Source organism: Nothobranchius furzeri, chromosome 17, assembly GCF_043380555.1.
Source record: "Nothobranchius furzeri strain GRZ-AD chromosome 17, NfurGRZ-RIMD1, whole genome shotgun sequence".
NCBI classification, from domain to species: Eukaryota; Metazoa; Chordata; class Actinopteri; order Cyprinodontiformes; family Nothobranchiidae; genus Nothobranchius; species Nothobranchius furzeri.
Genome location: NC_091757.1, coordinates 43,927,810 through 44,055,632, shown reverse-complemented (window position 1 = coordinate 44,055,632; position 127,823 = coordinate 43,927,810). Strand labels below are relative to the sequence as shown.

The following is a 127,823-nucleotide window of genomic DNA, read 5'->3' as shown; positions in this document are numbered from 1 at the left end:
TGGTTAGCGTTTGTTTGTTTGAAATTTTTTATAGACAAAGGCACCATGAATTTAGACAATTGGTGTGGAAGATATTATTAAATTTACCAGAAATCTGAAATTAAAGTTATTTTAATCAACAGTTAGTTCTGACCGAGTGATTTGATTGGTCAAGAGACTTTCCAAGAGTGCTGAAACTGGACTATAACAGCACTGGGACTGTTTACAAACATTATCACTCCGCTGTGCACAGGCGTTCTAACCGTTATTGTAGAAAATGTTTTTGTTGCCTAGCAACAGCCTTGTCTGAGTCTCCGTTTCGTGTTGGGACTTTTTGTGTTGGCAGAGCCTGATAAATGATTAAATAAATGAACAAATCATAATCTGTTGTTGCTTATTGTTGTTATAAAAAATAAAATGAGCAGGTAGAACTGTTGTATAAAAGCAATATCACACTCAAGGTCGTGCATTGTTGCTGAATATCTGCACTGGCATGCCTGCGGCCTCGTGCCTACGACCAAATCACACCGATGCTGATATTCAGCAACAACGCACTTACTCTTGTGTGATACTGCTTAATTAATGGTTCCAAATGCAATAGACCATATTTCTTTATAATTGTATTGGTGATCTAGACTATCTACTTCAAACATTTCATAAAGCATTAACAAGTTAGCCCTTATCCTAAAACTGGACCTTGCAGTTCTGTCTTTTCTAGTCCAGCCACAAAGGCCTAAAGAAGAGTCATGTCCATCCTGCTGTTACACCCACCTCAACGTAAAACACCTGCTGCCAACATCTTTGAAGGCAGTCACTTAATGTCAAGTATTTTTTTCTGGTATCTGCTCTTGAAGCACGTCTGCGGCCTTTGTGAAAGTTTGTGTTATCAGGGCTGGACGGGCCGACTGTCGCCCCTCACTTCCTGCTCTTTTTCTGACCTCACGCCTTCTCACAGCAGACCGGGGAATTCATGGAACAAGCTGATCTCTGCGTCTGTGCCAACATTTCCCAGTCCGAGTGTCCATGCCCGTACTTGAACACTGTCTCTTTGTGGTGATGAGCACCCACTCGTTTCCTGGCTTCTTTAGACACGATAGTTATTTTCAGATGGTCAAAGTAGAGTATTTCAGGTAATTCTTTAGATATATATGTAATATATAATTTGCTCTAATATTATCTCAACTTTACAGATTCTTGATTAAAAGAACTTCCTTGGAATAAAAAGTTGTTTAAAGTCTTCAGCAATGTGCAGGACGGGGTGATAAGAACAGCTTTGTTTCTCGTGCCCACGCTGTGCTGTGGTATTGTTTTACTGGGACAGTTGTCCTGCACACCTACGTCAACATTTGACCTCGTGGTCTAACTGGGTGTCTTAGGGCACACAAACAGTCATCAAGACCACACACACACTCACACACACACTCTCAAACACATTGATGAACAACTTTATCTACATGAAAACATTTTTTTTTTCATTTGGCTGAACATCAGGCGTCACACACAGTAGAATAATTTAACTTTTTCAAGATTGAAGGCAGAGATGTTAGAGGCATTTCACTTAGTTTTAGTTGTGTTACTGTCATAAATTCAACCACTCAGTGTAATATGTCATGTATTGAATGATTGAAATGCTGTGGGTGATATTGTTATTTCATTGTTGTTTCAGTTGAGTAGAAAAATGTGGCTATGGGTTTCCATCCCAGAGTCTGACCTCCCACGTCTTGGCAGTAGTTGGCCGCAGCATGCTTAGTGACCTTTAGCTTCTGTGTCCCCATAAAAACAAGCAAAGATTGACCAGATTTAGGAGCTCCGGAGGTACAGCGGGTTGTCCAGTAATCAGGAAGCTACAGGTTCAATCCTGGCTCCTGCCAGAGAATGCTGCTGTTGTGTCCTTGAGCAAGACACTTAATCCGCCTTGCCTGCTGGTGGTTGTCCGAGGGACCTGTGTATGGCGGGCCTCGCCTCTGTTAGTGCAGCTGTAGCTACATAGTAGATCATCACCACTAGCATGTGAATGTGTATGTGAATGGGAGAATGACTGACTGTGTTGTGAAGTGCCTTGGGAGGTTATAGAACTCTAATGGGCTCAACACACGGGAGGCGACATCGCCTCTCCTCCATTCATTTTCAATGAGACAGCACGACAAAGCGATAATTGCGGGTCTCCCTCCTACCAAGTGAAACGCGAAAAACATGCGTGTGAAATTTTGCGCTCGTGCACAGGTAACCCAGCGACGCGATCCCAGAAAGTTGAAACATTTTCAACTTTTCATCGCTGTTGCTCGGACGAGGACCAATCAACGGAGGTTTCATTCACTGACCAATGAGCGTGTGTCGAGCCCATAAGAAGGCGCTATACAAACACAGGCTGTTTACCATTTATGTACTGTCTTGTAATTTAGATCATTTAAAGAGCAAGTCACCCCTTACAAGAAGCGTACTTCACTCCCGCTTCATGTTTGAAAAATGCAACAAATGCTGTTGCCTAGCAGACGGAGAGGGTGGAGCCACTACAAATACACACACTCATGACATTGTGACATCATAATCTACCAGTTTACATCATAGCATACCTCTTAGCCAATGGCGATGTCAGATTTAAATTCAAATGCAGTGAAGAGTTTTTACCTGACGACGGCACAACACTGCCAGTTTCAGGCAGAAATTTTAAATTTGAACTAAAATGCACTAAAGTGCAAAACTATTGACTCCACGTGTCTGCAGCACGATTAGACACGCGTTTGTACAGTTTATCAGAAAAAAATAGTTGATTTGGGGGTGACTTGCTCTTTAACTAGAAAAGCTGTTACTAACATCTGTCTTAACTCATTCACTGCCAGCCGTTTCCTGATCAGTAATGCTGTTCGCTGCCAGCGTTTTTCTGCATTTTTACTGTTTTTAAGAGTCACAGAACATTGCGCACTATGATGATGTCAACGCCCCAAAAAAAAGAGGAGACTCACCTCTTGCATCAGGAAAAATCTGCGCGTTTCTAGCGTCATCCATTCATCATCCGTTGTCAAATTGAGATCGGCAGAAGCTTTTCTGGTTGGCGCCTCATTTTTTTTACAGCAGTGGCCCAAAACTGTCTCCTAACACATGGATTTTCTGCTTCCTGGTCATGTGACGTGTGACGTATGCGGATGAAGATTGGCTTTAGTGCTGGGATGTTTGTTCTCACGGCGCGGGGGCTTGTTCCAACACAGTAAAAAATGCAAATGTCGACTTTTGTCGTCATTGGCAGTGAACGGTTGGATTTAAAATGACAAATTTAGTTGTCATTGGCAGTGAATTAGTTAAGAATCAGGTGTGCCTCTTTGATATAATTCCAGATGAACAGGATTTTGTGTGGAGTACTGCAGTAGCTGTTCTCTTAAAAACCTGAAAGCAAAGAGGAAACCGTGTGGCAAAAGGCAGCAGGAGCAGAAAGGAGCAACAGCTGAGGTTCATTTCCAGTACCCATTCAGTTAATAGACTGTTCCTCCAGTGGTTCAGATGTCTCTTTCTTGTGTCTCTAGTGGTTCGTGTGCTGATTAGGATGATCTATGAGCTTAAATGTTGTCAGTGGGTTGAGTAACGTTTGACAAAGTCCCAGTCATTATTTTGAATTGGGACTTTTACTGTAGATGTAGAACATTATCCTATTCTTTGAAGTGTGGAAATATTAGTGTACTCAGCATGTCAGAGTTCAGCGCTCTGCCAGTGTCTGTTTTCATGTCGGCTGATTTATTACTGAACAACCTTCCTCAGGTGCAGAGGGCAGCAGAGATTTAGGTACCGAAGCAAGTAGTAGAAGACAGGTTTGAAGAGAAGATGGAAGGGAGGTTGGAGGAGAGATCAAAGCTCGTAGTTTTTACTCCTTGCAATTTGTGCAGCTCTGCACATAAGCTAATAGATGGGTAAGTGTGTCCTCCAATGTGTACAAATGCATATATCTTTAAAGTAGACATCAGGGCTTGTGCTGTAATGAAATTCTCACTTTTATGGTTTTAGCTTTTGGTTAATGACCGGGTTTTCCTGTTTTCCACACTGATTGACATTTATGTTTTATTCTGTGGTGTTTTTACTGCTAACATTAGCAAATCTTTTAGCACAATGTTTTATGTTTGATTTAGTTTTAGTTTTAACCCCATTGTGATTCTTTTAGCACGTTTTTATGTCATTTTTGACTCATGAGTTTTGTCTCTTAATATGGAGCTTCTCTGTTCAGCTGTCACGCTGTTTTTAACTGCTTTATAAAGGAACCTGGTATGGTACAGTGCTCACCATGGTGAATATAGCCTTGTTGGGTTCCCAGCCAGAATAGTTTAATTCAGTGGTAAACCATCATGCCAGTGAACCACTGAATCACAGCTATATCAACTTGTTGGTGAGAGGCTAGTCTAGTTAGACTAATGCCCTCTTTGAAACAAAAACTGCATCAGATATCTGAGACAAACGGATGTTGCTTTAGATGTTTGTGTTAGGATCACTGTCCTGGCAGTCTGGGTGGTCTCGTTTTTGTTCATTGCTTTTGTCTGTCACAGGTTACAGGAAGTAACACACACACACACACACACACACACACACATATATATATATATATATATATATATATATATATATATATATATATATGTGTGTGTGTGTGTGTGTGTGTGTGTTTTTTTAAGTAGTATTTATTTTTTATGCCCTGCATTAACTCTGCCAAACAATTCTGCACAGTTATAATCCCTTTATTTGGTTGTATTTATTTATTTTTGTACAAATGAGGGTTCACTTAATTTATTTTTGTTAGTTTTATAATCTTTTTTGTGTTTTAACGTGAAGCCCTGTAAAATAGATTCATTTCTGGGACAGACAATATCTAATCTGATCTAATCTAATCTCAACTACCCCCAAGTGGTGGAAAAAAAGCCACAGAACATATTTGTACCTGTAAATCTGCCTTTAGCAACAATACAGAGTGTGGCTAGTTTCTGCTGAGAGACTTAAGCTGGGCGGACACTGCGCCCCTTTTTTACTTGTAGCATGCAGCTCCATCTCAAATTGTACGACTTCCTCGCGGAGCATTTCTCCCGAGTCATGTTCTCACACTGTCCAACCCAGTTCTCAGATGTGACCTGTATGCCTGGTAGAAGTACGTCTGACGTAGAAATATGCTAAAAATAGCTGTTTTTACATGACACGTTGGGCTTTTATTGTGTTGTTATTGATGTCTGATGTCCCTCGGGATTGCTGTCGGAGGATACAAAGGGATTTATGGGGGCTGGAGGACGAAAGAAAGAAAGTAAATTCATGTTTCGTGATCTGTTTAATCTGACAAACATGGCAAACACGTTTTCTTGTCAATCCTTGTCATTGTGCAAAGAAAAGTGTAAAAATCAAAACAAATGACGTGTGTTGATAAGGAAATAGCTGGCGAGCCGTGTGGACGGTTGTGGTACTTTTGGGTTTCAGTGCTGCTGCTTCAACAGTGCAAGGCCTGCTAATGTATTGATTAAATAAGTAATCCACTCCTTTAACAAAGGAACATTTGTTCTCAGCTCATAAACTCTTTGTTCCGTTTTGTATTATGTTGATTTTGTTAGGTTCATAAAGCCATCCACATAGTACTCTAAACACTACTCCCTGGGATTGATAGAAATATTGTCAAAATAAAAATGTTCAAAGTGAATTAAATAAAGGTCAAAATGAATGAAGCCGGATTCAATCCCTGACCGTAAAAACAAAACCTAACATGTTACAGTGTTTGTATTACTAAAGCTTTTCTATCACTAAGTACATGGTTCAGCTAAGGTTCATTTGTTTAAAAACACATGAGAGAAACAAGAACAACCTAGACACCAGAATACAGTATAACAGGAGGAAAGGTGTTGAAATTGCAGACGTGTGGCAGCCGTGGAAATCCGGAATCCGTTAAGTGACACGTTCAAGTTCAGCTCCAGAAGAGAAAACAGCTGTGTGGCTTGCCAAGACAGCATCAGTCCAGAACCAAAAAATTACAGCTTTTTAATGAGGGCTTTTGAAGGTGGCAGCTTCATTACAGTGGGTCTGCCTAGTAAAGATTTAGCACCCATCCGGCTTCTGGTTTTGGGAACGATGAGCAGTTGCTGCTCTGAATAGAGAACATTTCCAAGGCAACGTATGAAGATGGTGCTGCTTTCAGCAAAGCAGTTTGTTCTGCCTAAGAATGGCAGTCGGCAGTGAAATGTAGAAAATGTGGCACATCAGCTGAATGCCAGAAATGTGGACTTTTTCTTGAAAAGATTCGCAGCCCTTCTGTGTGATTTTGTGCCAAGAGGCGAACCAAATGTTTCATCACATCCGAGGGTTGCCTTAGACTCCAAAGGGAAAACGTCTGACTTGCGGTGACCAATACGCTTGTTATGTTCATCCCAGACTCAAGAGAACACCTCATCTGCCTGAAAACGTCTTTCACTTTGGGGTAGACTTGATGTAATATTTGTTGCACCTTGGTATTGCAGAATGTCTTGTGCTGACAGAACGGTGTCGGGGATTACTCATTTCTCACTGTTAGCTGATTTTGGAAAGCCTTGACTCTACTGGATCAAAGTGACTATTTTATGTGTTGCTGTCTGTTTTGTGGTACCAAATGTTCTCTTTTTTTTAAATGAAATCCACAGTGTAGCTCAGATTTGGACTTGGGTGCTTCCTTAGCTGTCAGCTGGGATTTGACCCAAAGGGACGGACAGCTTGAATTATGAAGCATTCGATGCAGAGGGAGAGGGGATGAGTAGTTACTGAGCCTCTCAGCAAGCCATAAATAATAATCTAGAAAAACAACAAAGAAAAAACTTTTTTTTAACTTTAGTTTTAAGATAACTATAGTTTAATCTATTTTCTTTTTTTCTTTGCTTTCTATCCTTGTTACAGATTGACTTGGGCTCTGTGGAGCTCCAGCCAGCTCCAGACCCCCAGGAGCTCACCCAGGAGATGATCAGGCACGCTCTGCAGCGCAGCACAAGTCTGAAGAAAGAAAACTCAAGACTGTTGGAGGAAAATTATAGACTGAGACAGGATCACCAGCGAATAGTCACAGAGTAAGGATGAGAAACCACATTTCCAACCAAGTAAACTTATAACATTCAGTTCGGGCTGGGCAATAAGTCGATATTATTAAAATTTTGATACAATTTCAAACAAGAAACAAGATGACTTTATATCGACATAACTAGACTAACCGCTAGTTCTAGCAGCTAGTACTAGCGGCTAGTGCTAGCGGCTAGCTGGTTCCATCTCTAAGCGATCATTGCATGTTTTCTCATGCATCTGCTTGATCAGGAAACCTCTAGGTCAAGCTTTTGCTCTAAACTTTGCATTTGGCTTTGTGGTTTTTAATTATTTGGGGATGTTTGTTCGTGTTTCAGCGAGCCTTTTCACCGTGGCTGCCAACCTTAGTTCTGTTTATCCTGCTTGTGTAGAGGCGGACCAAACCCCTCTACCGCGTAGTCAGGAAACCGATACGGAGAGCAGCAGGACCAAATTTGTGCGAGTGTAACCCTCTGCATTAGGCCTGGGAGGATAAAACATTTTTGATGGACGATATATTGTCCAACAAATTATGGATGATAAACTGTATTGTCAACATGATCGAGACCAAAATAAACACTTATGTAATGTTAATATATCATAATAATGCAAGGACACCCTTTAGAGTGCAACGATCAAACGCCTATTTAACTCATTCACTGTCAGCTGTTTCCTGATCAGAAAAGCCCTTAGCTGGCAGCGTTTTTCAGCGTTTTCACTGTTTTTTAAGGGTCACACAACGTTGCGCTTTATGATGATGTCGACGCCAAAACTAACAAAACAAAGCGTAGACTCACCTCTTACATCAGGAAGAATCAGCACGTATTGAGCGTTATCCATTCTTTCATAATTCGTTGTTGAGTAGTTATCGGCAGAAGTTTTTCCGGTTCGCGCCTCACTTTTTTTTTTTACAGCAGCAGCCCAAAACGATCTCCTAACACATGAATTTTCTGCTTCCTGATCACGTGACGTGTGACTTTCTCAGATGATCAGCTTCAGAGCTGGGATGTTTGTTCTCACAGTGTGGGGGCTAGTTCCGATGCCCATACAGTTAAAAAGATGCAAAGGACAACTTTAGTCATCATTGGCAGTTAATGAGTAAACATTAGAATGTCCAGAACCAGAACTTCTAAATAAATAAATAAATAAAACAGAAAATAAATAACAAAAAAAAGGACTTCCACTCTCTGTTTGAAAATATTGCACCAAAAACAGCAAAATAGACTGTCTCTCCAAAACAATAAATGCAATGGCCTACTAGTGTGAACAACCAAAACTGCACTTCAATAATGATAATAAATAATAATAGAGTTGTGCATTTCATAACCTCGATATATTGAGGCTTGAAAATAATTGACTTCATTTTCCTCTATCGTACGATTAATTGATTTATTCCCAGTCCTACTCTGCATAGTGGATGCAAATACATCATGATTTTAGCTTAACCTAATACATTTTTTCCTCTGGACAATAAATAATTACTGCGTCCACCCCCTTCCCCCGCTGTTACGGACAACACACAGTAGCGTACCAGCCCCCCCCGCCCCCATTCTCACGGCCCACCGTGTTTTGCAAGTTTTCTGGGTGAGACCCTGCATACAGTGTTTCTAAAGTTCAGACTGATAAAGGGTGGCACTAAGGTTCATGTTGGACAAGAATCGATACATTTTTATGCATTCATTCTGCTGATTAACTTATGTATACAATTTCTCAAGACAGCTTGAAGGGAGTTAACTTATAAATATTTTATAGGAAGAAAAAAATATATAATATGAATATCGTATATCAAAATTCAGCAAAAAGATATAAGTAAGTAAGATAAAAGTATAAGTAAGATCGAGATATACGTTTTGGTCCATATCGCCCAAGCCCTATGCTCAGTGGATGTTTGTTAAGTTATTCATAATGCAATATTATTTTTATTTGTTTGCTGGTAAAAGAGCAAAAAGAAAAGTAACGTTTGTAAGTGGTTACTTTTAATAAATTGTCAGTAGATTATGAAGGTATTCAATAAAATGTAATAATTCATAAAAATATTATCAATATTATTTAACCTTTAATATTCGATTGATTATGAAACTAGGTAATTTGGGTAATGCCAGGGAAAACATCACTTTATAATAATTTGGCACCTAGGCAAAAATATTGTTTATAAAAATCAATTTATTACTATATTTCTATTACTAATGATGATGCAAGACAAATGATTTTAAATGGTCATTCAAAGCGAAATCAGCTGAGACAACGAATGAACTCTGATGAAACATGACCTTAAGACCTTGATTAAGTGACTCAGAAATGTGTGAAGTCTGGTTCTATAAAATAAGTCTGGCTGAACGTTTAATGAGGTTTAACAAGTTATCAAATTAATATTAACCTATCCAACTCCAGTGCAGAGATACGATACCCATGTATGGAAACCTGTCAGCGATCTGGCCGGCAGGAAGTTTCCTCGGCAAACGAAGAGTTTTACTTCTGGATGTCACGGACCGTATTTCCCTGAATCAGCATCAGCTGGTCAGAGATTGTCTCCTGGGCCTCATCTGTGTGTGTGTTTGTACAAATTTAGGTTGGAACATCAGGTTCATCAAAAGGAGACATTAGAGATGGAGCTATACTCACGTTTTGTCATGGTGTTGAATGAGAAGAAAGCTAAGATCAGAGGGCTGCAGGATGCTGTTCACCAGCTTCACCGGGCTGATGATCAACACAGAGAGGAGGAGCGACCGCACAGGTTTGCAGGCTGATTGTCAAAAGTCTTTGTTTGTAAATAAAACAGCTCATCTAAATTTGTGTGATTCTTCTTAGTGACAAAGATGCAACTCAGGGTGGAGGCAGCATTCAGAATAAAGAGGCCAACAAGGGCATCCATCCATCTCAAGAGCCAACTATCCTCATCACAGGTGTGTTTGTTTTCATTTGTTTTTGTTATGTTACAAGAAAAGCTGTGAAATAGTGAAGACATTTTATGTTGTATTAGTGGAGCGCAAAGCAACAGATTGTTTTCATGAATTTAGAATCTTGCTTCTGATTTTTGTGTTGCACGCAGTGGGGCCAGTAAAGAGTCAGGACACATGAGTCGTATAAAAGTAGAAGACGAGGCCTCGTTAACCTGCTGCCATTCCTTCGTATGACGACATGGATTACGATGTGATTTACTAATGACGCAAACACCAAGTGAAAGTCTTCTGGTTTTCAGTCTTTTGCAGCAGCTTTTAACTGGAACTATTAAATGTAATTGAAAATGCATGCAGAGAGTGTAAACTTAAAAGCAGAGAAATTACCCTGGAGGTAGCTCAGTTCTTGGAAGCCCTCGTGAGTAAGTCAGTCGTGATTGCTTCAACACGGCCGTCCGTGGGGCGGCCTTCCTCTTCCTGCGTCACGCAGCGCCGCCGTGTGACATCACGCCCCTCCCTGTCATCTGCAGCCCTGCAATCTGCAGGGGTAAACGGCAGATCCCTCTCTCAATAGCCGTTTGTGTTCCACGCCAAACAAAAATCCACTCCAGGAGAGTGTTACAGTTGCAACACATGGTTGTGTTCAGGAGGTTTGGCTCTTGTTTTCCACACACACACGCACGCACGCACGCACGCACACACACACACACACACACACACACACACGCTCCCTCCCCTGGATAGATTACAACACTTTGGAGCCTACTTTGGAGCCTTCAGCTTTTTATTGAAATCTCCAAGTAATCATCTTGTTTTCTGTCAATGTTTAAAGAAGCATTAAGCAAAAGAAATCAGTGCCTAGGCGTCTCTTTCTTGACTTGTTTTGGAAACAAGTCATTTTTTCACATGCCTCAGGTTAAAGAGATGCAAACGAGTGTTGTTCTTTTAGTTTTGGGTTTGCATACCCTAACTCTTTGCCTCCAGCAATCAGAGAATCCACATAACATTTCTTCACACTGAGAACAATCTGCCTTCATGGTCTGGGGCAAATAGATAGTCCAACTAATCAGCTATTATTGTTTGACCCAAATCAAAACGCCGATCCAGAATAATGTTTGAGTTGGTTCAGATTGTCACCCCCTTTGACACGCCCGGCCTCTGTTGACCTCTGAGCTCCAGGCAGTGTTTTCATCCTAAGCAGAGTTGGGGGGGGGCTCTCTTTGACCCGTTCCCTCCAGGTTTAGCTTCTGATAGTGACGACACAGGAAGCATCACTCACAACAGGGGAGCACACGAAGATAAGAGACAGACAGAGAGGAGGAATGAGGAGAGAGGTTGAAAGGCAACGGGGGTTATTTAGAAAGAGAAATGTAAAGAGAAACACCGGATTTCAAATAACTTCTTCTATTTAATAAATTTAATGCCTCTAGTGAACATTTTGGGAGTTTTTTAACAAATGTTCCACAACTTCTCAGTCTGGTGGTGTACAAACGGCGAGAGGGGTTATGGCCGAGTTACAGGGCAAACAGGTGTTATCTGTTCATAATCGATTGTGGTTAGACTCATGAGGAATGTCAGATCTCTATTAGTGATAGAAGTTGTGCGGAGTTGTCCAGGATTAACAAAGGTCATGTGAGATAATATGTCCTTAAGCTTACTATAAATATTTCATAGATGCCAGCGATGGAGAATCCGTGAAACCAACAAGGATGTACAGGAAACAGCAGCTTTATTATTGGTTCCATAAGACAGAATCCTTTGAGATTTTTAGTGAATTTTCTGAAAACATTTAATTCTGAAGGCTTTAATTTGAACATGTTGCTTTTTCACCCAATCAATGCTTCTCTGGGTTCTTAAAGAATAAAAATGAACAATAATAACTTTTTAAATGAACTAGTTAAAAAAAAAAAAATATATATATATATATATATATATATATATATTTAGCCCTTTCTTTATCATGTTACGTTCAGCAACAGTAGACAATAAATTAAAATATTAAAACTTCTAGTGTTCAGTTTAATTCTTGTTTCTCATTGAGATTTAACTTTTTTAAGAGTTGAATTAAAATGTGTGATTTTTTATTAAATTTTTTTATTTTTCACTAATGGAGTTTTTCCATTAGTGACTATTTTTTTAATTTTAGCTTTTTTTTTTAAATTCAGGACGTGATTTGGTGTCTCATGGTGTCACAATTGACACAACGTTTTCTGATGATGACGACGAGCAGCCGAGACGGAAGAGACATTTGCTTTGCACCTCGAGCCCAGATTCATCTGAAGATTAATAGAACAGGTTAGTCCAGTAAATATTATAAATCATACGTTTTCCATCACAGATGTGTATACAATATTTGAGTGGCAGAGTAAAGGCTAAATGTTAACGGAAAATGAGAGAACTCCTCTTTCCTTAGAGATGAAAGCAATTTAAGCGTAGCGTATTTATTCATAAAGCACTTTATTCATGACAAACCACTTTACAAGAATAAAAGACAAAGTTATGCTAATAACACCATAAAATCTGTAAGTCAAACTCTGGGGGGCAAAAATCACCAAAGCGCCATTTCTAGGAACTAGAAGCGAGTCACATCACAGCTGAGTTTCAGTCGAAAGGAATTGGAGTCTTATTTCCTGATATTTAGACATATCGCCTTAAATTGGGAAACAACAGCGCAACTCTACCACTGACTTGCAACGGGGATACTTCATCTCCACAAATAGCACAAGCCTGGAAGAGTGTGTGGTGAAGTTGCTAATGCTAACTGTTAGCTTCTACTAGCCAAGATGTTCTCAGCTGTTTTCATGTTTAACCTGCATGAAAAACTCAGAGTGACCAGTAATAATCAGAAATAATGATTAAAAAGTGTTCTATAGTGAACCACACCTTTAAAGAACCAAGCATTACTGCAAATATCATCACAGTGAGAAAGAATAAAAACAAAGCAAGATTTAAAGGGGAAAAGCCTGATAAAGGTGGTCCATTTTCAGATAAGATTTAAAATCAGCGAGAATCGACGCTTGACTAATCTGGAGTGGGATGGCAATTATTCTTGGTGTTTATTAAAAATTGAATTACATTTGATTTGATTTGGTCCGTTTATATATCTGAGGTGCACGAGAGTCCTCTAATGAAACATTACACCCCTTTTATCTGATTTATTTAGTCAAAAATGACTGTGAATATTTATTGGGAACACTTACTCTTTGCACACTCCACTGGTTAAATTACTGTTCAATTAAACAATTCTCTACTTTTTTTGTCCCTGGGTCAGCAACGACCTTTAATGTTTGCTGATCAGTTTTCTGTAGTTATTCTCCGGCCACTATGCACACCATTTAGTAAGATAATCCCCTCTTTAGGAGCATTTCGGTGCTTAATGCTGAGTGAATGAGAGTCACCGTAGTTTGTGTGTGTGGCTCGTTTACAGCCCATCAGTGTGACGAATAAGTTTAGAACACCATCCGTACACATCGTCAACTCATAATTCTACATTTCATTTGTTTCATTTTCTGATTGTTACTCATGAAATAAAATATGTGAATCTATAGGAAGAAAAAGTAAATAACACACACCTATGCCGCTGTCTGGTTTATTTAACTGTGGTAACTACCTGCCACAGGCTCTGCTTTCCTCGTATCATAAATCACTTGATACTAATCTTTAATCACAGTCATCTTTTCCCACACTCCAGAGTTGCGTGCTCCATCGGTCACATGAAAACAGGCTCTTTGACATTCTCCGGTGCTTCTTCGTGAACTGCTTGTGTCGCAGCTAACATCGCTGGGGGAGCGTGTCAGAGAACCTGGACAAGGTGTAAGGAAGAGTTGGACTTCACACACTTCACACACTCAGCTCTGTGTGAGATCGAGGAAACGGTCCCACCACCAAGAAACTGAGGCCGCCTTGTTATTCCCTCTTTTCATTATGAAAATAAACAAAACGCCATCTCTTTAATTTTCACCCTCTAAAGTAGCAATCTACTGAAGATAATTTAACCTCAATCTTTTTTCTTGGTTTGCCCTTTCTTCTCTAAATGTCATGTGGCCCTGTGGTGTTTTGTTCTAAATTAATAGGTTTATTTGGTGTTTATTCCCCCACTTCATCTTTTACCTCAGCCACCAGTGTTTTCAAGTTTCCGCTGTTGTGTCTCAATACTGGGAGCAATGAGCCGACCCGCTCTGGGTATTTATCTGACTGTTCAGCCTTTGGCTTTTCTTGTAGTCTTTTGTCATTTTGATGATACCCTTTTGTCTGTTGAGGTCTACGGGTGGCCACCTGAATAATCCTGCAGCAGTGTGTTCTCGCTGGATAAATAATCCCCACAAGAATGCCATACTCTCTCCTCTCCACTCAGCATGTGTTAGGTGTTTTACAAAGAGAGAGAGGGACGTCAAAGGCGGATTTACTGATGAGTGCACAACGACGAGATGAGATGAAGCGGGAGAGATTTGGGGACTGATTAGAAAATTTCAGTGGTTTCATTCAAAATGTGAATACTGAATACAAATATGTTTAACTTTTGTGTGTGTTTTACAAAAAATTTCTCTTTCTTTCAAGAACAATTGATTTAACAAGTTAAAAAGAAAATGTGTTGTACGAGTTTTATTTTGATGTTGTAAAATGTTAACAGAATGTTGTGAATTTTTTAAGTGATACTTTTTTTACATCATCACCTTTCAAAGCTTTTTGATGAAAATTAAATGGTTGAAAAACCTAAAATTTTTATTGGAAAATGTGGAGAAAAACAGGTAAATGTTCTTATTATAAAGTACAGCTAATGTAATTTACAAACTTAATCCCAGCGAGACTCGGTCTGGTAAAGACCTTCCAACCATCTTCACATAAAGAACATAACAAACCAAATAAGCAGCCACGACCTAAACTCCAAGCACCTCCAAATCTGAGACCATGGTTCTCGACCGGAAAAGGGTGGCTTGCCAACTCCGGGTCGGGACAGAGGTCCTACCTCAAGTGGAGGAGTTTAAGTATCTCGGGGTCTTATTCACATGTGAGGGTAGGAGGGATCGGGAAATCAACAGGCGGATTGGTTCAGCATCTGCAGTGATGCGGAAGCTGAGCCGATCTGTCGTGGTGAAGAGGGAGCTGAGCCAAAAAGCCAGGCTCTCGATTTATCGGTCGATCTACGTCCCAATCCTCACCTATGGTCATGAGCTTTGGGTGATGACCGAAAGAACGAGATCGTGGATACAAGCGGCCAAAATGAGTTTCCTCCGTAGGGTGGCCGGGCTCAGCCTTAGAGATAGGGCGAGGAGCTCGGACATTCAGGAGGGACTCGGAGTAGAACCGCTGCTCCTCCGGATCGAAAGGAGTCAGTTGAGGTGGTTTGGGCATCTGGTCAGGATGCCTCCTGGACCCCTCCCTGGGGAGGTGTTTCGGGCATGTCCTGCCGGCAGGAGGCCCCCGGGTCGACCCAGGACACGTTGGAGAGGTTACATCTCCAATCTGGTCCGGGAACGCCTTGGGGTCCTGCCAGAGGAGCTGGTGGAGGTGGCCGGGGAGTGGACGGTCTGGAGCTCCCTAGTTGGGATGCTGCCCCCGCGACCCGGACCTGGATAAGTGGAGGAAGACAACGACCTAACCTGTACTTGCTATTTTTATACAGTAATGATACTGATGTTGAGAATAATTCTAGGTGCCCTTCAGTAAAAGAAAGACAAACCCAAACTAGTCATTTAAATATTTAGAAAATTCACCATATTTCAGTGTATCAATATTTTCTTCCATCTGTAAGGGCAGTTGCGTCAGGTGATTGGAAAGACAATTAATGACAAGTATGTTAAAACAGAAAACATCAGAAATGATTAATAAGAAGTCACGGTGCTTCTTGGGAAATGACCTTTGGACAAATGAGACAAAACTGGAGCTGTTTGTTCAGAGATGCTAAAATGAAGCTGATAAAGAAAGGAAGACTTCCTACTGTGAAACACTGGGTTTGGGGTTGGCTCTGTTTTGGGGCTGCTCTGCAGCATTTGGCTAGCCTGGCAAAGCCTGACTAAATATATGTATTATTTAGTCTGGCAACGCTCCGTTGATGGCTCTCAGTCATGGGGCGGGTTCTACTGTTGTCTTTCAAACGATCTCCGCATGCTACTGAACAATAAACACACTCAATAAACTCAACACAATAGATGTCAGTAAACGAGGTGGTCCGCTGTTGAAGAAGGCAAAAATACATAATTTTTTCTAAAAAAAAAAAAAACTTAATACATCTATCTGCTCGTGATTCTAAATAAAGCCCAAGACCAAATAGTCCAAAATTGATGTAAAAGCTGTTTCAAACGAGCTGTCAACATCTTCTTCCACTCTGTTGTGTCATCCTGCCCACCAGACAAATAAAGGGACCTGATTGGCCCACAAGGTGGATAAAGCGCTGTGATTGGTTCACAAAGCAGATGGAGTGCTGTGATTGGCCCACCATTATAGCACAATAAGTGGCTGCAGAGGTTCCAATGGAGCGTTCCTAGATCAAACTTTGCGAAGCAAGAATTTGGTCTAGTTCACTAGGCTAGCATTTGGCTGAAGGTGTCTTGAATCTGTTCTGAGTCCAATGAAATTTCCAGATTGTTTAGTTATTCTGGGGGTGCCACCCAGTTTCAGGAAGCTTGGTCTCAGTCACAGGTCTTGGCTATGAACCAATCTGAAGATGGTTCTGACCTTTGAAGCCCTGATCTAAGTCCTGTTGAATATCTGTGGAAGCATTTCCAACCTAGCCTAGAAATCTAGACGCACTGTAGCGATGGCAAAAAATACTGCTGTACAGGTTAGTCTAGCCACGCTCCATTCTAGGCTCAGCATGTCCAGTGGCCAAACAATTTTAGGACAGGCCAGTCAAAGAGCTCGTTTGTGGGGAGACCTTAAGCAGGCTTAGCACCAGAGCTGCGACGGAGAAAAACTACGCAGCAACGGCTCAGGAATTGCGCTTGTTTGAAACAACCTAGGCATGAACTTTGGGTGATTTAAGCCTGGGGCACACTGGAGGCAGATGTGCCGCATTGTGCCTATGATTTTGAGGGGTCAAGTGGTCAGACAGGACGTGTCGCGCCGCTGAGCGCTTCTTGGAAAGTCGCGCCATCTATTATCATCTGTCTTGACATTGTGTTTTGTGAGACTGGAATTCATTAAAAATGGGTAAGCACACTATTTATTTGAATACTTTAACATCAATAGTACTTAAAATGTATCCAAACTGCGGCTGGGTGTGTGCCGGCGGTTGGGTCTTTGCCGTAAAGCTGTTCCGTGTTGTAAGGTCTGTTGTAAAGTACTCTGCAATGTTGTAAACAGCCGAGGCAGTGGTGGCACCGTGGCGCTTAAGATAGAACTTATGCCTAGCCTCGGAGACGTGGCGCTCCCCATGTACCTACTCTCATTAACTATAATGGCTTCTATTTAAAATGACAGCGTGGGCGTGATGAGTCTGCCTCCGATGTGCCCTAGGCTTAAGATTTATCTTTGACACATGAGCAGATAGAGCTAATGAAGTCCTTTATTTAGAAAAATTATGTATTTGCTGCTCATTCTTTGACGGTGTTTGGACTGCCCCATGGACTGAAATTCCACAGTGATGAATATACCACATTGTTTGTTGCTCTGATTGGTCCTAGACAACCATATTTCGCCCCATGATGAGCTCTGTCTATGTGGAGTGGCCAGGCTGTACATTTACTTATATAGGATGACATGCAGTCTGAAAAAAAAAAAAAAAACAAAGCCTGAGACAGCTGGTACTCACAAAAATGGTGACCGTATTACTAGTCCACAGGTACAGAATTAGCATGATTGTAAATACTAAACCCAAAAGCAATGCAACATTTTAGTTCAGAATGTTTTTAGTTAAAAAAAGTTAAAACGCAACAGCATTTGTAGATTATATCAAACCTTTGTTGGTTTGAAGTTATTTTTTTATCATTGTTTGCAAAAAAATAAAAATAAAACTTTGAGTGTACCACAACTTTTTGTGTTTGAACAAATGTACTGGTACACTCACCAGCTAACCTTAATAAACCCAACAAGTTGTATAACAATTAAAGCATAATACTTTGATTGGGCTAAAGCTTGGTGTTAGTGCATTTTTTGTGCTCAAATGACAAAAACGTTAGAAAATTAAAGGGTTATATAAGGGTCAAACAAGGACTTTACAGCATGAACACGTTTTTGTGTTTGAGACATTTGCAAAGTTGTGTCTTGAAAAAGACAGAACCCCTTGGCTAGTTTCCAAGGGCAATCCTCACTCAACTGCACACGTGCTCCTGCAGCTGAAGGGGTTAATTCTGCTTGGGAAACGGCTATGATGACTGTGCCAGCCTGAAATTAAAAGTTCAGTCACCAGCTTGTCATCGTCGTTCACTTACCGGGTGCACCTGTAGAAATCCCATCATCCAGAGAAATGACAGGAGTCTTCCTGCAGCAGAGAGACAGAGCAGTCTTTGTTTGATTTCAGGCTGACGTCTCTCACCACTCGCCTCCTTCCGTTCTGAAACAACTCAGTGTGTAAAAACCAAAGATCACATCTGACTGTTTATTAAACTGCTGACAAACCTGTCTGGCTCTGTGATATTAGAGCAACATTAATGTCTATCTCAGTAATATTAGTAGTTTTATTGAGTTAATCATGCCAGACTCTATTAATGTCTTTAACTCACAGTGGGTGAGCTGTTTGGAAGTCAAAAAATGCATAGGGAAAAAACTAACAGGTCTTAATGCACATTTAGCATTTAGTGGAAAAATTTACACTGTTAGGTTCGTTCTGTGTTTTCCTGATACCATTTTATTTGGTTCTTTTTCTATGCACAGAGTCCTGGACGTAGTTTTGACTTTAGAAGTGTGTGTGTGTGTGTGTGTGTGTGTGTGTGTGTGTGTGTGTGTGTGTGTGGTGGTGGTGGTAATATGTAGAAAACTACAGCCTAGAGGCTCTTTTATGCAATGTCAGGAATGCAAAACTGCCAAGTGTACAGGTGGCAGGAATGGCCAGCCACACGTTAGCAAGTATCAGTAGAGCCAATAGATGAGTTTATGGACGGTTCTAATTAGAAACAGACTTCAACACAAGTGGTTGTTTTCTGCTTGGTCCTAGTGTCTATTTAATATAGTGTAATGTTGTTTGTGGACGGTAAAAAGTGCAGGAGACAAAAATTGACTTTGGAAAAAGTGTGTGTGTGTGTGTGTGTGTGTGTGTGTGTGTGTGTGTGTGTGTGTGTGTGTGTGAACTCACCGTGGGTGTGTGTGTGGGGGAGGGTTATACTGTAGTGGATTGTTGTTAAAAATAAATAGTTTAATTTGTATTCTTTTTATCCATATTTTAATTACTGATTCAAACTCTTTCCATCAGCCAAAGCTTGTCCCACTTTAAGTCGTTTAGGTGAATTATTGTGTTTGCAAATATTTTGGCTCTGATCCCTATTACATCATCCAGCTAACAAATGTACTGTGCTGTACAGTAACTGCCAAGCAGTTTTTTATTGGCCACCAGACCCTTAAGTGGATGACTAAGGCTGACTCGTACTTGTATATCCACTTAAATAGTAATTAGAACCAAAGAAACCAAAATGACATTTTACAGCTGACTATTTTCTCTTAGGGCTGGGAATTCATTATGTTATTATCTTAACTTCCTCATGGTGAAAGACCAAAGAATGGTCAAGTTATCCATAATGTCTGCTATTGTATAGGTTTAACGGCTAATTGGTTTAATCATTGTCTCACACACCCGTTTCTGCTCTGGTTCTACCACAGTAAAGATTAAACCTCATTTTAAGAGCCTTTAAATTACAATGTGTATTTTTATCATTTAACTATGATTCACTTTTCATATTTTGTTTTGTACTAGTTTTAAAATCCAAGCTGAAGACCCATTTTTATGAACTGGCTTTTAAATCTGTGTGAGTGATTGACTGTGTTGCTTTTTTAGTCTCATTTTAAAATGTTTTTATTTGGTTGTGTTTTATTCACTTTTAGAGGATTTTATGTGTTATGTTTAAATCTGTGTCTGTGAAGCACTTCGGTGGCATGTAAGAGTCTGTAAGGTGCTATGTAAAGGTCGAGTCGACTATTCCATTGCACGTTTTTCTCCTGCACAAATATGAATGTAGTTTCTATGTTTGTACTAATTCAGATTTTGCAAATGCGTGTGCATTTACGCTATTGCTAGATTAGCTGGACCAAATCATAATCAAATATGAGTGTGTATCACTGCTTTAGATTCATGTTGAGTCAATTTAAAAGTAGTTTGTGTTTTACTTAAGATTTTCAATTCATTTATTTCTTCAAAGTAATTTTTGTTCATCCCTACAAGATTCCAACTCATTGCAAATGTAACTATTAGTTTCTTTTACAAAGAAATGTAATGCACCATGTTTCAGAGTCCAACAGAAAAGTGACCAAATATTCCCTCTACTTGAACAATCATGCATACCTTACTCACAAATCTGTAACCACAGAAACAATTTAATTTGTTTTTTTTTCTTCAATAGATTTGCAGTGATCCCTAGTATAAATGAATACCTTGTGAGTAAATTTGTATCGGAAAAACGCTCTGGTGCTCCTGCATCTCCACAAATAACAAAAGACTGAAGGAGTTCTACCATATGGTGTAAGTTGCTAAGGCTAACAGTTAGCTTCTAATTGCAGATAAGCGCTCTGCTCTCTTCTGGATGCTAAATCAACAACAGCCTTCTGTGTTGCAAGCCAAGATGGGTGAGTCAATGGATGCTAATTTTATAATATGACATGCAATTGTCTGACTTTTCTAATCCAAGCATTTTCCATGTCAGGGGCCAATTCAGGCAATAGGGGTAGAAGAATATTTTCACATTTATCCCACATGTTAAACTCTGATGACCTGGCAAACCATCCTATATGTGTATCTATGTATGAGTATATGAATATATATATATATATATATATATATATATATATATATATATATATATATATATACATATATATATATATATATATATATATATATATATATATATATATATATATATATATATATATATATATATATATATATATATATATATATGTATATATATATATTTATATATATATGCACTTGACATCAATTTCCCTCTGGGATTAATAAAGTATTTTTGAATTGAATTGAATTGACTCAAATAAAAGCCCAAGTCATATAAATATGTAAATAGTCCAAAGTTGATGCCAAATCCATTTCAAACGCTCGTCACCATCTTTGTTTTTTTTTTTTTTTTGCTCAGTCGCAGTAACATCCCGCCCACCCACAGAGTGCTGTGATTAGCCTACAGAACCAATAGAGTGCTGTGATTGGACTGCTACGGAGCTGTCGCCATCTTGGTTTTGCTCAGTTGCAATAACTTCCTGCACACCTGACTGAGGAAACCAATGGAGCACAGTGATTGGACTGTTATGGATGTCGGTGAACAGGGCAGTCTGCCATACATGGTCAAATAAGACGCAATCCAAACTCGGAGTGCAGTGATTGGCTCGGCACCAGATGGCTGGGGCTGAGGTTCCAATCGAGCATAACTAGATCATCTTCAGCTTTGGCAAAAAGATGGTCTAGATTCCTGGGCTGAAACTCACCGAGTGACCAATAAAATAAAAAAGAACTAAAAATGGGGTTTTGGTGATCTCGGTCTTTAACAAGTTTCGGCACCAACAGTCTAGTGCATTACATGCCAATGATAAGTGCATTATAAACTAATACAGGTGTAAATTAGAAGAAGAAGAATCATTTTCATAGTGCCTCTCAAGATAAAAATCACAAGGTGCTTCAGAAGAAAAAATCTAATTAAAAAATGTATACGCTTTTTAATAAATTAAGAAATGTAAAAATGAGAGGAAAAAAAGAGAAAATGCATAAGAAAGAAGTAATTGGTGCACCCTGGGAAAAGTGGAACAGGTAGAAAGAGCTGAATAAAAAGAGGGTTTAATATGTTATACCACCTTTAGGGCACACTCGACACCTGTCAGTTGATCGTTTCAGTTTATTTTCTTATTGTTTGATTGTGAATATTAGTGTTTGATCCTTTTTATTTAATTAGATTCTTGGTGTTTGATCTTTTGCTTCTACGTCTTGACTCTAAGCTAATAGATCCTATGTCCAGTGTGTGTGTCTAAATGGCAAATAAGATCTTCTATCTTATCTGAAAAATTGTTGCTGAGAAGAATATCACACAACCAATCAGAAAGGAATGAAATCATTTGCACCCTGAACTGGTCATTTTGTCTAATCTCCTAATCAGTCACTAATAACGGGGTGATGCACTTGTGTGGTAGCTGCTGCTTAGAAAGTGTTGCACATGGTTGTAGGAGAGCTTGTTACTGGTTTTGACTAAACATTTGGAACACAAAGTCTTATATCTCCATCTGGTCTTTAATTTAGTAATCATGTTAATAAAACATTTTTGTGTAAATCTAGTTTAAATATCAGCATCATCTTTTTCCTTTAAACAAAACAAAAAAAAAGTAAAATAAAAACACCCCAAAATTCATAAAAAAATTGAGATCCTTTCTCAGATCATTGCTTTGACTTTTACTGAAGCTGGTGATCAGCTGCTGTGGTCTGGACCTCATTATTAGCCTCCAAAAGATTAAAAAGGTTCCCGTCCATCCAGAAGGAGCTTTGTTTCCCCTCATGTTCCTCTCTAAACAGGCAGCTAAATCACACACACACACCACTACCAGGTTGTTTCCCTGAAGGAAATCACAGCAAGCTGTTTTCTCTTTCTGTTTGTGAGATGGTTTTAAGTTATTTCACTCTATTACTAATGAAATGATCTCTCTCCTGACAGTGTCAGTTGGATGTGTTAGTATAACTATATAGTGGAGATATTTTTGTCATTGTTTCTGATCTAGGAGGTCTGACCTTTTCCCATTGGTGAATTATCTCCAAACTGAGCAGCTCTCACGCTGCTTAGTCTCAGAGGAGCTGTCTCTCTATGTCAGAGGAGTTTAACGCACCCTTTATCCTGTCTGCAGTGGCGTGGGGCCGGAGGCAGACCACCTTTTATAGGTCATGTGATACGTGGGTCATCTCGAGGCCCACCCAGCAGATCACTGGGATCAAACGGTCTTTCACTAGCTCTTTGAATCTGTGATTTATATGTGCCTGAAGGCAGTAGCGCTTCCATGGTTACACATACAGTACAAATAAGTTTTGAATGACGTTTTTGTGTTGATCGTTAGCACCTTTGTTTTCATCTCATGCCGAGGGTGATTTTCATGTTTTTTCTGTTACCCTAAGCTGTAAGATGAGAAATTAATTCAAGTAGACAACCCGTTGCTCCCAGCCTTCCTGTTCCATCTTATCTCCTTCTTGCCCCTTTTTCTCTGTTCAGACCAGTCCAGCCTTGCAGGGGACATATGCAACATGGGTAACTGTTTCTGGGCTCCAAGATGATTGCAATGCACACAGACATGGAAGAGAGGCATCTACGACTTTTTGCAAGAGCCCCCAGGCCTCTGGCTTTTATTTCCGAGGCTTTTCACCTCTGCTTTGCCTGCTGCCTCTCAGCTGGCTTCAGACAAAGATAATGATTCTGAACGACGAGTCTTCCTCACCACTGTGCACCGAAATGTTCTCCATCATTGATTTAGTCTACATGTTCTGCACGTCTATAACTCTTATTATTATCTAAGATGTAGTTGCAGCACAAACCTGTTATAAAATGCATACATTTATTTGATCATTGGTTTATTTGTACAAAGATGTTTAACTTGAAGTGAAATATCCATTTATCACAATGCGTCTAAATATCCAATGTATGGAATTTTAATGACTTTTGTCCAGTAAGCCCTTTGGTAATACTCGAATGTTCTTCATTTAGTTGTGAGAGTTTGGTGAAATATATATTTTCAAATCTGGTGATTTCTTGTCTCACCAGACATTCTCTAAAGATAGATATTTGGATGATTTGAAGTGTATCCCAGTCAGATGATTGTTAAGCATTATTTAGTCAACCTTCCTACTTCTTTAAATTAACTAGAAACAAAAACTGAGATACTTTATTAATAAAGAATTGCTATTAAGACAGTTATCACCATTCAGACGCCTAGGGACACAGATGTTGACATCTAGGCATTTTTACATGGTTTGTAAACCAAATGTTACATAAGTTTGTTGATGGTTTGATTAAAAAAACATTATTTTGAAACTACGAGATGCCACTTGGAGAATCTAGACAATTTGGCTACCACGCACTTCCACCCGCACGCGCACTCACAGTGTGTGTGGTTAAGCCCTCCTACATGTTTAGCTGCAACCAATCATGGTGATCGTATCATCGATGAACTGGTCCGTCACCTCCCACAACCAGAGCTCCCAGTCAGTCTTTGCCTCTCTGCTGAGAGTCTGATGGGTTATTCGCCTCCACGAACTGATCAGTGTTGACAGATGAACACGTTAATTCATGTGTTCTTAAACCATCATAAACACCATTAAGGCGTGTTTAGTCAATTTTTGCGCGTATGCGCATCTATTTGAGCGGCTCAGTTGAATGGAGGAGAAACGGACCTTTCAGTCTTTGGCTGTTGGAACAAACAGTTTTAACTCAAAAGATAAATAAAGAATAAACCAGAGAAAGGTCCGCGCCCTGTTTCCAAACAGTAAGGACGAGTACATTTGCAGGCATAAAACTGTTTGAATCACTGGTTTGCGTTGCGCTTCTTGTGTAAAATGAACAGACGGAGTCCTTATCTACAAATAATAATAAAAAATAAATAAACACCATTTAAAACGGAGCCACCTGATTGGACGAGGAGCGCATCTCGGGCACATGGCCAAATTAAGTTTTTCCCCTCCTCCAGAAGGTGCCTCATTCACTTTTTAAGCGGGCCCCTCCTCTCTGACTGACTACCAGCGTGAGTTAGCCAAATCCCGCAGTTTCACACAAACACTTCGGGGAGTCTGGGGCTCCGTTCATAAGTTGGATGTCACTGGAGGAGAGTTCTGCCATCCTGCAGCATCAGTGAGCAAAGCGCCGGGAAGGAACGCGGTTCTGCATCAATCTGGAGTGGCCCTGTCGAAACGCAGGTTTACGCACGCATGTTGCGCACTGGGAATAACTGGGTGTTAGGACTCGTGTGAATATTTACTTATTTTATGGAGAAAATTCACATTTAAATCGTAAGTATTCATTTTATTTCATTTCTTCTATTTATACCCAGTCGTTGGAACGTTATGCTGTTCTAATGTAACTAATCTCTGCGTGATGTTCTTCTCCGCATGTAACACTTTGTTGTGTTAGTAAGCACACGCCTGATAATGAAGCGAATCAGTTTGTGTAAACCCATTTATCAGATTGCAAATAACACACCCGGTGATGCGTGCTGTCCCCAGAATACTTGCAGTATCTGTCCCGCTGCTTATATAGAACAGAAAATTAGGAAACTTATCCAAACCTGCTCAAAAGTTTCTCCACTGGTTTGTTTTTTGTATTTTATTATTTTTGAACAATCAGAGCATCATGACTATGTCATGATTTCTTCTAGACAGATGCAACTTTTTTTCACACTTAATAAGAAAGTGACATCAACAATCAGTAAATGACGCTGAAATCCTTTTATCCTTCACAGTTAGGAACTTCTGCGTCTAGGGCAACTGGATCTAAAAATCTGCAACCAATTATCTTCCTGTGTGATGCTGACTTTGGTGATCTCATTTAAGGAGTCTCGTTGTGATTTCCTGGAGAGGGTTCATGACCAAACAAAACCAAACATTTTAAACTTCAAGACTTTCTCTTGATTCATTATCAGATGATAATTTAAAACTGGTTGTTGCTAATTGCCTTTGATAGAGCTCCCATAGTGTTGATCTCCCGCTGAGACCCATGTTGATGTTTATACAGTGGGGTGCTAATGAGTACAGGGGGTTCATGGCTCCTGTCTCCAGAAACTCCTCAAGTTTGACCCCACAGGGAGATTTAACCCTCCCAACTCCACATATGTTCACTGAAAACAAGAGATTGTGTCAGTAGCACTTTCTAAGGGAGATAAGAGTTAAAATAGAACAAATAAGTGAACCAATATCTTTTTACTGCATATATTACATTTTCTGCTGCTTTATTCATTCTTGTAGTATGGTATCAAATATATATTTTTTTATTCCAAAAATAATATGCGTGAGTAACGTCAGCCTGATGCTTGAGTTGTTCCCTAAAAATGCTTTTTCTTTTTTTCCCCCAACAGATGATTCTAAATATTAAGCACATTCTGTGGCTGTGTTACTATCTCTGTGAAGTTGCAACAGGCAAGGGCTCACCCCACACACACACACACACACACACACACACACACACACACACACACACACACACACACACACTGCATCTTGCAGTATTTTTCAGCACAAAGTAAAAGTGGCATTAGCTTTATTCACCCCGTTTCTCATCAGCAGTACCCCATACCTCTGCCACAACCCCCACCCTCCACCCGCTCTATCTCATGGTATAGACACCTTTCAATTAGCCGGAGCTCCCAGTCTGCAGGCTGAACAGCTGTTTTTATTGCACATGCTAATAAGACCCCCTGTTAAAGCACATAGGCTCATGCCTCTGGGGCTGTCCCACCAGTCTCCTAAGCATGCCACATTGTTTCCTGCAAACGCCCCCCTCTACATCCCTTCCCCCACCTACAGCTACGAAAAAAAACTTTTCAAAAAAGTACTTTTGTTCTTCTTCAATCAGATTCAACCTGACCTAATTTGTGTGGATTCCACATGGTCCTGCTGCATAAAAGAGAGATTATTTGAGAGAGAACATGAACTTAAGTAGAGTCATTATGCACTGATGCAACCATCATCCTTTTTTTAACCAATAATTTTAACTTCATACAGACATGCCGTACATAGACTACACCGTGCAGTAAATGAGCTCCCACACCCAGTATTTTAAGGATGAGGTTCAACTTTCCAAGAGCCACTCTCAAATCATGATGCATGTTTTCTTATTAGGCTGGGTTTAGTCGTCCCACCCTATCAACACTAATGAGTCAGGCAGTTTATACTTTAGCGTCCGCTTACATGTGTTTGGAGGGATCTGAAATGTTATGTTTTTGGATGAAAGGGAAATGAACAAAGAGGGTGGTGTTGAAATGTAAAATTAATAACTGGAGATGTTTTTAACTCTTTTTCTTCTCCCGTTTGTTTTTATTTCAGCATCCAGCTCATTAACAATAATCAAACCAGTCACTGGGGTCCTCTCAGGGAAAGTGAATCTTCCATGCTTCTTCTCAACAATCCCAACCTCAAATCCAGCCGTCAGTCCCAATGGATTGATTTCCAGCCAAGATTTCTTGCGGATTAAATGGGTCAAAATAGTGGGAGGTGTTCAGTCTACAGTGTTGGTGGCACAAAATGGAGTCATCAAAATCGGCTCGAGCTACAGGAACCGCGTATCGGTGCCCAGTCATCCCGAGGTTGTCGGTGACGCCTCGCTGACTATGGTCAAGCTACGTGCCAGCGATGCTGGCACCTACCTGTGCGAGGTCATGTATGGAATCGCCGACACCCGGGATACAGTTGACCTCGACATCAGTGGTAAGATCCCTCCCACCTCATCCTGGCATTAGACCAAAAACATGAAAATTGCAGAGAAGGAATGGTGCAAAGGCTTGATAAAAGGGACATTTTATACCAGTGCTGATAGAAATGTAAACGGCATGAAGGAACTATTGGTGCCATTCTGCTTCTCACTTTGATAGCTGCAGCTACCCAGTATTTACAGAGTAACCACAACTTTCAGTCGATCTTATTGTAGGTAGAGGTGATGCTGGTTAGAAAGAGAAAGAAATGAAACTTTGAGTCCTTGTTAAGTCAACTCTTTTGATTTTGTTCATGTGTTCATCCAATTTTTCACTTGGTAGAAGTCAGACATTCAATATATTCCATGACACATTTCCCTTTTTGTGGAGCTTTAAAGCGAATGATCAATTATTCTCTTCCATATGACCAAAAATCAATATTCTACCTAATCATGAAAATAAAATTGTGAAGGTACTCATTATCAGTTGTCACATTTTGTCATTGTTTGTTTTGGATATGCGATCACTTAAGCATTGTGAGAGACAACTGTTGTTGAAAGCATGGGGGGGGGGGGGGGACTGGGATACTTTTGGTTTACAATCTGAACAACCTCTTTTCCAACAATCTGCAATGTTAATTGAGACCATCAATCAAATGTTTTGCGTCTGTTTACTCTCCACAAATATGGGGATTTCAGGGCCATGGCATCATATTGCACTTATCTTGTTCATTTGCGGTAAACTGTGGAGTATTTCACATATCCTCTTGGTTTATTGCAAAGCTCCTCCTTTCCAAAGACGCTGAGAGGCTCATTTATTTCATGCTTAGAGTGTGCTGTACAAGACACTTGCCATAATTTACCACTCTGAAATTATGCTGATGAATTCCAGATGACTTTCTCCCTCTTTACAGACATTTCATTATGTCTAATCTTTGGACAATATGTTGTTTGTGTCACCAGGTGTTGTTTTTCATTATCGGCCTAACACCGGCAGGTACGCTTTGAATTACCAGGAGGCTGTCAAAACTTGTCAAAACATCGGGGCAACCATTGCCACCTACGGGCAACTCAGAGCAGCCTATGAGGATGGCTATGACCAATGCGATGCTGGGTGGCTGTCTGACCAGACAGTGAGGTTAGTTTTGTTGTTCATTATTTTAATGCCTCCACGGTAACACCTACTTGTGATGACCTCAACACAAAAAGACTCTGAACTTTACAATAGTATTTATTCATTTTCTATAGATATCCAATAACAAGACCCAGAGATCGTTGCCATGGAGATCTTCCGGGTAAACCCGGTATTAGGTCATATGGAGTCAGGGATCCCCTGGAGACCTATGACGTATACTGCTATGTAGACAGACTTGATGGTAAGCAATGTTGTCGTTTAAAAGGCAATGACACAAACTTCACACTTACTAACCCTCTAACATTTGGAAAAATATGATCATTTTTATTGCATGGCTGAAATGGTTTTTCTTAGGCTGTCAACCAGAAATGTCATTAATAGGCTTTTGCTGCACAGATTATAGGAGATTCTCTCTTAGTCCATTTTCTTTCTGCTCGAGTTATACCCTACTTAGAGTATTTAAGATAACTACCCTCCATCTTTCCTCAATTAGATAAAACATTTCTCTTGTCCATCAGTGTTAGAGTTTGTTTATTTATTTGTGTCAATAGATATTATATTTAAACTTTAAATTAACATCCTGGGCTGACAGTGGGGAACGTCTGGGAGTGTCGCCATTTATTTCTAAGGACATGAACTGACAGTGTGTGCTTGTAGAAACCACACCACTAGCCTATTTATTAGTGTCTGGATGTTATTGTTGTTTCAGATATCTGCCTAAACCCAGAACAGAACTTTGAATCAACGTTTGTCCCATTTAACTATTATCAAGGTCCTATTGCAAGGTTAAACAGAAATGTTTAAGAAAAAAAATGTTTAGAATTTATTACAAATACTTTCTGAAAGAAAATTTCAGAACTACAGTGGAGAAAAAAAGTATTTAGCTGGCCTCCAACTCTTCTAGTTCTCCCACTTAAAGACGAGAGAGGCCTGCAATTTTCATCATAGGTATACCTCAACTGTGAAAGACACAATGAAAAAAATCAAAAAAATCCAGAAAATCTCATTGACTGATTTTTAAAGAATTATTTTCAAATGATGGTGAAAATCTGTGAATATTTAGAGAAAACATTTGACCTCTGTTATTCCCAACAAGGTATATAACCAAATATTGAGATGATCAAATATTTTTTTCACCATAATTTGCAAATGAATTATTTCATAATGAGACAATGTGATTTTCTGGATTTGTTTTCTCATTTTGTCTCATAGTTGAGGTATGCCTATGATGAAAATTACAGGCCTCATATTTTTAAGTAGGAGAGCTTGCACAGTTGGAGGCTGACTAAATACTTTGCTACCCCACTGTATACTCCTCATGACTATACTTGTTGCTATTTTGTTTCTTTCTTTGCCATTGTTATCCATTTGTAATTACATGTTTACCCTACAATTTAGGTGAAGTCTTCTTTGCTCCTGGGGGACACAAGATGACATTTGACCAAGCCCGTGAAGAGTGTGCAAAACACAATGCTGTCTTGGCAAACACTGGCCACTTGCACGCTGCATGGAGAAAGGGGCTGGACAGATGTGACTATGGCTGGCTCTCTGATGGCAGTGTACGGCATCCTATTGCAGTGGCAAGGCATAAGTGCGGAGGAGGCCTTCTAGGTGTCAGGACCATGTATCGCTTCAGTAACCAAACCGGCTTTCCACGTCCTACTAGGAAGTTTGGGGCTTACTGTTTTAATGGTAACATTTTTTTCCTAATTTCACCATTTAACACATTTTAACGAGACATTATACCCACTCCAAAACTCTCGACTAAGCTTTAGATTTGATTGAGACTTACTTTGGTCATCTAGAATCATTTACTACACAGCAACTGTTGCCACACTAAGTAATGTTTATGCACTGCTATTAAAATGTTCCCATAGTGCCTTTACTTACCAAATAATGAGAAGTATCATATTTAATCAGAATAAAAAGCACCATTAAAATTCAGATTAGCCTAAATTAAAGTACTGGTGAGTGAAGGTGAGTTCAATAGTGATAAGATTTTATGGTACTACTTTAGAATAAAGCTCCCTTAGTAACTGGCTAATAAATAGTATATAAATATGTTATAAAAACTGCACACTTTAAGAGTGTTTATTATGCATTAAGTAAGGGCAAGAATGAGAGAAAACGGACCTTTCTTTTTGCCAAATAGTGAGCCAAATCTGTTTACCTATGTATTTCATCTAGAGATACTTTATTAAACATTTCAGATTAAGTTACTAATTAATAAACACAACAAAAGTTTGTAAACATCATTTTTTAGCATATACTATTGTCCTTTATCACTATTATAAACATCTATAGCTAAAAAAAGAGTCCTATTATAGGTGCAAAACATTAAACTATTCTTTATGCTGGCCACATGTTTATTTAACTGTTGATAACATGAAAACAAATAAAACGTAATAGTTTGTTTTCCAACTTCCAAGTATCAGTGCATGATTTGAAGCTGAAGTTGGGTGGAGAAAGGGTAAGACTTTCATCTCGGCTTGGTGCCTGATGCAGACATATTTTGCACGTTTGAAAGGCTCACTGAAATAGTCAAACATTTTAGTGTCAAAAAGTGCTGTTTACTTTATATAGTCTGGTATAGATCTACACAATTTTTTTGCATGTGCTAGGTCACGAGTTGTCATTTGTAAAAGAACAGACAGGGATTGTGGGCCGAGGCCGTTCCCTGACCAGGCCCAACTGTAAGAAGCTATGAGCTCATCTTCTGGGCTTATTCACTTCTGCTTCCACACCCTTTGATTTTCTGCCTCTTGACAACACAGTATAATTCCCCAGATTTGACACAAAGCGAGTGCTTACAATTGCAGCTGCTTATTTATCATTTTTTTCCCTTTCAGTCTTTATTTTTTGTTTTAAATCTTACTATCTGAAATTTTCTCTAACAAAACTTGTGAGCAAAGTAGAAGGGTCATTTCTCTCCTGATGGCTATGTGCCAGACCACTCTGTCCAGTTGACCTCACTGTCTCACATTTTTTGTCTCACATCCATTTCTGTCAACAAAACTAGGAAAATGTTGACTTAAATTATTGTGGTATTCATACATTTCTCTCCCCCCCCCCAAAAAAAGCAAAGTGTTATACTGTTGCAAATGTTGCCAAATTTTAAATAAGATTTAAATTTTAAGATAAATCTAGAGGACATATTATGCAAAACTCCATTTTTACCTGTGTTGGGGGTCTTTCCTGCTTCTATAAACATCTAAAACTAAAAAAAAGAAAAAACATCCATCCTGTTTTTGTCAGTGTATTGTTTAAACAATTATGTGCCTAAAATGAGCCGTTTCAAAAAGTCCCTGTTTGTGCCCTGAAACAGCTTCTGGAAGGTACAGGAACTGTTGATAATAAAATAGCTGAAATTGCTTTATTGTTGAGAAATTTAGTGCAACCAACTTCATAAATATGTTTTTGCATTGACCCTACAACTGTTATAACTTAAGAAAAAAGTCATTATATATTTCCTTTAAATCATAAGAAAACTGAAACTTGATGCTTAATGAATTGATCATGGTGTTTGAATTCATTTACTTGATGCGTCACTGACCCCTTTGGTGTACAGATGCAAACTACAATAATTTTGATGGCAAAAAACAAGTGCAGCAATGTTTTTATGAATAGAAACACTGATAACCTAAATGTTAGCATAATTAGAATAATGCCTCCACATGTGATTTTTTTTTCAACGTACCAATTTTCCCATGGCAACACCGAACAACAAATGATAGTTTCCATTTAAGAAAGCAGCAAAAGTTCCTAATGCCACACCTCAAAGCCTTTTTAGTCCCACCATCTGCGTCTTTCCCCTAATTTCCGCTGTCAGTTTTGCCTCTGTCATTCTCACTTGTACTTATCTGAGCAGACGTTTGGATAATGGACAAAAGCTACTGCTGGACTTCTAAATTCAGTCATCCCTGGCGACCTCTGACATGGCCTTTCCATCTTTACAAATGAGAGGTTGGAAAGATAAGCTGACCACTGCCTGGTAGTTTTCTGCCCCTTGGGCCATGCTGACTCTTGCAGTGATAAGTCGACACGGAGTTCAGAGGGCACACAAGCATGCCACAGTCACCTCCTGCTCTGTGTATGTCATGTCAGCCCTCTCAGTCTGGTTGTATTTACACCTTGGTGTAAGTGCTCTTTAAGTACGCCTTTCTGGAGGGGCTCCATCATTTCCTGCTTTCCGGCTAGCAATAGTGTCTTAAAATATATTGTCTAAACCACCGTCACCTAAATTTCACAGAAACACAAGGAGATAAGAGCTGGACGCAGAGAGGAAAAGGAAGATTACTGCTTTTGGTGAAATAATTCCATACTTAGGCCTGAATTTTCTAATAAGGAGAAAAGCATGTCTCACTCCTTACAGCACAGGTACTGTAGTTTAATGGGGTATGCTCTTTTGTCCATAATGGTCAACAGCTGCCTTTATGTAGTGAGTCCATGCCACCAAGAAAGGCTTTATACTGGTTTTTATTGGTGTTAGTAAATGGAAGAGCAATCAAAGACAGATGGGAAAGAATGTAAAGGAACACTTCCGAGGAGTTGAAAGACCTTGTTAATGAAATCATATAAATAAATAGAATAAAAAAATCTGAAGATAAACTTACCTGGAGAACTTTAAATGGTCACTGAGATAACAAAAAGATAATCAGCGATGAACTGCATTAGATATGGTAATAAAGAACAAAACATGTGACAATAGCTTTCAACCACAACACTAGATTTCTTAAAGTTTATACTGTTTGGCTTCTTTGTTATGGTCATGGAAAGCTTTCAGGCAGATAAGGAAATGTTTGGAGAAACATTCAAAGAGCACATTAGAGAAAGAACATTGAAAAAATGACCTCATTTGCTTCAAATGCCCAGTTTGTTATATAGAAGTGAAATACCTTCAAACTAATTAGGAATTCTGTCACTCGTGTAAGTAAATGTGCATGCATACTCTGATCTGTGGCATTAGCTCTGTGTCTTTGAGCACTTCTTACATGGAGTTATAAAAACATTAGGAGTGAGGTCGGATACTGTGGCACTAAAGAATAGTTGATAGGGTGTGACATCTAAACTCAAGTTAAACTGAATTTCCAAATCACGTGCTGATGATCTTTATTAAAAAAGTTGTATTTTGCTAAGGTGTGAATGAGAAAAGGGAGCTAAACACATGTCCATGATTCAAAAACAGAAAATATTAGGCTTGAATGTACCCATCTCCAGTGGTCAGTGGGCCAATGATGAGGTACTCCCAGGACAGGTTGTCAGTCTATCACAATGTTTGAAAAAATTATTTTGATAACTGTCATCTGAATCAAAAATATATATATTTTACGGAGTCTAATTTTCTTGTCTTTTGTGTTTGTTGTTGTGTGGGATGTTTAGGAAGATTCAACATATTCACCCAGATAGCCTTCGTGGATGTGTTTTTGAAAAAGACCACCACCCCCGCCATCATCAGGTCAACGACTTTGACTCCTTTACTTAAAAGTAGCGCCACTGTGACCACCATGTCACCTGATGGATTACTAGAGACAGAAGTTGCTCCAGACTCTGAACTTTCAACCAAACCTCAATTTATGTTCTCCACCTGTATGGTTCCACCTCGACCCACTACTGCAGACCTTGAAGCAGAGCTGATCACGGCAGTAGCCCCCACAATCAAGGAAGAACCAGAGGATTTCGATAATGGAACAGATCCACCATTGTTTGAAAGTTTTTTTCCTGATGACTCTGACCCTGAGGAACCTCCTGGTGATGTGATCACAAATCCACACATCACAGCAGATATCACTGATTCTACAGCGTCTGATCCAGATGACCACTCAGTGATTGAGATCAGCACTATTCAACCTGATGTACCAATGCCAGGTGCTTCTCTAAGCACAAAGACCATGTTTGCTATAGGTAATACAGAAAAGACCATTCCGGATTCTAAGATTGCCACATCAGTTATCCACGATCTCACAAATACTCTTACAGAATTCAGTGAATCAATACCTACGGAAAAGTTGGGCATCTCAGAAACAACACTGTCAACTGCAACTCCTAGTTTTGAATCAACAACACCATTCCTAGATTATGAGGGGATTGGGAATAATGTGAAAGTTGAGGGTTTACCACCAACCCAGAAAGAAGATATTTCATCCAGTAGATCAGACAGCAACGGTATTAGTACTACTGTGGAAACAACAACATCTCCTTCCACCAGCACAATCTTTACACTTGTAACAAAGACAAGAACCACAGAAACAACAGAATCCACTGACACTAGAAAACAAACTACACCTAAAACACAGGGTGCCATCTCTCTTGCCAAATCTATAACTCCTGGAGCTGATGGCAGTAAGGCTGACAGAACTGCAGCTCAACGTGCAACATCACCAGAACTTACCGATGATTCCCTGATTGGGGGCGATGCAGCAGCAAATACTGAGTCAAAGTCATCGATGTCCACTTCTTCGGCATCAGCTGTCCCCGACATTCGCACTTCTCCAGCTGCAGTGGTCACTGAGGGGCAGCCCCGGCAAACAAGTCCCATCATCCAGAGCCAGAATGCTTCAGGTAGGAAATTTCATGCCTTAAAGTTTTTGATGCTGGTTTTGGATTCTGATTGTTCTTCTAGGGTGTTTTATTACCATCCGTAACTGTCTTTGACTTCCAAACAAATTAAGAGTGATAAACAGCTAGGTTTAATTCTGGTTTAGTGTCATAGCTTGTCTCATCTGATCATATTTTATGAGAGTTACAATCACCATAGATTGTGAAACACAAGCAGTTGTGACTTGCTTGAACTTATTATGGATTGTATGTATGTAGCATGAGTCAAATTATTTATGATCGATCAGGATCACTTGTTTTTCTTTTGGTCTCTGGCTCACATTTGCATCAATCAGTCATAGCATAATGACTGCCAGACTAAGACTGAGTAGGCCTCTCTTGTGCCACAAAAACAGCTCTGACTTGTCAGGGCATGGACACAGAACATCTGGAGGTTCCCTGGGGTCTCTGGTAATGGGATGTTAGCAAAAGGTCCTTTGGGCTCTGTGGCTTGTGGGGTGGAGTTTCTGTTTATTGGGTTTGCTTTCCACAGATGCCGTCAGATCTGATCAGATTAGCATTTTATGAGTTATGAATTGAGGTGAACAACTCAGACTCAGAAGTCCACTAAGGTTTTGGTGACATTTGTAAATATATTAGGAAATTGATGTTATGACTGTTGGGCACATTCCTTCATTGTTATTTCACAGTGGACTGATGAAGCATCCCTTGTGACTCTGAAATACATCATTGTAACTCCTGTTTCTTTAACGTGCTCTCTTTCCCCAAGGAGTTTATCGGTCAGTTTGCTCAAAAAAAAAAAAACACGCCTGGCTTTTATCACAAATGCACAACTCACTTGGCTAGCATAGAGGTTGATAGAACAGGGTTTTTATTTATTTGGCAGACACTTTTATCCAAAGCGACTTACAATTTATAACCTGTAGGGCATGTTGTGATCTGTGGGGGAAACCGGAGTACCCGGAGGAAACCCACGCATGCATGGGGAGAACACGCAACTCCACGCAGAAAGGCCGCAGCCAAGTTTCGAACCTGCTAACAACTGCGCCACCATGCAGCCCAATTTTGACAAAATTGTCCTTAGGTGTAAGTGTGTGTGTGTGTGTGTGTGTGTGTGTGTGAGTGTTTGTCCTGTATGTCTCTGTGTTGGTCTGCGATGGACTGTCTCTCTGTCCAGGGTGTACCTCGCCAGATTGCCCATTGACTGCTGGAGATAGGCACCAGCAACCCCCTGGATGGATAGATGGATGTTTCAACAGACATTTTCACAAGTCTACAATAGGTTCGCGTTTTTAAGTAAGCTGGAGAGGGAACTCTTTGGAGCCCGAGCATAGCCTCTACAAAAACCACTTGTTTCTTATGGGCTCGACACACGGGAGGCGACATCGCCTCTCCTCCATTCATTTTCAATGAGACATGCGCGACAAAGCGATAATCGCGGGTCTCCCTCCTACTAAGTGAAACGCGAAAAACGTGCGTGTGAAATTTTGCACTCGTGCACGTGTCGTGCACAGGCGACCCAGTGACGCGATCCCAGAAAGTTGAAATATTTTTAACTTTTCATAACTTAATTTTGGCGATTTGTGGCGCAGGTCTTGTCCTTCTAAGTTGTTGGACAAAATGCATTTGTGTCAGCTGGTGTTAGGTTCAAAGGGGTGAGCTGAAATAACCAATTATTAGTTTAATGGCTTTAAGTACATCAAATTGTGCAGTACAACACCCTTGTGCATTCTGTCTTTTAAATCCCACCGCTACCTGAGTCTGAGCAGCTGATTGACAGCCAGCCTGGCCACAGCAGGAGTGTGTTGGCAGTCCACCACAGAAAGCACAGATGTCTGTCTGTAGCTTAGACTGGACACCACCTCATGAGGTGATGTCATTGCTCACTCACATATTCTCCCCTTTCCGCCAGGACAGCTGGAGGCTCTCTGACCAAAGCAGGTGATTACAGCCACTTTTACTGCTACATCACGTGCTCAACTGAGAAACCCTGCATGTCCTTTTTTGCCCCACCCCCACCCACTGTGCGTGAGAAAAGCTTGTGGAAAATCTTGTGGCATTGGGAGAAGTGTGTTGTCTGTCTGGAGAGAAACTAAATGTACTCTAATATCAGAGTGCAAAACAAAAAATAATCAGTGAATGCTTTCTTATTGTTGCTCAAAAGCTTGTTGTGTTGTGAACTGTGTGCATCTGTTTCTGATGAATTGTTGACAGTTAAATTCACAGTTTACCAAGTGTTTAGCTGACACGTTGTGACTTGGTGAATTATTGATGTCTGAGGCATGTCAAACACAAATGTCACAAACTAATTCACAGAACCACCAATGGTGCATTTTTGAAACGTAACATTAACTGCCAAGGCTTGAAAATTTTAGGAAATCTGCTCACTTTCCTTGAGTGAATGTTGACAAGATGAGGTTGAGCAATCTGTTTATTAAATGCATGATCACGTAAGCAAGCAAGCAAAATGTTAAAACTGTCTGTAGGCCCATTTCATGAGAGACTATTTGCATTTTGATTTGCATAAAAACAAAAGCAGAATTATTATTATCATGCTTGTTATTATTATGATTATTATTATGATTATTATTATTATTATTATTACTGTTAATTGCCAGTTACAAGTCTCACCGAAAACAAAATACATTTTTCAAAAGTGACCAAGCCAGAAAAGAGGTTAGAAAAAGTTTAAGAAACACATTTGAGAGTATCGTTAATTTACTTTTGACAGCATTTAATGCCAACAGCAGGGTAAAACTAGAGATATTTTAATGCTTAATCAGAATCAGAAATATTTTATTGTCTCTGCATGAGAAGGAAATGAAATTGAAAGGCACTCAAATGGTGCTTGTGGCATACAGATGAAAGAAACTACCAACTTATGTGAAGAAAGGAAAGGTAATTATAGAAATATATGCATAAAATAAATCCTTTCTGGATGCAATGATGTGCACAAAGCTTTGAAGCAACAGTAATGTTATTCAAGTATTAATGGATTTATTGTACTGATGACTGTTTAAGAGCATGTTTTTAATTTATTGTCCTAGAGCTGAGCAATATGGCTAAATTCAATATCACGATATATTGAGGATTTCACCTTGATAACGATTAATGGACGATGACTACAGGTATGCGCAGAAACAAAAGTTGTCCACTAGATGGGGCTGTCACATGTATCACGTTGAGTCACTTTTTTTACGTGACTGAAGAGGGACATGAATGTTGCCAACCCACACACATCTTTTGATTTTTTTACTGTCAAATTTATTGACATGGGAAAAAGAATCTCGATAAGAGTCAGAATTTTTGATAACGGTACATTTTCAATTTATTGCCCAGCCCTACATTGTTCTGATTGCTGTAGGGAAGAAACTGCCCTCGGTTGGCTGGTTTTAACTTTTGAGGCTTTGCAGTATGTTGTGTTTTTTTCCTGAACTCCAGAATACATTTATTTGTTTTTGAGGTGGACATGTGTTTAGGCCATCAACGGTTTAGGCTAGTGATTGGTTGTTTTCAGAGCAACCCATTGATCATTTCTGGACATCGTTTCGGTCTGTAGACTCATCTTCCTCTGAGATGAGCCCAATAATGGTCGTGTCATCTGTGAATTGAATGATTTTTGTTAAGTGAGCCAGTGGGCAATTATGGGTGTACAGATTGTAGAGGACAGGATTAACACACAGCTCTGCAGGAAACCGCTGCAGAGTGATGGGGGGAGGTGTAGGGCCCAGTTCCGACTCTGCCTTCGGTGAGGAAGTCTTTGATCCGCAAGCAGGTGGGGAAAGGCAGGCCCAGCATCAGCAATTTATCAATTAAAATGTCCACTAATACAAACAATAGGTGATTGTATCATCTGCATAAAAATGGAACTAAACATTTGAAAAACTATTATTAAAGTGACAATGTATAGTTTTTACCATGAATCTCTGGAAATATTCAGTGCAGTGTTGTTGTAAATTCATTAAAAGATACCCAGTTGTTGAAACATATTGGCAGTTTCATGAGATATAACCATAAAAAGTGTGTCTAAAATACATGGGAGCAGGTCTAAGTCTCTGGGCGATGCCATATTTGATGCCATGTTTCCATCTACGGAAGCCCGTGAGGACAGAATGCATTTACTGATTTGTAACAAATGGTTACTAAACTTCAAACATTAATAAACATTGTTTCTTCACACATTTACCTCTTCACTCATTGCCAGTGATGAAAGGGAATCTGATGTTCTTGTTATTTTGCTAGAGGTTGCACTTTTGACTCCAGTGGCCATCCATTGGTAAAGTCTTACTTGAACACAAAAATAATGCTGGCTTGCAAAGATTTAGGTATCTACTGCCCCCAGGGAAAATACACACTGTGACTTTCAGATTATCTGTTTAGCAAATGAAGAGCAGTTGGCATAATATGGAGCCCTGAGGTACTCCTTTGGTAATTTGAAGAAATGAAGAAAACATTGGAGTCAACTGAACTTATAGTCTTCAAAAGAGGTGCACAGCTGCTTTTGTAATACACTGAATCAAATATGTTATATGCAACATTAATATGAGTACAGTTATTCTGTTATATCCTGAACTTATCTTGTTTTTTATCCTGAATGCTTGGCAATAAAGGTCGACCGATATTGGTTTTGCTATTGTCAATAACAATGCTGATATGTAGGAGACATTATCAGCCTCTGACCAAAATGTACTGCGGCTTTTCATGGGCTGATTTTCATGGCCGATACCCAGACGTTTTCCATCTAGCATATTTTCATGCTAAAATATCACTAATAACATCAGATGATGCACAGAATTTCTGAAGCTGAATCAGGTTTTGAACTCTGAAATTATCTAGCTGTTAAATCTTAACTTTGTGCACTGCTTAGTGTTAGAGTCAGACACCTAAATAAAGTTAATTCAGCATATTTATTATGCAGACGTAATTAGTGAAAGTTAAAATACATTTAAATAAAATTCTGCAACAACACCAGGCTGCCCGAGGATGTGCCTGACTTTAAATCAACCTTACTCAGACATATCGGCCGATGTATAAAAACGGTACATATTGGCCCTATATATTGGGCTAACTGTAGGCTGTAACTTCACACTGAACACACAAGAGCAGGATGCATTTTATTAATAAAGGAATTACATTAAAGCCTGCACTATTGAAATGAGATGTTTGATCTCAGGATGACGAGGGCCAGTTTTTGCAAAAGTGCAGCCAGATATGGTCTACACAGAAGTGCTTTGAAAAATCAAGTCCTCTGCAGTTCCCTAACACTAGACACAGTCAGTCCTAGTGCAGGGTGAAACATAAACCAGAAAAAAGCTGCTCAGAGCTTGTGTGTGTGTGTGAGTGTGTGCGCGCGCACGTGTGTGTGTGTGTGTGTGTCTGTGTTTTTAGGTGTAAGGCAATTGTGTGAATAAATAGCTCAGTAAGGCAGGCAAATTGTCTTAAGTTCCCAGGGTTGACTTGGATTTGTAACAGGTGTCTTTCTACGGGGCTGAGCAGGAGCAGGTGTTATCTGCTGAAACCAATAATCTGCCTACACTGTCATTTATGGGAAAAGGCAGAAAGAAAAGGAACTGAAAGCAGAGAAAGAGAGAGAGAGAGAGTGAGGGAGGGAGAAGTTAAAAAGTTTTCTATATTAAAGGTATTTGATTCATTCTTTGCTTGAACATCATGTACACACTGCTAAGCAATGCAGGCAAGGCAAACCTTTTTGCAACTGATTATGTGGCCAGTAGAGAGCAGAGCATGTTTAGGCTAGTAGAAGCTAATAATTAGCAACTCCACAACATGGCAGAATACATTCAGGCTTGTGTTATTTGTGGAGGTAAGACACCAACTTGGTATTTTTTCACCCAAAAAATATGTTTCCCATTATTCTGATTTCTTTTTTTGACAAAGGCAGCAGAAGAGTTGTGTTGCCACTTCAGAGGGAAGGTGGACAACATCAGATGTAATATTTTATCCTCCCAAAGTAACATGGTTTTAGACAACTCTGAATGTGTCTTTAGCAGAATAAACGCTGGACAGTTTTGTCCTGGTAGAAGCTGGCTGTTATGATGACGTTTTCTCCTCAGTGAGGCCCACCGCATGTGTTTTGGACCCAATTCCCCCTAGATTATTTAAGCAATTTTATGACTCCTTTAGAGATGAGATTTTTATTCTGATGAATTGCTCGCTTCAGACAGGGGTCTTTCCTGCCACCTTTAAGGGACGGTGGTGAGGCTCCTGTTGAAGAAGTGCAATTTAGATTTTAACTATCTAAAAAATTTCCAACCGGTATCTAACTTACCAATTTTAATCCTCCCACCGTCTTTATGGGTGACCTTGTGAGGAAAGTTGGCCATAGAGTGAAATGATGGTTTATCCCTTGAGGTCCACATGGCAGGGGTGAGGTGGTGCTCACTCCTCACCCCTGCCACATGGACCCAAGGGATAAACCATCAACCCTGCTCGATGGCTAACTTTCCTCGTGGGGTCACACCTATTAGGACAGTGGGAGGGTTAAGCAACATTTTAGAAAAGCTTGTTTTAAAGCAACTTAATGATTTTATTAACATTCATTATGTCCTAGAGAAATTTCAGTCAGGTTTTTGGGTGGACCACAGCACAGAGACGGCCCTTTTAAAGATTTTAAATGATTTTAGAGTAAACTATGATGCCCAGAGAGTGACAGTGTTGGTTCTACTGGATCTAAGTGCTGCATTTAATACTGTAGACCACACCATTCTTTTAACCCTTTTAAAACACATCTGCCTCTCTGGTGCTGTTCACTGATAGTTCACATCTTATCTCACAGACAGGACTTTTATAGTGAGTTTGGATACCTGTTCCTCTTGGGTCCATGGGATTACATGTGATGTGCCCTAGGGTAAATTTTAGGCCCATTGCTTTTTAACCTTTATATACACCCTCTTGGTGGTGTCATGGAGTAAACTTTTACAGTTATGCTGATGATACACAGTTGTACATCTCCGCGTCTCCTTATGACACAAGGCCAATGGATGCACTTTTTAACTGCATCTTAGACATCAAATCCTGGATGACAGATAACTTTTTCCAGCTCAACCAGCACAAAACTGAAGTTTCAGTTAATGGTCCTGAGGCTCAGAGAGAGAAACTTTTACCAAAACTACAATCTGTCTTTTTATCCATCTCAGCAAGTGAAGAACCTTGGTGTGATTTTTGACTCTGAGCTGACTTTTATTCCTGACATTAGAAATATTTCTAAAATAGGTTTTTATCATCTAAAGAACATTGCCAGAGTCCGCTCCAGTGTCTCTTGGGCCAGTACGGAGACATTGATGCACGCTTTTATCACCAGTAGTATTGGCTACTGCAATACCCTGCTTTCTGGTCTTCCCAAAAAGAGCATTTCAGATTTAAAACTCTTCAAAAATTCAGCAGCATGTGTCCTGATGAAGACCAGGAAGCGGGAGCACATCACTCTGGTTTTAGAATCATTCCGTTGGCTCCCAGTATGTTTCAGGATCAATTTTAAGGTTCTTTTAATGGTTTTTAAGTACCTTAATGGTCTTGGCCCTTCTTACCTTTGCAAACTGACTTTACCATATGAACTGTTGCGGCCTCTACTCTCCTCTGGCAGTCATCTCCTTGTGATCCCGAAAGTCAGGACGCACACCCATGATGAGGCATCCTTCCAATATTATGACCCTCATCTATGGAACAGGCTGCCAGTGGACCTTAGGGCAGTAGAGAATGTTCATGTTTTTAAGAGCAGGCTTAAGAATCACCTTTTTAGCTTAGATTTGAACAGATTATTATTTATGATTGACTTGCCTTTTGTATTATATACTTTAGTTTTTATATTGTTTAACTTTTTCTACAATTATATTGATCACTATTTATTTATATTACCTCTTGTTATTTAATTATTTTATCTATTCCAATGCTTTACAGTGTCCCCCCTGCGGGAGCCCTCTGCCTTAGGTCTGGTGGTCGGTGGCACTGGCCTGGGTGCTCTCCAGGTGGTGCTTGGGTGTAGGTCGTGGCCCTTACCCTTGCCCCCCCCCCCCCCCACCCCCCCTCGGGTGCCCTGTGGCAGTGCCCTGGCTGCTGCCATGGATCTGCTGCTGTTGGGTCAGACAGCTCCCCTGATGGTGTTTTCTTAGATTTCTGTACATAACTGACTCATCTGAACTCAGCCCAGTGTTTACTTATGTTCTCAAGTGTGTTTTGGTTGCCTGAGGGTATGTGTGTGTTCGTGTGCGTGCCACTGGGTTGGGGGGGGGGGGGGGGGGGGGTGTTAATTTTCAGTGAAATTTGTGAGATATGTGGGTACTTTTTAAATCTGTAAAACATTTAGTTACATTTGTTTGCTTGACAAGTGCTTTATAATTAAAGTTTGATTGATTGATTGATTGATTGGTTGATTGATTGGCTACCAGCAATCAATCAATCAGAGGTGAAAAAAACTGCTCAAAAGGCATTCATTCATAGACCACAGCAAATATTTGTGTATGGAAGGGCTGATATTTTGTGTGTGTGTGTGTGTGTGTTTGTGTGTGTGTGTGTGTGTGTGTGTGTGTTTGTGTGTGTGTGTGTGTGTGTGTGTGTGTGTGCTCTGTTTTCTCAAAACCCCCAGTGAGTCGTGACAGGTGGCTGCTCATACTGAGCCAGGTTCTGTTGGAAGCTTCTGTTAAAAGAGAGTTTTTCTCTCCACTGTCGCTACATGCTTGCTAAGTATGAGGATTGCTGTAAAGTCTCTGACACTAGTCAGTTATTTGATGCAATCTGCTGAGTTTTTTTTAACATGGGAAACGTTTAACTAATTGGCATAATAAATTCAATGCACTGATATGTAGGTTCAATTAGAATGTTTACTTTGTGAAGTGCCTTGAGACGATTTTTGTTGTAATTTGGCGCTATATAAATAAACTGAATTGTATTATTGGACATATATGCTGGGCATGATTTTGACAAACAGAAAAACAAAAGTTCTCTGATCAGCTTGCAATCTGGTTTGCGAATTAGATTGTCCTTCCCATTCAATTTCTTGTACTTATAATATTAGTACTTTTCATCTTCATTCAAAAAGTTGTCTGCACTCAGTTAGCCTTTTGAAAATGTTTTCCTTTCAAATGAGTATAAATACAAAAGAAATCTCTGAATTATGGCTTGGATTGAATTCACACACTATGTAAGCCAAAGACTCTTTGCAAAGAGATTTATTTCCAATGTTATGCCATTTTTGCTTCAATGATTTTTTCTTTCTTTCTGAGAACTCACACAAGAACTGTAGATGTTTTGGTGTTGAGATAAGCACACTATCTATTATTTTTATTCACCAACGCTAATTATTCCATAATAGTTGTTATTGATCTTTATCAATTAAGCAAGAGGACTTTTAAAGGCCATATTACAACTAACGTCTCTATATATTATTTAATAAACTTAGATATATATATATATGAACATCCCTTTTCAGAATGCACGTTAACCACAAGTGCTTTTATTACACATACTCAACAGTATTGGTAGATATCTTTTAAGGTAGTTTTTATTTCCTGACAAAAGCCCAGTTTATAAACATAATTTTCAACTTTTAACAACATTGAGTCGGTGCTTTGGTCAGCCTTTTGAGAAGTTTAATGCTTTACTTTATTCTGTGGCAGTTCACTTTAGTTGTTTTCCTGTCCACTTTATGCAATGCACATGAACCACAGCATGATGCTATTATCACCATGCTTGATGCACTCCTGTGACCCAATAGCTTGATCTTTATTTTGTCTAACCATACAACCTTTGTGCTGAAGCCTTTTGGCTTGTCCATGTTGGCTGATTCAACTTTCAGTCTAGCTTGAAGGTGTCTTCTTCATCTTAACATCTGTGGCTTGTATTTCTTCCTTTGGCCAGCGTATTATTCCTGCAGGATACCTGATTACTAGTAGGGTGTAGCTGTTTATTGTCCCGATCTAGTTTTTGCCATTGAGCTGACTTCTTAGGACTTGACTTACTCTTTGTAGGCATTTGGCTGTGGTTCTTTTCCTTGTAGTCTCATCAAGGTTTCCATTTGCTTGTGGGGTACCAAGTTACTTGTAGCTGTCCTCAATGTCTGTTATTGTTCCTACTGGGAGTGAGACCCCTTCTGTGTAGACTTCCTTCCCTTTCTTTGACACCATCTGACCACACTTCTTAAGTCCATATGAAATTCCAATTTCAGTGCTGTAGATCCTGGTGGGGTAGATCAGTGAGCCGATTTCTCGCTTTCTGTTGGCATACAGCTTTATGCCATCCATGTAGAGGAGGTGGTTGATTGTGGTTCCATTCTTGAGTCTGTATCCATAGCCAGTCTGGCTGATTGAGGGGGTTCAGACATATTCAGAACAGCAGTGGGGACAGAGCGTCTCCTTGGTATTTACCACATTTACTGGAGACTTGGGCAAATGGCCTGCATACCAAAGGGGGTTTTCCACAGCCCCATTGAGTTTGCAATGAAGACTGTCAGACTCCTGTTGATGTTGTACAGCTTCAAGCACTCCATAAGCCATCAGTGCGGCACTGAGTCATAGGTTTTCTTGTAATCAATCCAGGCCATGCACAGGTTGGTGTGTTGGGCTTTGAAGTCTTGGGTGACTATTCGGCCTTGCTCATGGGGTGCAGTGAGCTTCTTAAGCCAGTAGGCCTGGATTATGTCGGGTCCCGGTGCTGTGCAGTGATGGATACTGGGTTCTGCTCAATGAGGTTGATGTGGTCTTCTCCTTGAGAGGCTAGTAGCTACATTGCATTGCTGTTGTGTGATGTCTCCTTCTCTCAAATGTCCATCCATTACTGTTCAGTATCCAGCCTTGGTGGGTCTGCTCTGTTGTTATTATTACCCTGCCACGGATAGTACACTTTTGCTGGTTGGGTTGAGAAGAGCATTGGAGCCAGTGTTTAGCAGTTTAAGGTAATTCAGGAATGGGTATCTGGCTGTTGCTCTTGGCTACTGTTTTTCTCATTGTACCTTTCTAGAGCTCTGACAGTTGGCTCAAATCTCTATGTGCTGCCTTGATTTTGGCCTCCAACCCTTTTTCCATGATGGGTATTGTTTCTCATGGTTGCTTTTGCTTCTATTGCCAAGCATCTCAAGGATCACTGCTGCTGAAAATGTATATTAGCTCAATGGTTTGGTGGTGGTGGTTGTAAGAATTGTTGCCAATGCTGCATTCACATTTTCAAGGATTTCTGATGGTACGTCACTCAGCTATTTTAGTTGGTGTGAGGGTTTCGTGGTGTTCATTTGAATGATGATCTTAGGTCAGTTGCTGCCTTGTTCAGCATTGTATCACTTATTGGAACTTTGTACCAAATGTCTGGATGGGGAGATGATGTTAACTCCCCTTTAACCTTGTGTCCTGGCTCCCCCTTTCTGTAGCATTTGTTTTGGATCTTGTCAATCTCAAGTTGTGATAGCAGTTGTCATTTGTGGATGTTGGAACACTGAGCAACTAGTTGTTTGACAGTTATCAATTCACCCCACCTAACCCCCATGTAAAGGAGTGTGGCCGTAAGAAGTTATATATATATATATATATATATATCCGGGGTGGGGGTGGGGGGTGGGGGCTTCAGAGAAAATAAGTGAGAAACGCTGGGCTAGACCAACAACCAGTTGATCCAATAGTTGCTTTCGGTTTAAAATGGGTAATTGGCGAAGGTTTTTAGACAAATGTGAAATAACCACCTTATACATTTATTTAAATTTCCACAATATATTAATAGCTATATAATGTTAAAATGTTGTAAGGAGGAATGAAAAACATATTTTAAGCTAATTTGTTACCAAATTTACCATCGTAGCTTTAATTTTCTTTTGTTTTCTTTATTTTTTTTCTTTTTAACAGCTGAACAGACTTCAACAACACAAGTATCTCAATCCTCTACAGTGCCATTTGTGTCTGACCTTCCCATCCCCTCCATAGCTGATGGACAGCCTGTCATGTTAAATGGAGACTTACACCACATTGTTCAAGCTCTTGTGACCATGATTCCAGAGACCAGATTTTCACATGAACAAGAAAAAAGCACCAAAGGTACCCACGGTTTAAAGAAAGAATGTGACATGATCTGCAATCACTGATGGAATAACCAAGTTGTTTATTTATAACTTGTCTGATAATAATTCTTATTCCTTTAAATCTGTAGAGACACATGCATCTACAGTGGCATCTACAAAGGTCCCAGATGACGTTCACTATATTTTTTCTGATTCAACAAATTCTTTTGAAGACGACAAACTGATCACAAAGGGTCCTATGCAGAACAACTCTACCTCAATGATGTTATCTACAGAGGTGAAAAAAGCCTCATCAACAGCGATACAAAAAACTGACTCAGTTGTTTTAAAAGGCACTGACTCTGCTCTAAAGTTAACGCTAGCTGAACAACTAAGCCCTACAACAACAACAACACACAAAATACAAAGTGCTTCAGTCTCACCTACAGACCAAGTTACTACTGATAAAATACCTTCATCTAAGGAGGATGATTCAGAAGTCAAAACAGCAACATTGGCAACAACAAGCCTATTGTTAAATACCTCTGGACAGACAGTAAAAATATTTTCAACAATAAGCCCCAAACATATATCTGATCAAGATTCAATGAAAAGTGAAACCACAGCAACAATATCACTAGCAGGAACAAATAAATCATCAGATCTTCAGAATGGTGGCACAAAAACAGATAACTTCACCACAAAAACACAAGAGAGGAAACAATCTGAAACAACAAATCTAAATTCTTTCTATAAAGCTTTTGAAGTGATTAAAACTACAATGGCACCTATAACTCAGTTTTTTAGTGAACATTCGTCTCAGAGTCAATCGATAACAGGTGAATTACCTGTTAAACCAGTGACTACAAGTGAAGAATCTACAACAGATGAAACTATATCAGCCCAAAAACTTGTCTCAACTTTATCTGCTGAAAGTGACTTAGGATCACTGCCTATAAAAACAAAACCAGAAATTTTTGGACACAGTGTAACCAATTCTGCGAATTTGTCAGTTATTACACCAACTACAACACTTCCTAGGGATTTTACTCTATTGTCCTCTCTCACTTTATCAAACATTGCTAAATCGGGTGAGAATTTCAAAACTGTTACTAAAGCTTCACCACTAGAAAATCAACACAGCTTGGCTGATCAGACAATAGAGACATCTACCAACAACAGAGCATTTTCTACAGCTTCGACATTGTTCATCGCTGAAAAGAGAACAGCAGCACCAATTGAGAAGGATTACGACCTTGTTACTCATCAGACAGCAATGTCTTCACTATCTCCTTTAATAAGCATTGAAGGCAAATCTACCATAACCCTTGCAGAACAAAAAAGCTCTGGAAGTGAAACTCCAAGCACAATGAGCTCAACCACGTCAGTCAGTGATGCATCTTCATTTCCACATGCAAGCTCTTTGGCAGAAGTAACATCCTCTTCAAAAACATCATCAAAAACTGATGAAACAAAGTCTGCTGATTATACAATTGCCATGTCAAGAAAACCAACAGTGTCTTCCCTCGCCTCCTCACTGTTCAGCACAGAAACAATGACAAAACTTCCAGCAGAGCTTTTTGAGAGTGTCTACACGGAAAAAACAATGACACCCACGAGTTCTTATGTTACAGATATGTCAGAAAAGTCCCTTACCAATGCACAAATAGATCAAGAGTATTCAGGAAGCAAAACCACACTTGTGTTGAGCTCAACTCTTTCTCTCAAAGGTTCACCTTCATCTCCTTATACTTCGGAGGCACCAACAGCTAAATCACCTGGAATAACAGATGGACATGAAACACATAAGACACTACTGCCGTCTCTTCAAAAGGAACCATCAGTATCCACAGTCTTTGATGGCACAGCCCCAACTCTACTGACAAGATCAACTAGTGCATCTTCTACACTTGTGGAGTCATCTTCATTCCTCACTGGCTCAACAATTAAACCTTCAAACGCATCTATCTCAATCTACTCAGAGTCAGAGACTTCAAAACACAGTGTTGATGGTGCCACAGATCAGTCATCAATGACAACAAATACTGCTTATTCAACACTCAGTACGATGTCTTCATCGCACATACCTTCATCAAGTGAAAAGCCAAAACCAACTGTCTACACAGCATCACCTCTTTACAGCACAGAGGAAATTTTGACAGTAACTTCTGACAAACAACAAGCTTCAGTCACTGGTAGGACTGAGGACATACCTGTAACAGCAATAGAGGATTCTTCTTCTCCCAAAACATATCAACACAGCTTAGATGATCAGACAATAGAGATATCTACCATTGACACAGCTTCTTCTACAGCTTCTTCATTGTTCAGCACCAAAAAGACAACAGCCGGACCAATTGAGAAGGATTACGATCTTGTTACTGATGAGACAGTGATGTCTTCACTATCTCCTTTCACCAGTATTGATGGCAAACCTACCATAACCCTTGCAGAACTTGAGGGCTCAGGAAGTGAAAGTCCAAACACAATGAGCTCAAACACGTCAGTCAGTGATGCATCTTCATTTCCACATGCAAGCTCTTTGGCAGAAGTAACATCCTCTTCAAAAACATCATCAAAAACTGATGAAACAAAGTCTGCTGATTATACAATTGCCATGTCAAGAAAACCAGCAGTGTCTTCCCTCGCTTCCTCACTGTTCAGCACAGTAACAACTACAAAACCTCCAGCAGAAATATTTGAGAGTGTCTACACAGAAAAGACAATGATACCCACAGGTTCTTATGTTACAGATATGTCAGAAAAGCCCCTTACCATTGCACAATTAGATCAAGAGTATTCAGGAAGCAAAACCACACTTGTGTTGAGCTCAACTCTTTCTCTCAAAGGTTCACCTTCATCTCCTTATACTTCGGAGGCACCAACAGCTAAATCACCTGGAATAACAGATGGGCATGAACCACATAAGACACTACTGCCATCTCTTCAAAAGGAACCACCAGTATCCACAGTCTTTGATGGCACAGCCCCAACTCTACTGACAGTATCAGCTAGTGCATCTTCTACACTTGTGGAGTCATCTTCATTCCTCACTGGCTCAACAACTAAACCTTCAAACGCATCAATCTCAATCTCCTCAGAGTCAGAGACTTCAAAACACAGTGTTGATGGTGCCACGGATCAGTCATCAATGACCACAACTACTGCTCATTCAACACTCAGTACGATGTCTTCTTCGCACATACCTTCATCAAGTGAAATGTCAAAACCAACTGTCTACACAGCATCACCTCTTTACAGCACAGAGGAAATTTTGACAGTAACTCCTGACAAACAACAAGCTTCAGTCACTGGTAGGACTGAGGACATACCTGTAACAACAATAGAAGATTCTTCTTCTCCCAAAACATATCAACAGAGCTTAGATGATCAGACAATAGAGATATCTACCATTGACACAGCTTCTTCTACAGCTTCTTCATTGTTCAGCCCCAAAAAGACAACGGCCGGACCATTTGAGAAGGATTACGATCTTGTTACTGATGAGACAGTGATGTCTTTACTATCTCCTTTCACCATTATTGATGGCAAATCTACCATAACCCTTGCAGAAATTGAGGGCTCAGGAAGTGAAAGTCCAAACACAATGAGCTCAAACACGTCTGTCAGTGATGCATCTTCATTTCCACATGCAAGCTCTTTGGCAGAAGTAACATCCTCTTCAAAAACATCATCAAAAACTGATGAAACAAAGTCTGCTGATTATACAATTGCCATGTCAAGAAAACCAACAATGTCTTCCCTCGCTTCCTCACTGTTCAGCACAGTAACAACTACAAAACCTCCAGCAGAGCTATTTGAGAGTGTCTACACAGAAAAGACAATGATACCCACAGGTTCTTATGTTACAGATATGTCAGAAAAGCCCCTTACCATTGCACAATTAGATCAAGAGTATTCAGGAAGCAAAACCACATTTGTGTTAAGCTCAACTCTTTCTCTCAACGGTTCGCCTTCATCTTCTTATACTTCGGAGGCACAAACAGCTAAATTACCTGGAATGACAGATGGACATGAAACAAATAAGACACTACAGCCGACTCTTCCAAAGGATTCATCAGTATCCACAGTCTTTGATGGCACAGCCCCAACTCTACTGACAAGATCAACTAGTGCATCTTCTACACTTGTGGAGTCATCTTCATTCCTCACTGGCTCAACAACTAAACCTTCAAACGCATCAATCTCAATCTCCTCAGAGTCAGAGACTTCAAAACACAGTGTTGATGGTGCCACGGATCAGTCATCAATGACCACAACTACTGCTCATTCAACACTCAGTACGATGTCTTCATTGCACATACCTTCATCAAGTGAAATGTCAAAAGCAACTGTCTACACAGCATCACCTCTTTACAGCACAGAGGAAATTTTGACAGTAACTTCTGACAAAAAACAAGCTTCAGTCACTGGTAGGACTGAGGACATACCTGTAAAAACAATAGAAGATTCTTCTTCTCCCAAAACATATCAACAGAGCTTAGATGATCAGACATTAGAGATATCTACCATTGACACAGCTTCTTCTACAGCTTCTTCATTGTTCAGCACAAAAAAGACAACGGCCGGACCAATTGAGAAGGATTACGATCTTGTTACTGATGAGACAGTGATGTCTTCACTATCTCCTTTCACCAGTGTTGATGGCAAATCTACCATAACCCTTGGCGAACTTGAGGGCTCAGGAAGTGAAAGTCCAAGCACAATGAGCTCAAACACGTCAGTCAGTGATGCATCTTCATTTCCACATGCAAGCTCTTTGGCAGAAGTAACATCCTCTTCAAAAACATCATCAAAAACTAATGAAACAAAGTCTGCTGATTATATAATTGCCATGTCAAGTAAACCAACAGTATCTCCCCTTGCTTCCTCACTGTTCAGCACAGAAACAACTACAAAACCTCCAGCAGAGCTATTTGAGAGTGTCTACACAGAAAAGACAATGATACCCACAGGTTCTTATGTTACAGATATGTCAGAAAAGCCCCTTACCATTGCACAATTAGATCAAGAGTATTCAGGAAGCAAAACCACACTTGTGTTGAGCTCAACTCTTTCTCTCAAAGGTTCACCTTCATCTCCTTATACTTCGGAGGCACCAACAGCTAAATCACCTGGAATAACAGATGGGCATGAACCACATAAGACACTACTGCCATCTCTTCAAAAGGAACCATCAGTATCCACAGTCTTTGATGGCACAGCCCCAACTCTACTGATAGGATCAACTAGTGCATCTTCTACACTTGTGGAGTCATCTTCATTCCTCACTGGCTCAACAATTAAACCTTCAAACGCATCTATCTCAATCCCCTCAGAGTCAGAGACTTCAACACACAGTGTTGATGGTGCCACAGCTCAGTCATCAATGACCACAACTACTGCTTATTCAACACTCAGTACGATGTCTTCATCGCACATACCTTCATCAAGTGAAATGTCAAAAGCAACTGTCTACACAGCATCACCTCTTTACAGCACAGAGGAAATTTTGACAGTAACTTCTGACAAACAACAAGCTTCAGTCACTGGTAGGACTGAGGACATACCTGTAACAACAATAGAAGATTCTTCTTCTCCCAAAACATATAAACAGAGCTTAGATGATCAGACAATAGAGATATCTACCATTGACACAGCTTCTTCTACAGCTTCTTCATTGTTCAGCACAAAAAAGACAACGGCCGGACCAAGTGAGAAGAATTACGATCTTGTTACTGATGAGACAGTGATGTCTTCACTATCTCCTTTCACCAGTGTTGATGGCAAATCTACCATAACCCTTGGCGAACTTGAGGGCTCAGGAAGTGAAAGTCCAAGCACAATGAGCTCAAACATGTCAGTCAGTGATGCATCTTCATTTCCACATGCAAGCTCTTTGGCAGAAGTAACATCCTCTTCAAAAACATCATCAAAAACTAATGAAACAAAGTCTGCTGATTATATAATTGCCATGTCAAGTAAACCAACCGTGTCTTCCCTCGCTTCCTCACTGTTCAGCACAGAAACAACTACAAAACCTCCAGCAGAGCTATTTGATAGTGTCTACACAGAAAAGACAATGATACCCACAGGTTCTTATGTTACAGATATGTCAGAAAAGCCCCTTACCGTTGCACAATTAGATCAAGAGTATTCAGGAAGCAAAACAACACTTGTGTTGAGCTCAACTCTTTCTCTCAAAGGTTCACCTTCATCTCCTTATACTTCGGAGGCACCAACAGCTAAATCACCTGGAATAACAGATGGGCATGAACCACATAAGACACTACTGCCATCTCTTCAAAAGGAACCATCAGTATCCACAGTCTTTGATGGCACAGCCCCAACTCTACTGGCAGGATCAACTAGTGCATCTTCTACACTTGTGGAGTCGTCTTCATTCCTCACTGGCTCAACAATTAAACCTTCAAACGCATCTATCTCAATCTCCTCAGAGTCAGAGACTTCAAAACACAGTGTTGATGGTGCCACAGATCAGTCATCAATGACCACAACTACTGCTTATTCAACACTCAGTACGATGTCTTCATCGCACATACCTTCATCAAGTGAAATGTCAAAAGCAACTGTCTACACAGCATCACCTCTTTACAGCACAGAGGAATTTTTGACAGTAACTTCTGACAAACAACAAGCTTCAGTCACTGGTAGGACTGAGGACATACCTGTAACAACAATAGAAGATTCTTCTTCTCCCAAAACAAATCAACAGAGCTTAGATGATCAGACAATAGAGATATCTACCATTGACACAGCTTATTCTACAGCTTCTTCATTGTTCAGCACAAAAAAGACAACAGCCGGACCAATTGAGAAGGATTACGATCTTGTTACTGATGAGACAGTGATGTCTTCACTATCTCCTTTCACCAGTGTTGATGGCAATTCTACCGTAACCCTTGCAGAACTTGAGGGCTCAGGAAGTGAAAGTCCAAGCACAATGAGCTCAAACACGTCAGTCAGTGATGCATCTTCATTTCCACATGCAAGCTCTTTGGCAGAAGTAACATCCTCTTCAAAAACATCATCAAAAACTGATGAAACAAAGTCTGCTGATTATATAATTGCCATGTCAAGTAAACCAACATTGTCTTCCCTCGCTTCCTCACTGTTCAGCACAGAAACAATTACAAAACCTCCAGCAGAGCTATTTGAGAGTGTCTACACAGAAAAGACAATGATACCCACAGGTTCTTATGTTACAGATATGTCAGAAAAGCCCCTTACCATTTCACAATTAGATCAAGAGTATTCAGGAAGCAAAACCACACTTGTGTTGAGCTCAACTCTTTCTCTCAAAGGTTCACCTTCATCTCCTTATACTTCGGAGGCACCAACAGCTAAATCACCTGGAATAACAGATGGGCATGAACCACATAAGACACTACTGCCATCTCTTCAAAAGGAACCATCAGTATCCACAGTCTTTGATGGCACAGCCCCAACTCTACTGACAAGATCAACTAGTGCATCTTCTACACGTGTGGAGTCATCTTCATTCCTAACTGGCTCAACAATTATACCTTCAAACGCATCTATCTCAATCTCCTCAGAGTCAGAGACTTCAAAACACAGTGTTGATGGTGCCACAGATCAGTCATCAATAACCACAACTACTGCTTATTCAACACTCAGTACGGTGTCTTCATCGCACATACCTTCATCAAGTGAAATGTCAAAACCAACTGTCTACACATCATCACCTCTTTACAGCACAGAGGAAATTTTGACAGTAACTTCTGACAAACAACTAGCTTCAGTCATTGGTAGGACTGAGGACATACCTGTAACAACAATAGAAGATTCTTCTTCTCCCAAAACATATCAACAGAGCTTAGATGATCAGACAATAGAGATATCTACCATTGACACAGCTTCTTCTACAGCTTCTTCATTGTTCAGCACCAAAAAGACAACGGCCGGACCAATTGAGAAGGATTACGATCTTGTTACTGATGAGACAGTGATGTCTTCACTATCTCCTTTCACCAGCATTGATGGCAAATCTACCATAACCCTTGGCGAACTTGAGGGCTCAGGAAGTGAAAGTCCAAGCACAATGAGCTCAAACACGTCAGTCAGTGATGCATCTTCATTTCCACATGCAAGCTCTTTGGCAGAAGTAATATCCTCTTCAAAAACATCATCAAAAACTGATGAAACAAAGTCTGCTGATTATATAATTGCCATGTCAAGTAAACCAACAGTGTTTTCCCTCGCTTCCTCACTGTTCAGCACAGAAAAAACTACAAAACCTCCAGCAGAGCTATTTGAGAGTGTCTACACAGAAAAGACAATGATACCCACAGGTTCTTATGTTACAGATATGTCAGAAAAGCCCCTTACCATTGCACAATTAGATCAAGAGTATTCAGGAAGCAAAACCACACTTGTGTTGAGCTCAACTCTTTCTCTCAAAGGTTCACCTTCATCTCCTTATACTTTGGAGGCACCAACAGCTAAATCACCTGGAATAACAGATGGGCATGAACCACATAAGACACTACTGCCATCTCTTCAAAAGGAACCATCAGTATCCACAGTCTTTGATGGCACAGCCCCAACTCTACTGACAGGATCAACTAGTGCATCTTCTACACTTGTGGAGTCATCTTCATTCCTCACTGGCTCAACAATTAAACCTTCAAACGCATCTATCTCAATCTCCTCAGAGTCAGAGACTTCAAAACACAGTGTTGATGGTGCCACAGATCAGTCATCAATGACCACAACTACTGCTTATTCAACACTCAGTACGATGTCTTCATCGCACATACCTTCATCAAGTGAAATGTCAAAAGCAACTGTCTACACAGCATCACCTCTTTACAGCACAGAGGAAATTTTGACAGTAACTTCTGACAAACAACAAGCTTCAGTCACTGGTAGGACTGAGGACATACCTGTAACAACAATAGAAGATTCTTCTTCTCCCAAAACATATCAACAGAGCTTAGATGATCAGACAATAGAGATATCTACCATTGACACAGCTTCTTCTACAGCTTCTTCATTGTTCAGCACCAAAAAGACAACGGCCGGACCAATTGAAAAGGGTTACGATCTTGTTACTGATGAGACAGTGATGTCTTCACTATCTCCTTTAACCAGTGTTGATGGCAAATCTACCATAACCCTTGGCAAACTTGAGGGCTTAGAAAGTGAAAGTCCAAGCACAATGAGCTCAAACACGTCAGTCAGTGATGCATCTTCATTTCCACATGCAAGCTCTTTGGCAGAAGTAACATCCTCTTCAAAAACATCATCAAAAACTGATGAAACAAAGTCTGCTGATTATATAATTGCCATGTCAAGTAAACCAACAGTGTCTTCCCTCGCTTCCTCACTGTTCAACACAGAAACAACTACAAAACCTTCAGCAGAGCTATTTGACAGTGTCTACACAGAAAAGACAATGATACCCACAGGTTCTTATGTTACAGATATGTCAGAAAAGCCCCTTACCATTGCACAATTAGATCAAGAGTATTCAGGAAGCAAAACCACACTTGTGTTGAGCTCAACTCTTTCTCTCAAAGGTTCACCTTCATCTCCTTATTCTTCGGAGGCACCAACAGCTAAATCACCTGGAATAACAGATGGGCATGAACCACATAAGACACTACTGCCATCTCTTCAAAAGGAACCATCAGTATCCACAGTCTTTGATGGCACAGCCCCAACTCTACTGACAGGATCAACTAGTGCATCTTCTACACTTGTGGAGTCATCTTCATTCCTCACTGGCTCAACAATTAAACCTTCAAACGCATCTATCTCAATCTCCTCAGAGTCAGAGACTTCAACACACAGTTTTGATGGTGCCACAGATCAGTCATCAATGACCACAACTACTGCTTATTCAACACTCAGTACGATGTCTTCATCGCACATACCTTCATCAAGTGAAATGTCAAAAGCAACTGTCTACACAGCATCACCTCTCTACAGCACAGAGGAAATTTTGACAGTAACTTCTGACAAACAACAAGCTTCAGTCACTGGTAGGACTGAGGACATACCTGTAACAACAATAGAAGATTCTTCTTCTCCCAAAACATATCAACAGAGCTTAGATGATCAGACAATAGAGACATCTACCATTGACACAGCTTCTTCTACAGCTTCTTCATTGTTCAGCACCAAAAAGACAACGGCCGGACCAATTGAGAAGGATTACGATCTTGTTACTGATGAGACAGTGATGTCTTCACTATCTCCTTTAACCAGTGTTAATGGCAAATCTACCATAACCCTTGGCGAACTTGGGGGCTCAGAAAGTGAAAGTCCAAGCACAATGAGCTCAAACACGTCAGTCAGTGATGCATCTTCATTTCCACATGCAAGCTCTTTGGCAGAAGTAACAGCCTCTTCAAAAACATCATCAAAATCTGATGAAACAAAGTCTGCTGATTATATAATTGCCATGTCAAGTAAATCAACAGTATCTCCCCTCGCTTCCTCACTGTTTAGCACAGAAACAACTACAAAACCTCCAGCAGTGCTATTTGAGAGTGTCTACACAGAAAAGACAATGATACCCACAGGTTCTTATGTTACAGATATGTCAGAAAAGCCCCTTACCATTGCACACTTAGATCAAGAGTATTCAGGAAGCAAAACCACACTTGTGTTGAGCTCAACTCTTTCTCTCAAAGGTTCACCTTCATCTCCTTATACTTCGGAGGCACCAACAGCTAAATCACCTGGAATAACACATGGGCATGAACCACATAAGACACTACTGCCATCTCTTCAAAAGGAACCATCAGTATCCACAGTCTTTGATGGCACAGCCCCAACTCTACTGACAAGATCAACTAGTGCATCTTCTACACATGTGGAGTCATCTTCATTCCTAACTGGCTCAACAATTAAACCTTCAAACGCATCTATCTCAATCTCCTCAGAGTCAGAGACTTCAAAACACAGTGTTGATGGTGCCACAGATCAGTCATCAATGACCACAACTACTGCTTATTCAACACTTAGTACAATGTCTTCATCGCACATACCTTCATCAAGTGAAATGTCAAAAGCAACTGTCTACACATCATCACCTCTTTACAGCACAGAGGAAATTTTGACAGTAACTTCTGACAAACAACTAGCTTCAGTCATTGGTAGGACTGAGGACATACCTGTAACAACAATAGAAGATTCTTCTTCTCCCAAAACATATCAACAGAGCTTAGATGATCAGACAATAGAGATATCTACCATTGACACAGCTTCTTCTACAGCTTCTTCATTGTTCAGCACCAAAAAGACAACGGCCGGACCAATTGAGAAGGATTACGATCTTGTTACTGATGAGACAGTGATGTCTTCACTATCTCCTTTCACCAGCATTGATGGCAAATCTACCATAACCCTTGGCGAACTTGAGGGCTCAGGAAGTGAAAGTCCAAGCAGAATGAGCTCAAACACGTCAGTCAGTGATGCATCTTCATTTCCACATGCAAGCTCTTTGGCAGAAGTAATATCCTCTTCAAAAACATCATCAAAAACTGATGAAACAAAGTCTGCTGATTATATAATTGCCATGTCAAGTAAACCAACAGTGTCTTCCCTCGCTTCCTCACTGTTCAGCACAGAAACAACTACAAAACCTCCAGCAGAGCTATTTGACAGTGTCTACACAGAAAAGACAATGATACCCACAGGTTCTTATGTTACAGATATGTCAGAAAAGCCCCTTACCATTGCACAATTAGATCAAGAGTATTCAGGAAGCAAAACCACACTTGTGTTGAGCTCAACTCTTTCTCTCAAAGGTTCACCTTCATCTCCTTATACTTCGGAGGCACCAACAGCTAAATCACCTGGAATAACAGATGGGCATGAACCACATAAGACACTACTGCCATCTCTTCAAAAGGAACCATCAGTATCCACAGTCTTTGATGGCACAGCCCCAACTCTACTGACAAGATCAACTAGTGCATCTTCTACACATGTGGAGTCATCTTCATTCCTAACTGGCTCAACAATTAAACCTTCAAACGCATCTATCTCAATCTCCTCAGAGTCAGAGACTTCAAAACTCAGTGTTGATGGTGCCACAGATCAGTCATCAATGACCACAACTACTGCTTATTCAACACTCAGTACAATGTCTTCATCGCACATACCTTCATCAAGTGAAATGTCAAAAGCAACTGTCTACACATCATCACCTCTTTACAGCACAGAGGAAATTTTGACAGTAACTTCTGACAAACAACTAGCTTCAGTCATTGGTAGGACTGAGGACATACCTGTAACAACAATAGAAGATTCTTCTTCTCCCAAAACATATCAACAGAGCTTAGATGATCAGACAATAGAGATATCTACCATTGACACAGCTTCTTCTACAGCTTCTTCATTGTTCAGCACCAAAAAGACAACGGCCGGACCAATTGAGAAGGATTACGATCTTGTTACTGATGAGACAGTGATGTCTTCACTATCTCCTTTCACCAGCATTGATGGCAAATCTACCATAACCCTTGGCGAACTTGAGGGCTCAGGAAGTGAAAGTCCAAGCACAATGAGCTCAAACACGTCAGTCAGTGATGCATCTTCATTTCCACATGCAAGCTCTTTGGCAGAAGTAACATCCTCTTCAAAAACATCATCAAAAACTGATGAAACAAAGTCTGCTGATTATATAATTGCCATGTCAAGTAAACCAACAGTGTCTTCCCTCGCTTCCTCACTGTTCAGCACAGAAACAACTACAAAACCTCCAGCAGAGCTATTTGACAGTGTCTACACAGAAAAGACAATGATACCCACAGGTTCTTATGTTACAGATATGTCAGAAAAGCCCCTTACCATTGCACAATTAGATCAAGAGTATTCAGGAAGCAAAACCACACTTGTGTTGAGCTCAACTCTTTCTCTCAAAGGTTCACCTTCATCTCCTTATACTTCGGAGGCACCAACAGCTAAATCACCTGGAATAACAGATGGGCATGAACCACATAAGACACTACTGCCATCTCTTCAAAAGGAACCATCAGTATCCACAGTCTTTGATGGCACAGCCCTAACTCTACTGACAAGATCAACTAGTGCATCTTCTACACGTGTGGAGTCATCTTCATTCCTAACTGGCTCAACAATTAAACCTTCAAACGCATCTATCTCAATCTCCTCAGAGTCAGAGACTTCAAAACACAGTGTTGATGGTGCCACAGATCAGTCATCAATGACCACAACTACTGCTTATTCAACACTCAGTACAATGTCTTCATCGCACATACCTTCATCAAGGGAAATGTCAAAAGCAACTGTCTACACATCATCACCTCTTTACAGCACAGAGGAAATTTTGACAGTAACTTCTGACAAACAACTAGCTTCAGTCATTGGTAGGACTGAGGACATACCTGTAACAACAATAGAAGATTCTTCTTCTCCCAAAACATATCAACAGAGCTTAGATGATCAGACAATAGAGATATCTACCATTGACACAGCTTCTTCTACAGCTTCTTCATTGTTCAGCACCAAAAAGACAACGGCCGGACCAATTGAGAAGGATTACGATCTTGTTACTGATGAGACAGTGATGTCTTCACTATCTCCTTTCACCAGCATTGATGGCAAATCTACCATAACCCTTGGCGAACTTGAGGGCTCAGGAAGTGAAAGTCCAAGCACAATGAGCTCAAACACGTCAGTCAGTGATGCATCTTCATTTCCACATGCAAGCTCTTTGGCAGAAGTAACATCCTCTTCAAAAACATCATCAAAAACTGATGAAACAAAGTCTGCTGATTATATAATTGCCATGTCAAGTAAATCAACAGTATCTCCCCTCGCTTCCTCACGGTTTAGCACAGAAACAACTACAAAACCTCCAGCAGAGCTATTTGAGAGTGTCTACACAGAAAAGACAATGATACCCACAGGTTCTTATGTTACAGATATGTCAGAAAAGCCCCTTACCATTGCACAATTAGATCAAGAGTATTCAGGAAGCAAAACCACACTTGTGTTGAGCTCAACTCTTTCTCTCAAAGGTTCACCTTCATCTCCTTATACTTCGGAGGCACCAACAGCTAAATCACCTGGAATAACACATGGGCATGAACCACATAAGACACTACTGCCATCTCTTCAAAAGGAACCATCAGTATCCACAGTCTTTGATGGCACAGCCCCAACTCTACTGACAAGATCAACTAGTGCATCTTCTACACTTGTGGAGTCATTTTCATTCCTCACTGGCTCAACAACTAAACCTTCAAACGCATCTATCTCAATCTCCTCAGAGTCAGAGATTTCAAAACACAGTGTTGATGGTGCCACAGATCAGTCATCAATGACCACAACTACTGCTTATTCAACACTCAGTACGATGTCTTCATCGCACATACCTTCATCAAGTGAAATGTCAAAACCAACTGTCTACACAGCATCAACTCTTTACAGCACAGAGGAAATTTTGTCAGTAACGTCTGACAAACAACAAGCTTCAGTCACTGGTTGGACTGAGGACATACCTGTAACAGCAATAGAAGATTCTTCTTCTCCCAAAACATATCAACAGAGCTTAGATGATCAGACAATAGAGATATCTACCATTGACACAGCTTCTTCTACAGCTTCTTCATTGTTCAGCACAAAAAAGACAACGGCCGGACCAATTGAGAAGGATTACGATCTTGTTACTGATGAGACAGTGATGTCTTCACTATCTCCTTTCACCAGTATTGATGGCAAATCTACCATAACCCTTGGCGAACTTGAGGGCTCAGGAAGTGAAAGTCCAAGCACAATGAGGTCATACACGTCAGTCAGTGATGCATCTTCATTTCCACATGCAAGCTCTTTGGCAGAAGTAGCATCCTCTTCAAAAACATCATCAAAAACTGATGAAACAAAGTCTGCTGATTATACAGTTGCCATGTCAAGGAAACCAACAGTGTCTTCCCTCGCTTCCTCACTGTTCAGCACAGAAACAACTACAAAACCTCCAGCAGAGCTATTTGAGAGTGTCTACACAGAAAAGACAATGATACCCACAGGTTCTTATGTTACAGATATGCCAGAAAAGCCCCTTTCCATTGCACAATTAGATCAAGAGTATTCAGGAAGCAAAACTACACTTGGGTTGAGCTCAACTCTTTCTCTCAAAGGGTCACCTTCATCTCCTTATACTTCGGAGGCACCAACAGCTAAATCACCTGGAATAACAGATGGGCATGAACCACATAAGACACTACTGCCATCTCTTCAAAAGGAACCATCAGTATCCACAGTCTTTGATGGCACAGCCCCAACTCTACTGACAAGATCAACTAGTGCATCTTCTACACTTGTGGAGTCATCTTCATTCCTCACTGGCTCAACAACTAAACCTTCAAACACATCAATCTCAATCTCCTCAGAGTCAGAGACTTCAAAACACAGTGTTGATGGTGCCACGGATCAGTCATCAATGACCACAACTGCTGCTTATTCAACACTCAGTACGATGTCTTCATCGCACAAACCTTCATCAAGTGAAATGTCAAAAGCAACTGTCTACACAGCATCACCTCTTTACAGCACAGAGGAAATTTTGTCAGTAACCTCTGACAAACAACAAGCTTCAGTCACTGGTAGGACTGAGGACATACCTGTAACAGCAATAGAAGATTCTTCTTCTCCCAAAACCTATCAACAGAGCTTAGATGATCAGACAATAGAGATATCTACCATTGACACAGCATCTTCTACAGCTTATTCATTGTTCAGCACCAAAAAGACAACAGCCGGACCAATTGAGAAGGACTACGATCTTGTTACTGATGAGACAGTGATGTCTTCACTATCTACCATAACCCTTGCAGAACTTGAGGGCTCAGGAAGTGAAAGTCCAAGCACAATGAGCTCAAACACGTTAGTCAGTGATGCATCTTCATTTCCACATGCAAGCTCTTTGGCAGAAGTAACATCCTCTTTAAAAGCATCATCAAAAACTGATGAAACAAAGTCTGCTGATTCTATAATTGCCATGTCAAGTAAGCCAACAGTGTCTTCCCTCGCTTCCTCACTGTTCAGCACAGAAACAACTACAAAACCTCCAGCAGAGCTATTTGAGAGTGTCTACACAGAAAAGACAATGATACCCACAGGTTCTTATGTTACAGATATGTCAGAAAAGCCCCTTACCATTGCACAATTAGATCAAGAGTATTCAGGAAGCAAAACCACACTTGTGTTAAGCTCAACTCTTTCTCTCAAAGGTTCACCTTCATCTCCTTATACTTCGGAGGCACCAACAGCTAAATCACCTGGAATAACAGATGGGCATGAACCACATAAGATACTACTGCCATCTCTTCAAAAGGAACCATCAGTATCCACAGTCTTTGATGGCACAGCCCCAACTCTACTGACAAGATCATCTAGTGCATCTTCTACACTTGTGGAGTCATCTTCATTCCTCACTGGCTCAACAATTAAACCTTCAAATGCATCTATCTCAATCTCCTCAGAGTCAGAGACTCCAAAACACAGTGTTGATGGTGCCACAGATCAGTCATCAATGACCACAACTACTGCTTATTCAACACTCAGTACGATGTCTTCATCGCACTTACCTTCAAGTGAAATGTCAAAACCAATTGTCTACACAGCATCACCTCTATACAGCACAGAGGAAATTTTGACAGTAACTTCTGACACACAACAAGCTTCAGTCACTGGTAGGACTGAGGACATACCTGTAACAGCAATAGAAGATTCTTCTTCTCCCAAAACATATCAACAGAGCTTAGATGATCAGACAATAGAGATATCTACCATTGACACAGCTTCTTCTACAGCTTCTTCATTGTTCAGCACAAAAAAGGCAACGGCCGGACCAATTGAGAAGGATTACGATCTCGTTACTGATGAGACAGTGATGTCTTCACTATCTCCTTTCACCAGCATTGATGGCAAATCTACCATAACCCTTGGCGAACTTGAGGGCTCAGGAAGTGAAAATCCAAGCACAATGAGGTCCTACACGTCAGTCAGTGATGCATCTTCATTTCCACTTGCAAGCTCTTTGGCAGAAGTAACATCCTCTTCAAAAACATCATCAAAAACTGATGAAACAAAGTCTGCTGATTATACAATTGCCATGTCAAGGAAACCAACAGTGTCTTCCCTCGCTTCCTCACTGTTCAGCACAGAAACAACTACAAAACCTCCAGCAGAGCTATTTGAAAGTTTCTACACAGAAAAGACAATGATACCCGCAGGTTCTTATGTTACAGATATGCCAGAAAAGCCCCTTTCCATTGCACAATTAGATCAAGAGTATTCAGGAAGCAAAACCACACTTGTGTTGAGCTCAACTCTTTCTCTCAAAGGGTCACCTTCATCTCCTTATACTTCGGAGGCACCAACAGCTAAATCACCTGGAATAACAGATGGGCATGAACCACATAAGACACTACTGCCATCTCTTCAAAAGGAACCATCAGTATCCACAGTCTTTGATGGCACAGCCCCAACTCTACTGACAAGATCAACTAGTGCATCTTCTACACATGTGGAGTCATCTTCATTCCTAACTGGCTCAACAATTAAACCTTCAAACGCATCTATCTCAATCTCCTCAGAGTCAGAGACTTCAAAACACAGTGTTGATGGTGCCACGGATCAGTCATCAATGACCACAACTACTGCTTATTCAACACTCAGTACGATGTCATCATCGCACATACCTTCATCAAGTGAAATGTCAAAACCAACTGTCTACACAGCATCACCTCTTTACAGCACAGAGGAAATTTTGTCAGTAACCTCTGACAAACAACAAGCTTCAGTCACTGGTAGGACTGAGGACATACCTTTAACAGCAATAGAAGATTCTTCTTCTCCCAAAACATATCAACACAGCTCAGATGATCAGACAATAGAGATATCTACCATTGACACAGCATCTTCTACAGCTTATTCATTGTTCAGCACCAAAAAGACAACAGCCGGACCAATTGAGAAGGATTACGATCTTGTTACTGATGAGACAGTGATGTCTTCACTATCTCCTTTCACCAGTATTGATGGCAAATCTACCATAAGCCTTGCAGAACTTGAGGGCTCAGGAAGTGAAAGTCCAAGCACAATGAGCTCAAACACGTCAGTCAGTGATGCATCTTTATTTCCACATGCAAGCTCTTTGGCAGAAGTAACATCCTCTTCAAAAACATCATCAAAAACTGATGAAACAAAGTCTGCTGATTATACAATTGCCACGTCAAGAATACCAACAGTGTCTTCCCTCCCTTCCTCACTGTTTAGCACAGAAACAACTACAAAACCTCCAGCAGAGCTATTTGAGAGTGTCTACACAGAAAAGACAATGATACCCACAGGTTCTTATGTTACAGATATGTCAGAAAAGCCCCTTACCATTGCACAATTAGATCAAGAGTATTCAGGAAGCAAAACCACACTTGTGTTGAGCTCAACTCTTTCTCTCAAAGGTTCACCTTCATCTCCTTATACTTCGGAGGCACCAACAGCTAAATCACCTGGAATAACACATGGGCATGAACCACATAAGACACTACTGCCATCTCTTCAAAAGGAACCATCAGTATCCACAGTCTTTGATGGCACAGCCCCAACTCTACTGACAGGATCAGCTAGTGCATCTTCTACACTTGTGGAGTCATCTTCATTCCTCACTGGCTCAAACATTAAACCTTCAAACGCATCTATCTCAATCTCCTCAGAGTCAGAGACTTCAAAACACAGTGTTGATGGTGCCACAGATCAGTCATCAATGACCACAACTACTACTTATTCAACACTCAGTATGATGTCTTCATCGCACATACCTTCATCAAGTGAAATGTCAAAACCAACTGTCTACACAGCATCACCTCTTTACAGCACAGAGGAAATTTTGTCAGTAACCTCTGACAAACAACAAGCTTCAATCACTGGTAGGACTGAGGACATACCTGTAACAGCAATAGAAGATTCTTCTTCTCCCAAAACATATCAACAGAGCTTAGATGATCAGACAATAGAGATATCTACCATTGACACAGCTTCTTCTACAGGTTATTCATTGTTCAGCACCAAAAAGACAACAGCCGGACCGATTGAGAAGGATTACGATCTTGGTACTGATGAGACAGTGATGTCTTCACTATCTCCTTTCACCAGTGTTGATGGCAAATCTACCATAACCCTTGCAGAACTTGAGGGCTCAGGAAGTGAAAGTCCAAGCACAATGAGCTCAAACACGTCAGTCAGTGATGCATCTTCATTTCCACAAGCAACCTCTTTGGCAGAAGTAACATCCTCTTCAAAAACGTCATCAAAAACTGATGAAACAAAGTCTGCTGATTATACAATTGCCATGTCAAGAAAACCAACAGTGTCTTCCCTCGCTTCCTCACTGTTCAGCACAGACACAACTACAAAACCTCCAGCAGAACTATTTGAGAGTGTCTACACAGAAAAGACAATGATACCCACAGGTTCTTATGTTACAGATATGTCAGAAAAGCCCCTTACCATTGCACAATTAGATCAAGAGTATTCAGGAAGCAAAACCACACTTGTGTTGAGCTCAACTCTTTCTCTCAAAGGTTCACCTTCATCTCCTTATACTTCGGAGGCACCAACAGTTAAATCACCTGGAATAACAGATGGGCATGAACCACATAAGACACTACTGCCATCTCTTCAAAATGAACCATCAGTATCCACAGTCTTTGATGGCACAGCCCCAACTCTGCTGACAAGATCAACTAGTGCATCTTCTACACTTGTGGAGTCATCTTCATTCCTCACTGGCTCAACAACTAAACCTTCAAACACATCAATCTCAATCTCCTCAGAGTCAGAGACTTCAAAACACAGTGTTGATGGTGCCACGGATCAGTCATCAATGACCACAACTACTGCTTATTCAACACTCAGTACGATGTCTTCATCACACATACCTTCATCAAGTGAAATGTCAAAAGCAACTGTCTACACAGCATCACCTCTTTACAGCACAGAGGAAATTTTGTCAGTAACCTCTTACAAACAACAAGCTTCAGTCACTGGTAGGACTGAGGACATACCTGTAACAGCAATAGAAGATTCGTCTTCTCCCAAAACATATCGACAGAGCTTATATGATCAGACAATAGAGATATCTACCATTGACACAGCATCTTCTACAGCTCATTCATTGTTCAGCACCAAAAAGACAACAGCCAGACCAATTGAGAAGGATTACGATCTTGTTACTGATGAGACAGTGATGTCTTCACTATCTACCATAACCCTTGCAGAACTTGAGGGCTCAGGAAGTGAAAGTCCAAGCACAATGAGCTCAAACACATCAGTCAGTGATGCGTCTTCATTTCCACATGCAAGCTCTTTGGCAGAAGTAACATCCTCTTCAAAAACATCATCAAAAACAGATGAAACAAAGTCTGCTGATTATACAAATGTCATGTCCAGCAAACCAACAGAGTCTTCCCTCGCTTCCTCCCTGTTCAGCACAGAAACAACTACAAACCCTCCAGCAGAGCTTTTTGAGAGTGTCTACATAGACAAGACAATGATACCCACAGGTTCTTATGTTACAGATATGCCAGAAAAGTCCCTTACCATTGCGCAATTAGATCAAGAGGGCTCTGGAAGCCAAACCACCCTTGTGTTAAGCTCAACTACTTCTCGCAAAGGTTCATCTTCATCTCCATCTACTTCGGAGGCACCAACAGCTAAATCACCTGGAATAACAGATGGACATGAAACATATAAGACACTTCTGCCATCTCTTCAAAAGGTACCATCAGTACCTACAGTCTTTGATGACACAGCCCCAACTCTACTAACAAGATCAAGTAGTGCATCTTCTACACTTGTGGAGTCATCTTCATTCCTCACTGGCTCAACAATTAAACCTTCAAACACATCTATCTTAATCTCCTCAGAGTCAGAGGCTTCAAAACACAGTGTTGATGGTGCCACAGATCAGTCATCATTGACCACAACTACTGCTTATTCAACACTCAGTACGATGTCTTCATCGCACATACCTTCTTCAAGTGAAATGTCAAAACCAACTGTCTACACAGCATCACCTCTTTACAGCACAGAGGAAATTTTGTCAGTAACCTCTGACAAACAACAAGCTTCAGTCACTGGTAGGACTGAGGACATACCTATAACAGCAATAGAAGATTCTTCTTCTCCCAAAACATATCAACAGAGCTTAGATGATCAGACAATAGAGATATCTACCATTGACATAGCATCTTCTACAGCTTATTCATTGTTCAGCACCAAAAAGACAACAGCCGGACCATTTGAGAAGGATTACGATCTTGTTACTGATGAGACAGTGATGTCTTCACTATCTACCATAACCCTTGCAGAACTTGAGGGCTCAGGAAGTGAAAGTCCAAGCACAATGAGCTCAAACACGTCAGTCAGTGATGCATCTTCATTTCCACATGCAAGCTCTTTGGCAGAAGTAACATCCTCTTCAAAAACAGATGAAACAAAGTCTGCTGATTATACAAATGTCATGTCCAGCAAACCAACAGAGTCTTCCCTCGCTTCCTCACTGTTCAGCACAGAAACAACTACAAACCCTCCAGCAGAGCTTTTTGAGAGTGTCTACATAGAAAAGACAATGATACCCACAGGTTCTTATGTTACAGATATGCCAGAAAAGTCCCTTACCATTGCGCAATTGGATCAAGAGGGCTCTGGAAGCCAAACCACGCTTGTGTTAAGCTCAACTACTTCTCGCAAAGGTTCATCTTCATCTCCATCTACTTCGGAGGCACCAACAGCTAAATCACCTGGAATAACAGATGGACATGAAACATATAAGACACTTCTGCCATCTCCTCAAAAGGAACCATCAGTACCTACAGTCTTTGATGACACAGCCCCAACTCTACTGACAAGATCAAGTAGTGCATCTTCTACACTTGTGGAGTCATCTTCATTCCTCACTGGCTCAACAATTAAACCTTCAAACACATCTATCTTAATCTCCTCAGAGTCAGAGGCTTCAAAACACAGTGTTGATGGTGCCACAGATCAGTCATCATTGACCACAACTACTGCTTATTCAACACTCAGTACGATGTCTTCATCGCACATACCTTCTTCAAGTGAAATGTCAAAACCAACTGTCTACACAGCATCACCACTTTACAGCACAGAGGAACTTTTGTCAGTAACTTCTGACAAACAACAAGTTTCAGTCACTAGTAGGACTGAGGGCATACCTGTAACAGCAATAGAAGATTCCTCTTCTTCCAAAGCATATCAACAGAGTTTAGTTGATCAGACAACAGAGATGTCTACCAACGACACAGCATCTTCTACAGCTTCTTTTTTGTTCAGCACCAAAAAGACAACAGCAGCTTCAATTGAGAAAGATTACGATCTTGTGTCTGATGAGACAGCAATGTCTTCACTATCTCCTTTCACCAGTATTGATGGCAAATCAACCATAACCCTTGCAGAACTAGAGGGCTCAGGAAGCGAAAGTCCAAGCACAATAAGCTCAAGCATGTCAGTCAGTGATGCATCTTCATTTCCACATGCAAGCTCTTTGGCAGAAGTAACATCCTCTTCAAAAACATCATCAAACACAGATGAAACAAAGTCTGCTGATTATACAAATGTCATGTCCAGCAAACCAACGGAGTCTTCCCTCGCTTCCTCACTGTTCAGCACAGAAACAACTACAAACCCTCCAGCAGAGCTTTTTGAGAGTGTCTACATAGAAAAGACAATGATACCCACAGGTTCTTATGTTACAGATATGCCAGAAAAGTCCCTTACCATTGCGCAATTAGATCAAGAAGGCTCTGGAAGCCAAACCACACTTGTGTTAAGCTCAACTACTTCTCGCAAAAGTTCATCTTCATCTCCATCTACTTCGGAGGCACCAACAGCTAAATCACCTGGAATAACAGATGGACAAGAAACAAATAAGACACTTCTGCCATCTCTTCAAATGGAACCATCAGTATCCACAGTCTTTGATGACACAGCCCCAACTCTACTGACAAGATCAACTACTGCATCTTCTACACTTGTGGAGTCATTTTCATTCCTCACTGGCTCAACAGTTAAACCTTCAAGCACATCTATCTTAATCGCCTCAGAGTCAGAGACTTCAAAACACAGTGTTGATGGTGCCACGGATCAGTCATCAATGAGCACAACTACTGCTTATTCAACACTCAGTACGATGTCTTCATCACACATACCTTCATCAAGTGAAATGTCAAAAGCAACTGTCTACACAGCATCACCTCTTTACAGCACAGAGGAAATTTTGTCAGTAACCTCTGACAAGCAACAAGCTTCAGTCACTGGTAGGACTGAGGACATACCTGTAACAGCAATAGAAGATTCTTCTTCTCCCAAAACATATCAACAGAGCTTAGATGATCAGACAATAGAGATATCTACCATTGACACAGCATCTTCTACAGCTTATTCATTGTTCAGCACCAAAAAGACAACAGCCGGACCAATTGAGAAGGATTACGATCTTGTTACTGATGAGACAGTGATGTCTTCACTATCTACCATAACCCTTGCAGAACTTGAGGGCTCAGGAAGTGAAAGTCCAAGCACAATGAGCTCAAACACATCAGTCAGTGATGCATCTTCATTTCCACATGCAAGCTCTTTGGCAGAAGTAACATCCTCTTCAAAAACATCATCAAAAACAGATGAAACAAAGTCTGCTGATTATACAAATGTCATGTCCAGCAAACCAACAGAGTCTTCCCTCGCTTCCTCCCTGTTCAGCACAGAAACAACTACAAACCCTCCAGCAGAGCTTTTTGAGAGTGTCTACATAGACAAGACAATGATACCCACAGGTTCTTATGTTACAGATATGCCAGAAAAGTCCCTTACCATTGCGCAATTAGATCAAGAGGGCTCTGGAAGCCAAACCACCCTTGTGTTAAGCTCAACTACTTCTCGCAAAGGTTCATCTTCATCTCCATCTACTTCGGAGGCACCAACAGCTAAATCACCTGGAATAACAGATGGACATGAAACATATAAGACACTTCTGCCATCTCTTCAAAAGGAACCATCAGTACCTACAGTCTTTGATGACACAGCCCCAACTCTACTAACAAGATCAAGTAGTGCATCTTCTACACTTGTGGAGTCATCTTCATTCCTCACTGGCTCAACAATTAAACCTTCAAACACATCTATCTTAATCTCCTCAGAGTCAGAGGCTTCAAAACACAGTGTTGATGGTGCCACAGATCAGTCATCATTGACCACAACTACTGCTTATTCAACACTCAGTACGATGTCTTCATCGCACATACCTTCTTCAAGTGAAATGTCAAAACCAACTGTCTGCACAGCATCACCTCTTTACAGCACAGAGGAAATTTTGTCAGTAACCTCTGACAAACAACAAGCTTCAGTCACTGGTAGGACTGAGGACATACCTATAACAGCAATAGAAGATTCTTCTTCTCCCAACACATATCAACAGAGCTTAGATGATCAGACAATAGAGATATCTACCATTGACACAGCATCTTCTACAGCTTATTCATTGTTCAGCACCAAAAAGACAACAGCCGGACCATTTGAGAAGGATTACGATCTTGTTACTGATGAGACAGTGATGTCTTCACTATCTACCATAACCCTTGCAGAACTTGAGGGCTCAGGAAGTGAAAGTCCAAGCACAATGAGCTCAAACACGTCAGTCAGTGATGCATCTTCATTTCCACATGCAAGCTCTTTGGCAGAAGTAACATCCTCTTCAAAAACAGATGAAACAAAGTCTGCTGATTATACAAATGTCATGTCCAGCAAACCAACAGAGTCTTCCCTCGCTTCCTCACTGTTCAGCACAGAAACAACTACAAACCCTCCAGCAGAGCTTTTTGAGAGTGTCTACATAGAAAAGACAATGATACCCACAGGTTCTTATGTTACAGATATGCCAGAAAAGTCCCTTACCATTGCGCAATTGGATCAAGAGGGCTGTGGAAGCCAAACCACGCTTGTGTTAAGCTCAACTACTTCTCGCAAAGGTTCATCTTCATCTCCATCTACTTCGGAGGCACCAACAGCTAAATCACCTGGAATAACAGATGGACATGAAACATATAAGACACTTCTGCCATCTCCTCAAAAGGAACCATCAGTACCTACAGTCTTTGATGACACAGCCCCAACTCTACTGACAAGATCAAGTAGTGCATCTTCTACACTTGTGGAGTCATCTTCATTCCTCACTGGCTCAACAATTAAACCTTCAAACACATCTATCTTAATCTCCTCAGAGTCAGAGGCTTCAAAACACAGTGTTGATGGTGCCACAGATCAGTCATCATTGACCACAACTACTGCTTATTCAACACTCAGTACGATGTCTTCATCGCACATACCTTCTTCAAGTGAAATGTCAAAACCAACTGTCTACACAGCATCACCACTTTACAGCACAGAGGAACTTTTGTCAGTAACTTCTGACAAACAACAAGTTTCAGTCACTAGTAGGATTGAGGGCATACCTGTAACAGCAATAGAAGATTCCTCTTCTTCCAAAGCATATCAACAGAGTTTAGTTGATCAGACAACAGAGATGTCTACCAACGACACAGCATCTTCTACAGCTTCTTTTTTGTTCAGCACCAAAAAGACAACAGCAGCTTCAATTGAGAAACATTACGATCTTGTGTCTGATGAGACAGCAATGTCTTCACTATCTCCTTTCACCAGTATTGATGGCAAATCAACCATAACCCTTGCAGAACTAGAGGGCTCAGGAAGCGAAAGTCCAAGCACAATAAGCTCAAGCATGTCAGTCAGTGATGCATCTTCATTTCCACATGCAAGCTCTTTGGCAGAAGTAACATCCTCTTCAAAAACATCATCAAACACAGATGAAACAAAGTCTGCTGATTATACAAATGTCATGTCCAGCAAACCAACGGAGTCTTCCCTCGCTTCCTCACTGTTCAGCACAGAAACAACTACAAACCCTCCAGCAGAGCTTTTTGAGAGTGTCTACATAGAAAAGACAATGATACCCACAGGTTCTTATGTTACAGATATGCCAGAAAAGTCCCTTACCATTGCGCAATTAGATCAAGAAGGCTCTGGAAGCCAAACCACACTTGTGTTAAGCTCAACTACTTCTCGCAAAAGTTCATCTTCATCTCCATCTACTTCGGAGGCACCAACAGCTAAATCACCTGGAATAACAGATGGACAAGAAACAAATAAGACACTTCTGCCATCTCTTCAAATGGAACCATCAGTATCCACAGTCTTTGATGACACAGCCCCAACTCTACTGACAAGATCAACTAGTGCATCTTCTACACTTGTGGAGTCATCTTCATTCCTCACTGGCTCAACAGTTAAACCTTCAAGCACATCTATCTTAATCGCCTCAGAGTCAGAGACTTCAAAACACAGTGTTGATGGTGCCACGGATCAGTCATCAATGAGCACAACTACTGCTTATTCAACACTCTGTACGATGTCTTCATCACACATACCTTCATCAAGTGAAATGTCAAAAGCAACTGTCTACACAGCATCACCTCTTTACAGCACAGAGGAAATTTTGTCAGTAACCTCTGACAAGCAACAAGCTTCAGTCACTGGTAGGACTGAGGACATACCTGTAACAGCAATAGAAGATTCTTCTTCTCCCAAAACATATCAACAGAGCTTAGATGATCAGACAATAGAGATATCTACCATTGACACAGCATCTTCTACAGCTTATTCATTGTTCAGCACCAAAAAGACAACAGCCGGACCAATTGAGAAGGATTACGATCTTGTTACTGATGAGACAGTGATGTCTTCACTATCTACCATAACCCTTGCAGAACTTGAGGGCTCAGGAAGTGAAAGTCCAAGCACAATGAGCTCAAACACGTCAGTCAGTGATGCATCTTCATTTCCACATGCAAGCTCTTTGGCAGAAGTAACATCCTCTTCAAAAACAGATGAAACAAAGTCTGCTGATTATACAAATGTTATGTCCAGCAAACCAACAGAGTCTTCCCTCGCTTCCTCACTGTTCAGCACAGAAACAACTACAAACCCTCCAGCAGAGTTTTATGAGAGTGTCTACATAGAAAAGACAATGATACCCACAGGTTCTTATGTTACAGATATGCCAGAAAAGTCCCTTACCATTGCGCAATTAGATCAAGAGGGCTCTGGAAGCCAAACCACGCTTGTGTTAAGCTCAACTACTTCTCGCAAAGGTTCATCTTCATCTCCATCTACTTCGGAGGCACCAACAGCTAAATCACCTGGAATAACAGATGGACATGAAACATATAAGACACTTCTGCCATCTCCTCAAAAGGAACCATCAGTACCTACAGTCTTTGATGACACAGCCCCAACTCTACTGACAAGATCAAGTAGTGCATCTTCTACACTTGTGGAGTCATCTTCATTCCTCACTGGCTCAACAATTAAACCTTCAAACACATCTATCTTAATCTCCTCAGAGTCAGAGGCTTCAAAACACAGTGTTGATGGTGCCACAGATCAGTCATCATTGACCACAACTACTGCTTATTCAACACTCAGTACGATGTCTTCATCGCACATACCTTCTTCAAGTGAAATGTCAAAACCAACTGTCTACACAGCATCACCACTTTACAGCACAGAGGAACTTTTGTCAGTAACTTCTGACAAACAACAAGTTTCAGTCACTAGTAGGATTGAGGGCATACCTGTAACAGCAATAGAAGATTCCTCTTCTTCCAAAGCATATCAACAGAGTTTAGATGATCAGACAACAGAGATGTCTACCAACGACACAGCATCTTCTACAGCTTCTTTTTTGTTCAGCACCAAAAAGACAACAGCAGCTTCAATTGAGAAAGATTACGATCTTGTGTCTGATGAGACAGCAATGTCTTCACTATCTCCTTTCACCAGTATTGATGGCAAATCAACCATAACCCTTGCAGAACTAGAGGGCTCAGGAAGCGAAAGTCCAAGCACAATAAGCTCAAGCATGTCAGTCAGTGATGCATCTTCATTTCCACATGCAAGCTCTTTGGCAGAAGTAACATCCTCTTCAAAAACATCATCAAACACAGATGAAACAAAGTCTGCTGATTATACAAATGTCATGTCCAGCAAACCAACGGAGTCTTCCCTCGCTTCCTCACTGTTCAGCACAGAAACAACTACAAACCCTCCAGCAGAGCTTTTTGAGAGTGTCTACATAGAAAAGACAATGATACCCACAGGTTCTTATGTTACAGATATGCCAGAAAAGTCCCTTACCATTGCGCAATTAGATCAAGAAGGCTCTGGAAGCCAAACCACACTTGTGTTAAGCTCAACTACTTCTCGCAAAGGTTCATCTTCATCTCCATCTACTTCGGAGGCACCAACAGCTAAATCACCTGGAATAACAGATGGACAAGAAACAAATAAGACACTTCTGCCATCTCTTCAAATGGAACCATCAGTATCCACAGTCTTTGATGACACAGCCCCAACTCTACTGACAAGATCAACTAGTGCATCTTCTACACTTGTGGAGTCATCTTCATTCCTCACTGGCTCAACAGTTAAACCTTCAAGCACATCTATCTTAATCGCCTCAGAGTCAGAGACTTCAAAACACAGTGTTGATGGTGCCACGGATCAGTCATCAATGAGCACAACTACTGCTTATTCAACACTCAGTACGATGTCTTCATCACACATACCTTCATCAAGTGAAATGTCAAAAGCAACTGTCTACACAGCATCACCTCTTTACAGCACAGAGGAAATTTTGTCAGTAACCTCTGACAAACAACAAGCTTCAGTCACTGGTAGGACTGAGGACATACCTGTAACAGCAATAGAAGATTCTTCTTCTCCCAAAACATATCAACAGAGCTTAGATGATCAGACAATAGAGATATCTACCATTGACACAGCATCTTCTACAGCTTATTCATTGTTCAGCACCAAAAAGACAACAGCCGGACCAATTGAGAAGGATTACGATCTTGTTACTGATGAGACAGTGATGTCTTCACTATCTACCATAACCCTTGCAGAACTTGAGGGCTCAGGAAGTGAAAGTCCAAGCACAATGAGCTCAAACACGTCAGTCAGTGATGCATCTTCATTTCCACATGCAAGCTCTTTGGCAGAAGTAACATCCTCTTCAAAAACAGATGAAACAAAGTCTGCTGATTATACAAATGTCATGTCCAGCAAACCAACAGAGTCTTCCCTCGCTTCCTCACTGTTCAGCACAGAAACAACTACAAACCCTCCAGCAGAGCTTTTTGAGAGTGTCTACATAGAAAAGACAATGATACCCACAGGTTCTTATGTTACAGATATGCCAGAAAAGTCCCTTACCATTGCGCAATTAGATCAAGAGGGCCCTGGAAGCCAAACCACGCTTGTGTTAAGCTCAACTACTTCTCGCAAAGGTTCATCTTCATCTCCATCTACTTCGGAGGCACCAACAGCTAAATCACCTGGAATAACAGATGGACATGAAACATATAAGACACTTCTGCCATCTCCTCAAAAGGAACCATCAGTACCTACAGTCTTTGATGACACAGCCCCAACTCTACTGACAAGATCAAGTAGTGCATCTTCTACACTTGTGGAGTCATCTTCATTCCTCACTGGCGCAACAATTAAACCTTCAAACACATCTATCTTAATCTCCTCAGAGTCAGAGGCTTCAAAACACAGTGTTGATGGTGCCACAGATCAGTCATCATTGACCACAACTACTGCTTATTCAACACTCAGTACGATGTCTTCATCGCACATACCTTCTTCAAGTGAAATGTCAAAACCAACTGTCTACACAGCATCACCACTTTACAGCACAGAGGAACTTTTGTCAGTAACTTCTGACAAACAACAAGTTTCAGTCACTAGTAGGATTGAGGGCATACCTGTAACAGCAATAGAAGATTCCTCTTCTTCCAAAGCATATCAACAGAGTTTAGATGATCAGACAACAGAGATGTCTACCAACGACACAGCATCTTCTACACCTTCTTTTTTGTTCAGCACCAAAAAGACAACAGCAGCTTCAATTGAGAAAGATTACGATCTTGTGTCTGATGAGACAGCAATGTCTTCACTATCTCCTTTCACCAGTATTGATGGCAAATCAACCATAACCCTTGCAGAACTAGAGGGCTCAGGAAGCGAAAGTCCAAGCACAATAAGCTCAAGCATGTCAGTCAGTGATGCATCTTCATTTCCACATGCAAGCTCTTTGGCAGAAGTAACATCCTCTTCAAAAACATCATCAAACACAGATGAAACAAAGTCTGCTCATTATACAAATGTCATGTCCAGCAAACCAACGGAGTCTTCCCTCGCTTCCTCACTGTTCAGCACAGAAACAACTACAAACCCTCCAGCAGAGCTTTTTGAGAGTGTCTACATAGAAAAGACAATGATACCCACAGGTTCTTATGTTACAGATATGCCAGAAAAGTCCCTTACCATTGCGCAATTAGATCAAGAAGGCTCTGGAAGCCAAACCACACTTGTGTTAAGCTCAACTACTTCTCGCAAAGGTTCATCTTCATCTCCATCTACTTCGGAGGCACCAACAGCTAAATCACCTGGAATAACAGATGGACAAGAAACAAATAAGACACTTCTGCCATCTCCTCAAATGGAACCATCAGTATCCACAGTCTTTGATGACACAGCCCCAACTCTACTGACAAGATCAACTAGTGCATCTTCTACACTTGTGGAGTCATCTTCATTCCTCACTGGCTCAACAGTTAAACCTTCAAGCACATCTATCTTAATCGCCTCAGAGTCAGACACTTCAAAACACAGTGTTGATGGTGCCACGGATCAGTCATCAATGAGCACAACTACTGCTTATTCAACACTCAGTACGATGTCTTCATCACACATACCTTCATCAAGTGAAATGTCAAAAGCAGCTGTCTACACAGCATCACCTCTTTACAGCACAGAGGAAATTTTGTCAGTAACCTCTCACAAACAACAAGCTTCAGTCACTGGTAGGACTGAGGACATACCTGTAACAGCAATAGAAGATTCTTCTTCTCCCAAAACATATCAACAGAGCTTAGATGATCAGACAATAGAGATATCTACCATTGACACAGCATCTTCTACAGCTTATTCATTGTTCAGCACCAAAAAGACAACAGCCGGACCAATTGAGAAGGATTACGATCTTGTTACTGATGAGACAGTGATGTCTTCACTATCTACCATAACCCTTGCAGAACTTGAGGGCTCAGGAAGTGAAAGTCCAAGCACAATGAGCTCAAACACGTCAGTCAGTGATGCATCTTCATTTCCACATGCAAGCTCTTTGGCAGAAGTAACATCCTCTTCAAAAACAGATGAAACAAAGTCTGCTGATTATACAAATGTCATGTCCAGCAAACCAACAGAGTCTTCCCTCGCTTCCTCACTGTTCAGCACAGAAACAACTACAAACCCTCCAGCAGAGCTTTTTGAGAGTGTCTACATAGAAAAGACAATGATACCCACAGGTTCTTATGTTACAGATATGCCAGAAAAGTCCCTTACCATTGCGCAATTAGATCAAGAGGGCTCTGGAAGCCAAACCACGCTTGTGTTAAGCTCAACTACTTCTCGCAAAGGTTCATCTTCATCTCCATCTACTTCGGAGGCACCAACAGCTAAATCACCTGGAATAACAGATGGACATGAAACATATAAGACACTTCTGCCATCTCCTCAAAAGGAACCATCAGTACCTACAGTCTTTGATGACACAGCCCCAACTCTACTGACAAAATCAAGTAGTGCATCTTCTACACTTGTGGAGTCATCTTCATTCCTCACTGGCGCAACAATTAAACCTTCAAACACATCTATCTTAATCTCCTCAGAGTCAGAGGCTTCAAAACACAGTGTTGATGGTGCCACAGATCAGTCATCATTGACCACAACTACTGCTTATTCAACACTCAGTACGATGTCTTCATCGCACATACCTTCTTCAAGTGAAATGTCAAAACCAACTGTCTACACAGCATCACCACTTTACAGCACAGAGGAACTTTTGTCAGTAACTTCTGACAAACAACAAGTTTCAGTCACTAGTAGGATTGAGGGCATACCTGTAACAGCAATAGAAGATTCCTCTTCTTCCAAAGCATATCAACAGAGTTTAGATGATCAGACAACAGAGATGTCTACCAACGACACAGCATCTTCTACAGCTTCTTTTTTGTTCAGCACCAAAAAGACAACAGCAGCTTCAATTGAGAAAGATTACGATCTTGTGTCTGATGAGACAGCAATGTCTTCACTATCTCCTTTCACCAGTATTAATGGCAAATCAACCATAACCCTTGCAGAACTAGAGGGCTCAGGAAGCGAAAGTCCAAGCACAATAAGCTCAAGCATGTCAGTCAGTGATGCATCTTCATTTCCACATGCAAGCTCTTTGGCAGAAGTAACATCCTCTTCAAAAACATCATCAAACACAGATGAAACAAAGTCTGCTGATTATACAAATGTCATGTCCAGCAAACCAACGGAGTCTTCCCTCGCTTCCTCACTGTTCAGCACAGAAACAACTACAAACCCTCCAGCAGAGCTTTTTGAGAGTGTCTACATAGAAAAGACAATGATACCCACAGGTTCTTATGTTACAGATATGCCAGAAAAGTCCCTTACCATTGCTCAATTAGATCAAGAGGGCTCTGGAAGCCAAACCACGCTTGTGTTAAGCTCAACTACTTCTCGCAAAGGTTCACCTTCATCTCCATCTACTTCGGAGGCACCAACAGCTAAATCACCTGGAATAACAGATGGACAAGAAACAAATAAGACACTTCTGCCATCTCTTCAAATGGAACCATCAGTATCCACAGTCTTTGATGACACAGCCCCAACTCTACTGACAAGATTAACTAGTGCATCTTCTACACTTGTGGAGTCATCTTCATTCCTCACTGGCTCAACAGTTAAACCTTCAAGCACATCTATCTTAATCGCCTCAGAGTCAGAGACTTCAAAACACAGTGTTGATGGTGCCACGGATCAGTCATCAATGAGCACAACTACTGCTTATTCAACACTCAGTATGATGTCTTCATCACACATACCTTCATCAAGTGAAATGTCAAAAGCAACTGTCTACACAGCATCACCTCTTTACAGCACAGAGGAAATTTTGTCAGTAACCTCTGACAAACAACAAGCTTCAGTCACTGGTAGGACTGAGGACATACCTGTAACAGCAATAGAAGATTCTTCTTCTCCCAAAACATATCAACAGAGCTTAGATGATCAGACAATAGAGATATCTACCATTGACACAGCATCTTCTACAGCTTATTCATTGTTCAGCACCAAAAAGACAACAGCCGGACCAATTGAGAAGGATTACGATCTTGTTACTGATGAGACAGTGATGTCTTCACTATCTACCATAACCCTTGCAGAACTTGAGGGCTCAGGAAGTGAAAGTCCAAGCACAATGAGCTCAAACACGTCAGTCAGTGATGCATCTTCATTTCCACATGCAAGCGCTTTGGCAGAAGTAACATCCTCTTCAAAAACAGATGAAACAAAGTCTGCTGATTATACAAATGTCATGTCCAGCAAACCAACAGAGTCTTCCCTCGCTTCCTCACTGTTCAGCACAGAAACAACTACAAACCCTCCAGCAGAGCTTTTTGAGAGTGTCTACATAGAAAAGACAATGATACCCACAGGTTCTTATGTTACAGATATGCCAGAAAAGTCCCTTACCATTGCGCAATTAGATCAAGAGGGCTCTGGAAGCCAAACCACGCTTGTGTTAAGCTCAACTACTTCTCGCAAATGTTCATCTTCATCTCCATCTACTTCGGAGGCACCAACAGCTAAATCACCTGGAATAACAGATGGACATGAAACATATAAGACACTTCTGCCATCTCCTCAAAAGGAACCATCAGTACCTACAGTCTTTGATGACACAGCCCCATCTCTACTGACAAGATCAACTAGTGCATCTTCTACACTTGTGGAGTCATCTTCATTCCTCACTGGCTCAACAGTTAAACCTTCAAGCACATCTATCTTAATCGCCTCAGAGTCAGAGACTTCAAAACACAGTGTTGATGGTGCCACGGATCAGTCATCAATGAGCACAACTACTGCTTATTCAACACTCAGTATGATGTCTTCATCACACATACCTTCATCAAGTGAAATGTCAAAAGCAACTGTCTACACAGCATCACCTCTTTACAGCACAGAGGAAATTTTGTCAGTAACCTCTGACAAACAACAAGCTTCAGTCACTGGTAGGACTGAGGACATACCTGTAACAGCAATAGAAGATTCTTCTTCTCCCAAAACATATCAACAGAGCTTAGATGATCAGACAATAGAGATATCTACCATTGACACAGCATCTTCTACAGCTTATTCATTGTTCAGCACCAAAAAGACAACAGCCGGACCAATTGAGAAGGATTACGATCTTGTTACTGATGAGACAGTGATGTCTTCACTATCTACCATAACCCTTGCAGAACTTGAGGGCTCAGGAAGTGAAAGTCCAAGCACAATGAGCTCAAACACGTCAGTCAGTGATGCATCTTCATTTCCACATGCAAGCTCTTTGGCAGAAGTAACATCCTCTTCAAAAACAGATGAAACAAAGTCTGCTGATTATACAAATGTCATGTCCAGCAAACCAACAGAGTCTTCCCTCGCTTCCTCACTGTTCAGCACAGAAACAACTACAAACCCTCCAGCAGAGCTTTTTGAGAGTGTCTACATAGAAAAGACAATGATACCCACAGGTTCTTATGTTACAGATATGCCAGAAAAGTCCCTTACCATTGCGCAATTAGATCAAGAGGGCTCTGGAAGCCAAACCACGCTTGTGTTAAGCTCAACTACTTCTCGCAAAGGTTCATCTTCATCTCCATCTACTTCGGAGGCACCAACAGCTAAATCACCTGGAATAACAGATGGACATGAAACATATAAGACACTACTGCCATCTCTTCAAAAGGAACCACCAGTATCCACAGTCTTTGATGGCACAGCCCCAACTCTACTGACAGTATCAGCTAGTGCATCTTCTACACTTGTGGAGTCATCTTCATTCCTCACTGGCTCAACAACTAAACCTTCAAACGCATCAATCTCAATCTCCTCAGAGTCAGAGACTTCAAAACACAGTGTTGATGGTGCCACGGATCAGTCATCAATGACCACAACTACTGCTCATTCAACACTCAGTACGATGTCTTCTTCGCACATACCTTCATCAAGTGAAATGTCAAAACCAACTGTCTACACAGCATCACCTCTTTACAGCACAGAGGAAATTTTGTCAGTAACCTCTGACAAACAACAAGCTTCAGTCACTGGTAGGACTGAGGACATACCTGTAACAGCAATAGAAGATTCTTCTTCTCCCAAAACATATCAACAGAGCTTAGATGATCAGACAATAGAGATATCTACCATTGACACAGCATCTTCTACAGCTTATTCATTGTTCAGCACCAAAAAGACAACAGCCGGACCAATTGAGAAGGATTACGATCTTGTTACTGATGAGACAGTGATGTCTTCACTATCTACCATAACCCTTGCAGAACTTGAGGGCTCAGGAAGTGAAAGTCCAAGCACAATGAGCTCAAACACGTCAGTCAGTGATGCATCTTCATTTCCACATGCAAGCTCTTTGGCAGAAGTAACATCCTCTTCAAAAACAGATGAAACAAAGTCTGCTGATTATACAAATGTCATGTCCAGCAAACCAACAGAGTCTTCCCTCGCTTCCTCACTGTTCAGCACAGAAACAACTACAAACCCTCCAGCAGAGCTTTTTGAGAGTGTCTACATAGAAAAGACAATGATACCCACAGGTTCTTATGTTACAGATATGCCAGAAAAGTCCCTTACCATTGCGCAATTAGATCAAGAAGGCTCTGGAAGCCAAACCACACTTGTGTTAAGCTCAACTACTTCTCGCAAAGGTTCACCTTCATCTCCATCTACTTCGGAGGCACCAACAGCTAAATCACCTGGAATAACAGATGGACAAGAAACAAATAAGACACTTCTGCCATCTCTTCAAATGGAACCATCAGTATCCACAGTCTTTGATGACACAGCCCCAACTCTACTGACAAGATCAACTAGTGCATCTTCTACACTTGTGGAGTCATCTTCATTCCTCACTGGCTCAACAGTTAAACCTTCAAGCACATCTATCTTAATCGCCTCAGAGTCAGAGACTTCAAAACACAGTGTTGATGGTGCCACGGATCAGTCATCAATGAGCACAACTACTGCTTATTCAACACTCAGTATGATGTCTTCATCACACATACCTTCATCAAGTGAAATGTCAAAAGCAACTGTCTACACAGCATCACCTCTTTACAGCACAGAGGAAATTTTGTCAGTAACCTCTGACAAGCAACAAGCTTCAGTCACTGGTAGGACTGAGGACATACCTGTAACAGCAATAGAAGATTCTTCTTCTCCCAAAACATATCAACAGAGCTTAGATGATCAGACAATAGAGATATCTACCATTGACACAGCATCTTCTACAGCTTATTCATTGTTCAGCACCAAAAAGACAACAGCCGGACCAATTGAGAAGGATTACGATCTTGTTACTGATGAGACAGTGATGTCTTCACTATCTACCATAACCGTTGCAGAACTTGAGGGCTCAGGAAGTGAAAGTCCAAGCACAATGAGCTCAAACACGTCAGTCAGTGATGCATCTTCATTTCCACATGCAAGCTCTTTGGCAGAAGTAACATCCTCTTCAAAAACAGATGAAACAAAGTCTGCTGATTATACAAATGTCATGTCCAGCAAACCAACAGAGTCTTCCCTCGCTTCCTCACTGTTCAGCACAGAAACAACTACAAACCCTCCAGCAGAGCTTTTTGAGAGTGTCTACATAGAAAAGACAATGATACCCACAGGTTCTTATGTTACAGATATGCCAGAAAAGTCCCTTACCATTGCGCAATTAGATCAAGAGCGCTCTAGAAGCCAAACCACGCTTGTGTTAAGCTCAACTACTTCTCGCAAATGTTCATCTTCATCTCCATCTACTTCGGAGGCACCAACAGCTAAATCTCCTGGAATAACAGATGGACATGAAACATATAAGACACTTCTGCCATCTCCTCAAAAGGAACCATCAGTACCTACAGTCTTTGATGACACAGCCCCATCTCTACTGACAAGATCAACTAGTGCATCTTCTACACTTGTGGAGTCATCTTCATTCCTCACTGGCTCAACAGTTAAACCTTCAAGCACATCTATCTTAATCGCCTCAGAGTCAGAGACTTCAAAACACAGTGTTGATGGTGCCACGGATCAGTCATCAATGAGCACAACTACTGCTTATTCAACACTCAGTATGATGTCTTCATCACACATACCTTCATCAAGTGAAATGTCAAAAGCAACTGTCTACACAGCATCACCTCTTTACAGCACAGAGGAAATTTTGTCAGTAACTTCTGACAAACAACAAGCTTCAGTCACTGGTAGGACTGAGGACATACCTGTAACAGCAATAGAAGATTCTTCTTCTCCAAAAACATATCAACAGAGCTTAGATGATCAGACAATAGAGATATCTACCATTGACACAGCATCTTCTACAGCTTATTCATTGTTCAGCACCAAAAAGACAACAGCCGGACCAATTGAGAAGGATTACGATCTTGTTACTGATGAGACAGTGATGTCTTCACTATCTACCATAACCCTTGCAGAACTTGAGGGCTCAGGAAGTGAAAGTCCAAGCACAATGAGCTCAAACACGTCAGTCAGTGATGCATCTTCATTTCCACATGCAAGCTCTTTGGCAGAAGTAGCATCCTCTTCAAAAACAGATGAAACAAAGTCTGCTGATTATACAAATGTCATGTCCAGCAAACCAACAGAGTCTTCCCTCGCTTCCTCACTGTTCAGCACAGAAACAACTACAAACCCTCCAGCAGAGCTTTTTGAGAGTGTCTACATAGAAAAGACAATGATACCCACAGGTTCTTATGTTACAGATATGCCAGAAAAGTCCCTTACCATTGCGCAATTAGATCAAGAGGGCTCTGGAAGCCAAACCACACTTGTGTTAAGCTCAACTACTTCTCGCAAATGTTCATCTTCATCTCCATCTACTTCGGAGGCTCCAACAGCTAAATCACCTGGAATAACAGATGGACATGAAACATATAAGACACTTCTGCCATCTCCTCAAAAGGAACCATCAGTACCTACAGTCTTTGATGACACAGCCCCATCTCTACTGACAAGATCAAGTAGTGCATCTTCTACACTTGTGGAGTCATCTTCATTCCTCACTGGCGCAACAATTAAACCTTCAAACACATCTATCTTAATCTCCTCAGAGTCAGAGGCTTCAAAACACAGTGTTGATGGTGCCACAGATCAGTCATCATTGACCACAACTACTGCTTATTCAACACTCAGTACGATGTCTTCATCGCACAAACCTTCTTCAAGTGAAATGTCAAAAACAACTGTCTACACAGCATCACCACTTTACAGCACAGAGGACATTTTGTCAGTAACTTCTGACAAACAAGTTTCAGTCACTAGTAGGATTGAGGGCATACCTGTAACAGCAATAGAAGATTCCTCTTCTTCCAAAGCATATCAACAGAGTTTAGATGATCAGACAACAGAGATGTCTACCAATGACACAGCATCTTCTACAGCTTCTTTTTTGTTCAGCACCAAAAAGACAACAGCAGCTTCAATTGAGAAAGATTACGATCTTGTTTCTGATGAGACAGCAATGTCTTCACTATCTCCTTTCACCAGTATTGATGGCAAATCAACCATAACCCTTGCAGAACTAGAGGGCTCAGGAAGCGAAAGTCCAAGCACAATAAGCTCAAGCATGTCAGTCAGTGATGCATCTTCATTTCCACATGCAAGCTCTTTGGCAGAAGTAACATCCTCTTCAAAAACATCATCAAACACAGATGAAACAAAGTCTGCTGATTATACAAATGTCATGTCCAGCAAACCAACGGAGTCTTCCCTCGCTTCCTCACTGTTCAGCACAGAAACAACTACAAACCCTCCAGCAGAGCTTTTTGAGAGTGTCTACATAGAAAAGACAATGATACCCACAGGTTCTTATGTTACAGATATGCCAGAAAAGTCCCTTACCATTGCACAATTAGATCAAGAAGGCTCTGGAAGCCAAACCACACTTGTGTTAAGCTCAACTACTTCTCGCAAAGGTTCATCTTCATCTCCATCTACTTCGGAGGCACCAACAGCTAAATCACCTGGAATAACAGATGGACAAGAAACAAATAAGACACTTCTGCCATCTCTTCAAATGGAACCATCAGTATCCACAGTCTTTGATGACACAGCCCCAACTCTACTGACAAGATCAACTAGTGCATCTTCTACACGTGTGGAGTCATCTTCATTCCTCACTGGCTCAACAGTTAAACCTTCAAGCACATCTATCTTAATCGCCTCAGAGTCAGAGACTTCAAAACACAGTGTTGATGGTGCCACGGATCAGTCATCAATGAGCACAACTACTGCTTATTCAACACTCAGTACGATGTCTTCATCACACATACCTTCATCAAGTGAAATGTCAAAAGCAACTGTCTACACAGCATCACCTCTTTACAGCACAGAGGAAATTTTGTCAGTAACCTCTGACAAACAACAAGCTTCAGTCACTGGTAGGACTGAGGACATACCTGTAACAGCAATAGAAGATTCTTCTTCTCCCAAAACATATCAACAGAGCTTAGATGATCAGACAATAGAGATATCTACCATTGACACAGCATCTTCTACAGCTTATTCATTGTTCAGCACCAAAAAGACAACAGCCGGACCAATTGAGAAGGATTACGATCTTGTTACTGATGAGACAGTGATGTCTTCACTATCTACCATAACCCTTACAGAACTTGAGGGCTCAGGAAGTGAAAGTCCAAGCACAATGAGCTCAAACACGTCAGTCAGTGATGCATCTTCATTTCCACATGCAAGCTCTTTGGCAGAAGTAACATCCTCTTCAAAAACAGATGAAACAAAGTCTGCTGATTATACAAATGTCATGTCCAGCAAACCAACAGAGTCTTCCCTCGCTTCCTCACTGTTCAGCACAGAAACAACTACAAACCCTCCAGCAGAGCTTTTTGAGAGTGTCTACATAGAAAAGACAATGATACCCACAGGTTCTTATGTTACAGATATGCCAGAAAAGTCCCTTACCATTGCGCAATTAGATCAAGAGGGCTCTGGAAGCCAAACCACGCTTGTGTTAAGCTCAACTACTTCTCGCAAAGGTTCATCTTCATCTCCATCTACTTCGGAGGCACCAACAGCTAAATCACCTGGAATAACAGATGGACATGAAACATATAAGACAATTCTGCCATCTCCTCAAAAGGAACCATCAGTACCTACAGTCTTTGATGACACAGCCCCAACTCTACTGACAAGATCAAGTAGTGCATCTTCTACACTTGTGGAGTCATCTTCATTCCTCACTGGCTCAACAATTAAACCTTCAAACACATCTATCTTAATCTCCTCAGAGTCAGAGGCTTCAAAACACAGTGTTGATGGTGCCACAGATCAATCATCATTGACCACAACTACTGCTTATTCAACACTCAGTACGATGTCTTCATCGCACATACCTTCATCAAGTGAAATGTCAAAACCAACTGTCTACATAGCATCACCACTTTACAGCACAGAGGAACTTTTGTCAGTAACTTCTGACAAACAACAAGTTTCAGTCACTAGTGGGATTGAGGGCATACCTGTAACAGCAATAGAAGATTCCTCTTCTTCCAAAGCATATCAACAGAGTTTAGATGATCAGACAACAGAGATGTCTACCAACGACACAGCATCTTCTACAGCTTCTTTTTTGTTCAGCACCAAAAAGACAACAGCAGCTTCAATTGAGAAAGATTACGATCTTGTGTCTGATGAGACAGCAATGTCTTCACTATCTCCTTTCACCAGTATTGATGGCAAATCAACCATAACCCTTGCAGAACTAGAGGGCTCAGGAAGCGAAAGTCCAAGCACAATAAGCTCAAGTATGTCAGTCAGTGATGCATCTTCATTTCCACATGCAAGCTCTTTGGCAGAAGTAACATCCTCTTCAAAAACATCATCAAACACAGATGAAACAAAGTCTGCTGATTATACAAATGTCATGTCCAGCAAACCAACGGAGTCTTCCCTCGCTTCCTCACTGTTCAGCACAGAAACAACTACAAACCCTCCAGCAGAGCTTTTTGAGAGTGTCTACATAGAAAAGACAATGATACCCACAGGTTCTTATGTTACAGATATGCCAGAAAAGTCCCTTACCATTGCACAATTAGATCAAGAAGGCTCTGGAAGCCAAACCACACTTGTGTTAAGCTCAACTACTTCTCGCAAAGGTTCATCTTCATCTCCATCTACTTCGGAGGCACCAACAGCTAAATCACCTGGAATAACAGATGGACAAGAAACAAATAAGACACTTCTGCCATCTCTTCAAATGGAACCATCAGTATCCACAGTCTTTGATGACACAGCCCCAACTCTACTGACAAGATCAACTAGTGCATCTTCTACACGTGTGGAGTCATCTTCATTCCTCACTGGCTCAACAGTTAAACCTTCAAGCACATCTATCTTAATCGCCTCAGAGTCAGAGACTTCAAAACACAGTGTTGATGGTGCCACGGATCAGTCATCAATGAGCACAACTACTGCTTATTCAACACTCAGTACGATGTCTTCATCACACATACCTTCATCAAGTGAAATGTCAAAAGCAACTGTCTACACAGCATCACCTCTTTACAGCACAGAGGAAATTTTGTCAGTAACCTCTGACAAACAACAAGCTTCAGTCACTGGTAGGACTGAGGACATACCTGTAACAGCAATAGAAGATTCTTCTTCTCCCAAAACATATCAACAGAGCTTAGATGATCAGACAATAGAGATATCTACCATTGACACAGCATCTTCTACAGCTTATTCATTGTTCAGCACCAAAAAGACAACAGCCGGACCAATTGAGAAGGATTACGATCTTGTTACTGATGAGACAGTGATGTCTTCACTATCTACCATAACCCTTACAGAACTTGAGGGCTCAGGAAGTGAAAGTCCAAGCACAATGAGCTCAAACACGTCAGTCAGTGATGCATCTTCATTTCCACATGCAAGCTCTTTGGCAGAAGTAACATCCTCTTCAAAAACAGATGAAACAAAGTCTGCTGATTATACAAATGTCATGTCCAGCAAACCAACAGAGTCTTCCCTCGCTTCCTCACTGTTCAGCACAGAAACAACTACAAACCCTCCAGCAGAGCTTTTTGAGAGTGTCTACATAGAAAAGACAATGATACCCACAGGTTCTTATGTTACAGATATGCCAGAAAAGTCCCTTACCATTGCGCAATTAGATCAAGAGGGCTCTGGAAGCCAAACCACGCTTGTGTTAAGCTCAACTACTTCTCGCAAAGGTTCATCTTCATCTCCATCTACTTCGGAGGCACCAACAGCTAAATCACCTGGAATAACAGATGGACATGAAACATATAAGACAATTCTGCCATCTCCTCAAAAGGAACCATCAGTACCTACAGTCTTTGATGACACAGCCCCAACTCTACTGACAAGATCAAGTAGTGCATCTTCTACACTTGTGGAGTCATCTTCATTCCTCACTGGCTCAACAATTAAACCTTCAAACACATCTATCTTAATCTCCTCAGAGTCAGAGGCTTCAAAACACAGTGTTGATGGTGCCACAGATCAATCATCATTGACCACAACTACTGCTTATTCAACACTCAGTACGATGTCTTCATCGCACATACCTTCATCAAGTGAAATGTCAAAACCAACTGTCTACATAGCATCACCACTTTACAGCACAGAGGAACTTTTGTCAGTAACTTCTGACAAACAACAAGTTTCAGTCACTAGTGGGATTGAGGGCATACCTGTAACAGCAATAGAAGATTCCTCTTCTTCCAAAGCATATCAACAGAGTTTAGATGATCAGACAACAGAGATGTCTACCAACGACACAGCATCTTCTACAGCTTCTTTTTTGTTCAGCACCAAAAAGACAACAGCAGCTTCAATTGAGAAAGATTACGATCTTGTGTCTGATGAGACAGCAATGTCTTCACTATCTCCTTTCACCAGTATTGATGGCAAATCAACCATAACCCTTGCAGAACTAGAGGGCTCAGGAAGCGAAAGTCCAAGCACAATAAGCTCAAGTATGTCAGTCAGTGATGCATCTTCATTTCCACATGCAAGCTCTTTGGCAGAAGTAACATCCTCTTCAAAAACATCATCAAACACAGATGAAACAAAGTCTGCTGATTATACAAATGTCATGTCCAGCAAACCAACGGAGTCTTCCTTCGCTTCCTCACTGTTCAGCATAGAAACAACTACAAACCCTCCAGCAGAGCTTTTAGAGAGTGTCTACATAGAAAAGACAATGATACCCACAGGTTCTTATGTTACAAATATGCCAGAAAAGTCCCTTACCAATGCGCAATTAGATCAAGAAGGCTCTGGAAGCCAAACCACACTTGTGTTAAGCTCAACTACTTCTCGCAAAGGTTCATCTTCATCTCCATCTACTTCGGAGGCACCAACAGCTAAATCACCTGGAATAACAGATGGACATGAAACATATAAGACAATTCTGCCATCTCCTCAAAAGGAACCATCAGTACCTACAATCTTTGATGACACAGCCCCAACTCTACTGACAAGATCAAGTAGTGCATCTTCTACACATGTGGAGTCATCTTCATTCCTCACTGGCTCAACATTTAAACCTTCAAACACATCTATCTTAATCTCCTCAGAGTCAGAGACTTCAAAACACAGTGTTGATGGTACCACTGATCAGTCATCAATTACCACAACTACTGCTTATTCAACACTCAGTGCAATGTCTTCATCGCACATACCTTCTTCAAGTGAAATGTCAAAACCAACTGTCTACACAGCATCACCACCATACAGCACAGAGGAACTTTTGTCAGTAACTTCTGACAAACAACAAGCTTTAGTCAGTAGTAGGATTGAGGGCATACCTGTAACAGCAATAGAAGATTCTTCTTCTTCCAAAGCATATCCACAGAGTTTAGATGATCAGACAACAGAGATATCTACCAATGACACAGCATCTTCTACAGCGTCTTCATTGTTTGGCACCAAAAAGACAACAGCAGCTTCCATTGAGAAGGATTACGATCTTGTTACTGATCAGACAGCAATTTCTTCACTATCTCCTTTTACCAGTATTGATGGCAAATCCACCATAACCCATGCAGAACTAGAGGGCTCAGGAAGAGAAAGTCCAAGCACAATAAGCTCAAACACGTCAGTCATTGATGCAGCTTCATTTCCATATGCAAGCTCTTTGGCAGAAGTAACATCCTCTTCAAAAACATCATCAAAAACAGATGAAACAAAGTCTGCTGATTATACAATTGTCTTGTCCAGCAAACCAACGGTGTCTTCCCTTGCTTCCTCACTGTTCAGCACAGAAACAACTACAAACCCTCCAGCAGAGCTTTTTGAGAGTGTCTACATAGAAAAGACAATGACACCCACAGGTTCTTATGTTACAGATATGCCAGAAAAGTCCCTTACCATTGCGCAATTAGATCAAGAGGGCTCAGGAAGCCAAACCACACTTGTGTTAAGCTCAACTATTTCTCTCGAAGGTTCATCTTCATCTCCTTATACTTTGGAGGCACCAACAGCTAAATCACCTCGAATAACAGATGGACATGAAGCACATAAGACACTACTGCCGTCTCTTCAAATGGAACCACCAGTATCCACAGTCTTTGATGGCACAGTCCCAACTCTACTGACAAGATCAACTAGTGCATCTGCCAGTACAGCAACAATGTTATCTTCAGAAACAGCATTACCACCCATAACCACTTCAAACCCTCCAGCAGAGCTTTTTGAGAGTGTCTACATAGAAAAGACAATGACACCCACAGGTTATTATGTTACAGATATGCCAGAAAAGTCCCTTACCAATGCGCAATTAGATCAAGAGGGCTCAGGAAGCCAAACCACACTTGTGTTAAGCTCAACTATTTCTCTCGAAGGTTCGTCTTCATCTCCTTATACTTCGGAGGCACCAACAGCTAAATCACCTGGAATAACAGATGGACATGAAGCACATAAGACACTACTGCCGTCTCTTCAAATGGAACCACCAGTATCCACAGTCTTTGATGGCACAGTCCCAACTCTACAGACAAGATCAACTAGTGCATCTGCCAGTAAAGCAACAATGTTATCTTCAGAAACAGCATTACCACCCATAACCACTACAAACCCTCCAGCAGAGCTTTTTGAGAGTGTCTACATAGAAAAGACAATGACACCCACAGGTTATTATGTTACAGATATGCCAGAAAAGTCCCTTACCTTTGCGCAATTAGATCAAGAGGGCTCAGGAAGCCAAACCACACTTGTGTTAAGCTCAACTCTTTCTCTCGAAGGTTCATCTTCATCTCCTTATACTTCGGAGGCAGCAACAGCTAAATCACCTGGAATAACAGATGGACATGAAGCACATAAGACACTACTGCCATCTCTTCAAATGGAACCACCAGTATCCACAGTCTTTGAAGGCACAGTCCCAACTCTACTGACAAGATCAACTAGTGCATCTGCCAGTACATCAACAATGTTATCTTCAGAAACAGCATTACCACCCATAACCACTACAAACCCTGCAGCAGAGCTTTTTGAGAGTGTCTACATAGAAAAGACAATGACACCCACAGGTTATTATGTTACAGATATGCCAGAAAAGTCCCTTACCATTGCGCAATTAGATCAAGAGGGCTCAGGAAGCCAAACCACACTTGTGTTAAGCTCAACTATTTCTCTCGAAGGTTCATCTTCATCTCCTTATACTTTGGAGGCAGCAACAGCTAAATCACCTGGAATAACAGATGGACATGAAGCACATAAGACACTACTGCCGTCTCTTCAAATGGAACCACCAGTATCCACAGTCTTTGATGGCACAGTCCCAACTCTACTGACAAGATCAACTAGTGCATCTGCCAGTACATCAACAATGTTATCTTCAGAAACAGCATTACCACCCATAACCACTACAAACCCTCCAGCAGAGCTTTTTGAGAGTGTCTACATAGAAAAGACAATGACACCCACAGGTTATTATGTTACAGATATGCCAGAAAAGTCCCTTACCATTGCGCAATTAGATCAAGAGGGCTCAGGAAGCCAAACCACACTTGTGTTAAGCTCAACTATTTCTCTCGAAGGTTCATCTTCATCTCCTTATACTTCGGAGGCACCAACAGCTAAATCACCTGGAATAACAGATGGACATGAAGCACATAAGACACTACTGCCGTCTCTTCAAATGGAACCACCAGTATCCACAGTCTTTGATGGCACAGTCCCAACTCTACTGACAAGATCAACTAGTGCATCTGCCAGTACAGCAACAATGTTATCTTCAGAAACAGCATTACCACCCATAACCACTACAAACCCTCCAGCAGAGCTTTTTGAGAGTGTCTACATAGAAAAGACAATGACACCCACAGGTTATTATGTTACAGATATGCCAGAAAAGTCCCTTACCATTGCGCAATTAGATCATGAGGGCTCAGGAAGCCAAACCACACTTGTGTTAAGCTCAACTATTTCTCTCGAAGGTTCATCTTCATCTCCTTATACTTCGGAGGCACCAACAGCTAAATCACCTGGAATAACAGATGGACATGAAGCACATAAGACACTACTGCCGTCTCTTCAAATGGAACCACCAGTATCCACAGTCTTTGATGGCACAGTCCCAACTCTACTGACAAGATCAACTATTACATCTGCCAGTACAGCAACAATGTTATCTTCAGAAACAGCATTACCACCCATAACCACAGAAGCTAAAAGTTCTGGATACAGCCCTAGTCAATCCACTTCTGGGACAACTGTAGCACCTACCACTCCTTCTCCAGTGTTTATCTTGTTGTCATCACTTACTGTTCCAACCAAATCTCAAACAAGACATAGTTCAACAACACTTGTTCCTACAGCCACATCAACTTACGGCACAGATATTCCCACATCAGTTTCTTCAGATATGGTTCCAAAAATGCATGAAGTAGGTTCAACATCTTTTACATTTGACACCACAAGAACAACTAGTGACAGCAGTCTAAAACCTATAAATACATTTTTCAAGGGACTTCCGTCTTCCTCTCCCACATATTTTCATTCATCCTCTGTTTCTATCCCAGAGAAACCTGGGAACGTTTCTGTTTCCACACAACCTGTTTTGGGTTCAAGTATAGACACATTTCAGAGTTTATTAGCTTCTCACAATAATAATAAGTCCTTGGTAGATTCAACTACCAAACTGCCTGAAGACAGCACCTGGAACCCAACTCCTGACATAATTTCTCAAATTTCTACAGTCCCAGTAGTGACAGAAGAGGAGGACTATAATTACTCAGCAAGCGGTGGGTTGGTTGAATCCATATCTGATATAGTGAGCTCAGGAGGTGACATATCTGGAGACTTAAATGAAACTACTACAGAAATGCAAACACAGTTTAATGTTCCTTTTGTGTCCCAATTAAGCCAAAAAATACATGGGCCTTATATTGGGCTTAATGAAATGACCACAATATCCCAAAATGAATACATTGTTGCAACAGATGAGGTTGAAACAAGTGAGGCTGATAACACATCAGATATGAAAATGGTAATCTCAGCCCAATCAGCACATCTGACCAGTACTCAAACTTACTTCTCTGCATCAGGCAGTGGAGATTTAATTGATGCTTCTTCAGATGATGAAGTTTCTGGTACCCCCTACAATCAGCCACCTCCACGTGGACCAGATACACGTTCATTCCCAGATGCTGATAAGACTGCTGATTCTGTTGTGCCCCCTGCTTTCAAAACAGGAAGAACAACAACATCCACAGAGGTCCCCTTATCAGATGATAATTTTCGGCTTTCATCTCTCCCGTCTGCAACCTCCCAGCCTTCTGCTTTGGAATCTGTGACTCCTTCCACTTATGCAACCAAAAAGCCAACTGAGCTAGCTTTGAGTAACAACATTCCCTCAGTTGACATATTGTCAATTTATAATAAAGATATGTTAACCCCCCCACCAGCAATGATGGTCAGTTCCACAATTGGAGCAGTTAATTTGGATGAGGAAGCCACAAAATCACCCTTTAAAACTTCCCATACCACCGGAATGGATGCCATCAAAACCAGTCAGCCAAAGCAAGATGACAACCAATCAGTGTCAATCCCATTACCCACCATTCTATACCAGAGCATTATTGACCAACAAGTTGAGATTGTTACCTCTAACAGCAAGCAAGTTGAGACTGACCTAAAAAAAGGAACACCTACTATGGTCCTGAAAATGTCTCAGCCATCAAGTAGCACTTCCATCACAATAAAAGAGAGAGATGAACAGTGGTCTAGAGCCAAAGATGATATAAGTCCAGACAGTCCCACACCAGAAATCAATGCCAACGATGATACAATCATTGATGTAGATACTCTCTCCATTGTTACATCTTCTTTGCTTTACCCAAACGTCCAGACAGAAGAAGCTGCAGGTGTCATAGCAGTTACAATGACGCAACCCTTCGACATAAAGGAAGACCTGGAGGGTTCAGGGACTGCAAGTACTACTACTTTTACTCCTACATTTGCAGATTCAGCCACATATTCAACCCTAACCATAGCATCTCCTAAATATGATTCAACAAAAGCAACCAGTAAATTAAACAATGCTAATGAATATTCAACTAGCACGATCTCAAGTCAACACCTTTCCATTGAACAAACTTCAAAGGTCATCTCAACTTCAGTAACGTCAAACGAAATGGCCCAGTCTCACACAACTGCTTCCCCGACATACTCTGCAGCAGCTTCCCAAAAGTCAGTTGAGCATGTGAAGTCAGACACCATTAAACCACGAAAACCACAGACTGACCATTCTTTTCACAATGTATCATCAACCACAACCATAACGTACCCTAATACAAATGGCCAAAAACCCATACATCCATATACTTATGATGATGATTTGGATGATGATTATCCAGATAATTCGGGGAAAAAAAACAACATTGTTGAATCTGTTCCTCAACTCAGTACAACCACAATGCCAAGTGCAGACAGTAATGTTTTTGTTACATCAAAGCCCATTGCCCAGACCACTGAGATTCACCCATCTTTAGACAATATTGAAATTCAGCCTTCAGAAAAAGATTCAGACAGTAATGGAACTTCATCAGTTAGTTCTGATAGTGAATTTGGAGAGCAGATAACAAGCATACCAAAAATGGATGGAATTAAAGATGGAAATCTCTCCCCAGATAAAATTCAGACTGTGTTTAAGGTAAATGCAACATCAACTTCAAAGACTGTGACTGATGGACCATATCACGCTTCGGACCAAGAAATTGTGAACAATATCAATGAAAGCAATAGTGAAACTACCACAAGGACTCATCAAAAGTTCATTGCAACATCAACAGCACAAGCAAAAAACCATTTGTCGGTTCCATCTTTATCCACCACGCGTTCATCTTCTCATGAAGAAAGAAAGCATGAGAACAGTGACTTAAAAACATCCCCATCGCTCAATGGAATAACACAATTAATAGCAGCAGAAGAAACAACCACGTCCAACCCCACATCACTGAATCTGGGGCACACAGTTGTTGGCGAGGCTGTTGAAATTCCTGGTATGTTTATTCTAATATATTTTACTGAATTACTGAAAAACATATGTAATTATTCTAAGAATATGCATTAATTTATTATTAATGTCCTTATTTTCCAGGACTTTATTCTTGCACGATGAATGTTTGTCTCAATGGCGGATCTTGCTACAAGACCGGTAGTGCCTATTCATGTAGCTGTGCTCCTGGTTACACTGGTCATCAATGCGAAACAGGTATTTTATTCCTCTCACATTCACTTGTGGATTTATTTGTTGGCTAAAAATAATGCATGACAACTTTTTGGGCTTGTGTACTCCACAGAGATTGATGAGTGTCAGTCAAACCCGTGCCGCAATGGAGGGACATGTGTTGATGGAGTAATGAGTTTCACATGTGTGTGTCTTCCAAGCTACTCTGGATTGCACTGTGAAGAAGGTAATTGTCTCTCAGTGTTTTTTTGTTTAGATCTTCTTGCTATTTCATTTTTTATTCATTACTGTTGCAGCTGAATACAGTAATCCATCTACACAGTCTTTACTGAATGTTTTGTGACATAAGAATTTTATTTTAGAAATTTTCCCTTTTTTAAAATAACACAGAGCAGTTTCCTGCTCCTCTGCCCTACTGGTTGAAAGTGGACTTACAATTACCGTAAACAACCCCTGCAACACTGCTGTAGCTAGTGCTACCAAAGAGCTAAAACTAACACAAGCCAAGTCTTACCAAAAAAGCCACTAATCAAAAATATTCCCACTTTTGGGCAAACAATATTATTACTTACAAGGCCAGAAACAACAAAGCCAGGTCACCATCAGCCTGAGATTTCATAACCCTTTTCAGCTTTCTAAAACTAGTGTAGGTCACACTAATGTTTACTCTAGTTTTAACTCTTTGGTTCACCTCCAAAGACATTATTTTCCTACTTTTACTTCCAGGCTCTACCATGATGCCAACAGAAAAGAAAACTTTCTTTTTCTCATTCTTGAGCTTTTTATTGACAATGAGCAAACTGAAAAGCTAACTGCACAGAAAATAGCTAACAGCCATAATGCATGTATAAGAGCACCTCCTCGAATGTCTACCCCCTCCACAAAACTGTTGAATACAGTATCTGGCCAGCAGAGGGCTGAAGAGTGGTGTCAAGTATAAAAATGGTCAAGTTTCTAACCCAGCAGCCCCTGAGATCAATGTTAAAGTCCTAACTTAATATATTAAAAAAATACAACTATTTAATGTTACTTTAAACTTTTCTTTGCACTTGATGTAATCATTCACCCACCCTCTGAGAATAAAGTAGCTAGTCGGTCATTTCAACTTTAGACAAACCTGTGGGCTACAGTAAAGCTTTTTAGATGAGTATTGTTATTCTCCTGAGCATTAGCTGAGTAATAAAAGCTGTTTTATCTAATCACCTCAAACATTTTTCAGACTCTATAAAGCGTTACCTGAAGCATTGTCGTGCAAGATAATGCTTGGAATTCTCTAAAGGTCCCTCAGTTTGAGACACATTTAATTATTTGTCTTCAAACACTGTTGCAGACACGGACATGAAAACATGTCAAGGCTGTGGTTAGATAATTAAGACAAAAGCTTGCTGAATGCTTTTTTGTACTTGATTGGAAAATGCCAAGGTGTCGAAATGAAGCAAGCAAAAATGTACAAAGATTAGGGAGAGAGATCAGTAATGCACATCTTGAGCACCTAGAAGCAGCCCTGCGCTTCACAGGCAGCGTGCACAATGTTGTTGTGTGATGTTCCAAGTTGTGTCCTTGCAAAATTACTGTGACCATACTTTAGGATGTGTTTCAATATATTTTTCTTGCCACTGTCTAGAGCAGGGGTCGGCAACCTGTTCCCATCAAAGAGCCATTATTACCCGTTTCCCACAGTAAAGAAAACACTGGGAGCCACAGCAGCCGCGGCGTTGTGGGCGGGGCCTACCCTCAGACAGCAGAGAGCTGCTTTAACCAGTCACAACAGTTGACAGCAGCCAGTACCGTTCGCTCGTGTACGTCAAAGATATCTTTCATAAGACGATAATCGATAAAACGATTTATATAAAATAGATCCAGAAGTTGCAGCCCGTCTCTGCCTACAATATTTTGATATTTTTCACCCTGTTGGTGGTTTTACTGAGCAGGTGCCACTTTTGTCATATGTTTCTTTTTAAAACATGTTTAGACTGTGCAGAATACAAATCCAGGCTCTGTCACGTTTGATTGTTGTAATTAAACTTTGTAGGTGGGGAAGGTCAGAAAAGGATCTGATCAATTTGTTTTTCCCTCATTTACAGTGACGGAGATATGGCTCTGGTGTTAATCAAGTTAAATTATATCTCTTTGCAACAATTTTCACAAGAAAACAGAACAGTTAAAAGCAGGGCTTGTGTTGTGTTAAACGGATAGTTCCCGTATTTGGCTGTTTATTTTGACGGAGAAAGAATAGAAAGAATTACCCCGACGCATCCAGATGAACTGACATTTTATTCTACGCACATCGCAGATGTAGCTAAATCACTCAAGAAAATATTCCCATCTGAACATCTGAGCTGGACACTGCTCAGCGCAGTCAGCGTGTACGTATGGTGCACAGCGAGCTGAAGATGTGGAGAGGGGCTTGGAGCGCATCGCAGAACCAGAGCGCATGCGGGAAGATTCCTCCGACTGAAGCTAGACTTGTCACTTAGAAAATGTTCCCTGATTATGAAACTTTGGCTGAATAGTGCTTGTTCCTGTCTCCAATGTGGCGACACATCCAGGAGCCGTCTGAGGAGAATCCCAGAATCTGACATCCTCTTCAGCTCAGAAAGCGCCTATGATTACGCACAAGCGTGACCCGTCAACCCGGTCTCACAGTAAGACCGGTTTGGAACTGTTCAGGTTTACGCAGACAATCTTTACATTTAGAATTGGCATACAGATGTAAAACTAATGCAGTAAAATACAAAGCATTTTATTTAAATATCCATTCATTATTTTACAAGCACAGAGAGCCGCATCAGATGGATGGAAGAGCCGCGGGTTGCCGACCCCGGTCTAGAGCTTTAAATGCCATGATGGCCAAGCCATCTGATGCTACAGCGAGCAGCAGAACACTTTCTGTCCTTAAAGATTTTTTAGGGATTTGCTATGAGCCCTAGCATTTCCCCCCATTTCTCTCTCTCTCTCTCTCTCTCTCTCTCTCTCTCTCTCTCTCTCTCTCTCTCTCTCTCTCTCTCTCTCTCTCTCTCTCTCTCTCTCTCTCTCTCTCTCTCTCTCTCTCTCTCTCTCTCTCTCTCTCTCTCTCTCTCTCTCTCTCTCTCTCTCTCTCTCTCTCTCTCTCTCTCTCTCTCTCTCTCTCTCTCTCTCTCTCTCTCTCTCTCTCTCTCTCTCTCTCTCTCTCTCTCTCTCTCTCTCTCTCTCTCTCTCTCTCTCTCTCTCTCTCTCTCTCTCTCTCTCTCTATATATATATATATATATCACACACACACCCACACACACACACAAATCCCTACCAGATGTCTCATCCTCATATTTATCTTCACAAATGGTGTAATTGAAAATTTGTCAGTGTTGCTGTAAGTGTTGTAGTGGCTGTAAATTTCTTAGAATTATTTCTTTCCGTTATGCGAGGGAGTGTTTAGTCCATTTACACCACCCTGTGCCAAGGAAATGAAAGGATGCATTGAAACTTATTTTTAGCATTTAGACAATTCAACCAACTTTTACTTTACCTACAACTTTTATTTAGAAATCGGTTTACTCACTTCCTAAGCAATAAATAAGATTTTTACCATGTAGCAAATCGTCTTTGGATCATTTTAATATTCTTGCTAAATATTTTTGCCGAAGAATGTCTTTAAACTCTGGCTACTAGCTGGTATCCATGTTTCGTAGTTCAACATAGACTTGGCGTATGGCTCTCAACTACGCCCTGAATTTTGTTTGAATGGCTCATAAGGGAATCCCACCCATATTGTGTGTGAGTGTTGCCAAAAACAGATCAGTATAAGGAGTAACAAACTCAGTCCAATAATCCTCTCCTGTTTTTGTCACATTTTTTTTACTGCATTTAAACATATTGTTGTGTTTTTGTAATTGCTCCTCCATATAGTTGCTCAAACCTTATATTCCAGAAAATTTCAAACATTGTTAGATGTGCAATAGCATTGTAAATCTTATTCCATATTTTCAAATAAAAATATCTTCTGAAGTTCACCAGTAAAGTTTACACTAATTTCAGCAATGAAATGCTGCTGCTGGAGGCAAAAGTGATAACTCCATCAGTTTTCCTTTATTTTATTTTTTTTACTTAAAGACGCTATTAAAGAAAACTAAAAGAAAAACTGTGAAGACTAGTCTAGATGAGATAGATTAGATGACGTACACAAAGTTATGGTGCTAAATAAAAGTGGTGTTTGGATAGAAAATACTAATGAGAGGAAGTATTTGTTCTAGTTTCATGCACATCAATGTCTAAATGAATATTTCATAAGTTTTGAAATGGCTTTATGTGGAAAGAGTATTAATTGCTTTAGCTAGTTCTCTGGATGACCAGTTTGGAGGATTGTTCTAAGCTACTGGCTGGTCTGAGTTGGGCCAATAACAGTATTGTCTTATTTTTACACTGTCAGATTGGTTCTTTTCAGTCACTTTTAGTCTGCCAGAACGAACAAAAAATGAGAAATTTATGACTATATTAAAGTTATACATTAGCATATGCATACACTACTGTGAAACATTTCTGACTGAACTAATTTTAAGACTTTTTTTTACCTGGCTCTGTTTTGGCTAGGTTCACGAAACCCCACTTCAAAAGATCTGCACTTTCCCTTAAGCCAATAGCTAAATCCGTTTTACTCCCTATTCCTCTTCCGCCAGATACTGAAACCTGTGATTACGGCTGGCATAAGTTCCAGGGACACTGCTACAAGTACTTCCCTCACCGGAAAACCTGGGACTCAGCAGAGAGAGAGTGTCGCATTCAGGGGGCTCATCTAAGCAGCGTGCTTTCCCACGAGGAGCAACAGTTTGTCAACCGTGAGTTTAGAATGGTGACAATCACCAATAAGCACAGGAACATGCCTAAATTGTTCTTTGATAAAAGTGATAAAACTGAAACAAAACAAATTGAGAGATAAAGCCACGAAAAAATGTTGTACATTAAGTGCAGGAAAGTGTTCCTGCATTGAAGTTATCATTGTCTTTTTCTTGTACTTTATCTTAAATGCCAAAAAAAGGACATGTGATGAAGAAGTGTAATCTGTTGTTTTTCACTGAACCCTTCTTGGTAGGTCTCGGACAGGACTACCAGTGGATTGGCCTAAATGATAAGATGTTTGACAGCGATTTCCGCTGGACCGATGGCAGCCCCGTGGTAAGCTAGCTTGCCTTCTCACATATTTTAGTCCCAGCAAACACAGAACAGAGACAGTGTAAATATTTGGAAGTGATGCAGATGACAGATGCCATCATCAAGGGAGAGTCGATCCTTTAAGTAAGCTCTGGCGACTTTCTCATGACGCACTCTCCTCCGCCTCCCATCCCTATGCCCTGGTGACTGCTCTGGCAATAAAACTGACGTAGACCATACTGCAAGGCACCACTCAATCATTCAATGGTTGTTGGTCAGCAGAAAATCACAAGCTTCAACAAAACAGAGAATAAAGAATGGGTAGAACTTGAGAGGGATGCACCATCTTTGCAAATGCAGTGTTTATGAAACAGGTTATGCGTGTGTGCTTGCTGCAGAGGACAAAGCTGCTGAAGATTCCCTTCTCTTGACAGGAAAAACTGTCTAATTACAATGTGCATCTGTGCTGTTCAGAGTGATGTCCTTGCTTCAAAGATGACCCCCCCTCCCCCAGCAGCAGAGGTTGAGGGGAAGCAGAAAACTAAAGCCTCAGGGTTAAAAGATAAGCACAGGTCCTGTTAGGACCAATTGAGAGGTGATGAGGTTTTGAGTGAAGCTGTGTTTGGCAAGCGTGTACTCGGTTAGAAGGCTGCCCCCCCCCCCCCCCCCCCCCCCCCCCCCCCAGCCCTTCACAACCTTAGGAAGCAGGGCCACCAAACAGACACACAGATGGACAGCACCTGTGCTCAGCTGTAAGCTTGAGAAAAGAAATGATACAGCAGTATTACCCCCCTAGGGGGTCTGGGTGGGTGGTCACCTCTGTTGGATCCAAATCACTAAAAAGACAATTTAAACTACTGTGAACTGTTTCATCCTGAAGACAAGAAGTAAGAAGTTAATGTTGACAGCAGAGAACAGAAGAGGCACTCACTGAAATGTGGTTTAATGTGTGTTTAGGTTGGGGACCCAAGTTAGTTTGATTGTTTTGAGGAGGATGCAGACATGCTGGGTAGTTGATGGGTCAACCATTTGCTAAACTGAAGCGAGTAGAGCAGGAAGCCGGTGTATGTTTATTAACCGTAATGACAGAGCAACCGGCCCTAGGGGCATCATGGAAGGTGTTTTAGAGGGGGGAGAGTGTGTGTATGTGTGTAGTGGGTGTTTCATAGCTTTGAAGAAAGTGTTTGCACCCAGAATGTGCTGAAAGACTCCAGTCAGCATCAGCTCAAGCCTAGATGGCCTACAGCTCTACAGCTGTGTGTACGCTGCATGAATGTGACGTCTACTGTAGGTGTGGAGAACTTTATTTTCATCATGGCTACAATTACACATGAAATCATCACTTGGTGAAGAAATGTCATCAGGAAGATTTTGATCTATTTCCACAAAGTACACACTGATGTAAAACATGCCAGGAAGATGAAAGTCACATCGTAATGTCATTGATACAAATATGGAGGAAAAAAACCAAGTCAGAAACATTACTAAACAAAAACATTAAAGCATTAGTGATATATGTAGGATTAGTTTAAAATCCTATTTAATCATATTTTTGTCTTACTCTAATCTTAAACATTCCTTCAGAATTGATCTGAGGTGAATCTGACTTTCATTCCACCCGTAAGAGATCCAGCTGCTCTCTCTTCTCGACAAAAATGAAATCACATTAATTGCTCTTACAGCACACAGCCTGTGTTTCATGGATCACTCCTTGGAAGTGTGTGTATAGCAGGAATGTTCCATGTGTGTTCATGCTGCTGTCAACCTGTGTGCCTAATTAAAAGAACACGCATCCACTGAAGCCGGTTCTCATAACTTTAAATGAAGTAACTTGATCAACAGCACAGTGTCTACAACACGACAGCCAATGAAGCCTTTTCCTCCATCTTCTGTTGGAGGAAAAGAAATTCATTGCAAATAATACATTTATATATTAGCTAGACTTATGTGATATTTTTTTTATAAAAAAAAATCTATGGCTTTAGCATGCCTCCTGTCATTGCTATCAGCATGTACAATGATGTGCAAAAACCATTCACCTCTTATAGGTTTCTTTTACTTTTGCTTTTTATTTTTGTTCATGCTTGAAAAATTTTTGATCAGCCCCCCCAAAAAATATTAATAATAATAACATCAGACAATAATAACGTAAATACTGCTTTCAAATAGTGAAACCGACCTGGCTCTGTGGGGGAAAAAAAAATCCAAACGCCATCTACAGCACTGCAAGCCTCACTTTGTTTGGGTTAGGGTCATGAGCAATAATGACCTTTGTGTATAGTTCTAAGCCCAAAACTTAAACTGACCAAAAAAAAAAAAAAAAAACACAGAGTCCCATCTGACATTCAATAAATCGTTTACAACAATCTCAAAGAATTTTGGGAAGATATTCTGTGAACAGGTGAGACAAAAGCTGTGTTTCTTTTGAAAATGTTTTGTTTAATCTGGTATAAAACAAACTGTGTTTCAAAACGAGAACACCATACTAACAGTCAAACATGGTGGTGGTAGTATGATAGTCTGGGATTGCTTTCCTTCTTCATAATGTGGACGACTTTATGGAATCATGAATTATTTTACCTCAAACCGACCATTCATTCAGGAAACCACCAATGTGGCCAAATTAAAACAATTTGATCAAGAAAAGTGGACCAATATTTCTCCACGGCAACGTGAGGCTTATCATTACCAGTCATCACAAAGGCTTGGGTGTAGTTTGTGCTGCCAAAAGTGTTGTCACCATTTCTTAAGCTCAGGGTTTGGTTACATTTTAAAGTGGGGGTCAGGATTCTTTGGATAACTTGGCTGCTTTAATAAGTTAAATAATTATTTGGTAAACACTTTATTTTTCTCAAATTCTGTAATAATTTTTTTCTGACCTTAACATCTTAAAGGGAGACTAGGCAGTTTTGGCTTGCTTTTAGCACCTCCTAGTGCCTGTTCATTGAAACCAAAAGCAAAATGTATCTCCTCGCTGTGCGTTCCTCTTTTTAACACCTCAGTCTAACAGCTGAAATGTCTCCCCAGGCTTCATTAGTTTCCAGAGGAGTAGTTCATCATTAAATCAAACAAATCAGCTGTGTTCATGATCTAAAACATGCAGAAAATGTGCTGGAAGCAGACTGCAGTGCCAGGCATGTCAGCTCCACTTTTTTCCAAAAGACCAGACCAGCACTCTGAAGTTGCAAGTGAAATATTCTGGTCACAGAAGGCGGTCACAGAAGGCGGTGGGGTTCAGAGTGACATTTCATTAACCCTGTAAAGGGTCGTTTTAGCACATAGCTCAAGAAAATGATTTTAAAATATGAAAAAGTTGCAAAGCATATATATATATATATATATATATATATATATATATATATATGTAGGATATATTTAAATTAAAAACAAGCGCATGTTAAAACTAACATGACTTTTTGTGCTCTGCTCCTCTGCAGCAATATGAAAACTGGAGGCCGAACCAGCCTGACAGCTTCTTTACCTCTGGGGAGGACTGCGTGGTGATGATATGGCACGAGGATGGCCAATGGAACGATGTTCCTTGCAACTATCACCTGACTTATACCTGCAAAAAAGGCACAGGTACAAACAGAAGTTTGTCTTCACTAATTCTGACTGAAATAATCAGTGTTGTGATGCAGAGTTGATGGAATTGTCTGTTTTTCAGTGGCCTGCAGTCAACCCCCCGTGGTAGAGAACACACGTACCTTTGGTAAGAAGCGTGAGAGATACGAGGTAAATTCCCTCGTGAGGTACCAGTGCCGATCAGGCTTCATTCAGAGGCACATTCCAACCATCCGCTGCCGGGGAGATGGACGATGGGATTTACCTAAAATCGCCTGCATAAGCCGTGAGCACATTTTCCCTTCAAACGTATAAACAGTGCTCTTTGATTATGAAAACCTAATTACTCATAATATCTTTTCCAGCATCAACTTACCAGCGGTCATTTACGAGAAGGCATCAGCACAAAAGTCTCTACAGCATCAATAATTTCAAAAGCTGGAACGATGACGCCTTCCGCCTCCACCATCCACGCTATAGAGGGAAAAGAGACAGAACTGAACCAAAGAAGAGGATGCCGTGATTTTAAAGCCACGAAGCTTCCTTGAGAACACTCATCTGATGCCTGAGTGGAAAGAAAAGGACAAAAAGCGCAAAAGAGGCTCATAAAAGAAACCAAGGGGATAAACGTCAATTTTGGGGGGCATGTTTGGCTGACGATGGATTCTTATGAAGTGCCTTCTAAATGTTAATGAATGACTTTTTATATAATGGAGTGCTGTTGTGTAACAGCTCCAGTGTGGACAAATTCTTTCAGCTGGCTACTGGAAAAGCAATAAGTACTCTAATAGTGTGCTCTTTAAAGCAGAGGAGGGTATTTCTCAGCTTTTCTTATGAAACACTCATCATGATCGTCCAACACCGACTCTGCTGTTCGAAGTCAATGCAAGTGTTTCTTATTCATAAGAAATCTGTAAAACAATACTCACATTTTAGTTCAGACTGATGTTTAAGCATATTTAACTGAAGTTAATGTGCAAATGACTAATTCTGCAGTTCAACATTTAGTGTTTCACATATGTAACAACAGAGGCAGTTTGAAGCTGCAATTTTAGATGCATAGATCAATATCTCACATGAATCACAAGAAAGTAGCTCAGAAATCTGCTGGAGAGCCTTTTGTTGCGGTGGATTTTATTGTTTTCCATCGTTATTGGTTGTAACTTGAGCTGCGACATTGTTTAAGAGAGATACTTATAGAAAATATTTCAAAAGCTTCAGTTTTCACTGACAAAGCGTTTGTGTCTACTTTAAGATACAAGAAGGAAAGAGTGCATTTTCATGCATTTTCCACTCTTTGCATGACTCACATTTAGCTTGTGCAGCATGTTTACATTATTTGTAATGCTGCCCATGAAAACAAACAGAAGAGTCTGTTATTTTTTAAATATATATATATTCATGTTTCTTTTGATGTTATGGACTCTTCATCACTGAACTTGTCCTTTATAAATATCCGTTCAGAGAATGTATTTTGTGAAACACTCTTAAGACTTGAACGCAACAGCTGTTTTAGGCAGAAATGCATCTAATTTATTTTCAAGCTGCTTTTGATCTTGTGAGTTTAATGCTGCCAGGCTGAGTGTTGCTTTCAGTTGGCCTGGCAGTGCTCTTTATACATGCATATATATATTTTTATATATAAGACGGGGGGCAGAACGCATTTACAGACAGTCTAAATAGGATGAAGCGATGATGGAAAACAAAATCCATAATATAACTGATTTACTTGTCTTTTTACATTTTAAATGGCATCAGCGGATCTAATAATACAGAGTTCTACATAAACAATAATACTATTGTTCTGTAACACTGACAAATAATGTGTACAAGTGGATGGAAGTGCATTTTTCTTGGAGAAAGTTTGCTTTGTGTGTCTGCCTGTGAATGTCATTCCTTTTTGTGCACATCATACCATTTTATATTTATATAACAAGTTTTTTTTATTTACTTCATAATGTGAATGTCTGGAATTTTAGTGATTTTTTCTAATTGTTTTTATTTTAAATGATAATTTTTTTTTGTTCCTCACTTGATGTCACTAAATAACCAAAATAAATATACGGATATTTTCCTGGTGTTTGAGTTTTGAAGGTTTTGGTTGCTTTGAATAGAAAAACAGACTGTTTTGTTTCTGGTTTGGACCTCTGAAGGTACGGAGGATATGGGAATGGGAATGTTGGTTCCTGTTACCCTGACCTGGCAGGGGTTTCACCAGCAGGCTGTGCTGTTTAACTAAAAAACATGAGCCTTCCATTAGACGAGCACCTATGGATGTTAGTGAAGTATCTGTGACTAAAATGTTGCAGCACATCATTATAATACTGCCTTTTCTGAGAAATGCAGCATTCAGTTCAAATTCAGATGAGAAATGGGAGTGTACATTTTGGCAGACTGATACCAGGATTACTGGCTGATGCTGCAAAACCAGGATTTTTATTTTCTAGTCAGTAAACTGAATCTGCTCTTGAAAGTCAAGCAGGCTGTGCCGGAGTGAATAAAGGAAGCTGAAGAATTCCCTCGGTATGAAGCAGAATTGGTTTGAGTACCCTTCGCTGCTAATCCCTTACCACACTTTCCGCATGCATCATCACTTGAGGCTCATACTGACATTGCCAGCACAGCAGGCATTACCTGGGTGATAATTAAGTAGGTCATTGTAATTTTTGTATAACTTTAGAATGGTGACTGCTCCTTAAGTCACTGCACAAGATTTGTGACCAAAGGCTGCTCATACATACCCCAAAGAGTGTAAAACACCCAGTCTGGACTCATGAACTACAGATGTCTCTGTAGAAAAAAATAAAAATAAAAAACGAGACCACCTCCCAGGTCTTGCTGGGATTGGATCAGAACTTTTAGTGTCTATGTAAACCAGCTCTGTTCTCAAAGGCCTCAGAAACATTTTGTATTAAAGTTTTTTACATCTTTCATTGATTATTTTGTCATGCAACATAATCAAGGATGACTGTGTGACATGAACTTGGGCGGTATTGCATCGGCAAACTTTGCTGAAAAGTTTTCACCACATTTGACTAATTGGAACAGCATGAAATGTCAACACAGAATACGGTAAATAAAAATAAAAAAAAGGGACAGCAGCGGATCATTCATTTAATTGTACTCTCAAACTGTGAAACATGTTAACTGGTTTTAATTAATGTGGGGGAAATAGTTGTTATAACCATGATTTTTCTGTCCTACATCAACCTTTTACATGTAGTGATCTATACACTTTGTTTCTATGTTACGGGCCGACACAAAATTACTCGAAATAGTAAATATGAAAACAATTCTATTTGATATCTATGGACTTTTAAATCATTAACGTTTGTGTTTGTAAAGCTCCATCTCCACATTCTGCAACTTGTTCTCATTAATGACAGTAAACACTTTCAAAAATGGATTAAAAAGTGACATTTTTATTTTGAACTGCGTTGTTGACAAGGTACATAACATATAATAATACCTACATTTGTTTTATGTGCAAGTGTGTTTGATGCACATATGCTGTAAGTACCACGTGTCGTTAGTCAGGGTTAGAACGAGTTAGGAGAAAGAAAATAGTAAAAACTAAATATTTCTGTAAGCAACAGCTACAAACGTATCTACAGTTTGTGGAATAACTCAAAATTATGTCAATTATGTAAATTATGTGCTCTTTTGGTCACAAATTGCTCACATAGACATTCATTCAGGACTAGTTATAATAGCATCAGCACTTTTATAGATTAGACCATCCGTACCAAAACATCTAAAGAAATAAAGATTGAATAAAAAGAAAATTCAGATTAATGCTTTATCAAATTGCTCCGAAACGGAGTGGAATTTAACAATAGAGACAACTTAATGTATATTTACTGGAATAACTATCTTTGCCATTCTTTCAGGGAAATATTTTAATTCAGATTAGAAGAAAATTACATTTTCTTTACAACGAATATCTTAAAAAAAGAAAGTGAAAATAATGAAACAAAAACAACATTTAGCCTAATCATACAACTCTACTACTATTTAAAATTTAAACGTCTTCAGTATTTAACGTATTCATTGTGTTCAATGCTAAACAGGTCGCAAAAAGACATCTCCATTTATTTTCCTTGCTGTTGCTTTGATCACAGCTCCTCTAAGGAAAACAAATGCATTTCAAAAGGAACAAATATCAATATAAGAAAAAAAATCTGCTTAACCTCCTTAAACCTCCCAGTTGCTTATTTAACGCAGCTTAACATAAGTATAACACTGGCTCAACAGATTTAACCAATTTATGTTTATCACATTACTGTCAAATAATGGGCCTGATAAAAAATGTGCAACACTTAATAAAGCATCATATATCTTTTGCACATTAGCACAATTAACTTCTTATCTAATTGTTTGACTGACTAATAGCGTCTCTTGAGTCTCATTGTTTAACTAAAAGTCTGATTTAGGAATGCTCAGCTAGAAAACCAAACATAACAGTAATAAAAAAGAAACATTTTCTTCTGTTTATAGTGATTTGAGTATCTTAGTGTTGTCACAGCATCGGACATTTTATTCTAGGTTATATCAAAAGCTTATCTGCTTCATTGTTGATTTGAATTGCTGTTGTTGTGGCACTTTGGTGACTGAGGTTTCCCGATGACTTTCCTTTACTCTTGCTGCTCAGCTTTAAAGCAGTAGACGCCATAAGACTTGACGTTTTTGTTTGGAAATCCAATGAAGCGAACTGCAGCTTCTGTGGGGCTGCAGTTCTTGCGGGGCCTGGAAATGGGGTACCGGATGCTTCCATCTGCCAACCAGCCAGCGTCGCAGCGATCGTAGGCCTCGAGCTTCCAGGCTGCAAACATCTGGCTCACTGTGGCGATCTCTGCATTGTCGTTTATGCACGCCTGGACAGCTTCATCAAAGGTTAACCTCTCTGGTTGCACCAGCCAGTAGAAATGACCTGACATGAGAAAAAACAGCATTTTTACAGGTTAACGTGATACATTCAAAATGAAAAGACATGTTTTAGAAAACCCAAGAAAGGTTTAAACGTACCCTTAAGATCAGGAACATAGCAGAACACATCAAAGCGGTTCATCTGCTTGTTTCGACGCCCATAGCTTCTGAGACCAGGTTTGTTGTTGGAGCCACCGCACGGCTCTCTGGGTTTGGTGATGGGATACTGCACTGTACCATCACTCAGCCAGCCAGCATTGCACCAGTCCAGACCACTCTTCCAGGCTGCAAACAGCTGCTCAAAGGAAGCAACTTCTGCGCCCTGATCGGCACAGGCCTGCACAGCATCATCAAAGTTCAGGTTGTAGCGGCCAATAGGAGGAGAGTATGGGAACACAACCCCTGAATGAGAGAGATGCTATATGAAAACTCTTAAATATATAACCATATACCAAATGTAACACTGTCACTTTTATGATGATTTGTATGATTCAACACAAGCTTTTAAATTAAATCTATAAAATGAGAAAATTTTAATAGTATAAAGCATTATTTACCACCAGAAAGACCATTTTCCACCTCTAAGATGACATCTTGAATGACATCTTCCACGCCATCCATTATCTCACAGCGGTATTTTCCCATGTCCTCCATGGAGACATCATTTATTACCAAGGAGGCATCATGGTTGTCTAACTCCTGCAGAAAGATGCGACCCTCGAAGCTTCCGTAAGTCCTCTTGTGGAGTCCCATTGACATCAAAACGTCCTCGTTCAGGGTTTCGTCGGCTCCCACTTTGATCCATTTCACCTTGAAACTCCCAAAGATGGAGCTGTCTGGCAGGAGACTGCAGGGCAGGGTGATGTTACCACCTAGTTCAGCCTTGACTAGAAAAGAAGAGAACACATTTTTTACTAATGGTAACATAAAGTAACACAAGGATTTCATGTACTGCTTTTAGAATATTTTGCATGTGTCTGTTCCAAATTGTCTCTAGTTATTTTTCTGTCTTTGATTTGTGCCCTTTTTGCAAACTAGATGTGGCGAAGGTTTGATCGGGATTACAGCAAAGAAAAATTATCACGATATTTTAGTGACATTTACTTACGCACGTAAAAATCTTAATGCATCATTTGTGAAGTAAATGTGCTTGCATCAAACATATGCAGCTGTGATTAAGACAACATTCACTTGGATAAACCTCTCAAACGGTTCTTGAGCTTGGTTCATTAAATGAACTGGGCATCCGCCAGTACTCGGCCTCTACAGCCAACCCTCCTCTTCACTGCTTCACCCCTCCTCTTCACTCTCTTTCCTGCTTTTTGTGAGTTCTGGCAATGGTCCTTCACTTTCTCAGCATAAAATTCATAACAAAACATGTTTTTAAATTTGCTTCATCTGACTTGTGTTAAGCATGTCAGGCATCAAAAGAATAACAAGACTCACATGCTCAGAGCACTGATGAGTCCTCCATGTCCAACCAAGGCCATTCAGCTGTAACTGGCTATCTCTGTCTCACCATTGTTTCCTATCATCTCCCTGACCTCCATGTTTGGACCTCACGGAGCTTGCTTACTTAAGAAGACCCCAGCCAGTGAGTGTTTGCCTGAGCCAGGCAGTAATAAGCTACAGATGGATGGATGGATGCACCAGACCCCCTTCCTGCTCCACCCCATCTTCAGCACACCCATGCGACACTCAGGTTAGTTAGGGATGCATCAGTCAGCCATGTAAAGACGTGTAAATCTAAGAAAGACTTGAAAAGATAATCTGGTTTTACATAATCAATGTTGACAATAAAATGCAAGATGACACGTTCTTATTTAGTCTTCTGTTTTGCACTGACCCTGAATGATTTGAGTCTAAAAGCTAAATCTGTCTTTGATTTCTGTTGGAAGGTTTCAGACTGTAACAGAATACGAGTCCATGTGCTGTACCAGAACTTTGTCTGGATTATGAGTTTTCTGGCTTTTCAAAAGGAAAGAGAATCCACTTATGGGTATCGAGAGAAATAAAATGAGCTACTGGCTTGTTGCCTTCTGCTCTGCTCAAAACAACACTGTTGCTCAGCAAAGAAGATGGATAAGGTCCATTATCAAGCTCATGTCCAAAGTCTCATCTGCTTTGAAGTTTTGTTTGAAGTTTATTTCCTGTTTTATTTGGCGGGGTGGGGGGGATACGTTTTCTTGTGTGAAAGTTAGATTTAATTCCACTTTTTATGAATATTTTGCCAATTTGATTTGTTTCATCTGTAGCTCATTAGCCGTGTTTATACTAAGGGCGTTCTATTTACTGCCAATAATGGGTTAGTGAGATCTGCTTGGCCAGAGACTTTGAACTTGGCTCTTTGAACAAAGCATGTTAAGTCATGTTGCAGATGTTTTGAAATTTGGGTTTAAATGAGAAAAAAAGCTAAACACCACCCATTCACTTTTTTTTCTTAACATATTTTTCATCAACATTACTGAATCCCATATAGGGGAATGCATCTCGCTTGCTAGCCTGCTGAGATGTTTATAATAAAAACATCTAAGTGAGACACCACAAAGACATGTATTCTTAATAAACTTAATGCATTAAAGTAGGTTGATTGTTTTCTGAGAGTGACCAAAACCTGAAACATGAAGCCTAATTGTTTGATTTAAGTTTTGTTGAGCCAGTTTTTGCACAGCCTTTGAGGTTGTTTGCATTGGTCTCTTTGTTCCAACACTTGAATTCTTACTTTTAGTTTGACTTTGTGTTTTAATTCTCTTGCTAAATTTGTGAAGAATAAAAGTGATGTTTTGTTGCTGAACGTGGGCATACACTCATTATCTCAATACATTTACTGTGGTCTCTAGTATGAATGATTGTCTTATGAGTTGTTTTCTGGGGAGAAAAGATCTAGCACTCCTGTTTCAGGAAGTAGTGGTCAGTTGAAGTAGTGGGGTGTTTGGAATTTAATCTGTTATTATTCATGAAATTTTAATATCATGACTGTGATTGGTTAACAGCAACGCAACTCTTCAACTGCCTCATTCGCTCTGCAATGTTAACGTTTTATCTCCACAAATAACTCAAGCCTGAAGGAGTTCTGCCATGTTGTGGAGTTGCTAATGCTAACAGTTAGCTTCTAGTAGTGAAGACTTGCTCTGCCTTCCCTGTCGTAAGCCAAGATGGCTGAGTCCACGAATGCTTTTTGTCAGTGTGACGCATACCTGTCTTGATTTTCTAATCAAGCGTTTCACTTCAATCAGCAACGAATGCATGAAAACGGTGTAGGAGACTAGTTTCATGATCAGCCTGCATGTTAAAACCAGAGTGGCCAGTCATGTTTCAATAATAAGTAAAATATGGTTTCTCAGTGGATTTGATCTTAAAGTCACCATTGCTTGTTTCCTAAATTTGAATTGCACACTAAACCTGACAGCAATTATCCTAATGTTTCCTCCTAGAAAGCTTACAAAGGAAGGTGAGCAGGAGGCATTTGACTGGGAGGCCTCCTAGCAGCTCAGCTGATCCGTGTTTTGTATTAGTGACACAATACACATCATGATTTCCTTTAGTGTTATATTATAGGATCAAGCACCACTTACCAAAAGTTCAAGCTGAAGCACTGCTGACAGGTCAAATCTGTTGCCCAATCCCACTTTATACTTCTCTTTTTACTCATGAGCTTGTGCATGTTAGTGACTCCTAATAACAAATCTCAGACTTCAATAACCCCACTCACCTTCCAAGTGGTCACCAAGATGCCAGGGGTTTTACAAGCTAAGTAACACCTTCTTGCCTCTCGTTATGACCAATGTTTTCAAAGCAGTGCCATGTTTTAGAAGCACTTTAGATAATAAATCCTTTTAACCCTTTTTTCCTGTGAAAAATGACTCACTTTCTCCTGTCTCATAAGTTCTCTGCATGGGCAGCAGGAGCAGCGCATGAAGCAACTAAACATTTGAGCAACACAGAATGACTAAATTGCTCATCAAGGCGCTCGCAAAAGACGATGTCAACTTCATCAGCTATGATGCTATCCGCAATTTATTTTTGTGAAAGACATTTATGAAATGAAAGCTGACAAATTGGTTCCTTATGTTGTCCAATGGAAACATTGTTCTGTCTAGAGAAGAAAACCAGCCACTGGATTTGGTTAGGAACCTTGTAACATGAGAAACAGTGAAGGTCATGGTTAAACGTAGCTTAGCGAACATGATGCTTGAAGTGTGTTCCTTAAATAAATGTTGAAATTGAACAGCTTCTTTGGCACATTTTCAGAAGGAAGGATTAAGAGTAAGTAAGCAAAGCAGACAAAGAAATGGGGTTGTTGAACAACTTCCACACCTTTTCTTCTCCTGTAATCATCCCTACAGAGAATGTGGCTCTGATCATGGAAGGCATGCTCATAAAGTAACACGCTGTCTTTTAGCAAGAAAAGGGAGTCAGTTCCTCTCCCTCATACATCTGAAACCACTTGTGATTCTCTTTAGTCAAAGGAAGACATATCGTCTTACTTTGCATTCACATACAGTTTTCAGCATAAGTGAGTACACCCTCTGTAACTCATTCAATGCCAATGACGCCTAAAGTCATCATTTGCATTTTTTTTTTTTTTACTGTTTGGGCATCGGAACGAGCCCCCGCACCGAAAGAACAAACATCTCAGCTCTGAAGCTGATCTTCATCTGCATACGTCACACGTTGTGTGATCAGGAAGCAGAAAATCCATGTGTTAGATCGTTTTGGGCCGATCCTGTAAAAAAAAAGTGAGGCTCGAACCGGAAAAGCATCTGCCGATCACAATTCGACAACGGATTATGGAAGAACGGATAACGCTCGAAACACGCAGATTCTTCCTGATGTAAGAGGTGAGTCTCCGCTTTGTTTTGGTTGTTTTGGCGTCGACATCATCCTAACGCGCAACGTTCTGTGACTCTTAAAAAAACAGTAAAAATGGCGAGAAACGCAGCAGCGAAGGGCTTTAGCGATCAGGAAACAGCTGGCCGTGAATGAGTTAAAAAGTACAAATTTATTCAGTTGCTCAATGAATTAAAGACCAATTTCCAGAATTTCCATAAGGCTGGGTTTTATTGAACACATATATAACTCCATAACATGAAATTAAGGTTAATAATATAGTTTAGATCCCAAAATATTCAGTTTTGCTAAAATTGGTTGAAGCAAAAATGAATACACCCTGCAGCAAAATTGCTACATCTAGTATTATGAATGACCACCGTGATCTTCAAAGACAGCTCCAAGTCTTCTAGACATGGAATGAACAAGTTGGTGACATATAGCAACATCTACATTTTTCCATTCGTCAAGAAGAACCTATTTTAGAGCCTGGATGCTGGATGGAGAGTGATGCTCAACTTGCTGCTTCAGAATTCCCCACAGGTGTTCGATTGGGTTCAGATCAGGAGACATACTTGGCCATTCAGTCACCTTCACTCTGTTCTTCTTCAGAAATGCAACAGTACCTTTAGATGTGTGTTTTGGATCATTGTTGTGCTGGGAAAGTGCACGACGACAATGTGCATGGTGTGATGGCAGCATCTTCTCCTTCAGTAGAGCAGTACATTGTTGAGTTCATGATAGCATCAATGAAATGCAGCTCCCCAACACCAGCAGCACTCATGCAGCCCACATAACAACACCACCACCACCATGTTTCACAGTAGGCACCATGAGTTTCTCTTTGAAATCCTCACCATTTCAACGCCATACAGTTTTGAAACCATTCATTCCTAAAACAGAGATCATTGTCTCATAATTCCAGAGTATAGAGCCCCAGTAGTCTTCATCTCTTTCAGCATGGGCCCTAGCATAGACTAGGTGTGCTTTTTTTGTGTATGGGCTTTAGGAGAGGCTTCCTTCTTGGACTATATCCATGTCTGCCTTTCCTCTGCAGCGTGCGCCGGATGGTGCCACTGGAAGCAGTCCCTCCAGTTTGGCTTTCTACTACTTTAGCTAACTGCAGTGAACTTGCATGGCAACTTTCTTCAACCCTTCTTGTCAGAAGACGCTCCTGTCAAGATGTTAACTTCCCTGGATGGCCTGGATGTCTCTGTTAGATAGTTGCACTTCCATCTTTTGACTGATATGCAAAGCTTTGCTGATCTTCTTGTAGCCATCACATTTTTGTGTGAAGAAATTATTTCCTTTCTCAGATTTTGTGACATTTCTCTTCCATGTGCTAACAGCATGAAATGGGAAGGGCTTTTCTTTGTTAAGTAACACCCTTTTATAGTCACCTGTCTGATGAACACCTCTTAAATGAATGATTAGACTCACCTGTGGTTGAATGCCTGTTCATTCAAATTTTGTAGTCTGAAGTGTGACTTTTCTCCTAAGACAATAATTGGGGTGCACTCATTTTTGCAACATGGGCTTGAATGGATTTGTTAGGAAAATCACTTTTTTGTTTTTAGTTCGTTTGTTCTGTTTTTAACTTCATAATCCATTACTTTGTTCTTTATTTACAGAGTTTAGTAAAAAAAACAAAACAATACACACACAGTGTTTTTTGATTAAATCACTTTTTTGTGTGTGTTTGCAAATTAATAAATCTTGTTTGCAATCAATCTCGTAGAAAATGTTGACTCTGAAAGGAAACTAAAGGTTTTCTGACAAATGTAGTGTGGTGTATTCATTTGTGCTGAGCATTGTATATAGTCAAATAATGAGCACTATCTATTTTGCAAGAGTGTGTTAGGTTATTAAACAGAAGAACTAAGTGAGCACATGTGTATGAGAATAAAACGGCGGCAGCCAAGCCCTTCAGCCATTTTATTAACAAGCACAATTATTTCACTCTGTAAAAAGTTGCATTAGCAAATGATTGGAACCATCTGTTTCCTTGCAACACTGAACTTTAAATTACTAACCGTACAGGAGCCGAGGCTCTGATCTGCATCCTATATTCTGAAACTACAAGCATCCCATTACGCTGTTGGGCCCCTGAGCATTACGAGTTGCTGATCAATTCTGGCTACAATGCCAAACCCACACCCTCCTGTGTAAGGATGCAAATGTGAGATTGCCACACCCTTGGAGGGACCAGCAAGGCATGAGACAGCTTACAACTTCCCAAGGCTTTAGTCTTCTTTGATGGCCCATTTGTGTCCATTTGGAAAAAGGCTTAACAAGCACAGCTGGGACAAACACTTCGGGCCAAGAGCTTCACCCTGATTCCAATAAACTCTTTCCTGTCTTTTGTCATGCTGGACAATCCCAAACACAGTGTGTGTGTATGTAACATGTTTATTCAGACACACGTATGCAACCATGAGTTCGATTGTGCAGTCAACAGTCATTAGCATAAACTTTTTCATTCTGAATGAATGAACGCATCAAATGTGGCTCCATCATCGTTGTCTCATTTCTGAGCCTGAACGCATTTTCAAACCAGCCCAATTCTAGCCAAGGCCCCCTTTTTTTTTCCCACCGAGCCAGAGTGAACGGAGCCGAAGCTCGGTAACCAGCAGCCACAGTCAGCATTAGACCTAACAGACTGTTACCTCACAGGGAAAGACGGAGTCATTTGGCTGCTGTTCAGTATGAGGGCTCTATACATTTGGCTGTGGGTCGTAAATCTCCCCTTGGCTCTTGTCAGACTGCCTGTTGCCATGGCTCCAGTCCAAAAGCTCCCAATGTTACAGTGAGTCGGTAAGTTTGAGGACAGGCAACACCCCATGAGCAGACAGCCTGCTCTGATGACAGAAACAAAATATATTGTGCAACTTGGATGATGGATTTAGCTTCGGCTGAGCAAATGTTTTACATAACTCTAACAGAGGGGTCATTTAAGGCTAATATACAGACACATACACATGACATCACCGGTTCGTGGGAGAAATTTCAATGACGGTATGAAAAAAAAAACCTAATCCTTTAATAGAGTGAAGCTCTCTTCCCCACAGAGGAGCTGTTTCCTCTCCGGCTTGGATGGAAGCCAGCTTACAAATCCCTAATTTTACATGAACTGAATCAGCTTGCCAGGCTCCTGAAAACGTATTAAATGTCACTCAATCTACTTAACATGACAGCTTCTGGAGGGTCCTTTTATTTCCCTTATTTCACCCACAGCTGTAGTTTTCCTCTGGCAGCCCACAACTGCAGCAACTGTTTCAGGGTGTCAGCTTTCAAGCAGGTGTGAATTTGAATTGATAATCGTCTCATGACAGTGTTATAATATTTTCTTTTGCTCTCTGCAACATAAATGCAAAAAACAAAGACAAAAATAAAATAAAAATGTGTAACCTAATGAAAAGTTTGCATCCTCTAACAGACACCCCATTAATTGCCCAATTTCAGCCACTGGGGCAGTTTTGAACCCGTTTTCAATACAACAAGTGGGATTAGTGTGAAGTAAAGCCACACTGAATGACAGGGTAATTTATTCACCAGCCACTCCACGCCGTGGTGGTCTGTATGCAAGCCACCGAGTCAATGGTGAGTCACAGTGTGTCTGGAAATGTGTGTTGCCCCAGAGACAACTCTGTTAGCCACTACTACAATGTCTCTGTTGTTACACAAGCCTGCTGTGGTACCACTTTAGATCCATCTACTTTCTCTCTTTTATGCATAGTCTTGTACACAGAAATATGCATTCAAATTAAACAAAACAACCATTATTCAGAAATCTACTTACCCCTGAGGATTGAGTAAGGGCTCGTCGTTTCACTGACCGCTCTGCCAGCCAGGGTCAGGGAGATTACAGTGATGCACAGCAGACTCATCATTTTCTCTCTCTTTGTCTGTACTTTTTAAATTTTCAAAACAAAATCCCTTTTAATACAAGGAAAGGTAGATTTAAAATGTGATAGTAAAAAAATTAGATGTGACTACTGATTTTAACAAATATTCTTCTAATTCTTAGACGTCTTCTTTTCTCTTCTTTGAGCGGCAGCTGCCTGTGGTGCTACTGAAAAATTTGGGCTCCTCAGAGGTCCAGACAAGTTCCTTTTATTGTAGCCTAGCATGGTAGAGACCACTCCTCCTCCCCTCAGCCCATCACCATTCATCGCTTCTTAGGTCCCTTTGGGCACTTCTAATGAGAAACACTCCCCCTCCTCTCTCCTGGGAGTAAAAAGAAAACAACTCAGTTTTAGGAATTTAAACTACAGCTAATCACTCAAAGTGATAAACATATTTAAAAAGGTGGGATTTTTGTTATTTGTTAGAAATATTCAAACACAAATTGGAATAAATGACAAAAGGGACATTTTCATTAGAATTTGGCACCCGTTAACCATTCTTGGTCTTAAATTTTATTAGCACACTATTTTTTATTGAAAACATTCTGACTTGTCTTTCTTCTTTTCCTTAAAGCCTCTTTAGCTGTAAACATCTGTGATTTTGACATTGCAAAGGTATTTCAAGCCCACGATTCATGTAGGTCTCTCGCGGCCTCCACTGACACCAGTAGAATCAGAGACATTAGTGGATTAAGACTGACAGTGGAGCGCCAGGGAAGCTTGCGAGCAGCCATGAGCTGATGGGAATCTGTGCCACCTCTTCTAAACATTTTGTTTGTCTTATTGCTCCTTTGAAAGATGACAAACCAGGAAATATAAAAGAAGGATTCTCTAGTTAGGATTTCTTGACACTGGAGTCATTACAGTGAGGACAACTGAAAATTGTTGTCGTCTACTGAGGCCATCGTTCAGTTGTACAGTCCCAGAGGACACAACACACAGAGTGCCATTGATATATGATCCGCAAACCTGAACTTAAACTGCATCCTGAAACTCCGGGTTGGGTTTAAACATGAGGACCCCTTCTCAGAAAAAAAGGATATCTTACACAACTCCAGGGAAGGTCACTGCAGCTCCTGCATGAATACATGACCCCCTCCCCCTGAAATCTTAATGGCACGATAACTGTACACGAGAACTCCCCCCCCCCCCCCAAAAAATCGACCTTTTGAGACGGCACAACAATCTGGCAAGCACGTGTTGGTAAGAATTTGTGTTTCAACAGAAAAAACTGAAAGATAAATAGATGGTGCGTGAATCACAGGTCTACATGAAAACAGGATGCTTGATCTTAACGCAGGTAATTGACCAATCACTGGAAACAAAGACTTTATTACTGTGTTTAAGGAAACTCAAGATAATCTGACTTGAAAATACTTGGCAAATAAATAAATTGTCAAGCAGAATTTGGGAAGCTGTGTGTTCACTGACATTGTTAGAATTTAACTGGAAAATGGTACTCAATGTCTTAGAATAATAGGAAAATCCAGAAGACCTGGTGATGAAGGACAAAAGGTCGAGACCTGTTCCCTTCTGTTTCTCACAATTTAGCCACAGTCTGTCAATAATGTTGATACACCTTTTGGAAAAAGAATTGACAGAATATAAAATTAAATTAAAAGCATGAAACTGCTCCCCTGGGGTTTCTTTACCAAATCCCCAAACCACCTTAGCTGGCTCCTCTCACCATGGAGGAGCGGAGACTCTTCCCTGAGTAACACAAATGCCCGATCTCTTCTCTCTATCTGTAAGAATGAGCCTGGCCACCTGACAGAGGAAAATCTTTTTGACTACCTGTGGCTATCTGTGATCTTGTTCTTTTGATCATTACACAAAGCTCATCATCATAGGTGAGGATTAGGAGGCAGATCACCCATTGGCTTTGCATCTACTTCACCACAGCAAACCAGTTTAGACGTTACATCACTACAGACTCATTACAGGTCTGCCTGCCAATCTGCCACTTCCTCCTTACCCAATTTGCGAACAAAACTCAAAGACTGTCATGTTAGGACCTCTCTCCCGACCAGCAGTTGGTAATCCACCCTTTTCTGGTCAAGAACGTTGGCCATGGATTTGGAGGTGCTGATCCTCATCTCAGTTGCTTCAAACCAAGCACTTTTAACCACACTGACACAGCATAACCACAGTATGATATATAATGATGTATAATGAATGACGTCAGTGATGGCTTGTCCATAGGCTGATGGATGACCCCCCACCCCCCCACCCACACACACACACTCATTGTTCAAAGTCAAGTTTTGACCCCTGCACGTTTTACCATCCAAAACAATATTAAGCTATATCATAGATACAGGTTGAGCTCTAGGACCAAGCAGAAAACAACTGTTTGTGTTGAAGCCCGTTTCCCATTAGAACAACATAGTATAAAGAATACCCCCCCCCCCCCCCCCACACACACACACACACACACACACCCACACACACCCACACCCTCCCACCCTCGGTCCTCATGCCGGTTGTGCCCCACCAGTCACACAGGAAGAGGAAGAGAATAGGAATCCCAATATATATACATATATATTAAAAACAAAGCATGAAACTTAAACTAAACAATTTATGAATCATACAAACTGCTGTGTTTAATATGCATTTAAGTGTAGTTTTAAAATGTTCTTTCACACATTAATCATGACCAAATCATCTTGTGACGTATTTACTGTTACTTTTTGGCGCAGCAATTTCTACCACAGACCTACGCTAACTGACACATGCATGCTGGATCCCCTCTCCAATACAAAGAATAGGAGAGCCTTTGGGGCACAGAGGTATTGTGACCAAAACCGGGTTGAGTCTTAGCTCAGATCAGGATGTTCACTCAGAACCGGAAGCTCCCCACAGTTCACTGCTCTTTTGTTGAAATGAATTTTTAGCTCATTGTTTGTTTTAGAGCAGCTGAGTACACATCTGGGAGTTTTTTTATTTTTTTTTTTATTATGAAGAACCTGAAAAATGATATGCGGTGTCTGAGACTTGTAAACATTCCCAGCAGGTAAATAAAAGCCAAAGACAGTCAGGAATCACCTGAGTGGGACGTTGGGACATAGGATTACATGAACTAAGTGTTTCGGAGTAGATACGCTTCACCTCTACATTGAGAGGAGTCAGTTGAGGTGGCTCAGGCATCTACTTAGGATGCCTTCTGGACGCCTGAAGAAAGACCCAGGACACGCTATAGAGGGTCCATGTTTCTAGCTGGCTAGGAAACACCTTGGAATTCCCCTGGAGGAGCTGGCCCAAGTGGCTGGGGAGAGGGAAGTCTGAGCCTCTCTGTTTAGGCTACTGTCCTCTCGACCCGATCCCGGATAAGCGAATAAAAATGGAAGGCTGGATGGACAGCTGGGCTACTGGTTGTCTTGAAGATTTTTCGCCAAGAAGAACCTTCAGTTCTGAATAAACTGCAGACAACCAGTTGTTTTAGATTATTCTTGGATGTCTGAGACTCTACCTTGTTAAAGGTAAGCAATCACTCTTAATTAAATGGTCATTAATGGGATAAAGATAATTTATTATTTGTGGACCAGTAGGTTCTTCATTTTCAGTGCATTTTGATTGTATTTTGTATACCATGTCCACACCAGCATGCTGAACAGGAACTTAAAAGGCCTTCAAAGTCATAGGAAGTATTGTCCGTGCACGTAGGTACACATATGCTAGAGATTACGCATGTTCAGGCGTTATTTAGCAGATTTGACGTCCCACCCTGTAAAGCCCTCGAAAGCTTTTTTGGTTGGGGCCACGTCTCAAGGCCATGAGCACATCCACAGCTGGCTTTTTACAGACTGCAGCTTCCAGCCTCAGACCAGGTGGTAACATTCTCATTAACATATGTCAGCCCTTTGGGTCATGCTTATTGAAGCACAGGGTGGTGTGTAGCATCTGTACAGTGATGGTCAGGACATTTGGGAGTTTCTTACGTAAACTACCCCATAACATGGACAAAGAAAAAGGGTTGAGGCTGAAGAAGCGCACGTTATCCTATGTTAAAGCGATTTGCTGAAGCCACCACCAAACACGTGTTTCTCATTTTACATAACAGTCGCACACGTGATTGGAAAGATTTCAGAAGATGATGTGGGGATAAAGCGTTGCTCCTGGTGATGAAACAATGGAGCATCTGAATGAGGCCTTAAAAGATCTGGGTGGGATGAGAAAGCAAATGTGCAGAGTAGATCTATACACGAGCAGAGCAGCGTTGACGCCACACAGCTGGTGTTTCGAGTCGAATCCTGAGTATGAAGTTAGGACAGGAGGGACAATTGTGTTTCTCATTTTGTGTTTTGCAATGGAATAATTCTGTCAACAGATCCTAATAGTTCTGCATGGTGGTCGCACACTCAGCTTCTGTAGCTGTTTGCTGTGCCATCTGTGTGCAATGACTTAAGGGTGACCACAGCAGCAGAGGAGAGCTCGGCTTGTGGTTGTCAGTGCATGTTGTTCATTTGTACTGGCTTGGGCACAGAGTCACAGAAGCCACTCAGCATTCCTCTCAAACAAGTGTAGAATAAAATTTAATTAATATGGTAAACCCAAAATCATATTTTTATGCTGATGTCACAATCAATGTGCTTACATTAGGGATCTCTGATGTCAGCTTTTTAACAAATATACCAACATGATCTAACTTTTAATTTCCAGTACCAATATATGCAGGGTGCACCTCAGTACAAAAGGAAAACCCATTTCATTTTAGCTAACACCGCACATCTCTTTTACCTAGGGTTGGGCATCGAGCATCGATTGGAACCGGTTCCAACTGTTCATTTTTCCCAGAATCGTTACAAGTTTTTTATTTCGATTCCTTGTTTTGATTCCTAGAATGCCGACTGGAAGAGGAATCTGCGGCTGAGCTCCGTGAAAAATAAACTTGATCTGCAAATTGTGATCAAGGCTTCTCAGAGCTGATTGTAATGGTCTGCGTCTGTGTCTTCCTTCATGTGTCATTTTAATCTGTCAGCAAGCGCTGTTGTAAGAGCTGCCTTCTCTGCATCTAAGAAGCACCACACCTCCACATCTCCGCCTGGTCCTGACAGCGCCACCTCCCCGTCTCAGACCGTCAGAACCGGAGTCATCTCATTTTGCCCTGTCCACGTTGGTGCCGACTCAGCATTTCGGATGGGCTCAACCATCACACCCTCATCTGGTCATGACAGCGCCACCGCATCTTCTCCGGTGGGCTGTTACCCCTCCTCCTCGACTGAAATCGGCGCCATCTCTGTTTCTCCGATGGGCCGAACCACCAAACCTTCACCAGATCCAGTTGGCGTTGCCGGTGTCATTTCCGCACCTCCTAAGAGCCACACCCGAGGTCGACGTCGCCGCCATCACCAGCAGTCTCCTGAGGTCAGAGTTGTGCCGCCTACCCCAGAGGCCCCTGCTCTGCAACCCATGGATTAAACGAAATAAATCCAAAAATGCATAAGCTGAGATTTTGCAAGCGTTTCAACAATCAGTTATGCAAGTTATCGGCACTCAGTAAAACAGAGAACACTGATGCTGAACACCCACCAGAAATTGCAGGATTAAGCAGTATGCACATTGTTTGTGAGTCACACCTCACAGAACAAGTGTGGTCTGAATTTTAAACGATTGGAAGCTGCAGCAGGAATGGTTTGACCCTACTGTAAGATGAGCTAATACTAGAGATAACATGGGGAACAACTAACAGAGGGAATATTCGAAAAAGTAAAAATTAAAAATGAAAGTTGTTAGCTGTACTTATGCTATGTGGCAGTAATCTGGAAAAGTTACACAACTGTGATGTCACAAGCAAGGATGTTCTCATGGCACTGGTGGACATTGTAACTCCAAGCTGATTTTCTCTGAGACAAACCAGAATAGTGATAGACGGAACAATTTAGATGCCCATTTTTATTTTGTTTTCTACAATTATCCATCACTATCAATAGCAAATTAAAAAACATTGAAAGTGACAGGTGTAACACCTCAACACCTTTTGGTCTAAAGATGAAAACAACAAATCCAAAGTCAAGTTTTGACCCCTGCACTTTTTACCATCCAAAAACAATATCACGCTATATTAAATTGACACTAGTTGAGCTCTAGGACCAAGCGGAAAACAACTGTTTGTGTTGAAGCCTGTTTCCCATTAGAGCATACTGTAAAGACCCCCCCCCCCCCCCCCCCCAAGTCCCCCCCCCACTTCTAAAGTGAAAATTACGTCCATGGTTTGGTGGGCGGGATGATGCAACAGAGTGGAACAAGATGGCGACAGCTCATTTGAAACGGCTTTTACGTTGATTTTGGACAATTTGGAATTTTATTTAGAATCACGAGCAGATAGATGCATTTAAGTTTTTTTTTTGAAAAATGGATTTACTTTTGTCTTCTTCAACAGCGGACCGCCTCGTTTACGACAACCGTTGCGGTGAGTACGTCACGTTGTTAATTGTCTACTTGCATGCGGAGATTGTTTGAAAGACAACGGTAGAGGCCGCCCCACGACCGAGAGCAATCAATAATATATACTAACTATAAACAATATATTTATTTAGTCTGGCTTGCCAGGCTAGGTAAGCAACATTTTATAACTAACATATAAACATAAAAAAATAATAAAATCATTATTTAGTTTATGGCAATAAAGAATACATCATTTACAGAACTACACTTCACATTGATGCATGGAGAAAAACACAAGGAATCCATGGAAACCTGCATGTAAATATTGTATGTTGTCCAGAGACCCGCAGCTTTCTGGGATGCATTAATAGCTCACAGTGGCATGGAAAGAAAATTTACAGTTGTGCTGAGAAATGACTGTTCTCAGTGGAGATCGCTTATGGGAAACCAATCTGCATTGAATTAAATGTGCAACACTGGTAAGTGCAGTAGCATGACCTATGGGGGTCGTTACAGCTTCCCCCACTGACTTTCACTAGGAGTGATTCAGAATGACTAAAATATTTCCATTTGGAACTGAAGCAACATAGATGAGAATCGTGTTTATCTATGAACATGTGTGAAACACAAATGTGGTTTAAAGCAAACAGATCATCAAATGACTATTGAGACCTGAGGCGTGGCAGTGTATGGAGATACTCTGGGTGGATTCATATTATTGCACCCGTAACAATTCAACGGTTAACTTAGAAGCTTGTATAAAGCCACATGCTCCCTTTATTCCTGATTGATTTAATGAGCCATTAAATAACACACAACTCACACAGACATCAGAGTCCCCGATGAAGCTTCAGCCAAGGACGTGGGCGGGGTCCCTCCGCCACCTGGCATCTGGATTAAAAGATTTCAGATTAAATTTCCACCATGATGATTATATTTGGCCCATAAGTAAGAAACACAATCATGCTTCTTTTTGAGAACGAGTAAACTAGTGCATCACGGGCTTCAGAAAAACCTAACTGCTTCCAGTTTGACAAGAAGGGAGATTTTTACCATCAGTTTACAGATTGGAAACAGATGGTGTTCCAACTCTAGCTGCAGCAAACAAACTGTACCATGAAATAATTAAAAGAGCTAAATAATCATTAGTTTGATTTTAGTAATGTTTATGTTTTGTAATAATGAGACAGAACCCGTGTGCATTTAGATCTTTGATTAAGGATAAACAACGCAGATATCTCCCAAGCTGGTCAGAACATCACACCAAACATTTTACACTGGAGTATGAGGGGGTATGAGTGTCTAGCATTAAAGATTCAGTCCACCAGTGCTGGACTAATTACATGGGAACGTACAAATAACTTCAGTACTCTTTCTAGTTTGTGTTTACCAAAGACCAGGAACAGTTTGCAGATTAAAACCTTTTCAGTCAGCCAAGCTAATTCAGATGAAACCGCTCCATCAGTGGACCTCAAAGGATATTTAAAACTCATCAGAAGTTTTCGTAAGTGCCAGAAAGCACAAGTCACCAACTTTTGTCGTTTCAAAAACAAAAACTTTGTATTTTATCAAATATATATATTTTAAGAACATGCCGTTTCAGATTAAACTGCTGACGTTGTGGGGGTCATTTGGCAACTTTTGACTAATATTTTAATTAGTCAGAAGTTATTAATGCAGAAAAAAATCTGAAAGAAAGAAAGTGTCTATACTGTAAAAAATAACTGTTCAAAAATCCATCAAATAAAATGATTAAACCATAGAGCTGAGTTCAGAATTGGTGTTGGGACTTATGACTCTAAAGGGAACTGTTCACTCGAGAGCTGTTTACCTCAAAGAGCCGTTCAAAAGACTCACTCTTTTCAACAAAGTGGAGCGATTTCAGTGGGGGGTGGGTCTATTTCGCCACTGGGTG

The 127,823-nt window shown here is 40.7% G+C and overlaps 2 protein-coding genes across 3 annotated transcripts; one reads left to right on the top strand and one right to left on the bottom strand.

Annotated features, from left to right (window-relative positions):
- Positions 1–12,074: 12,074 nt before the first annotated feature.
- Positions 12,075–106,616, top strand: LOC107396386 (mucin-3B). Of its 2 annotated transcripts, XM_070546087.1 has the most exons (16): positions 12,075–12,203; positions 26,097–26,157; positions 27,064–27,444; positions 28,391–28,565; positions 28,676–28,803; positions 29,961–30,254; positions 33,942–35,120; positions 46,958–47,146; positions 47,259–96,986; positions 97,085–97,198; positions 97,287–97,400; positions 101,825–101,983; positions 102,238–102,320; positions 105,734–105,878; positions 105,964–106,146; positions 106,226–106,616. In XM_070546087.1, the coding sequence occupies exons 2-16, from the start codon at positions 26,097–26,099 to the stop codon at positions 106,381–106,383; spliced, it is 53,091 nt and encodes a 17,696-aa protein (XP_070402188.1). In that variant the 5' UTR covers positions 12,075–12,203; the 3' UTR covers positions 106,384–106,616. The 2 variants fall into 2 exon arrangements, with proteins under 2 accessions (XP_070402188.1, XP_070402189.1); XM_070546088.1 differs by lacking the exons at positions 12,075–12,203; positions 26,097–26,157; positions 27,064–27,444; ... (2 more) ...; positions 29,961–30,254; positions 33,942–35,120 and adding an exon at positions 36,984–37,058.
- Positions 106,617–110,261: 3,645 nt separating this feature from the next.
- Positions 110,262–119,694, bottom strand: LOC107396387 (hyaluronan and proteoglycan link protein 1). The gene is made up of 4 exons (XM_015976087.3): positions 119,416–119,694; positions 111,344–111,673; positions 110,886–111,188; positions 110,262–110,790 (listed from the first exon to the last, which is right to left on the bottom strand). Exons 1-4 carry the CDS (start codon positions 119,504–119,506, stop codon positions 110,495–110,497), a joined length of 1,020 nt encoding a protein of 339 aa, XP_015831573.3. The 5' UTR covers positions 119,507–119,694; the 3' UTR covers positions 110,262–110,494.
- Between the last annotated feature and the right edge of the window lie 8,129 nt (positions 119,695–127,823).

Coding starts and splice junctions, on each gene's coding strand:
- LOC107396387 (XM_015976087.3), bottom strand. CDS start 119,506: ATGATGAGTCTGCTGTGCATCACTGTAATCTCCCTGACCCTGGCTGGC. Junction 111,189..111,343: donor GGAAAATGGTCTTTCTGGTG/GTAAATAATGCT, acceptor TCTCTCATTCAG/GGGTTGTGTTCCCATACTCT. Junction 110,791..110,885: donor CTATGTTCCTGATCTTAAGG/GTACGTTTAAAC, acceptor TTCTCATGTCAG/GTCATTTCTACTGGCTGGTG.
- LOC107396386 (XM_070546087.1), top strand. CDS start 26,097: ATGATTCTAAATATTAAGCACATTCTGTGGCTGTGTTACTATCTCTGT. Junction 28,804..29,960: donor CTATGTAGACAGACTTGATG/GTAAGCAATGTT, acceptor CCTACAATTTAG/GTGAAGTCTTCTTTGCTCCT. Junction 96,987..97,084: donor CGAGGCTGTTGAAATTCCTG/GTATGTTTATTC, acceptor CTTATTTTCCAG/GACTTTATTCTTGCACGATG.